Here is a 144,031-nt window from a genome sequence, read left to right on the forward strand (position 1 = left end):
GATAAGTGTTGACGGTCGTTTTTGGTTTGATTTAGTGTTTTCATTAAAGTAAAATATGAGCACTTTACACGCCGTGCCTTGGTCCCCTTTGTACGACCCACGTTACACTAGTAATACATTGTTATTGATTATTGCATTGTTGGGCTTTGAGTTTGCAAGAAAGGCATTTCACTGTACATGTGCATGTGACATAAATGGAAACTTTAAATACAGACTAACCAGGTGAATCTAGGTGAAAGCTATGATCCCTTATTGATGTCACTTGTTACATCCACTTCAATCAGTGTAGATGAAGGGGAGAAGACATGTTAAATAAGGACTTTTAAGCCTTGAGACAATTGAGACAGTTTGTGTGCCATTCAGAAGGTGAAAGGGCAAGTCAAAAGATTTAAGAGCCTTTGAACAGGGTATGGCACCGGTTTGTGTCAAGAACTCCAATGCTGCTGGGTTTTTCACGCTCAACAGTTTCCTGTGTGTATCAAGAATATGGCAAGGTATGGCAAGTGCTTGGCATCAGACCGCAAGGTGCTACAGAGGGTAGTGCGTACGGCCCAGTACACGGTAAAGTCTACATTTGTTGTATTCAGTGCATGTCAAAATCAAATTTTATTAGTCACATGTTCCCGAATACAACAGGTGTAGACCTTACAGTGAAATTCTTACTTACGAGCCCCTAATTGACAGTGCAGTTTCAAAAATTATGGATTAGAATAAGAGATAAAAGTAACAAGTAATTAAAGAGGGGCAGTAAAAAACAACAATATATACAGGGGGGTGCCGGTACAGAGTGTGTGGGGGCACCGGTTAGTTGAGGTAGTAAAATCAGCAAAAAAAGAAACGTCAACTGTCAACTGCGTTTATTTTCAGCAAACTTAACATGTGTAAATATTTGAACATAAGATTCAACAACTGAGACATCAACTGAACAAGTTCCACAGACATGTGACTAACAGAAATGGAATAATGTGTCCCTGAACAAAGGGGGTCAAAATCAAAAGTAACAGTCAGTATCTGGTGTGGCCACCAGCTGCATTAAGTACTGCAGTGCATCTCCTCCTCATGGACTGCACCAGATTTGCCAGTTCTTGCTGTGAGATGTTACTCTCTTCCACCAAGGCACCTGCAAGTTTCCGGACAGTTCTGGGGGGAATGGCCCTAGCCCTCACCCTCCGATCCAACAGGTCCCAGACGTGCTCAATGGGATTGAGATCCGGGCTCTTTGCTGGCCATGGCAGAACACTGACATTCCTGTCTTGCAGGAAATCATGCACAGAACGAGCAGTATGGCTGGTGGCATTGTCATGCTGGAGGGCCATGTCAGGATGAGCCTGCAGGAAGGGTACCACATGAGGGAGGAGGATGTCTTCCCTGTAACGCACAGCGTTGAGATTGCCTGCAATGACAACAAGCTCAGTCTGATGATGCTGTGACACACCGCCCCAGACCATGACGGACCTTCCACCTCCAAATCGATCCCGCTCCAGAGTACAGGCCTCGGTGTAACGCTCATTCCTTCTACGATAAATGCGAATCCGACCATCGTCCCTGGTGAGACAAAACCGTGACTCGTCAGTGAAGAGCACTTTTTGCTAGTCCTGTCTGGTCCAGCGATGGTGGGTTTGTGCCCATAGGCGACGTTGTTGCCAGTGATGTCTGGTGAGGACCTGCCTTACAACAGGCCTACAAGCCCTCAGTACAGCCTCTCTCAGCCTATTGAGGACAGTCTGAGCACTGATGGAGAGATTGTGCATTCCTGGTGTAACTCGGGCAGTTGTTGTTGCCATCCTGTACCTGTCCCGCAGGTGTGATGTTCGGATGTACCAATCCTGTGCAGGTGTTGTTACACGTGGTCTGCCACTCCGAGGATAATCAGCTGTCCGTCATGTCTCCCTGTAGCGCTGTCTTAGGCGTCTCACAGTACGGACATTGCATTTTATTGCCCTGGCCACATCTGCAGTCCTCATGCCTCCTTGCAGCATGCCTAAGGCACGTTCAGGCAGATGAGCAGGGACCCTGGCATCATTCTTCTGGGGTTTTTCAGAGTCAGTAGAAAGGCCTCTTTAGTGTCCTAAGTTTTTATAACTATGACCTTACCGTATGTAAGCTGTTAGTGTCAACGACCCTCCCACAGGTTCATGTTTATTAATTGTTTATGGTTCATTGAACATGCATTGGAAACAGTGTTTAAACCCTATACAATGAATATCTGTGAAGTTATTTGGAGTTTATGTACATGTAGATAGAGTTAATTAAAGTGACTATGTATAGATTACAACAGAGAGTGGCAGTGGTGTGGGGGGTCAATATGAATAGTCTGGGTAGCCATTTGTTCAGGAGTCTTATGGCTTGGAGATAGAAGCTGTTTAGAAGCCTCTTGGACCTAGACTTGGCGCTCCGGTACCGCTTGCCGTGTGGTAGCAGAGCGAACAGTCTATGACTAGGGTGGCTGGAGTCTTTGACAATTTTCAGGGACTTCCTCTGACACCGCCTGGTGTAGAGGTCCTGGATGGCAGGAAGCTTGGCCCCAGTGATGTACTGGGCGGTTCACACTACCCTCTGTAGTGCCTTACGGTCGGAGGCCGAGCATTTGCCACACCAGGCAGTGATGCAACCAGTCAGGATGCTCTCGATGGTGCAGCTGTAGAACCTTTTGAGGATCTGAGGACCCATGCCAAATATTTTCAGTCTCCTGAGGGGGAATAGGTTTTGTTGTGCCCTTTTCACGACTGTCATGGTGTGTTTGGACCATGTTAATTTGTTGGTGATGTGGACACCAAGGAACTTGAAGCTCTCAACCTGCTCCACTGCAGCCCCGTCGATAAGAATTGGGGCGTGCTCAGTCCTCTTTTCCTGTAGTTCACAATCATCTCCTTTGTCTTGATCACGTTGAAGGAGAGGTTGTTGTCCTGGCACCACACGACCAGGTCTCTGATCTCCTCCCAATAGACTGTCTCGTTGTTGTCGGTGATCAGGCCTACCACTGTTGTATCATCAGCTAATTTAATGATGGTGTTGGAGTCGTGCCTGGCCGTGCAGTCATGAGTGAACAGGGAGTACAGGAGGGGGCTGAGCACGCACCCCTGAGGGGCCCCCGTGTTGAGGATCAGCGTGGCGGATGTGTTGTTACCTACCCTTACCCCCTGGGGGCGGCCCGTCAGGAAGTCCAGGGTCCAGTTGCAGAGGGAGGTGTTTAGTCCCAGGGTCCTTAGCTTATTGATGAGCTTTGAGGGCACTATGTTGTTGAACGCTGAGCTGTAGTCAATTAATAGCATTCTCACATAGGTGATCCTTTTGTCCAGGTGGGAAAGGGCAATGTGGAGTGCAATAGAGACTGCATCATCTGTGGATCTGTTGGGGCGGTATGCAAATTGGAGTGGGTCTAGGGCTTCTGGGTTGATGATGTTGATGTGAGCCATGACCAGCCTTTCAAAGCACTTCATGGCTACAGACGTGAGTGCTACGGGTCGGTAGTCATTTAAGCAGGTTACCTTAGTGTTCTTGGGCACAGGCACTATGGTGGTCTGCTTAAAACATGTTGGAATTACAGACTCGGGCAGGGAGAGGTTAAAAATGTCAGTGAAGACACTTGCTAGTTTGTCAGAGAGTGCACACAGTACACGTCCTGGTAATCTGTCTGGCCCTGCGGCCTTGTGAATGTTGACCTGTCTCAAGGTCTTACATCGGCTGCGGAGAGCGTGATCACACGTTCATTCGGTAGGCTCGTGTCACTGGGCAGCTCTCGGCTGTGCTTCCCTTTGTAGTCTGTAATGGTTTGTAGGCCCTGCCACATGTGACGAGCATCAGTGCCAGTGTAGTACAACTCGATCTTAGTCCTGAATTGACATTTTGCCTGTTTGATTGTTCGTCGGAGGGCATAGCAGGATTTCTTATAAGCTTGAGTCCCGCTCCTTGAAAGCGGAAGCTCTAGCCTTTAGCTCAGTGCGGATGCTGCCTGTAATCCATGGTTTTTGGTTGGGGTATGTTCGCACGGTCACTGTTAGGACGACGTCATCGATGCACTTATTGATGAAGCCAATGACAGATGTGGTGTACTCCTCAATGCCATTGGAAGAATCCCGGAACATATTCCAGTATGTGCTAGCAAAACAGTCCTGTAGCTTAGCATCTACTTCATCTGACCACTTTTTTATTGATCCAGTCACTGGCGCTTCCTGCTTTAATTTTAGCTTGTAAGCAGGAATCAGGTTGATAGAATTATGGTCAGATTTGCCAAATGGAGGGCAAGGGAGAGCTTTGTATGTATCTCTGTGTGTGGAGTATAGGTGGTCCAGAGTTCTTTTCCCTCTGGTTGCATATTTAACATGTTGATAGAAATGAGGTAAAACTGATTTAAGTTTCCCTGCATTAAGGTCCCCGGCTACTAGGAGTTTTTGTTTGCTTATGGTGGAATAAAGCTCATTCAATGCTATCTTAGTGCCAGCCTCTGACTGTGGTGGTATGTAAACATCTACAACGAATATAGATGAAAACTCTCTCGGTAGGTAATGTGGTCTGCAGCTCATCATGAGAAACTCTATCTCAGGCGAGCAATAGCTCGAGACTTCCTTAGATATCGTTCACCAGCTGCTGTTCACAAAAATACGTAGACCACCGCCCCTTGTCTTACCAGACGCCACTGTTCTATCCTGACGGTACATCGTATAACCAGCCAGCTGTATGTTGATATTGTCGTCGTTCAGCCACAACTCCGTGAAGCATAAGATGTTACTGTTTTTAATGTCCCGTTGGTAGTTTAATCTTCCCAATAACTTGGCCATTTTATTGTCCAATGATTGCATGTTTGCGAGCAGAATTGAAGGGAGTGGGGGTTTATTCGATCGCCTCCTACTCCTCAGAAGGTAGCCTGCCCTCCGGCCTCTCTTTCTCTGCCTCCTCTTCACGCAGATCACTGGGGTCTGGGCCTGTTCCCGAGGGAGTTGTATATCCTCCACGACAGGCTCGTCAGAGTTGTGAAAGAAGAAAAAGGATTCTGCTAGTCCGTGGTGAATCAAATAAAATGTGATTTCAATGGTCCATCACCCCAAGGACATCCAACCAACTTGACACAGCTGTAGGAAGCATAGAGCAACTCAATATTATGAAGGTGTTCATAATGTTTGGTATATCCAGTGTTTTTCATATAGTGTATTGTATTGGGGGCATATATTTTACCTTGGAACATGTTTAAAACCCACATTTAATGTAAATGTCAATTAAATATGAACAAATATGAATCATTGTTAATGTTTACACAATTTTCCATATCATGAATAAATACAGGTAATGACACTTCTACTATTAAGTGGGAAACCTTTATTTTTAACATTTTCGAAAATCCGTGATCTGTTTTAGTGTTGCTGACGAGACGATGGTTCAAAAAGCGCGACAGCTATTTCATTCCGGGAGGTTGGCCCCATTTTCGATCCAGTTCTAGAAAGCTACCCAAGCTCACTGCACAGTAGAGGTAAGCGTGCTATTTAGAACAGTTATTTTGCACATGGTGGGTTTGAATAAAAACGGCTTTACTAACTTGCACTTTCTGCTTTTAAAGTATGTGTAGGCTCTACTAGCTAGCTATCTAGCATTTCGTCACTCACAGCTAGCCTCACCATCCCCCTGCTAACTAGCAAGCTACTTGCATCGTTTTCTTAGAAGATGCAAGCCGAACAACATAACTGTCAGGGCACCGTCATCTCCTCCCCGGTTGAAAACAAGCTTGCTTATCGTATTGAGCCAAAACCTTATTATTGGAGGAGGCTAGTTAACTAGCTACGTTAGCTGAGCCATAAACCATCTCTGGCTAAGTCAACAAGCTTCCTTCCGCTGACTTTGACAGCGTGAGGTCACACAACCACCCATTCAATAGCAAAATGTGCAGCTATTAAATCTTTATAAATCAATGGCCCATTTTAATACATGGTAGTATATTCTGTCGACGTCGGCCATAGCCGAAGGACCCGCCCGGCATCACGGCAATATGATAGTGGAATCACAGACAGAACTGGTAAGAAGGGTTAGTTATTGAATCAATAAGGCCCCCCGAGGGGGTGAATATGGCCAATAAACCACGTCTAAGGGCTTTTCTTAGGCACGAGGCAACGGTGAGTATATTGGCCATTTACCCCTCCCAGGTCCCGTATTGATATTATAAACTGGATACCAACTTAATTAGAGCAGTAAAAATACATGTTTTGTCATAGCGTGATATACCACAACTGTCAGCCAATCAGCATTCAGGGCTCGAACCACCATTATAAACTGGGAGGGTCGAGCCCTGAATGCTGATTGGCTGACAGCTGTGGTATATCAGACCATATACCATGGGTATGCCAATATCAGACCATATATGGTTTGCCTTCACAATAAAAGTCCCCATTGAAACTGATGCTAATGGAAAAACTGAAAACGTGCCACAATTGGACTAGATAATGTTTAGGGCTGACTCCATTTAGTCAACTGGTCGATTGTTTGGTCGATAGGCTTTTGATCGGCCAAGATTTTTTTTAGTCGAGCAGCCGTATTTATTTATTTTTCATGGTGTACAAGACACCTGTCTGTTTCGTGACAGTCTCACTGGACTAATCCATTGCGTAGGCCACGGGGATGGCACAGTCCACATGTGATACTGAAATTGTATATGGTTATATTATGGGAAAATAATTGTGCAACACTAATAAATCAAATATTATTTTATAACAAATGCGCTTTCTCCCGCGTTGGATATGGTTGCTGTCCATGGTTTTGAAACAATCTTCGGTGCCCCGTAGAATTGGCGCCTTTCCCAATGTCGCAATGTGCATAATAGCAAAATTAACCAGCATATTGGGATTGAGAACAATGCGGCGGATGTAGTGGCAGCAAGGACAAGGAAAAGGGTCGTCGGATAATGCACAAAACACCATCTGTAATTTTAGTCCCGTCCGAATCAGCCATGTCAGTAATTTGTACGTGGCAGGAGAGTAACAATTCCAGCCAGAGTAACCTACTGTATTTTTGCGAACTCCAAGGTCCTCTGATAATACTAGCTCCGTGCGAATCGACATCCTTGTGTTTTCAGAGAAATGTCTGAGTTTGACAGGTGTTGCTCACGGTTTGAGCAAGAGAACAATAACTGATTTAATAAATTGAACGAAGTGCTGCGCATAGCTTATATATGGAGGGCCTACATGTATTAACTTACACAGTGAATGCTTTTGTTCATATGTTTTGTGTGTATGAATTGAATATCGCCAAATGCATCAGTAAAAAATATTATGGCTATTTAATGTAACCCTTGCTGTTAATAGATTGGAAAGCAGCATCCAACAGACATAAACATTTGGAAATGACACATCCAAAGCCTACAAATGCAGTGCAAGTACACTGTTTAGCTCACACCTGAAGGCTGCGGGGCATTTAGGACGTCTACTGCAGATCGCTAAAATATCCTAAAGATTATGATCACACATTTTCAATTTAAATATTATGGCGACACTATACAACAAGATGGATTAGAAACTTGGGAACCAAGCTAGAGGTCGACCGATTATGATTTTTCAACGCCGATACCGATTATTGGAGGACCAAAAAAAGCAGATACCGATTAATTGGCCAATTTATTAGTATTATTTTTTTAAATATATATATATATATATATATATATACTGCTCAAAAAAATAAAGGGAACACTTAAACAACACAATGTAACTCCAAGTCAATCACACTACTGTGAAATCAAACTGTCCACTTAGGAAGCAACACTGATTGACAATAAATTTCACATGCTGTTGTGCAAATGGAATAGACAACAGGTGGAAATGATAGGCAATTAGCAAGACACCCCCAATAAAGGAGTGGTTCTGCAGGTGGTGACCACAGACCACTTCTCAGTTCCTATGCTTCCTGGCTGATGTCTTGGTCACTTTTGAATGCTGGCGGTGCTTTCACTCTAGTGGTAGCATGAGATGGAGTCTACAACCCACACAAGTGGCTCAGGTAGTGCAGCTCATCCAGGATGGCACATCAATGCGAGCTGTGGCAAGAAGGTTTGCTGTGTCTGTCAGCGTAGTGTCCAGAGCATGGAGGCGCTACCAGGAGACAGGCCAGTACATCAGGAGACGTGGAGGAGGCCGTAGGAGGGCAACAACCCAGCAGCAGGACCGCTACCTCCGCCTTTGTGCAAGGAGGAGCACTGCCAGTGCCCTGCAAAATGACCTCCAGCAGGCCACAAATGTGCATGTCTGCTCAAACGGTCAGAAACAGACTCCATGAGGGTGGTATGAGGGCCCGACGTCCACAGGTGGGGGTTGTGCTTACAGCCCAACACCGTGCAGGACGTTTGGCATTTGCCAGAGAACACCAAGATTGGCAAATTCGCCACTGGCGCCCTGTGCTCTTCACAGATGAAAGCAGGTTCACACTGAGCACATGTGACAGAGTCTGGAGACTGTCACAGCATGACTGGTTTGGCGGTGGGTCAGTCATGGTGTGGGGTGGCATTTCTTTGGGGGGCCGCACAGCCCTCCATGTGCTCGCCAGAGGTAGCCTGACTGCCATTAGGTACCGAGATGAGATCCTCAGACCCCTTGTGAGACCATATGCTGGTGCGGTTGGCCCTGGGTTCCTCCTAATGCAAGACAATGCATTAGGAGGAATGCATTAGGAGGACAATGCATTAGGAGGACCAGCCACAGACCTCATGTGGCTGGAGTGTTTCAGCCGTTCCTGCAAGTGGAAGGCATTGATGCTATGGACTGGCCCGCCCGTTTCCCAGACCTGAATCCAATTGAGCACATCTGGGACATCATGTCTCGCTCCATCCACCAACGCCACGTTGCACCACAGACTGTCCAGGAGTTGGCGGATGCTTTAGTTCAGGTCTGGGAGGAGATCCCTCAGGAGACCATTCGCCACCTCATCAGGAGCATGCCCAGGCGTTGTAGGGAGGTCATACAGGCACGTGGAGGCCACACACACTACTGAGCCTCATTTTGACTTGTTTTAAGGACATTACATCAAAGTTGGATTAGCCTGTAGTGTGGTTTTCCACTTTAATTTTGAGTGTGACTCCAAATCGAGACCTCCATGGGTTGATAAATTGGATTTCCATTGATTATTTTTGTGATTTTGTTGTCAGCACATTCGACTATGTAAAGAAAAAAGTATTTAATAAGATTATTTCATTCTTTCATTTACATTTACATTTAAGTCATTTAGCAGACGCTCTTATCCAGAGCGACTTACAAATTGGTGCATTCACCTATAATATCCAGTAGAACAAACACTTTACAATAGTGCATCTAAATCCTTTAAAGGGGGGGGGGGGTTAGAAGGATTACTTTATCCTATCCCAGGTATTCCTTAAAGAGGTGGGGTTTCAGGTGTCTCCGGAAGGTGGTGATTGACTCCGCTGTCCTGGCATCGTGAGGGAGATTGTTCCACCATTGGGGTGCCAGAGCGGCGAACAGTTTTGACTGGGCTGAGCGGGAACTGTGCTTCCTCAGAGGTAGGGAGGCGAGCAGGCCAGAGGTGGATGAACGCAGTGCCCTTGTTTGGGTGTAGGGCCTGATCAGAGCCTGAAGGTACGGAGGTGCCGTTCCCCTCACAGCTCCGTAGGCAAGCACCATGGTCTTGTAGCGGATGCGAGCTTCAACTGGAAGCCAGTGGAGAGAGCGGAGGAGCGGGGTGACGTGAGAGAACTTGGGAAGGTTGAACACCAGACGGGCTGCGGCGTTCTGGATGAGTTGTAGGGGTTTGGTGGCACAGGCAGGGAGCCCAGCCAACAGCGAGTTGCAGTAATCCAGACGGGAGATGACAAGTGCCTGGATTAGGACCTGCGCCGCTTCCTGTGTGAGGAAGGGTCGTATTCTGCGAATGTTGTGGAGCATGAACCTACAGGATCGGGTCACCGCCTTGATGTTAGTGGAGAACGACAGGGTGTTGTCCAGGATCACGCCAAGGTTCTTAGCACTCTGGGAGGAGGACACAAGGGAGTTGTCAACCGTGATGGCGTGATCATGGAACGGGCAGTCCTTCCCCGGGAGGAAGAGCAGCTCCGTCTTGCCGAGGTTCAGCTTGAGGTGGTGATCCGTCATCCACACTGATATGTCTGCCAGACATGCAGAGATGCGATTCGCCACCTGGTTGTCAGAAGGGGGAAAGGAGAAGATTAATTGTGTGTCGTCTGCATAGCAATGATAGGAGAGACCGTGTGAGGATATGACAGAGCCAAGTGACTTGGTGTATAGCGAGAATAGGAGAGGGCCTAGAACAGAGCCCTGGGGGACACCAGTGGTGAGAGCACGTGGTGCGGAGACAGCTTCTCGCCACGCCACCTGGTAGGAGCGACCTGTCAGGTAGGACGCAATCCAAGCGTGGGCCGCGCCGGAGATGCCCAGCTCGGAGAGGGTGGAGAGGAGGATCTGATGGTTCACAGTATCAAAGGCAGCAGATAGGTCTAGAAGGATGAGAGCAGAGGAGAGAGAGTTAGCTTTAGCAGTGCGGAGAGCCTCCGTGACACAGAGAAGAGCAGTCTCAGTTGAATGCCCAGTCTTGAAACCTGACTGATTAGGATCAAGAAGGTCGTTCTGAGAGAGATAGCAGGAGAGCTGGCCAAGGACGGCACGTTCAAGAGTTTTGGAGAGAAAAGAAAGAAGGGATACTGGTCTGTATTTGTTGACATCGGAGGGATCGAGTGTAGGTTTTTTCAGAAGGGGTGCAACTCTCGCTCTCTTGAAGACGGAAGGGACGTAGCCAGCGGTCAAGGATGAGTTGATGAGCGAGGTGAGGAAGGGGAGAATGTCTCCGGAAATGGTCTGGAGAAGAGAGGAGGGGATAGGGTCAAGTGGGCAGGTTGTTGGGCGGCCGGCCGTCACAAGACGCGAGATTTCATCTGGAGAGAGAGGGGAGAAAGAGGTCAAAGAACAGGGTAGGGCAGTGTGAGCAGGACCAGCGGTGTCGCTTGACTTAGCAAACGAGGATCGGATGTCGTCAACCTTCTTTTCAAAATGGTTGACGAAGTCATCCGCAGTGAGGGAGGAGGGGGGGGAGGGGGAGGAGGATTCAGGAGGGAGGAGAAGGTAGCAAAAAGCTTCCTAGGGTTAGAGGCAGATGCTTGGAATTTAGAGTGGTAGAAAGTGGCTTTAGCAGCGGAGACAGAAGAGGAAAATGTAGAGAGGAGGGAGTGAAAGGATGCGAGGTCCGCAGGGAGGCGAGTTTTCCTCCATTTCCGCTCGGCTGCCCGGAGCCCTGTTCTGTGAGCTCGCAGTGAGTCGTCGAGCCACGGAGCAGGAGGGGAGGACCGAGCCGGCCTGGAGGATAGGGGACAGAGAAAATCAAAGGATGCAGAGAGGGAGGAGAGGAGGGTTGAGGAGGCAAAATCAGGAGATAGGTTGGAGAAGGTTTGAGCAGAGGGAAGAGATGATAGGATGGAAGAGGAGAGAGTAGCAGGAGAGAGAGAGCGAAGGTTGGGACGGCGCAATACCATCCGAGTAGGGGCAGAGTGAGAAGTTTTTGATGAGAGCGAGAGGGAAAAGGATACAAGGTAGTGGTCGGAGACTTGGAGAGGAGTTGCAATGAGATTAGTGGAAGAACAGCATCTAGTAAAGATGAGGTCAAGCGTATTGCCTGCCTTGTGAGTAGGGGGGGAAGGTGAGAGGGTGAGGTCAAAAGAGGAGAGGAGTGGAAAGAAGGAGGCAGAGAGGAATGAGTCGAAGGTAGACGTGGGGAGGTTAAAGTCACCCAGAACTGTGAGAGGTGAGCCATCCTCAGGGAAGGAACTTATCAAGGCGTCAAGCTTATTGATGAACTCTCCAAGGGAACCTGGAGGGCGATAAATGATGAGGATGTTAAGCTTGAAAGGGCTGGTAACTGTGACAGCATGGAATTCAAATGAGGAGATAGACAGATGGGTCAGGGGAGAAAGAGAGAATGTCCACTTGGGAGAGATGAGGATTCCAGTGCCACCACTGGAGAACGATGCTCTAGGGGTATGCGAGAACACGTGGCCAGACGAGGAGAGAGCAGTAGGAGTAGCAGTGTTATCTGTGGTGATCCATGTTTCCGTCAGCGGCAGGAAGTCTAGGGACTGGAGGGTAGCATAGGCTGAGATGAACTCAGCCTTGTTGGCCGCAGACCGGCAGTTCCAGAGGCTGCCGGAGACCTGGAACTCCACGTGGGTCGTGCGCGCTGGGACCACCAGGTTAGAGTGGCAGCGGCCACGCGGTGTGAAGCGTTTGTATGGCCTGTGCAGAGTGGAGAGAACCGGGATCGACAGACACATAGTTGACAAGCTACAGAAGAGGCTACGCTAATGCAAAGGAGATTGGAATGACAAGTGGACTACACGTCTCGAATGTTCAGAAAGTTAAGCTTACGTTGCAGAAAATCTATTGACTAAAATGACGAAAATGATACAGTACTGCTGGCTGGTGGAGTAGGCTAGCTAGCAGTGGCTGCGTTGTTGACTTTGTTTGACCGTGTAGCTGGCTAGGTGTAGCTGGCTAGGTGACCTCGATAGTTTCAGTACTACACCTTGTCATGATACAAAAGCAACTTTGTAGCTAGCTAACATAACACTAATCAAGACGTTCCTTTGTAATGTATTTTAGTTTCTACAGTGTTACTAGTTGGCTGGGTTAGGAAAAATGGCGTCGCGGGGGACGGCAATAGCTGGCTAGCTAACCTCGGTAATTACTAAACTACACAATTATCAAGCTATGACAAAGACAACTATGTAGCTAGCTAGCCAACACTGCACTAGTCAAATCGTTCCGTTGTAAAGTATTGGTATCTACAGCGCTGCTAGTCGGTAACGGTTGGCTAGCTGTTGGCTAGCTAGCTAGCAGTGGATTAATGATGACTAGGTGTGTTGACTACGTCTGGCGTCGCCGCTGGCTACTTACTAATAATTACTCTAAACTACACAATTATATTAGATGTAAAGACAACTAAGTAGCTGGCTCACTAACACTACACTAGTCAAGTCGTTCCGTTGTAATGTAATAGATAGTGCAGCTAGTCGGTGGAAGTTGGCTGGTTGGCTAGCTAGCAGTGTTGACTAGCTAGCTAGCAGTGATGACTACGTTAGGAGGACGAAGATAGCTAACTTCAGATCTAGGACGTGTTATTTTAGTGTTCCCTTTATTTTTTTGAGCAGTGTGTGTGTGTGTGTGTGTGTGTGTGTGTGTGTGTGTGTGTGTGTGTGTGTGTGTGTGTGTGTGTGTGTGTGTGTGTATGTATGTGTATATATATATATGTATGTATGTGTAGTAATTACAATGAACACTTTTTTAACTAAATATAATACATAAATAAAATCTATTTAGTCTTAAATAAATAATGACACATGTTCAATTTGGTTTAAATAATGCAAAAACACAGTGTTGGAGAAGAAAGTAAAAGTGCAATATGTGCCATGTAAAAAAGCCAAATTTAAGTTCCTTGCTCAGAACATGAGAACATATTTTTGTATTTATTTATTTCACCTTTATTTAACCAGGTAGGCAAGTTGAGAACAAGTTCTCATTTACAATTGCGACCTGGCCAAGATAAAGCAAAGCAGTTCGACAACATACAACAACACAGAGTTACACATGGAGTAAAACAAATATACAGTCAATAATACAGTAGAAAAATAAGTCTATGTACGATGTGAGCAAATGAGGTGAGATAAGGGAGGTAAAGGCAAAAAAGTCCATGGTGGCAAAGTAAATACAATATAGCAAGTAAAACACTGGAATGGTAGATTTGTAGTAAAATAAAGTGCAAAGTAGAAATAGAAATAATGGGGTGCAAAGGAGAAAAATTTAAATAAATAAATACAGTAGGGCAAGAGGTAGTTGTTTGGGCTAAATTATAGATGGGCTATGTACAGGTGCAGTGATCTGTGTGCTGCTCTGACAGCTGGTGCTTAAAGCTAGTGAGGGAGATAAGTGTTTCCAGTTTCAGAGATTTTTGTAGTTCGTTCCAGTCATTGGCAGCAGAGAACTGGAAAGAGAGACGGCCAAAGGAGGAATTGGCTTTGGGGGTGACCAGAGAGATATATATATATATATATATATATATACATACCTGCTGGAGCGCATGCTACAGGTGGGTGCTGCTATGGTGACCAGTGAGCGGAGATAAGGGGGGACTTTACCTAGCAGGGTCTTGTAGATGACCTGGAGCCAGTGGGTTTGGCGACGATTATGAAGCGAAGGCCAGCCAACGAGAGCGGACAGGTCGCAGTGGTGGGTAGTATATGGGGCTTTGGTGACAAAACGGATGGCACTGTGATAGACTGCATCCAGTTTGTTGAGTAGGGTATTGGAGGCTATTTTGTAAATGACATCGCCGAAGTCGAGTATCGGTAGGATGGTTCGTTTTACTAGGGTCGATATGGCAGCATGAGTGAAGGATGCTTTGTTGCGAAATAGGAAGCCAATTCTTGATTTAACTTTGGATTGGAGATGTTTGATGTGAGTCTGGAAGGAGAGTTTACAGTCTAACCAGACACCTAGGTATTTGTAGTTGTCCACATATTCTAAGTCAGAACCGTCCAGAGTAGTGACGCAGGACAGGCGGGCAGGTGCAGGCAGCGATCGGTTGAAGAGCATGCATTTAGTTTTACTTGTATTTAGGAGCAGTTGGAGGCCACGGAAGGAGAGTTGTATGGCATTGAAGCTCGTCTGGAGGGTTGTTAACACAGTGTCCGAAGAAGGGCCAGAAGTATACAGAATAGTGTCGTCTGCGTAGAGGTGGATCAGAGACTCACCAGCAGCAAGAGCGACATCATTGATGTATACAGAGAAAAGAGTTGGCCCAAAAATTGAACCCTGTGGCACCCCCATAGAGACTGCCAGAGGTCCGGACAACAGGCCCTCCGATTTGACACACTGAACTCTATCAGAGAAGTAGTTGGTGAACCAGGCGATGCAAGCATTAGAGAAACCAAGGCTATTGATTCTGCTGATGAGGATGTGGTGATTGACAGCGTCAAAAGCTTTGGCCAGGTCAATGAATACGGCAGCACAGTATTGTTTCTTATCGATGGCGGTTACGATATCGTTTAGGACCTTGAGCGTGGCTGAGGTGCACCCATGACCAGCTCTGAAACCAGATTGCATAGCGGAGAAGGTGCGGTGGGATTCGAAATGGTCGGTAATCTGTTTGTTGACTTGGCTTTCGAAGACCTTAGAAAGGAAGGGTAGGATGGATATAAGTCTATAGCAATTTGGGTCAAGAGTGTCCCCTCCTTTGAAGAGGGGGATGACAGCAGCTGCTTTCCAATCTATGGGAATCTCAGACGACACGAAAGAGAGGTTGAACAGGCTAGTAATAGGGGTTGCAATAATTTCGGCAGATAATTTTAGAAAGGGTCCAGATTGTCTAGCCCGGCTGATTTGTAGGGGTCCAGATTTTGCAGCTCTTTCAGAACATCAGCTGAATGGATTTGGGAGAAGGAGAAATGGGGAAGGCTTGGGCGAGTTGCTGTGGGGGGTGCAGTGCTGTTGACTGCAGTAGGGGTAGCCAGGTGGAAAGCATGGCCAGCCGTAGAAAAATGCTTATTGAAATTCTCAATTATAGTGGGTTTATCGGTGGTGACAGAGTTTCCTATCCTCAGTGCAGTGGGCAGTTGGGAGGAGGTGTTCTTATTCTCCATGGACTTTACAATGTCCCAGAACTTTTTTTAATTTGTGTTGCAGGAAGCAAATTTCTGCTTGAAAAAGCTAGCCTTAGCTTTTCTAACTGCCTGTGTATATTGGTTTCTAACTTCCCTGAAAAGTTGCATATCTCGGGGGCTGTTTGATGCTAATGCAGAACGCCATAGGATGTTTTTGTGTTGGTTAAGGGCAGTCAGGTCTGGGGAGAACCAAGGGCTATATCTATTCCTGGTTCTAAATTTCTTGAATGGGGCATGCTTATTTAAGATGGTGAGGAAGGCATTTAAAAAAAATAGCCAGGCATCCTCTACTGACGGGATGAGGTCAATATCCTTCCAGGATACCAGGGCCAGGTCGATTAGAAAGGCTTGCTCGCTGAAATGTTTCAGGGAGCATTTGACAGTGATGAGTGGGGGTCGTTTGACCGCTGACCCATTACGGATGCAGGCAATGAGGCAGTGATCGCTGAGATCTTGGTTGAAAACAGCAGAGGTGTATTTAGAGGGCAAATTGGTTAGGATGATATCTATGAGGGTGCCAATGTTTACGGTTTTGGGGTGGTACCTGGTGGATTCATTAATAATTTGTGTGAGATTGAGTGCGTCAAGTTTGGATTGTAGGATGGCTGGGGTGTTAACCTCTCTGGGCTAGGTGGCACAAAATCGTTCCACCTACGTAACAGCCAGTTGAATCCTGTGACGCGATTTTCAAAACCTTTTGAAATGCTAATACTTCAATTTCTCAAACATATGACTATTTTACAGCTATTTAAAAACAAGACTCTCGTTAATCTAACCACACTGTCCGATTTTCAAAAAGGCTTTACAACGAAAGCAAAACATTAGATTATGTCTGCAGAGTACCCAGCCAGAAATAATCAGACACCCATTTTTCAAGCTAGCATATAATGTCACAAAAACCCAGAAGACAGCTAAATGCAGCACTAACCTTTGATGATCTTCATCAGATGACACACCTAGGACATTATGTTATACAATACATGCATGTCTGTTCAATCAAGTTCATATTTATATCAAAAAACAGCTTTTTACATTAGCATGTGACGTTCAGAAAAAGCATACCCCCCGCAAACTTCCGGGGAATTTACTAACAATTTACTAAATTACTCACGATAAACGTTCACAAAAAGCATAACAATTATTTTAAGAATTATAGATACAGAACTCTATGCACTCGATATGTCCGATTTTAAAATAGCTTTTCGGATGAAGCACATTTTGCAATATTCTAAGTACATAGCCCAGCCATCACGGGCTAGCTATTTAGACACCCGGCAAGTTTAGCCTTCACCAAAATCATATTTACTATAAGAAAAATGGTCTTACCTTTCCTGTTCTTCGTCAGAATGCACTCCCAGGACTTCTACTTCAATAACAAATGTTGGTTTGGTCCCAAATAATCCATCGTTATGTTCCATCAGCGACGTTTTGTTTGTGCGTTCTAGACACTATCAGAATGGTAAATCACGGTCGTGCGCATGGCACATTTCGTGACAAAAAAATGTCTAAATATTCCATTACCGTACTTCGAAGCATGTCAACCGCTGTTTAAAATCAATTTTTATGCAATTTATCTCGTAGAAAAGCGATAATATTCCGACCGGGAATCTGCGTGTCTGTTAATAGAGGGAAAAACAGAAAGGCGGGGGCGGGCAGTGCTCGAGCCTAAGCCCTTTGTCCTCTGATAGACCACTTAGCAAAAGCGCTCGTGTGTTTCAGCCAGGGCTTTGAATTACGTCATTCAGGTTTTTCCCGGGCTCTGAGAGCCCATTGGAGCCGTGGGAAGTGTCACGTAACAGCAGAGATCCTTAGTTTTTGGAAGAGATGTCAAAGAAAGCAAATAAATGGTCAGTCAGGCCACTTCCTGTAAAGGAATCTCTCAGGTTTTTGCCTGCCAAATGAGTTCTGTTATACTCACAGACACCATTCAAACAGTTTTAGAAACTTTAGGGTGTTTTCTATCCATATATATGCATATTCTAGTTACTGGGTAGGATTAGTAACCAGATTAAATCGGGTACGTTTTTTATCCGGCCGTGTAAATACTGCCCCCTAGCCCATTAAGCATGTCCCAGTTTAGGTCACCTAGTAGCACGAGCTCTGAAGATAGAATGGGGGGGCAAGCAGTTCACATATGGTGTCCAGAGCACAGCTGGGGGCCGAGGGTGGTCTATAGCAGGCGGCAATGGTGAGAGACTTGTTTTTAGAGAGATGGATTTTTAAAAGTAGAAGTTCAAATTGTTTGGGTACAGACCTGGATAGTAGCCTGCAGAGTTCTGTCCTATCTCTGCAGTAGATTGCAACACCGCCCCCTTTGGCCGTTCTATCTTGTCTGAAAACGTTGTAGTTAGGGATGAAGATTTCATTGTTTTTGGTGGACTTCCTAAGCCAGGTTTCAGACACGGCTAGGACATCCGGGTTGGCAGAGTGTACTAAAGCAGTGAATAAAACAAACTTAGGGAGGAGGCTTCTAATGTTAACATGCATGAAACCAAGACTATTACGGTTACAGAAGTCATCAAAAGAGAGCGCCTGGGGAGTAGGAGTGGAGCTAGGCACTGCAGGGCCTGGATTCACCTCTACATCACCAGAGGAACAGAGAAGTATGAGGCTAAGGGTACGGCTAAAAGCTATAAGAATTGGTCGTCTGTGACGTCCGGAATAGATAGAAAAAGGAGCAGGTTTCTGGGGGCAATAAAATAGCTTCATGGTATAATGTACAGACAAAGGTATGGTAGGATGTGAATACAGTGGAGGTAAACCTAGGCATTTAGTGATGATGAGAGAGATATTGTCTCTAGAAACATCATTTAAACCAGAAGATGTCATAGCATGTGTGGGTGGAGGAACTGGGAGGTTGGTTAACCTCTCTGGGCTATGTGGGACGATTTCGTCCCACCTACGTAACAGCCACTTCAATCCAGTGGCGCGATTTTTGAATCGTTAGAAATGCTATAACTTCAATTTCTCAAACATATGACTATTTCACAGCTATTTAAAGACAAGAATCTCGTTAATCTAACCCCACTGTCCGATTTCAAAAAGGCTTTACAACAAAAGCAAAACATTAGATTATGTCAGCAGAGTACCCAGCCAGAAATAATCACACAGCCATTTTTCAAGCTAGCATATCATGTCACATAAACCCAAACCATATCTAAATGCAGCACTAACCTTTGATGATCTTCATCAGATGACACACCTAGGACATTGTGTTATACAATACATGCATGTCTGTTCAATCAAGTTCATATTTATATCAAAAACCAGCTTTTTACATTAGCATGTGACGTTCAGAACTAGCATTCCCACCGAACACTTCCGGTGATTTTACTAAATTACTCACGATAAACGTTCACAAAAAGCATAACAATTATTTTAAGAATTATAGATACATTACCCCTCTATGCACTCGATATGTCCGATTTTAAAATAGCTTTTCGGATGAAGCACATTTTGCAATAATCTAAGTACATAGCCCGGCATTACAGGGCTAGCTATTTAGATACCCACCCAGTTCAGCCTCCACCAAAATCACATTTCCTATAAGAAAAATGTTCTTACCTTGCTTGTTCTTCATCAGAATACACTGCCAGGACTTCTACTTCAATAACAAATGTTGGTTTGGTCCCAAATAATCCATCGTTATATTCCAACAGCGACGTTTTGTTCGTGAGTTCTAGAATGCTTCTTCGCGGTGTCGCGCATGGCGCATTGGCGTGTCAAAAATGTCTAAATATTCCATTACCGTACTTCGAAGCATGTCAACCGCTGTTTAAAACCAATTTTTATGCCATTTATGTCGTAGAGAAGTGTTAATATTCCGACCGGGAGTATGCATTGAGCCTAAACAGCCGAATAAAATTTCTCCTCAGAAGCGACTCATGCACGCGCATCATTGAAAGGTCCTCCGAGCATCCACTTACAAAAGGCGATAATATATTTCAACCTGAGGTTCCCTCGTAAACCTTCAGTTATTTCGCGGGCTCTGAGAGCCTATTGGAGCCCTGGGAATTGTCACGTTACAGCTAAGATCCTTACTTTTCAATAAAAAGAGGTAAGACGCACGACTCCTTGTCAGACAGGGTACTTCCTGCTTGAAGCCTTGTCAGGTTTTTGCCTGCCATAGGAGTTCTGTTATACTCACAGACACCATTCAAACAGTTTTAGAAAATTCAGAGTGTTTTCTATCCAAACCTGAACAATAATATGCATATTCTAGCTTCTGAGTTGGTGTAGGAGGCAGTTAAAAATGGGAACATATTTTTTCCAAAATTCTCAATACTGCCCCCTATACCAAACAGGTTAAGGTATAATGAGCAAGGCTAGAGGCTCTACAGTGAAATAAGCCAATAAACACTAACCAGAACAGCAATGGACAAGGTATATTGACATTAAGGAGAGTCATGCTTAGCCGAGTGATCAAAGGGTCCAGTGAGAGTTAGATAGCTAGCCGGGCCATGGGTAGCAAGCTGGTAGAAGATGGAGGGAGGTCTGTTTTTAGCCACCTCGTGCGATTCCGTTTGTAGATTAGTGGGGTTCCATGTGGTATGGGGGACCAGTCCAATTGGCAAAATAGTTAGTTATAGTGGCCCAAGAAAATTGTCCGATAGACCTATTCAGATAGCAGCCGATGAGACAGCTAACGATTAGCGGGCCGCAGATGGGCATTCGGGTTAAGTCGCGACGGAGGGGCCTGTTGGATAACTCCCTCGGGCAGATAATGTCGGTGGTCCAGTCGTGAAGGCCGATGGGGCTCCGCATCGGCAGTAAAATGGGTCCGGATAGGTGATTGTAGCCCAGGAGAGGCTGATGGAACTCTTCAGCTGGCTAGCTCCGGAATAGCCCAGGAGTGGCTATATGAAAGTTGGTGCTTCAATATCCCCAGTTCTTCAATATTCCCAGTTAAGAAGTTTTAGGTTGTAGTTATTATAGGACTATTTCTCTCTCTAACATTTGCATTTCATATACCTTTGACTATTGGATGTTCTTATACGCACTTTAGTATTGCCAGCCTAATCTCGGGAGTTGATAGGCTTGAAGTCATAAACAGAGCTGTGCTTCAAGAGCTGCTGGCAAACGCAGTAAAGTGCTGTTTGAATGAATGCTTACGAGCCTGCTGCTGCCTACCACCGCTCAGTCAGACTGCTCTATCAAATCAAAGACTTAATTATAATATAATAAACACAGAAATACGAGTCTTTGGTCATTAATATGGTCAAATCTGGAAACTATCATTTCGAAAACAGACCATTTATTCTTTCAGTGAAATACGGAACCGTTCCCTTTTTCATCGAGCGGGTGGCAACCCTAAGTCTAAATATTGCTGTTACATTGCACAACCTTCAATGTTATGTCATAATTATATAAAATTCAGGCAAATTAGTTCACAGTTCGCAACGAGCCAGGCGGCCCAAACTGTAGTATATTCCCTGACTCTGCTTGCACTGAACGCAAGAAAAGTGACACAATTACCCTAGTTAATATTGCCTGCTATCATGAATTTATTTTAACTAAATATGCAGCTTTAAAAAATATATACTTCTGTGTATTGAATTTAAGAAAGGCATTAATGTTTATGGTTAGGTACATTTGTGCAAAGATTGTGCTTTTTTTCGGCGATGCGCTTTTGTTAAATCATCACCCGTTTGGCAAAGTTGAAGTAGGATGTGATTCAATGATAAATTAACAGGCACCGCGTTAATTATATGGAACGCATGAAAAGCTAGTTAACCTAGTAATATCATCAACCATGTGTAGTTAACTAGTGATTATGTGAAGATTGATTGTTTTTTGTAAGATAAGTTTAATGCTAGCTAGCAATTTACCTTTGCTCCTTGCAGCCACAAGGCCCTTTTGACGCTGCACTCGCGTAACAGGTGGTCAGCCTGCCACGCAGTTTCCTCGTGGATTGCAATGTAATCGGCCATAATTGGCGCCCAAAAAGGCCGATTAACGATTATGAAAACTTTAAATCGGCCCTAATTAATCGGCCATGATTGTTGACCTCTAAACTGAGCTTGAGTTATCAGTGTAGCCCTGTTATCAGTGTAGGCCCTCCATATCGACTTGTTGAAATATCTCCACGCCTAGAAAAAAACGTCCAGGCTTCCGTCATAACTGTTCATTTATTGGAAAAAATATTAAGTATGACGGGGCAGTTAAAAAAATTAACACATCCAGTCTGAATCGTCCTCTGGAATAACGGACATTCTGGGGTAATAATTACATAACCAACGTGCTCTAGTAATTCTAGTCCCATGCGACTAGAGCTTAGCCAAATTGTCAAACCCCAACTTAATTAGATCTATCGTCAGTAGCCTAACTGTTACATGTGCCTGGCTTTATAAATCATCCATATGTCTACAGAAACAAAACAGATCTTGCTTCTGTTGCCTGTTTGAGTGTTTGTTAAACCTCTTTTAAGGATCGGACCCTTTTTTTCCAATTTTCGCCTAAAATGACATGCCCAAATCTAACTGCCTGTAGCTCAGGACCTGAAGCAAGGATATCCATATTCTTGATACCATTTGAAAGGAAATGGAAATGTGAAATTAATGTAGGAGAATATAACACATTAGATCTGCTAAAAGATAATACAAAGAAGAAACATGCGTTTTTTTTTGTTCCAGCTTTGAAATGCAAGAGAAAGGCCACAATGTATTGTACAGTTTAGGCGCAATTTAGATTTTGACCACTAGATGCCAGCAGTTTATGTGCAAAGTTTTAGACTGATCCAATGAACCATTGCATTTCTATTCAAAATGTTGTATCAAGTCTGCCCAAATGTGCCTAATTGGTTTATTAGTAGCCTACTGATTCCGTGAGCACCAAGCCTCATGCAACGGCAAAATGTCAGATAAAGCAATTTCACAGATTTGTCTGTTTTTAATCTTTGCTATGCTGTAATAAAGGCTTTACAATTGTTTTTCGTTAGAACAGACAGTTATTACTTATAATTTATTTAATGTTGTTTACACTGTTCCAAACAGGCAGTAAAATAATATTATAAGCTAACAGCACCTGTTTGTCTCACACAGCCTAATATGCACGCAGCTCTTGCTCCTATTCCCTCCTTTGTGTTGATCTCCTTCTTGTTATTATTTGGATTATCATTATAATAAGTGATGTCGTTATCATTAGGAGGCTTTGTATAGTATCCTTGTATAACCACCATTGAGCTGTAGGCCTAAGAGCATATCCTGTTTAGTCTTAATACCGTAACTTACTTAGACCTATATTTCAATATATAGGCTACTGTATGAATCAAGCAGTCATGCATTCGTTCATGCCATCACACAGCATACGAGACATTCCATGCTTTGAAACGCAATCAAGCATTTTAGTTGTGAAATTTCATAAAAGGGAGCTTTGAACAATTAGCCTAAACAATAAATAAACTGCAATTCACGAATGCATGCAAAAGTTTTTAATCTGTTGTAATTTTTCTTTTAACGGAAAACCAATTTTAAAAAATGCAGTTTAAACGTTAAGCAAAATTGTCAATTTGTCACATCCCTTACTGTATAGCCTAACCTATGGATTGTGCACCCATGAAATGGGGTATCAGCCTACTCAGTGACACTCACAGAACACAGCTGTGAATAGTTTACACGATTATTAGTGTCTTATAATGTGTACACAGAATCCATAGGTTAGGCTGTACATTGCAATATGAATGTTCAATACACAGGTTGACTGGTGAGCTTAATGTTGCAACTCTTTGCTTTATGAATGTGCAATAACCATAAAACACAATTTATATAAGGAATTGGCAACTCGTTCTCATTCTGAGAAATAAGCTAGTCCACTTGATTTCAACATGTGGACAGGCTAGCATGTTGTTCAAACAGTTGGAGACTAGAGTTAGGCGGTATCCAGATTTTCAGATAATCATCCTGGGATTTACAGTATTACCTGCTTAGTACACAAGGGGTCGCCAAAAATGCAAAAAAGCCCATTGGGCATCTAGTACAGGAATGCTAACAAAGTCAGCACAAGTAATAGCGAATTTCCATGGAGGCTGCTAGGTAAATACGATAACGAGCGCAAACGAAAATAAAGAAATTGCAAAGACGGGCAATTCAGCTCATAAAATTATACATATATAGGTAGAAGCTCCCGAATTTCATTTTTGATGAGTTTGGACAGTCACAAGCGAATGTGAATCAGACATGAACAAAGTTTTGTCACATTCTTCTGAAGGAAGAACAGTACAGGCTCTGAAGCACGCCGTGTCTGTGGAGTCTGGAGGGTTCTCCAACCTTTTCTAGCATGAGAGATACTTTTTAAAAAAATTAAACATGTCGTGAGCTACTCATTTTTCCCCTAGCTTTCAAATAGGCACATTCTTTTCTTCTCCTGCAACTCTTCCCCAGGTCCTTCGTGCACTACTTTCTCTTTTACACAATATTTCTGCCAATATACCTGGTAAAATAATGGTTAATAAACAACTCTAAGGGGAGCCTTTATAAAATCAGATTTTTTTTCTCTCCAAAATTACGTGTGTTTTTCAGTTAACATTTTCCTGGTTTAAGATTATTAAAAAAATATATATATACAAAACATTACTATTGTTCATAGAGAAACAACGGCATTAGATGTTCTGAGTCCATGTCAATGCTTAAATTACATCAGAATAATTACTTTTTTGGGATCTAGAAGAAAACAAACACATCTGGATTTTTTAGTTTAATTGCACATCTAGCAAGTGAGGAATGTGCCATCTAATGTGCCGGTCTAGCGTTCTGTACTGCTGCTGCTCATTTCATGGCAAAGTTTGCAAATCATACATACTCATGACATACTTCTGCCAGGTAAGTCTACTTTGCAGTTAACATTTTCATTGATAAGGTTTTGGGGAAAGTATTTCTGTCAACCCACAAAAAGGTTATCACATGAACTGGCTACACACAGAGCGATAGACAAATGCACTCACCACAGAGACAGACTGTCAATATTGCTAGAAATTAACCCCTGTGCGGCTGCGGGACGGACATCCAGCGAAAAATCATATCGCCATTAGCATAACAAAATTTAATCAATTTTTTTCATTTTTTTTCCAAATAATATCGTTTTATAGATACACCTCTCCTGAATCGAACCACGTTGTCCGATTTCAAAAAGGCTTTACAGCAAAAGCAAAACATTAGATTATGTTAGAGGAGTATATCGTAAAAGTAGCCACATAGCCATTTTCCGACCAACCACATGCATCACAAATAACCAAAAAACAGCTAAATGCAGCACTAACCTTTGACAATCTTCATCAGATGACACACCTAGGACATCATGTTACACAATACATGCATTCTTTTGTTCGATAAAGTTCATATTTATATATAAAAACAGCATTTTACATCGGTGCGTAACGTTGACTAACTATTTTCCCTCAAATGCATCCGATGAAACAGCGCTACAATTTACTAAATTACTATTCGAAAACATTTTTAAAATGTAATATTGTCATTCTAAGATTTATAGATGAATATCTCTTGAAAGCACCTGTAATGACAGATTTAAAAATAACTTTACTGGGTAATCACACTTTGAGATAAAAGGGGATGCGATACTCAGAACAATAGGCTAGCAATAGGCTAGTCATCTTGGAACAATCGCATATCAAATCTAGTCTTGTATACTATTGTCAATAATCCCTTACCTTTGATTATCTTCATCCTTAGGCACTTCCAGGAATCCCAGGTCCACAACAAATGTATTTTCGTTCGAAAAAGTTCATCCTTTATGTTCCATTAGCTTGTTGTTTTTAGCGCGTTCTGAAGGCTGAACCAAAAGTTCCGACGTGCGCGGGGCTACTCTTTCAACAAAATGCATTTTTTTCTTATTTAGGTTCGTTCAAACATGTCAAACATTGTATAACATAAATCTGTAGGGCCTTTTTCAACGAGAGCTCCAATAAGATTCGAGGGGGACGATTGCATTGTGTTTCAAAACGTTTCGAAAGGGAAGGGTAACCAGGGGCGCCGGCGTCATAATGATGATGGCCCTCTCCGTGTGACCACGTTCCACAGCGTGTCATTGTCAGTTTTCACAGTAGGAGACTCAAATCTTTTTGTAAAGACTGGGGACATCTAGTGGAAGCAATAGGAAGTGCTCAATGAACCATAGCTCACGGTGTGATTAATAGGCAACGTGATGAAGTTGAGTTCGCAATTCAGAATTCCACTTCCTGTTTCGATCTGTCTCGGGGTTTTGAGTGCCATATGAGTTCTGTTATACACAGACACCATTCAAACAGTTTTAGAAACTTTAGGGTGTTTTCTATCCACAAGTATTAATTATATGCATATCCTAGCTTCTGAGTTTGAGTAGGAGGCCATTTTAAAATGGGCACTATTTTTTTTCAAAAATCGCTGTAGCGCCCCCTATCCTAGGGGAACGCCAAGAGGTTAATTGGCAGATATTGTGTTAAATTTGGATTTTAAAGCCAGTAGTGGCTAACCAGGGGTGGGATAATGTGAATGTTGTGTTGATTAGATAGTAGCTCGGTGCGTCTGATACTTGTGAGATTTGTTAATGACAGTTTGTGGATCACGTGAAATGTTGGCGAGCTACTCGTAGGTGGGCTTGCGATCGACCTGTTGGAGACCCCTGCGTTAGGGCAACGGGCCTGCCTGCTGTGCTTGGAGAAGAGAGGGAGGGGGGGGTGTTCTCGGCCTGGAGCAGAGATCTGGTAAAACATTTTTACGAAAAGGGCATTTTCATAGACAAAAAACAAGATCAGTGATTGTTGCAAAAAAGCAAATTTTAAACTATTTTGATCAAATAATTACATTATTAGTAGGTCTTATGGTTGTGGAAGGCTTATATGTAGCTAATGTCAGGGCTGGGCAATATGGCCAAAATGTGTCACAGTATGCAACAACAAAAAAGTTATTTGACGGTATTTTATGTTTTTGAATAATAAATGTTGTAAATTTGCTTTATCCATTCTGTTTTATACTGTTCTATTCAACTTCAATGGGCAAACAATCTAGGCCTTATTTTTAACTAAATGTTGCAATTGCCGATTTTGACTTGCGATTTAGAGCAAAACACTTGGGTGAATTGTTGGAATCATGGAAATAGAATGATAAAAATATCAGGGAGGAGTTATTGTGAGAGGGTAGGAAACGAGGCCGCATTAGCGGCTAATAAGATTTAGGACCAACTTGCTAATAAAATACCAACTAGCTGTTTGCAGATGTAAGAAACACAAACTAATAGTTTAATTATAGAACGCTAGTGGATTTATATTAAGAAGCAAAGTGAAAATCAACATTGTTGCATTTGGGCTCCTGAGTGGCGCAGCGGTCTAAGGCACTGCATCTCAGTGCTAGAGGCGTGACCCTATGCGCAGATCGGAAAGGATTGTAGAAGAGCAACATGGCGGAAGGAAGCTCCACATATCGGTGGAGCAATCCCAATGCTTCTGTCTGTCCCTATCCCTTCAATCATGTAGTCACTGGACAGATGGCTATTGGAAGGGGTCAGGAAAATTAACTCATTTCATTAGCACCTTGTGCATATGTCAAGGTAGTTCATCCACCATCCTTAGTGGAGTCTGACCCATATGGGATTTTTGGATCCGATTTTAGAGTGGAAATATTCACCAATAACCAATATTTGCTGATCATTTTGTATTATTGTAGCTGGAATAAAACATTTAACATTTTTTCATCGATTGTAGGACTGTAGCCACTGAATTCTGATAGTTGTCACTTGAAAGGAAAACCATAAAAATGTTTTGCTGCTGCCTCTCGCCCGAAGTGTTGTCTCAGTGAACGGCTTTTACATTTTAAATGGTGAGGGTTAAGGTTTGGGTTAGGTTAAGGTTAGCTAGCTAGCACTCGTGATGGAAATGAGGCTGGCAAAATGTGAATTTCGACCAGTCACTGACTAGTGACAAGCCATACATCAAAATTGTTGGGCTCCAGAGTGGTGCAGCAGTCTAAGGCACTGCATCTCAGTGCTAGAGGTGTCACTACAGACCCTGGTTCGATCCCGGGCTGTATCACAACTGGCCGTGATTGGGAGTCCCATAGGGCGGTGCACAATTGCGCCAGTGTCGTCCGGGTTAGGGTTTGGCCGGGGTAGGCTGTCATTGTAAAATAAGAATTTGTTCTTAACTGACTTGCATAGTTAAATTAAGGTTAAATAAATGAATGAAAACGTAGCTACGAAGCGCTACTTTGTAACCTGCTATCTTTTTTATTTATTTTTATGTTTCTGAAAACATTTGAATGACAGAGGTTGAGGAATAGACTTCGCAAAGAGCAAATTTAACACACCAGATTTCGCGGGCTTCACTAAAGGGCTGTAACGTTAACGTAACCACAGAGTTGAATGGCACTTGCTTTACATTTGGGGATAGCATCCAAGCTTTTATCTACTCGGCACTCCCCGTAGAAGCAGTAACAGTTTAGTTCACAGTAGTTCTCTCCTCTCCGACTGGTGTAGTTGCATTGGGTGATCGTGTCCAGTCTTGCTATAGCGCCAAGGCAAAATAGGCTAATAGCCATGTTTAGAGCGCCCTCTTCAGACAAATAATGAAATGCAAATAAAAGTCTCTCATTGAACACATTTTTTTCAGAGCGTTTTCCCCACATCATATATCAGTCTTTTTTGGTGGATTACATTTATGAAGCAAATGCATCCGTAAAAGGCTAATATCGGGCGATTTAAAAAAAAAAAAAAAAAAAAAAAAAAAAAAAAAAAATATATATATATATATATATATATATATATATATAAAATAAATCTTGTATTTATTTTTAAAATTATTTTAATATATATATATTTTTTAAGGTATTTTTTAATTATATATATATATTTATTATTATTTTTGATTATTATTTTTAAAATCGGTTGGGCTTTAATGCACAGAAATTGGTATTTTCTAAGCCCATCGACCCACCACCACCCACTTCCCTCCATATCTGATGCACATTGTGTTTACTGAAGGTTGACAGGTTGGGTGTGGCTCAACATCAAACTGCTCCAACCATAAGACTTTTAAACACTGAAGTTCCTCCTGGCATGTCTGTGTTTTACATTCTTGCTGGTGTGTGTATTTTAGTTTTGCATTCTTGATGGAATCAAAAACAAGGTTGAGGTCATCACTGGTGTCACCAGAGGGAAGGCTGTTGCGGTGACTGTATTACCACCACACCGGCAGTCATGAGTCATGACCGCAGTAAAACTCCACATGACCGTTGAGTCATGGTAATCTCCTTTTATGCACTCTGGACATGCTTTGGTAGTACCCAACTTGCTAATGACCATCAGACCCTAATGGCCTGGTACTCAGGGCTCTATTGTCCCTCTAACTACTCTAACATCAATGCAAATGAAATCAATAATTACATGAAACAATTATGATCAAAACAGTATCCTGCTTTTAAAACTCACCTCAATGTGATGATCAATTTGAAGAAAGAAGTTCAACAGCAGGTTGAAACTGATTGTAAAACATGGTTGTTGTGGATGTTTCAAAGCCTAACACAACGGACAGCGATTTCTAAGGTGGTGATTCATTCAAAACACCATACACATATTAGAGCTAATGCATACACATAGGCTCATGAGCCCAAGCCTGGGGGGGAAAAATGCGTAATTATGACTATGCTTTGTACAATACAGTCGTGGCCAAAAGTTTTGAGAATGACACAAATATTAATTTCCACAAAGTTTGCTGTTTCAGTGTCTTTAGATATTTTTGTCAGATGTTACTATGGAATACTGAAGTATAATTACAAGCATTTCATACGTGTCAAAGGCTTTTATTTACAATTACTTGAAGTTGATGCAAAGAGTCATTATTTGCAGTGTTGACCCTTCTTTTTCAAGACCTCTGCAATCCGCCCCCAGCATGCTGTCAATTCATTTCTGGGCCACATCCTGACTGATGGTAGCCCATTCTTGCATAATCAATGCTTGGAGTTTGTCAGAATTTGTGGATTTTTGTTTACCCACCCGCCTCTTGAGGATTGACCACAAGTTCTCAATGGGATTAAGGTCTGGGGAGTTTCCTGGCCATGGACCCAAAATATCGATGTTTTGTTTCCCGAGCCACTTAGTTATCACTTTCGCCTTATGGCAAGGTGCTCCATCATGCTGGAAAAGGCATTGTTTGTCACCAAACTGTTCCTGGATGGTTGGGAGAAGTTGCTCTCGGAGGATGTGTTGGTACCATTCTTTATTCATGGTTGTGTTCTTAGGCAAAATTGTGAGTGAGCCCACTCCCTTGGCTGAGAAGCAACCCCACACATGAATGGTCTCAGGATGCTTTGCTGTTGGCATGACACAGGACTGATGGTAGCGCTCACCTTGTCTTCTCCGGACAAGCTTTTTTCCGGATGCTCCAAACAATCGGAAAGGGGATTCATCAGAGAAAACAACTTTACCCCAGTCCTCAGCAGTCCAATCCCTGTACCTTTTGCAGAATATCAGTCTGTCCCTGATGTTTTTCCTGGAGAGAAGTGGCTTCTTTGCTGCCCTTCTTGACACCACGCCATCCTCCAAAAGTCTTCGCCTCACTGTGCGTGCAGATGCACTCACACCTGCCTGCTGCCATTCCTGAGCAAGCTCTGTACTGGTAGTGCCCCGATCCCGCAGCTGAATCAACTTTAGGAGATGGTCCTGGCGCTTGTTGGACTTTCTTGGGTGCCCTGAAGCCTTCTTCACAACAATTGAACCGCTCTCCTTGAAGTTCTTGATGATCTGATAAATGGTTGATTTAGGTGCAATCTTACTGGCAGCAGTATCCTTGCCTGTGAAGCCCTTTTTGTGCAAAGCAATGATGACGGCACGTGTTTCCTTGCAGGTAACCATGATTGACAGAGGAAGAACAATGATTCCAAGCACCATCCTCCTTTTGAAGCTTCCAGTCTGTTATTCGAACTCAATCAGCATGACAGAGTGATCTCCATCCTTGTCCTCGTCAACACTTACACCTGTGTTAACGAGAGAATCACTGACACGATGTCAGCTGGTCCTTTTGTGGCAGGGCTGAAATGCAGTGGAAATGTTTTTTGGGGATTCAGTTAATTTGCATGGCAAAGAGGGACTTTGCAATTAATTGCAATTCATCTGATCACTCTTCATAACATTCTGGAGTATATGCAAATTGCCATCATGCAAACTGAGGCAGCAGACTTCGTGAAAATTAATATTTGTGTCATTCTCAAAACTTTTGGCCACGACTGTACATAGCCTATTGCATATTACGCATGGCAGAAAAACATGAAACTGATTTTCGATGTCTTTGGTACATAATTGGTCTAGCCTATAATCAAAAATGTTTACAAATTTGAGTAAACTCCCTTTTCAGTGTGGACTGTATTGTTATGCATACTGGATGGGCTGGTTACCTTATGCTATGCTCCAAAATGTATATCTGGGAGAGAACCTATTGCCCTAGGTGATGCTGTTGGTTCATTGATTGTGAAGGGAGGCTTATAGGTAGCCTACAATTATAGTACATTTGATTTTGAGTAGCGTAGTAATAGGGATTGAAAAAAATAATAATTCATAATTAATTAGGTGGCAATTTACCTTTAGCTAACCAGAATATCTCACCACCATGTGTTTCCATCTCCTCCTCTCTCTCCTTTATTGCTTTCTCGATCATGCAGAGGGGGTCAATAGTTTAGTGAAATGTTTCATTGCAAAAACATATTACTATTGATGTTCCCGAACAGATTTCACTTGGTTTCCAAAATTAACCACTGGGTAGCTGCAGGAACATGGTTGGAGGGCTCATGGCATATGGAGTTAGGGCGGAATATCACCTGTCGTGCAGTGAGAGCATGCTCCTCAAACAGTGGTTGATGCGTGGAGTGAAATAAGTGTATTCATATTTTAGTTCTCAGGTGGTCATATTAAGCACAGCTCCGCTATAAAACCAAAGTATCCTACCAGGCATCATTAAAAAACGGACCGTCGGGAAAGCGTACAGCAACCATTCGCTATTCGAGTGCATACAGATGACGTGTCTTTTTTCCCTGCCGCTCTTCCTGACCATTTGATAATGGGCCATTCTAAATTTTAAACAAATTTGACATATTAGTAAAGACGAGATTAAATTGAGAATAGTCTGATGTGTGAAAATAGGATCACTTGATGAGAGAACAGCTGTGCGGCCTGAGGCGAGCTTTTTCTGCGACTTTCTCAACTCCTCAATAGCCTATAGTCACATAATTTAGCCCATATGTTTTGGTTTGTATCATTCACAACTAAAGTTGCCAAATAACTGTTAAATATAGTATATGGGACCTGTTTCAAATGATACATTTTATGCTCAGCATAGCCACTTCATATGCACACTCACTCCGGAACGGTAAAAATATCCTTTCTATTTCATTCAGCAAAATTCAGTTATATTCTTCTTACTGTGAAATGTATATCAAATAATGGCACAGGACTTATAAGCATATCTTGTCTGCTAAATGAACAAGCCTACAGCCTATGGCATGGAACATGGCCTACCGTATGTTATCTGGCTAACACATTCTGTTATTCGGAAATACATTTTCTTCATATCATGTTTCTTTAGACCTGACTAAAATAAATAATGGATGTATTGTGATGTATATTAAATGTATTTATTAGACTTTGATAAATGTAGATGTTCCAAAGGAGCGCATCAGTGCTTGTATGCATGGATGCCTGGAGATGTTAATTAACGGTCAATTACCATGAGACCGGCAGTCTTTTGCATGACAGTGAATTCCACTCTTACTTAGTTATACTGTCAGCAGTCTATATGTTCTGTTCAGTTTGTCAATTTTGTGTAGCCTAACGCCATATGAACTGGTCTCAGGTTGCCTTCCCTTTTAATCCTATTAATTATCCCCCCCATACTCGACACACTGAGGAGTCTCCCTTTTCTGGTTGTCATGACGATGCTGTTACCCTGGCCTCTGTCCTGTCAGGCTGCTGGCTGACTGTCCTAACTCACCTTACACTTAGGGCATGCACACTCAACACAAAGCAAATAACGGACACTTTGTCATGTGACTGAATTCATATTCTTCTAATGCATCACAGTTAACTTGACATTATGATGAAGACATGTTAATTGAATGATCTATTTTTGAGTGATTGAAAATAACCCATTGATCTGACATGAAACTGTGGTGTATGCTCACTGTTGTTGACTTTAGCCAGCACAGACACCTGTCATCATGTCCCAGTTTATTAAAACAAAACTGAAGTTAACGTGTGTCACTACTATGTGTGTTTGCGTGGTGTGTGCATGTTTGTTTTCCTGTCAAAAGGGTGTGCTGGGGTGTTCATCGAAGTTTCTAGAATGCTGAGAGTAGTCAGGGGGACTGTTTGAGAGAAAGGAGGCCATGAGGAGAGAGGGCGGGAGGGAGAGGGAAAGACGCAAGGGCTGGGCGTTATCTTGGCTTGCTCCCGACACGGCCGAGCCACTGCAGGGGCAATGCGTCTGTCTGCTCTGCAGAGAGCGGAAGAGTGAGAGAGAGAGAGAGAGAGAAAATAAGAGGCGTTCAGTTTCTCATTCTTCCTTTATCAGTTGAGATTTGTATCTGGAGCCTAGACCGGAGTGACTGCTGCTGGCTTCATGGCCACCATGGAAATCCAAGACCTAGGGCAACAGCGGGAGACAACCCGTCTGCCTAGGGAGACTATGGCCACCACATCTCCTCAGGTACTGATAGGACATAGCAAAGACGGTTGGACAGAACAAGGCTCTGGATAAGGAGCCTAGAATATCTTGACTCACTGATTATAACTAACGTTGGGTTTCAGTTTGCTGGTTAGCCTATGTCCTCTCATTTTGAGAATTTCAATTGAGTAGCTGGATATGGTGGACTGTTAATCTAACTCTGGTCAGTTGATTGGTTTTAGTTTATTTTCATGGTAATTAGTCACTGAATTCCGGCATGCGTTTACTGCATGCGTTGTTTGTGTAAGAAAATGTTTTTTTGTTGTTGTGTGGACAGGACTGGGTTAATTTGGTAATTTGATTGGTTTTAACTGGACTCCATGGTAATTGGATCACTGGATTCAGGCCTGTGTACTGCATGCGTTGTGCGGCATGGTAAACCTCCACAGATGTCAATTTTTTTTGACACAGGCTTTCCAATGCGTCATTGACTGGATGACAGCCATTTTGATTTAGGCTAATCCAGACATGGTAATGTTCCAGAGTAGGCTTTGGGACTTGTATGACGGTTTTGGTAATGTTCCAGAGTAGGCTTTGGGACTTGTACGACTGTTTTGGTAATGTTCCAGAGTAGGCTTTGGGACTTGTACGACTGTTTTGGTAATGTTCCAGAGTAGGCTTTGGGACTTGTATGACTGTTTTGGTAATGTTCCAGAGTAGGCTTTGGGACTTGTATGACGGTTTTGGTAATGTTCCAGAGTAGGCTTTGGGACTTGTATGACTGTTTTGTGAAAAAAAGATTAACAATAGAGCTCAATATTTTGTCATGTAGCCTAATCTCAGTCTTGTAGATAGTTTTAACAGTGGATGGTTGGTTTGCGAATTAACTGGACTCCCCCCTTGGGCATGCTATCGATCGGCCAGGACTCTGAGGGAGTTGAGGGAGCTGTGAGAGGTTAAGGTTCACTCAAGAGGGAAGGGAACTGAAACATTGTTGGGCCCATATCCTTTTCCTTTCTGCTGCGCTGCTTTTCCTCTTTGCACATGCATCTGGAATGTGTATCGTTCTATATGATATTAATCACTTTCTGACTGCACCCCTTTTGATTTGAATAACACCTTTCAGACATGTTTGCCCATGGTAAAAGTGGTCATGAAGTTACATTTCATGAAGCATTCAGGAGATAGAGGTGCTCAAAGTTGACCAATTTTGCGTACCCCACCTTTCCATGAGACTTCCAATGTGTTCATCACTGACAAAGATCAACGGTTGAGTTTGATATCATTTGAAAGCTTACAAACATGGTTGTCAAAGTTTTAATGTCAATCAAAAAATTCAGGGTGTCATTTAAATCATAGAAATAGAATGGACTTAACCCTTCAGAACCCTGCAATGTAGCTGGTTACATCATTTACATTTAGTTGAATCTTCAACATACAATTACTACCAAAAATGGCCACCGGTCCACCCACCGTCGAATGTCAACGTGAATGGGTATGTCTGTTCTATGATCTGTATTTCTATGATTTTCAATAGGTTTCCTATGGAAGATTGACAGTACCATTTATAACAATGTATATTCCCACTCAAGTCAACATTGTTTGTGTGGACCTCCAACCATCTTTGTGGTACCATTTTGAAAGTTGAAATTTCAACTTTATTCACATTTTAGTACAATGGTGGAACTAACTTTCCCCTTAAAATCAGGACAGAGGAGTCCCTGCCCATCTTTCGAAAACGTCTGAAACATTACCGATTTGATAAGTAACTAAAATAACTCTCACGGTGCTTCCAACGAAAACAAAATGTACATATGATTGTGATGTTGTCTCACCTAGCTATCTTAAGATAAATGCACTAATTGTAAGTCGCTCTGGATAAGAGCATTGCTGAATGACTAAAATGTAAATATTTATCAGCCAAAACATGACACACTGTATTGAAGTATGCTGTGCCTCAACCGATGGCAGGCACAACACAAACACCTCAGATGATGTAAAATAGGGTCTAAGCAAAAAACATTTTTAAAGCAAACATAATTTTTTTCAATTAATCAGTTTGACAACCTTTGTAAGCTTTCAAATTACATTAAACTCAACCGTCTATCTTTTTCAGTGATGAAGACATGGCTGTCTCGTGCTAGGGCGTGGTATGCAAAATGGGTTAACTTTGAGCACCTTGTTTTGGCATTCAGGTCCAAAAAGTCCCTTTCTGACCACTTCTACCATGGGCAAACATGTATGGAAGGTTTCTTTCAAATTTAAGAGGGGTGCAGTCAGAAAGTGATTGAAATCATATGGAACAACCTATGTACCAAAGATGATACAGTATGAAGATGGGCAGAATCTGCTTCTCCGATAGAAATCCCTGATCACGCTTTTAGGTGATGTCATGGCAATGTTAGCTCATTGGCAGAAACATGTTATCAGATCTAACAATCGTGTCATGCCGAACTGCGCATTTGAAAGCCTTCAAATCAAAGGCACTCCTTTGATGTAAAGTTGTTTTTGATGAAAACGTGTTGGTCACTTTCACAAGGTTGTAGTAATGACAGTTTCAGCTACTTAAGACATTGGCTCCAATTTTTAGGTTTTGCATTTAGATGTTGAGAAAGTTAACTAAGGACACATTTTTCAGTTCTCCCATTGGCTTGCAAAACCCCAAGTCTGCCAAGTCTGCTTTGCAAGCATTCCTGGAAGTCTCGCGATGTTGCGCCTTTGGGTTTAGAAACTCTGCCTGTACTGTGGGAGCGCCCTACCATTTCCTGTAAATTCTTCCGGCCAGCATCCTCCCAGTATGACATATGTTAGTGAGAAGCTATGTTTCCATGGGAACCAGGAAGGGGCTGTTATGTGACTTCATCGGTTTTCCACTGTCTCTCTGGACTCCCTTTGGGAATGAGACTGGGCCTTTAGGATAGAGTGCTCTACTACTCTACCGAATGGTGATTTTCTGAGTTCATTTTGCAAGGGTTCTTGTGTTGGACTGTTTATTCTCAAGGTTACACCCAAGCTTAACTTCATTCCTCATTCTCTTTTTTTTAATTTCATTTTGTAGCCTAATCATTTGGACAAGTCAGGCCTACATTGTCAAGAATTAAGAAAAAAATGCTTTTCCATGACCTGGTACTAAAGTTTTTCTCACTTGCCAGTGTAAATTTCAACATATAAGGTAGGGATGTCAAAGTGAAACTGTGAAAACAACTTTTTTCTTCTCCTCGGTAGAATCCTTATTTGTTCTCCATCAAATCTAAATGAATGAATTTATGCCAGGAAGGCAGCGAGGACTTCGCAGCGCTCAAATGAATTATCTAGGTCGTGGTACTATGCGTGGCAGTAATTCTAATGGAGCAAATCGATACCCCACGCCTCCCCTCCTTCTCATTCCCTCCCACCCACCCACTTTTTGCATTCTCTCTCAGTAGAGCGATTTCTCTCTGCATACTTGGGCAGCGATGGGAGCCACACAGGGCTCTAAAAATATCTCTGGCCTCCTCAAATGGAATCTGTGGCATGTCTTTATGAGAAAGACCTGATTTTTAAAATGGTGAGAGGGTGGGAATAGATACGGTATTGTCAAAGCATCGCCGCCGTGGTGGGAATTTGAGACTCTAATTTTTTTTACCCCTTTTCTCCCCAATTTTGTGATATCCAATTAGTAGTTAGACTTGTCTCATCGCTGCAACTCTCGTACAGATTTGGGAGAGGCGAAGGTCGAGAGTCATGCATCATCTGAAACACTGCTTCTTGACACATTGCTCGCTTAACCCGGAAGCCAGCCGCACCAATGTCTCGGAGGAAACACCGTACATCTGGTGACCGAAGTCGGTGTGCATGCGCCCGACCCGCCACAAGGATTTGCTAGAGCGCGATTGGACAAGGACATCCCGGCCAGCCAAACCCTCCCCGGACCCGGACGATGCTGGGCCAATTGTGCGCCGCCTCATATATTGTGCGCCGTCTCCTGGTCGCGGCCGGCTGCGACAAAGCCTGGGATCAAACCCGGGTCTGTAGTGACGCCTCTAGCACTGCAATGCAGTGCCTTAGACTGCTGCGCCACTCGAGAGGCCCAGACATCTCTATAATAGAGATAACAGCCAAACCTCATTTGGAGACTTGCTCCTTCCATGTCTCCTGTCCTCCATTACTAGGAGAAAGACCATATCACTCTAGACCAGATATAGCTCATTCCACCATCTTGTCCTCACCCCAACCCCTTTAAGCCTGCCCGATAATATATTTTATATAATATGCCTTCATAACATTAGCTATGTCTGAAAAGGTAGTGTGTGTGGTGGTTACTTCATTGACGAAGAGCTATGGCAAACAGTAACTGTGTGAAAATATTTGCTTTTGAGTTAATATTATCAGGAATAGCAAAATAATAGGCTATTCGTTTAGGATAATGCTGATTCCCTTCATTCAGGCACCGGAGTGAATGGCTGCCGTTTTCACGGGCTCCTAACCAATTGTGCTATTTTTATATATTTTTTCCGTATTCTTTAACTTATTTTGTGTTTCTGCTACCGTCTCTTATGACTGAAAATAGCTTCTGGATATCAGAACAGTGATTACTCACCTCGAACTGGACAAAGATTTCTTTCTTTAATGAGTCTGACGTGAAGGATATGCTGTTGCTCCCGGACCAGGCCCAAATCACCGTCATTTGCATTAAGAAAAGACGGAGATACAGGGCCTGCAACGTGCAATCATTGGAGAATAAACTGGATGAGCTCTGTTCGAGACTATCCTACCAACGGGACATTAAAAACTGTGTTTCACCGAGTCGTGGCTGAAGGACGACGCGGATAATATGCAGTTGGTTGGGTTTTCCGTGTATCAGCAAGACAGAACGGCGACTTCCGGTAAAACTTATTCCACACACACAGACGCGAACAAAGCTCTCCTTCACCCTCCATTTGGCATATCTGACCATAATTCTATCCTCCTGATTCCTGCTTACAAGCAAAAACTAAAGCAGGAAGTACCAGTGACTCCCTCAATACGGAAGTGGTCAGATGACGCAGATGCTACGCTACAGAACTATTTTGCTTGCACAGACTGGAGTATGTTCCGGGATTCATCCAATTGCATTGAGGAGTATACCACCTCAGTCACCGGCTTCGTCAAGAAGTACATTGACGTCGTCCCCACGGTGACCATATGTACACATCCCAACCAGAAGCCATGGATTACAGGCAACATCCGCACTGAGCTAAAGGCTAGAGCTGCCTCTTTCAAGGAGTGGGAGACTAATCCGGACACTTATAAGAAATCCCGCTATGCCCTCAAATGAACCACCAAACAGGCAAAGTGTCAATACACGACTTAGATTGAATCCTACTACACCGGCTCTGATGCTCGTCGGATGTGGCAGGGCTTGCAAACTATTACTGACTACAAAGGGAAACCCAGCTGCGAGATGCCCAGTGACACGAGCCTACCAGAGAGGGTAAATGCCTTCTTTTTTTTTTTAATGCTCGCTTCGAGGCAAGCAACACTAAAGCATGCATGAGAGCACCAGCTGTTCCGGACGACTGTGTGATCATGCCCTCCGTAGCCGATGTGAGCAAGACCTTTAAACAGGTCAACATTCACAAGGCAGCGGGGCCAGACGGATTACCAGGACGTGTACTCAGAGCATGCACGGACCAACTGGCAAGTGTCTTCACTGACATTTTCAACCTTTACCTGACCAAGTCTGTAATACCTACATGTTTCAAGCAGACCACCAAAGTCCCTGTTCCCAAGAACGCCTAACCTGCCTAAATGACTACTGCCCCGAAGCACTCAGGTTGGTAGCCATGAAGGCTGTTCATGGCTCACATCAACACCATAATGCCGGAAACCCTAGACCCACTCCAATTCGCATACTGCACCAACAGATCCACAGATGACTCAATTTCAATCGTACTCCACACTGCCCTTTCCCACCTGGATTAAAGGAACACCTACGTGAGAATGCTGTTCATTGACTACAGCTCAGTGTTCAACACCATAGTGCCCACAAAGCTCATCACTAAGCTAAGGACCCTGGGACTAAAAAACCTCCCTCTGCAACTGGATCCTGGACTTTCTGACGGGCTGCCCCCAGGTGGTAAGGGTAGGCAACAACACATCTGCCACGCTGATCCTCAACATGGGGGCCCCTCAGGGGTGCGTGCTTAGTCCCCTCCTGTACTCACTGTTCACCCATGACTGCGTGACCAAGCACGACTCCAACACCGTCAAGTTTGCTGACAACACAACGGTGGTAGGCCTGATCGATAAGACGGCCTATAGGAGTTGACCGTGAACTACAGGAAAAGGAGGGCCGAACACGCCCCCATTCACATTGACGGGGCTGTAGTGGAGCAGGTCCAACAAACTATCATGGTCCAAACACACCAAGACAGTCGTTTAGAGGGCACGAGGAGACGGAAAAGATTTGGCATGGGTCCCAAGATCCTCAAAGTGCAGCTGCACCATTGAGAGCATTCTGACTGGTTGCATCACCGCTTGGTATGGCAACTGTTTGGCATCCGACCGTAAGGCGCTACATAGGGTATTGCGTACAGCCCAGTACATCACTGGGGCTAAGCTTCCTCCCAGTAAGATCTCTATACTAGGAGGTGTCAATGGAAGGCCCAAAAAATTGTCAGACTACAGTCACCCAAGTCAGACTATTCTCTCTGCTACCGCTCGGCAAGCGGTACCGGAGCGCCAAGTCTAGGTCCAAAAGGCTCCTTATCAGCTTCTACCAGCCCAAGTCATAAGACTGCTGAACAATTAATCAAATTGCCATCTGAAGTATTTGCATTGTTTTTACACTGCTGCTTCTCACTGTTAATATCTATGCATAGTCACTTTACCCCTACCTAAATGTACAAATTACCTCGACTAATCTGTACCCCTGCACATTTACTCGGTACCGGTAACCCCTGTATATAGCCTCGTTATTGTTATTTCATTGTAACTTAATTTTTTTAAAACTTTTAGTTAATTTTGTAAATATTTTCTTAACTCTATTTTCTTAACTGCATTGTTGGTTAAGGGCTTGTAAGAATTTCACTGTAAGGTCTACCTACACCTGTTGTATTCGGCGCATGTGACAAATTAAATTTGATTTGCATTGAAAAACACAAGTTGAATGCACCTCTGCTAAATGACTGAAGGGGAGGACTGAGGGAACGAAGAGGCTTCTAGAGAACCTTGAAACAGCTAAGATTACATAACGCTTCAAGTGTGCCGGCCTGTGCTTGAGTACTGACATAATGTCTTTGTTTTTCAGAAGATGTCTTATGAACTTGGTACTGAAGTGGCAATTTAGCCTAGCTACCAGTGTCAGTATTTAACCCATACTTCTCTCCTGGTATCTAGGCCTATAGTTAGCAAGACGATCCGTCCTTCATGTGGTCTAGTACAGTGTGTTTAGTGGCCTCACCACAACAGGATGTGGGTCCACCACGTCAATAAACAGCCTCTGAATGTGTACAGTAGGCCAGTCCTAAACACTGTTAGGTAGAAGTCTTAACTACCATGGAGCGTTTTTTTTTTTTTTTTAATTGCTGCTTGCACGGTTTAGAAATCAGGTGGTTGGACTTTGACTAACCTATTGCCATGCGGATGGAGATTGTGCATGGTGTTTCTCATAGTCTCCTCCTCTTAACACTAAAATGTTATGTGCTTGTTGGAAAGAGAGCAAGGATTACATAAACAGTGAGCTTCTAGGAAGTCTTCCGCTCTGCTGTTTAGTAGTGGTGTGTGTGTGTGTGTGTGTGTGTGTGTGTGTGTGTGTGTGGGAGGTGGTTGAGGGAGTGAAGGAGGGAAAGTGTCATAGAGAGGGAGGTGGTAGATGCAGGTGGTTGGAGTTGGTGTTATCTACCATTCACACCATTCGGAGTCGAGTGCTATCTGCTATTGCAGAAGCACTGTGCTAGAGGGCCTTCTGGCGGTCGAAGATAGATACAACCTCCTCCCTCCACAAGTTAATTCATGTAATTTGATAAATACTACCAAATGTATTTTGGTCTGTAATGTAACCATTTACTTGTCACCTGGAACTGCACACAGATTCAATTGGCTTTTAAGCCACTCATCAAGAGGCCAAACTCTGCAGGTTGTGTGATTTCAAGTTTACACCAAAGCAGCAAATTTTACAGATATTGTTGCGTCACTCCTTCTACAATAACTTTGGCGCATTGTGTCAAAGAGCAGCACAGTCTCTCCCAGGAGAGGCCGGTGCCCCAAAGACATGTTCCAAAGGCTGTTTTCTCAATGGTCCAGAGAGCTGTCCCTCAGCACAGTTAGCATACTATTCAAGAAGTGTGTGCATTTATACTCTCAGGCAGATATCAGAGCAGAACGGGTCGGGGTCAGCTAAATTCTGGGATGATTTAAGCCGTCAGTGAATTGGGACTGGTGTTAGGGGATGTGGGGGGGTATCAACTAGTCGGTTGCTTTTTACAGAAAATGGGCCAATGTAGAGAGGATAGTAATCAGCTTAGTCAGACAGCCTGACCCTTGTTGTTTTTCACAATCTAGTCAGTTATTTCTGCCATTTCTATGTAGCTGTATTTGTTTCGATGGCAGTGGCCATGTACTCCCAAGAGCTATTCAGAACAATCACCACTTGATTGGTCCCTAAGTTTCCTATGTTAGCGCTGGTGGTGTCTCCTCCGTGGGTTAGCTTAATGGTGTGATGGATGGATAGAGGTTGTTTTGGGAGAAATGGAATCAGGCAACAAACTGGTCTGTTGCGTGTTGAGGAGAGCCAGCCAGCCCAGAAGCCCCTTTGTGGACCAGACCAGGCAGCTTTTCCTGGATCTGCTGAATGGAAAGCCACCATACTGCTGACACCACTAATCCTACTGTCAGATATGGACCATTTCACTCTTTCTCCTTCCATCTATTTCTCATCCCTATTTTTCTCGGTCTGAATGGGAGCTGTGCTGGCTGTGCTCTAACAGTGGGCCTCTCATCTGGTCTAGCAGTCGTCCCCGTCCCCATTTGACTGATTGACTGTCAGTGATATTTTATCTCTGTCTCTGTGTGTTTTCCTTTGCTCATGGTGTTCACTGACAGATTCATGTTTCACTGAATTCTGTTCATTTGCATCATATCACATTGTCTTATCCATGTCTGTTGTGAGACAACATATCTGTATCTTTAATTATGGAAGCACTTGAGAACAAGCTGGAAGTAAAATGGTTACGACAATTTATTTAGAGAATGTCTTAAGCCAGTGTATGAAAGCGGTATGAGATGGTCTATTGGAATTGGGTGAGAGACTCATGCTCACACAGTCCTGACCTGAGATGAAGGGGGCTGTGAGTTTTCTAGCTATGGTGTTCAGCTGGACTGGCCTCCCTCCACCATGGCCTGGTCAGGGTGTATCAGAGGTCACAGTGACCTGATAAGCCACAATGTAGGTAACGCCGCCCTGAGAAAGACTCCAGGTTTAGGGCTGGGGCGACATAGAATTCATTTGAATTTACACTACCAGTCAAAAGTTTAGAGACACCTACTCATTGAAGGGTTTTTCTTAAATAGTAAAAACCCTGAACTTTCGAGTTGTGTAGTCCACTTGTGTAGCTAGCAGGACTGACTTTGTGTTAGCTAGCCAACGTTTAATTACTTCTGCGTTATGAAAGGAACTAGACACGGACACAAATGATCCATTGGTAGTTTGTTGTAACCAAGTATTGGTGCTAACCGTGTTTTATTGGATGCTAGTTAGCTACGGCATCATAGGATACGGGTTGTAGGGTTTCATGGAAGCGGCGCAGGTCCTAATCCAGGCACTTATCATCTCCCGTCTGGATTACTGCAACTCGCTGTTGGCGGGGCTCCCTGCCTGTGCCATTAAACCCCTACAACTCATCCAGAACGCCGCAGCCCGTCTGGTGATCAACCTTCCCAAGTTCTCTCACGTCACCCTGCTCCTCCGCACACTCCACTGGCTTCCAGTTGAAGCTCGCATCTGCTACAAGACCATGGTGCTTGCCTACGGAGCTGTGAGGGGAACGGCACCTCCGTACCTTCAGGCTCTGATCAGTCCCTACACCCAAAGAAGGGCACTGCGTTCATCCACCTCTGGCCTGCTCGCCTCCCTACCTCTGCGGAAGCACAGTTCCCGCTCAGCCCAGTCAAAACTGTTCGCTGCTCTGGCACCCCAATGGTGGAACAAGCTCCCTCATGACGCCAGGACAGCGGAGTCAATCACCACCTTCCGGAGACACCTGAAACCCCACCTCTTTAAGGAATACCTGGGATAGGATTAAGTAATCCTTCTAACCCTACCCTCCCCCCCCAAAAATATATAGATGTACTATTGTAAAGTGGTTGTTCCACTGGATATCATAAGGTGAATGCACCAATTTGTAAGTCGCTCTGGATAAGAGCGTCTGCTAAATGACGTAAATGTAAATTTTACATTGTAGAATAATAGTGATGACGTAAAAAAATATGAAATAACAAAAAAGTGTTAACAAAAAAATCTAAATATATTTGAGATTCTTCAAAGTAGCCACTCTTTGCCTTGATGACAGCTTTGTACACTCTTGGCATTCTCTCAACCAGCTTCATGACATAGTCACCTGAAATGCATTTAAATTAACAGGTGTGCCTTCTTAAAAGTTAATTTGTGTTTTTTTTCCCTTAATGCGTTTGAGCCAATCAGTTGTGTTGTGACAAGATAGGGTTGGTATACAGAAGGTAGCCCTATTTGGTAAAAGACCATATTATGTCCATATTATGCAAAAAAAGCAGAAACGACAGTCCATCATTACTTTAAGACGTGAAGGTCAGACAATCCAGAAAATGTCAAGAACTTTGAAAGTTTCTTCAAGTGCAGTCGCAAAAAGCATCAAGCGCTATGCTGAAATTGGCTCTCATGAGGACTGCCACAGGAAAGGAAGACCCAGAGTTACCTCTGCTGCAGAGGATAAGTTCATTAGAGTTGCCAGCCTCCGAAATTGCAGCCCAAATAAATGCTTCGCAGAGTTCAAGTAACAGACACATCTCAACATCAACTGTTCAGAGGAGACTGTGTGAATCTGGCCTTCATGGTTAAATTACTGCAAAGAAACCACTACTAAAGGACATCAATAAGAAGAGACTTGCTTGAGCCAAGAAACACGAGAAATGGACATTAGACCAGTGGAAATCTGTCCTTTGGTCCAAATGTAAGATTTTAGGTTCCAACCGCCGTGTCTTTGTGAGACACAGAGAAGGTGAATGGATAATCTCCGCATGTGTGGTTCCCACTGTGAAGCATGGAGGAGGAAGTGTGGGGGTGCTTTGCTGGTGACACTGTCAGTGATTTATTTAGAATTCAAGGCACACTTAACCAGCATGGCTACCACCACATTCTGCAGCGATACGCCATCCCGTCTGCTTTGGGCTTAGTGGGACTATCATTTATTTTTCAAAAGACAATGACCCAACACACCTCCAGGCTGTGTAAGGGCTATTTGACCAAGAAGGAGAGTGATGTAGTGCTGCATCAGATGGCATGGCATCCACAATCACCTGACTTCAACCCAATTGAGATGGGTTGAATGAGTTGAACCGCAGAGTGAAGGAATAGCAGATGCAAATGCTCAGCATATGTGGGAACTTCTTCAAGACTGTTGGAAAAGCCTTCCAGGTGACTGTCATGAAGCTGGTTGAGAGAATGCCAAGAGTGTGCAAAGCTGTCAAGGCAAAGGGTGGCTACTTAAAATAACTTTTTTGGTGTTTACTACATGATTCCATGTGTTATTTCATAGTTTTGATGTCTTCGCTATTATTCTACAATGTAGAAAATGGTTTGAAAAAAAAAAAGACCTTGAATGAGAAGGTGTGTCTAAACTTTTGACTGGTACTGTGTATTTTTGCGTGAAAATCCTACAGTCGTTCTCATGGTTGGAGGCCTCGTGCTAAAACAAAATGTTGTCTATTTAAAATATTCAGTGATGGAAAATGGTCCAACTTGCCATTTTGAATGCAATGTAGCTGATACAGTTCACTGTTACATCAGCCTAAAAGGCCTAAATCGTTGGATGGTAATTCAGGAATTTGTGGTGTTACACACACTCCTTAAATAGCACCACATGTGTAGCCCACCCCCCACATTCCCATTAATGTGTGAGAGGAAGCACTTGGGGTATGCCTGCCTTGCAGTGACTGAGTAACAGCCACCCAGAGTGTGGTCCTCTAACAGCCCCTCTCTACTATCCAGGCTGGGGGACAAGAATACAGGGTGGGTGACACTGACCCTGTCTGTTGACCTCACCCTACTCATCTCCCTACAGGCCTCCACCCTCCCCTGGTGTATGGTTGGATGGGTGGGGTTTGAGGGGGGTGAGGGCCACTGTGTGGGCTGACAGACGCAGTCCTATTGTGCATGGGGGCCTGGTTACTGTTTGTTCAGAGCTGTGTGGAATTTCTGCCTATTTCCCCTCCCCCATGACATTCTTGTCATCTTAGCTGCTTGACTGGAGAGGAGCTGGCTACTTCACTGGGGAGTTTTTGTCAATTCATAGCATAGTTAGCCTTGTCTGGTTCTCTTCCACAAAGTTACGTGGCATTTCCTCTAGATCCGTTCTTGTGTGGTGAGTAGCGATCCATAAAGTGCTGCACTGTGTTCAAATGCCCCCTGGGAAAGAGAAAAGAATGAACTGCACTGTGTGATATTTGGAACTCCTTTTGGAAGTCCTCCACAGGTATTGTGTTTCTACGAGCTCTTGTGTTTTTAAAAGCCTAAAGATGAGAGAAATCGGATGACGGGAAAGTAGAAATACTCAATGTGGGCCTCCTGAGTGGCGCAGTGGTCTAAGGCTCTGCATCGCAGTGCTGGCTGTGCCACTAGAGATCCTGGTACGGGTCCAGGCTCTGTTGCAGCCGGCCGCGACCGGGAGACCCATGGGGCGGCGCACAATTGGCCCAGCGTCGTCCGGGTTAGGGGAGGGTTTGGCTGGCAGGGATGTTCTTGTCCCATCGCGCTCTAGTGACTCCTGTGGCGGGCCGGGCATAGTGCATGCTGACATGGTCGTCAGTGTTTCCTCCGACACATTGGTGCGGCTGGCTTCCGGGTTAAGCGGGCGTTGTGTCAAGAAGCAGGCTGGGTTGAGTTTCTGAGGGCGCACGGCTCTCGACCTTCGCCTCTCCTGAGTCCGTACGGGAGTTGCAGAGATGGGACAAGACTGTAACTACCACTTGGATACCACGAAATTGGGGAGAAAAAGGGGTAAATAAAATAAGTAATACTCAATGTGATCATGCTAGCGTAACCATGGCAGGCTCAGTTGGACCATTTTATTTTTGTTCTATTCAAAGGGATGGACAAATGGTAGCAGCCATCTTGTTCATACACTCATGCATTTGCCAGCAGCCATCTTAACATTCTCATCCACTCATCCCAATTGTAGGAACTATTAATGTTGACAACTAGAAAACATAAGTTGCAGCTGAAACATTGTTGCAAATGAAAGTAGTATTAATGATTAGCCTACAACGGAAATATAATTACTAGAACAGGCATAGCCCATCAGTAATTCTATTTTCTATGGATAACAATGGGCTACTCCTGTAATATTATAAAAAGTTCTAAATCCTAATTTCCCCCTGTATTTTTGTGTTATCAGAGAATGGATACCAGTGGGGTGAAAGTGCTGGAGTCTGCCGATGACATCCAGGAGCGCCGGCAGCAGGTGTTGGACCGCTACCGGCGCTTCAAGGAGCTGTCGGGTGTGCGCCGGCAGAAGCTGGAGGACTCGTACCGTTTCCAGTTCTTCCGCCGCGATGCCGATGAGCTGGAGAAGTGGATCCAGGAGAAGCTGCAGATCGCCTCCGACGAGAACTACAAGGACCCTACCAACCTCCAGGTCAGTGCAGATGGATAGGAAGCCAGTTGAGGCTAATAAAATAAATTATGACTTGGGTGGAGCTGTAAGCTGGGCATAGAAAAAAAGGGAATACTGAAGTAAAGATCCTGATTTGATTGACCTTTATGATGCACAAGCCACTTGTTGTGAATTTACTGGCTTTAAGGCTTGCCAGTAGCCATTCAAAATGAAACAGCGTGGCCATAAAACCACACACACAGAATTATCAGTACGTCATAAAACCCTCTTTGCTGTGACCCTTGGCCAGGTATGTCTGTCCTGTCCACTAGTCTTTGTGCCACGCTAACATGCCTCCTCCCCCACAGGGCAAGCTCCAGAAACACCAGGCCTTCGAGGCAGAGGTGCAGGCCAACGCTGGGGCCATCATCAAGCTTGACGAGACTGGCAACCTCATGATCTCCGAGGGTCACTTTGCCTCTGAAACCATCCGCGTAAGACACACACATACACACAGTCCGCTGAGCTATATGCTTAACCAAGATGGAACTACACAATCTACCCTTTTTAACCCCGATCATGTCTGGTTCAGTCCTTCACGCCCTACCGGACTTTCTAGAGACCATAGTCTCAAGTTTCAATATGGCGGAGTATATAAAAGTAGGTGCTTGAGTGCTGTCGACCTCCTGGCTCTTCTGTTTCTCTCACTTTTAGGTTCCACCCCACTTCTGTCAGATCCAGTGTTCTGTTTGTTGTGTGGTTATGCGATATTTAAGAATACTTCATGAAAAGTGCATGATTTGTGTGACTAAAAGGAACATTTTGTTCCATTGATAAGCATTTATCTTGGTCTCAAACTACAACCTCAGCAAGTACTGGGCCCAGATTCATAAAGCGTCTCGAGTAGGAGTGCTGATTTAGGATCAGTTTGAACTTTTGGATCATATTGAACAAGATCTCATGGACATGGCGGCCTGATCCTAGGTCAGCACTCCTTCCGTGAGATGCGTTATGAATACAGGCCCTGTTTTCCCATAATGAATAAGGTTATATTGACAGAGGGGACCTGATCCTAGATCAGCACGCCTACTCTGAGAGGCTGATTATTGGTCTTGGATCAGCTTCCATTCGTGGTGCAAATTGTCTCCCTTTCTGCCCAACAGACTCGTCTGGAGGAGCTGCACCGTCTTTGGGACCTGCTGCTGCAGAAGACCAAGGAGAAAGGTGTTCATCTGCTGCAGGCCCAGAAGCTGGTGCAGTACCTGCGCGAGTGTGAGGATGCCCTGGACTGGATTAGTGACAAGGTCAGTGTCTCAACCTGTAGTGTCACACACACACACACACACACACACCTACTGGAGGCCATGGCCTAAACCATGTCTACAGGACCCTAATAGACAACATGGCCTTACCCTAAATCATGTCCAACAGGAGATCATTGCCATAGGACCCTAAAGACAAACTATCCTAAACATTAGCATCCCTAAGCCATGTGTACAGGATCGTACTAGATAACCTATCCTAATCCAAAGCCGTGTTTAACAGGAGGCCATGGCCACCTCGGAGGAGCTGGGACAGGACTTGGAGCATGTGGAGGTCCTCCAGAAGAAGTTTGAGGAGTTCCAGACGGACCTGGCAGCTCACGAGGAGCGTGTGAACGAAGTGAACCAGCTAGCGGGCAAGCTGATCCAGGAGTCTCACCCCGAGGCGGAGCTCATCATCCGTAAGCAGGAGGAGGTGAACGCTGCCTGGCAGAGGCTCAAGGGCCTGGCGCAGCAGAGGCAGGGCAGGCTGTTTGGAGCCGCCGAGGTGCAGCGCTTCAACAGGTATGTCCAGGATGGACTGTTTTGGAGTGTGTGTGGCTGTGATAGAGAAGCCACAAAAGACCTGAGAGAATCAAGAAATGTATATTTCTGACTGGGTGTATGTGTTATGTGGCCTCCAGGGATGTGGACGAGACCATCAGCTGGATCAAGGAGAAGGAGCAGCTCATGGCGTCCGATGACTTTGGCCGGGACCTGGCCAGCGTTCAGGCCCTGCTGCGCAAGCACGAGGGCCTGGAGAGAGACCTGGCTGCGCTGGAGGACAAGGTCAACACTTTGGGGGTTGAGGCTGAACGTCTGCAGCAGACCCACCCCCAGAACGCTTCCCAGATCCACCTGAAGAGGGACGAGCTCATCACCAACTGGGAGCAGATCCGCACGCTGGCCGCTGAGCGCCACGCCCACCTCAACGACTCCTACAGGTTGGTACCACACTGGCTGCCCTAACAGCGAACACTGTAGCTTTACTGTGTCAACACCGTAACGTTACTATGTCACTATCATACCGTTATTGTAACACCACTGTACTCAACACAGCGACCACCCAACAATAGCATGGTCAAACAACTCCTATACCAGCCATTTGGACCCTGTTTAGTTGAAAGTATGTAGAACCCTCTCTGACTGTCTGTGTGTTTGGCCCCCTGCAGGCTGCAGCGCTACACTGCAGACTTCCGTGACCTGACCAGCTGGGTGACGGAGATGAAGGCCCTGATCAACGCTGACGAGCTGGCCAACGACGTGGCCGGAGCCGAGGCTCTCCTCGACCGCCACCAGGAGCACAAGGTACAGAAACACACTGAAATTAATTAACTTTATTTTAGCAGTTGAAAAGTACATTTTCTCAGATCTTCAATCAGTGATGCTCGTTTTTCCTCCAATGTTGCTGATGTTTACTGTGTGTGTGTGTGGTCCTTAGGGTGAGATTGATGCCCATGAGGACAGCTTCAAAGCCACAGACGAAGCCGGTCAGGCCCTGCTCAACACCGGACACTACGCCTTAGAGGAGGTCAAGGAGAAGGTAGGACTGGTCTTTCTGTCTCCCGTTGTTTCTGTCCTTGGTTTTGGCTTCATACTTTTAACATGGATTTCCACACAGATTCATTGATCCTCCTTTTACCTTGTTTATTTTTATGTGTAGCTGGGTGTCCTGACTGAAGAGAAGGAGTCTCTGCTGGAGCTGTGGGAGGTGCGCAGGCAGCAGTACGAGCAGTGCATGGACCTGCAGCTCTTCTACAGGGACACAGAGCAGGTCGACAACTGGATGAGCAAGCAAGAGGTATATCCATCCACACACAATAATAATAAACAATATACTCACCCCAAAATTATTCTCCAAAATGGTGGGGTGTGTGATCCTAATAAGTAAGTATGCTTTTTTGTGTATGTCCAGGCTTTCCTTCTGAACGAGGACCTTGGTGACTCTCTTGACAGCGTGGAGGCCTTGCTTAAGAAACACGAGGACTTTGAGAAGTCCCTCAGCGCTCAGGAGGAGAAGATCACTGTGAGTACCTGTCCTAGCCATAACCATAGATCTAGAATTCGCTTTCATTCCTCAAATCTTAAACTTAACCACTGACCTCTTTCTCTTTAGGCCCTGGATGAATTTGCCACCAAACTGATCCAGAACAACCACTATGCCAAGGAGGATGTTGCTACTCGTAGAGATGCTGTAAGTACAGAGAGGAAACCTTCTGCACATACACATGAATACGATAAGGACCGGAATGTGTCCTATGTTTGCAGCACTTTGAACTCTCTATCTGTTTATATAATATTCTGGGTGTTGTGTATAAAATGTCATCCCTATCTGTGTTTCCTCCTGTAGCTGCTGAGCCGCCGCAACGCCCTGCACGAGCGTGCTCAGTCACGCCGCGCCGCTCTGGAGGACTCCTTCCACCTGCAGCAGTTCTTCCGTGACTCGGACGAACTCAAGAGCTGGATCAATGAGAAGATGAAGACGGCCACCGACGAAGCCTACAAGGTATGGTTGGAACCGTGTTTCTTAGCTAGCTACTTTAGCTAGCTACTTTATAGTGGTATACTTTAGCTAGTTAGCTAGCTACTTTATAATGGGGTTTCAATGCTCAACATGGCTTTCTCCTAGACTGCTACGAGATCCCATTAGGATGCAGTACCATAGTGAACCACACAGATTCTTATTCACAGTACTCTGGCCTAATAGCAACACGTTCCTTACACCATCTCTCTGCTCTCTCTGTTGTCCCCAGGACCCGTCAAACCTGCAGGGCAAGGTCCAGAAGCACCAGGCCTTCGAGGCGGAGCTGTCAGCCAACCAGAGCCGCATCGATGCTCTGCAGAAGTCTGGCCAGGAGCTCCTAGATGGGAAGCACTACGCCGCCGACGAGGTGTCTGTACGCATGGACGAGGTCAGCTCCCAGTGGAAGAAGCTGCTGGAGGCCACCGAACTCAAAGGTGAGACAACGAGAGTGGAGGAGAGATGAAATTCGGATGAAGTGTGTGGCTATTATTATAGCGATCGCCATTTTGTGTTTCCCTCAAGTGGATGTAGTACAAAATGGCAGCAATGCTAGTGAATAGATGCGGTAAAAAGGTCAATGGAACGCAGATCATGGAGGATATATGAAGGACGCCAGATTGGTGCACATTCAACAAGTGTGATCTAACAAAGTGGTTATTCGTCAAATCCATCGTAATTGATGCCTTGTAACACGCCCACAATGTGGTTACTAAAATCAGGTTTGGATATATTTGGCTGGTTTTTCTGCGTAACATTTTAGAAGTAGTCACTTTTCAGGTTTAGAAGAAGTGACTGCTAAATGCTAACACTCGTTCGTATAAGCTGGTAGCATAGGTAGCTAAGCTCTTAAGAGTGTTCGGCCAGTAACCGAAAGTTTGCTGGTTCGAATCCCCGAGCTGGCAAGGTGGAAAAATCTGCCATTCTTCCCTTGAGCAAGGCAGTTAACCTCCATTAACAACTGCTCCCCGGGTGCCGGTGACGTGGATGTTGATTAAGGCAGCCCCCCGCACCTCTCTGTTTCAGAGCGGTTGGGTTAAATGCAGAAGACCCATTTTTGGTTGAATGCATTCAGTTGTGCAACTGACTAGGTATCCCTCTTTCCCATAGCTAGCTTAGAGAAATCGGTGGTGGTAAGTCGCTTTTAACTGATGCAGTTGATTGGTGACGATGGCATGAACATGTATTGGGGTTGACATCCATACAAGCATAATACTCCGATTGTTAACTCATAGTGTGAAATACACATATTAACAATAGCCTATATGTAGGCAGAATTTTCTGGGGGGCAATGAGGAGATTTGGGATCTTTACATTATTTTGGACGAGTTTCATTGACTTCTACCGCATCTATTGGAGAGTAACGTTTCAAAGTGAAGGTGCTTTTGTTATCTTGTAATGTGACTAGCTGTTAGTTACTAGACAAGGTCATTTTGGCGCCCCAAGATTTGAAACAAAACCTTTGAACCTTTTTTTAAGGAGGAAGGGTATTTCTATCTTAATTTCAACCACTCCTAAACCTCTCCTCACCATGCTCTCCTCTCCCCCAGGCATCAAGCTGCGCGAGGCCAACCAGCAGCAGCAGTTCAACAGAAACGTGGAGGACATTGAGCTGTGGCTGTATGAGGTCGAGGGCCACCTGGCTTCAGATGACTACGGCAAGGATCTGACCAGCGTCCAGAACCTGCAGAAGAAGCATGCCCTGCTGGAGGCTGACGTGGCTGCCCACCAGGTAAAGGGCTTGTTTGACATTGCAGTCGACAGTGCAGGCAACTGCTGACTGATCTACAAGTCGCCTTGCATCATATATAACTACTTATTATCATTTGTAGGTCAGTAAGTCACCATTTACCCACAATGCACCACGGTTTTGATCTGCTCGAATGCGCTCAGTGACTTCCATATCACTACAAGATAACTGACTGACAGCTACCAGGTAACTGAAGAACAACATCACCAGTAGCCTCCAGGTCAGATGTTTTCAGACCCAAAAAGTTAACTACTTAGACACTGTTGCATTTACCTCTGGGACCAGCTGCTAGACAGTGTATCTCCTCAGAAGAATCCCATCCATGCCTGGTGGTTTCAAGCGACAGCTGATCTGTGTGTCTTTGATTGACAGGCACAAATAAACTCAGATTCTATGCATGGGAGCTGCCACTTCAAGTAGCCTCCATAGCCTGGTTGCAGTGACATCATTATGGTCTATAATATTCAGGCATTCAAATAGTTGTGTTGACTTATGCGGTCTGGCTGTGCACAAGGTAAGACTGGCTGACTGACTTAAGGCGTCGGCATGATTTGGTTCAGCTGACACCTAGCCGAACTCGGCTAGGCGGACTGAACTAGTGTGCTCGCAAACTCCCTTAAAATTACCTTCCCTTCAAAAACAAGAAAAGGTGTCAATAGTACTGTTTCTTCGTCTTGAGACGCCGCAGCGTCTCATTCATTGACGTGTTTGGAGAGGAGATCTTTCTCACAATTTTACAGCTATGATGGTGTAGTATTTCTCAATTGAAAACATTTGCATGAGAACGATTAGTCTATCGTTGAATGTCAACACACTTCATTGAAGTATCCCTACTGTTAACCAATCACCGACGAAGGGATGTAGACTTCTGCTACATACTTCGGTATCCCTCAAGAAAAAAATGTAGTGTGCAAGAACAGCCGAGAAAACCCTTGCCGAAGACCAAAACGAACAAAAAAGCCACAATGTGTCATAATATATGCATGAACTGTTTCAGATCGGAAGCCTTTACTGCCACCAGGTAGTTAGTTGGCTGACTGACTGACTTTCCCTCTCTCTCCAGGACCGCATCGATGGCATCACCATTCAGGCGCGTCAGTTCCAGGAAGCCGGTCACTTTGACGGCGACAACATCAAGCGCAAGCAGGAGGCGCTGGTGGCGCGCTACGATGCCCTCCGCGACCCCATGGCCGCCCGCAAGCAGAAGCTGTCAGACTCCCTGCGGCTGCAGCAGCTCTTCAGGGACGTGGAGGACGAGGAGACCTGGGTCCGGGAGAAGGAGCCCATCGCCGCCTCCACCAACCGGGGAAAAGACCTGATCGGCGTCCAGAACTTGCTGAAGAAGCACCAGGCCCTGCAGGCGGAGATCGCCGGCCATGAGCCCCGCATCAAGGCCGTCACCCAGAAAGGAGAGGCTATGGTGGAGGAAGGTGAGTTGTTTCATACAAACGTGCATAGGCCCTACTGTCACCTTTTTTCAACTGTTCACCTTTTCACTATCTAGCAGGTTTGGGTTAATTTCAATTCAGTTATTTATAGTTTACTTCCTGAATTGACTGAATTGAAATGAATTGTCCAAACCCTTTCACCATGATGGAAATGGTGACTTTAAAACAGTTAGCGTTTAATGGCTGTGATAGGAGAAAACAGGATGGTTCAACAACATTGTAGTTACTCCACAATACTAACCTAATTGACAGAGTGAAAAGAAGGAAGCCTGTCCAAAGAAATGTATCCTGTTTGCAACAAGGCACTAAAGTAATACAGCCAAACATTTGTTAGGTTTGGGGAAAATACAAAACATTACTGAGTACCACTGTTCATATTTTTAAGCATAGTGGTGGCAGTATAATGTTATGGGTATGCTTGTAATTGTTAAGGACTGAGGAGTTTTTCAGGATAAAAAAAGAATCTGAACAGAACAAAGCACTGGCAAAATCCTGGAGGACAACCTGATTGTCTGCTTTCATGGAGACACTGGGAGATGAATTCGCCTTTTAGCAGGACAAAAACCTAAAACACAAGGGCAAATTTACACTGGAGTTGCTTACCAAGAAGACAGTGAATGTTCCTGAGTGACCGAGTTACAGTTTTGACTTAAATCTGCTTGAAAATCTATGGCAAGCAGTGGCGATTTTTAGCATGTAAATCTTGGTGGGGCAAAAAAATATATATTTTTTTAGATGCATGCCACTAAACAATACATTAATTGCACTATAACGGTGACATAGGTCGCCCACAAAATGTTAAGGCCTACATAAAGCTATCCCAACAGCAGAGCTTTCTTTTCAGCACCATGCAGTGAATCCTTACCACTGCTACACCTGGCTATCAGCGGAGCCTTTCATTCAACCTCATTTATTGCCTTTAAAAAAACATAGCTTATGCCTGACTTACTTAAACAAATGTGGTTTCTACTGACAATTGAGATGTACAAGCTATGGCATAAGAAGACAATGAGTGGAAAAGAGGGAGTCCCTTATGTCGATTAAGACATATTAATGAGCGTGCTAGGACAAACACAGTCTATATAACTACAGTACTAGTCAAAAGTTTGGACACACCTACTCATTAAAGGGTTTTTCTTTTATTTTTACTATATATATATATATATATATATATATATATATATATATATATATATATATATATATATATATATATATATATATATATATATATATATATATATATATATATATATATATATATATATATATATAAAATAGTGAAGACATCTAAACTATGAAATAATAACCAAAAAAGTGTTAAACAAATCAAAATATATTTTAGATTCTTCAAATTAGCCACCCTTTGCATTGACGACAGCTTTGCTCACTCTTCGCATTCTCTCAACCAGCTTCATGAGGTAGTCACCTGGAATGCCTTTCAATTAGCAGTTGTGCCTTGTTAAGTTAATTTGTGATATTTCTTTCCTTCATGTGTTTGAGCCAATCAGTTGTGTTGTGACAAGGTAGGGGTGGTATACAGAAGTTAGCCCTATTTGGTAAAAGACTAAGTCCATATAATGTCAAGAAAAGCTCAAAAAGGCAGAAACGACAGTCCATCAATACTTTAAGACATGAAGGTCAGTCAATCTGGAAAATGTCAAGAACTTTGAAGGTTTCTTCAAGTGCAGTCGCAAAAAGCATCAAACGCTATGATGAAATTGGCTCTCATGAGGACTGCCACAGGAAAGGAAGACCCAGAGTTACCTCTGCTGCAGAGGATAAGTTCATTAGAGTTGCCAGCCTCAGAAATTGCAGCCCAAAAAAATGCTTCAGAGTTCAAGTAACAGACACATCTCAACATCAACTGTTCAGAGGAGACTGCGTGAATCAGGCCTTCATGGTCGAATTGCTGCAAAGAAACCACTACTAAAGGACACCAACAAGAAGAGACTTGCTTGGGCCAAGAAACACGATCAGTAGACATAAGACCAGTGGAAATCTGTCCTTTTGGTCTGATGAGAACAAATTGAGATTTTTGGTTCCAACCGCTGTGTCTTTGTGAGACGCAGAGAAGGTGAACGGATTTTCTCCGCATGTGTGGTTCCCACTGTGAAGCATGGAGGAGGTGTGGGGGTGCTTTGCTGGTGACACTGTTACTGTTTTATTTAGAATTCTAGGCACACTTAACCAGCATGGCTACCACAGCATTCTTCAGCGACACGTCATCCCGTCTGATTTGGGCTTAGTCCCACTATCATTTGTTTTTCAACAGGACAATGACCCAACACACCTCCAGGCTGTGTAAGGGCTATTTGACCGAGAAGGAGAGTGATGGAGTGCTGCATCAGATGGCATGGCATCCACAATCACCTGACCTCAACCCAATTGAGATGGTTTGGGATGAGTTGGACCGCAGAGTGAAGGAAAAGTAGCCAACAAGTGCTCAGCATATGTGGTAACTCCTTAAAGACTGTTGGAAAAGCATTCCAGGTGAAGCTGGTTGAGAGTGCCAAGTGTGCAAAGCTGTCAAGGCAAAGGGTGGCTACTTTGAAGAACCTATTTTGATTTATTTAACACTTTTTTTGGTTACTACATGATCCCATGTGTGTTATTTCATAGTGTTGATGTCTTCACTATTATTCTACAATGTAGGAAATAGTACAAATAAAGAAAAACCCTTGAATGAGTAGGTGTCCAAACTTTTTTGACTGGTACTGTATTTGTTGAGCACTTTTGAAATGTACAGCGACAGAATTCAGAACGTGCCGTTCTTACAGTATTCTCCCGTAAAACTGTAGGATAAATAAAGGGGCCATATAACCAGACAATGAAAGCTCTTACAATATTCAATGATTTCTCTAAAACAGGCTATAGGCTACATGTGCACCACCAAGTCAGAACAGAAGTCTAAGTTTTGAGGGGGAAAGGGACCAAACCCTAATAGGGAGGCACATGGGCAACTAACAGCTTACTACACAACATACACTTACTATTACTTTCTTAGCTACAGTATACATATCTCCCTGGCATTTTACATCCTTTATGCAGCACCATACAATACATTTTTAGACTCCCCTTGTTGTGCTGTGCTCACTTGAACAGGAAGGTGGCGTGGTGGTCCTTCGTGGGCACATTTTGTCATCATGGTCTGGCATTCTCAGGATTTATGCTGCTTTCAAGACAACTGAGAACTCAGGGAAAAAACAAGGTTGAATCATGACGTCAGTGATCTTCAGGTCGGAGCTCTAGAAAGAGACCCGGGTTTCCGAATTCTGAGTTGGATGAAACTTTTTTTTTTTTTTCCCCAGTCGGAGTTCCGAGTTTCCAGTTGTTTTGAACACGGCAGAAGTCATGTTGGATTGACAGTATGGCCAATGTATTCAACCGTTTCTGGCCCATGGTGTTGCATGTGAATGTTTATCCTTTTTAAGCTTGGAATAGATACCCAGAATTGGACCACAGACCCACTCCACTGAATAGCAGGCTAGTGATTGCTTTGCAATGCTTCCAGTTAGCCACTGATTCCTTCCAAACCACTCACTGTTGAATTTGCGATTTCCAACTTATTGTGTAATGTTTATGTATAATGGCTGAGGAGCACCGATACGTTTTATGTAATATTTCTCTTCATATGACAGGGATTCAAAAGAATTTGCCAGAAGATTGCCGACTTGATTCATGATGACTGCGCGTCTAGCTTGCTAGCTAAGATTTTGAAAGTATGATGTTAACATGATCAGTCCAATCAAAGCTACGGTAGATATGATTTGATGTCCATTTGATCTGTGGCCAATGACCTTAAGCCTTCTTGGATGGGCACTTCTAATGTAAATCTATGGCAGGCAGCACCCAAGGGGCTTGAATTTTCAAGCTCCCCAGTAGATTTTGTGGTGATGTTGTGTCCTCATGAGTGGCACAACTGCAGAACATTACCAATCCCTACACTCCGTATTTTCCACTGGCTGCCCCACCACCACAGAAAGCATTGAGCTAGGCTGAAACACTTGCATTTTGGAGCGGCCTTATTCAAGAAAGCAAAAAAGAGACCATGTTTTGACTCAGATTTTTTTTTAATTATTATTATTTGTTTGCTAAACAGGTGGGGCTCAACAGGTGGGTTGCCACTAATGGCAAGACCTGAAAAGGGTTGTCTTGCAATGATCAACAACCAATTTAACAGAGCTTGAAGAATTTAGAAAAGATTAATAGGCAAATGTTATACAACCCAGGTGTGAAAAGCTCTTTTAGAAATTTACTCAAATACTCACAGCTGTAATTGCTGCCAAAGGTGATTCTGATTCTGTAATCGCTGCCAAAGGTATTGACTCAGGGCTGTGAATACTTTAAATTACCAATCCATTTTAATCCCACTTTGTAACACAACAAAATGTGGAAAAAGTCTAGGGGTGTGAATACTTTCTTAAGGCACTGCAAATAAACAACCCCCCTCTCCCTGTGGTCCCCACCAGGCCACTTTGCTGGGGAGGAGGTTAAGGTGAAGCTGGGGGAGCTGAACGGCCGCTGGGACACCCTTAAAGGCAAGGCCGGGCAGCGCAGGCAGGACCTGGAGGACTCGCTGCAGGCACAGCAGTACTTCGCCGACGCCAACGAGGCAGAGTCCTGGATGAGGGAGAAAGAGCCCATTGTGGGCAGTCCCGACTATGGCAAGGATGAGGATTCGGCTGAGGCCCTGCTGAAGAAGCACGAAGCCCTGATGTCTGACCTGAGTGCTTATGGCAGCAGCATCCAGGCTTTGAAGGAGCAGGCCCAATCCTGCAGGGTAAGTCTGGAACCCACATTGCATCTTTAGTCTTATCGTGAAATGAATGTGCACCATTTTACAACTTTTATAAATGCCTAAACTAGCTAGCTAACATTCTATGAACAATTCAACTATTTTTCCGTCTTTGTAAACATCTGAGAACCAGAGTCCCAACAAATCAATAATTTCTTTACTACTCCTGGTCTATTATAGACATAAACGGATATTTTCATGTTGCTATTGTCTAGATTGCACCTTTAATACTTTTTTCCTTTGCACCTACAGCAACAAGTTGCGCCCACCGATGATGAGACTGGCAAGGAGCTGGTGCTGGCCCTCTATGACTACCAGGAGAAGAGCCCCCGTGAGGTCACCATGAAGAAGGGAGACATCCTCACCCTGCTCAACAGCACCAACAAGGTGTGTGTGTGTGTGTTCGCACACACACACAAATTGTATAATAAAAGAAAGTTACCATCTTAGCGAGATGAACAAAAGCCTTGCTCCAAGCAGGGCCAGGTCCATAAATAACTGCTGCTAGCCCATACCCATGATCAGGCACTTGATGAAGAACGGAAATAATTTGATAGGTATAAGCAAGATAGTACGAACTGAATGGGATGCATGTTCATCCTTTATGGGGGACAAAAATAACATTCTTGTCTTCTCTCCTGCCCTCTCTCGCCTGCTGAAGGACTGGTGGAAGGTGGAGGTGAACGACCGCCAGGGCTTTGTGCCAGCGGCCTACGTCAAGAAGCTAGACCCCACCCAGTCCTCCTCCAGGGAGAACCTGCTGGACGAGCAGGGCAGCATCGGCCTCCGCCAGGACCAGATCGAGAACCAGTAAGGGCCTCCTATCTAACCCACTTCTACCTAACCCACTTCCAAATTACCATCCTCTTCACACTGTAATTTCTGACTTCTGCTTTTACATGCCCCAGTACTCATCTTCAGTACACTCCTGTAGTTCTTTACCACCTTTTTACCTCTAACTTAACCTGTTGACCCGACTGGTTTAATTAACTGTTTTTAACAAATGTACGTTCCTATCTTATCCTAGCTAATTAACAATTAGCCTCTTTTCTCTCTCTAATTTTCAGTCTGTTTTTCTTAGTCTCTTCCTTATCATAACAGTCCAGTGAGCCAGTAGCACTTAAACTTTTCTGTCACTAACGGCCTTGCCTTTGTCTCTCTCTCTCTCTCTGTTTCCCTCCCTCTGTTTCCCTCCCTAACTGCTAATGCCTGCCTGCGCATGTCATGTTTGTGACTGAGTAGGCCGGGCGCAAAGGAGGCGTGCAGTGTGTCTGTACGCATGAAGCAGGTGGAGGAACTGTGAGTAGGACCAGAGTGTCCCTCTAGGTGTCATGTTTGTGAAGTCACCACGCATTCCCACGAGCAACGCTGCCATTCCTGCCAGTCCCTCAATCAATACCCATTTTAATGTCGTGGTCCTTGTGACTGGTTCCAGTGCTCGCTCTCTCTCTCTCGCTCTACACAAAGGGGATTCTAAAATCTCCATCCTGTAATTTTAGGTACGGCACTCTCCTGGAGCTGGGCGAGAAACGCAAGGACATGCTAGAAAAGAGCTGCAAGAAGTTCATGCTGTTCCGCGAGGCTAACGAACTGCAGCAGTGGATCAACGAGAAGGAGGGAGCCCTCACCAACGAGGAGGTGGGCTCCGACCTGGAGCAGGTGGAGGTGCTGCAGAAGAAGTTTGACGACTTCCAGAAGGTACGCCGCACACAACGTGGCTGCCGGGAGTAGGAGAGGGCACTAGCTGACTTACTGTACTTCATCCTTTTAGGCTTTAGTAGTGATGAGGGGAAAAATCGATACAGTAGAGTATCGCAGTAATATTTTTGACGATATATTCCAAGTATCGATTCTCTGCTAGATAGGTAATATCAACTTGCGCTAGTCGGCTGTCAAAACTCTGGTATTTCTGTGGCTTGGCCTCAATCTTGGTGAGCCAACATGTTTTCATTATGACTGATCAAAACTCGTTTTCTCATGGCTCTTTCTTTTCCCTCTGTAGCAGTATCGAAATCGCAATAAATATAGAATTGTGATAAATCGTGACACATACAGAATCACAATACATATCGTATCGGTACCTACAGTTGAAGTCGGAAGTTCGGAAGAGTTCGGAAGAGTTTTCAACCACTCCACAGATTTCTTGTTAACAAACTATAGTTTTGGCAAGTCGGTTAGGACATCTACTTTGAGCATGACACAATTAATTTTTCCAACAATTCTTTACAGACAGATTATTTCACTTATAATTCACTGGGTCAGAAGTTTACATACACTAAGTTCCCTGTTCCTTTTAAACAGCTGACAGGCTAATTGACATCATTTGAGTCAATTGGAGGTGTACCTGTGGATGTATTTCAAGGCCTACCTTCAAACTCAGTGCCTCTTTACTTGACATCATGGGAAAATCAAAAGAAATCAGCCAAGACCTCAGAAAAAACATTGTAGACCTCCACAAGTCTGGTTCATCCTTAGGAGCAATTTCCAAACGCCTGAAGGTACCACATTCATCTGTACAAACAACAGTACGCAACACCATGGGACCACGCAGCCGTCATACCGCTCAGGAAGGAGACGCGTTCTGTCTCCTAGAGATGAACGTACTTTGGTGTGAAAAGTGCAAATCAATCCCAGAACAACAGCAAATGACCTTGTGAAGATGCTGGAGGAAACAGGTACAAAAGTATCTATATCCACAGTAAAACGAGTCCAATATCAAATGTATTTATATAGCCCTTAGATCAGCTGATATCTCAAAGTGCTGTAGAGAAACCCAGCCTAAAACCCCAAACAGCAAGTAATGCAGGTGTAGAAGCACGGTGGCTAGGAAAAACTCCCTAGAAAGGCCAGAACCTAGGAAGAAACCTAGAGAGGAACCAGGCTATGAGGGGTGGCCAGTCCTCTTCTAGCTGTGCCGGGTAGAGATTATAACAGAACATGGCCAAGATGTTCAAATTTTCATAAATGACCAGCATGGTCAAATAATAATAATCACAGTAGTTGCTGAGGGTGCAACAGGTCAGCACCTCAGGAGTAAATGTCAGTTGGCTTTTCATAGATCATCATTGAGAGTATCTCTACCGCTCCTGCTGACTCTAGAGAGTTGAAAACAGCAGGTCTGGGACAGGTAGCAAGTCCGGTGAACAGGTCAGGGTTCCATAGCCGCAGGCAGAACAGTTGAAACTGGAGCAGCAGCACGGCCAGATGGACTGGGGACAGCAAGGAGTCATCATGCCAAGTAGTCCTGAGGCATGGTCCTTGGGCTCAGGTCCTCCGAGAAAGAGATAATTAGAGAGAGCATGCTTAAATTCACACAGAACACCGGATAAGACAGGAAAAATACTCCAGATATAACAGACTGACCCTAGCCCCCCGACACAAACTACTGCAGCATAAATACTGGAGGCTGAGACAGGAGGGGTCAGGAGACACTGTGGCCCCATCCGATGATACCCCCTGGACAGGGCCAAACAGGCGGGATATAACCCCACCCACAGCCCCCACACCACTAGAGGGATATCTTCAACCACCAACTTACCATCCTGAGACGAGGCAGAGTATAGCCCACAAAGATCTCCGCCACGGCACAACCCAAGGGGTGGCGCCAACCCAGACAGGAAGACCACGTCAGTGACTCAACCAACTCAAGTGACACACCCCTCCGAGGGACGGCATGGAAGAGCAGTGACTCAGCCCCTGTAATAGGGTTAGAGGCAGAGAATCCCAGTGGAGAGAGGGGAACCGGCCAGGCAGAGACAGCAAGGATGGTTCGGTTCTCCAGTGCCTTTCCGTTCACCATCACACTCCTGGGCCAGACTACACTCAATCATAGGACCTACTGAAGAGATGAGTCTTCAATAAAGACTTAAAGGTTGAGACCGAGTCTGCGTCTCTCACATGGGTAGGCAGACCATTACATAAAAATGGAGCTCTATAGGAGAAAGCCCTGCCTCCAGCTGTTTGCTTAGAAATTCTAGGGACAATTAGGAGGCCTGTGTCTTGTGACCGTAGCGTACGTGTAGGTATGTACGGCAGGAAAGTAGAGCATTGCAGTAGTCTAAAATAGAAGTAACAAAAGCATGGATTAATTGTTCTGCATCATTTTTGGACAGAAAATTTCAGCTTTTTGCAATGTTATGTAGATGGATCAAAGTTGTCCTTGAAAGTCTTGATATGTTCGTCAAAAGAGAGATCAGGGTCCAGAGTAACGCCGAGGTCCTTCAGTTTTATTTGAGACAACTGTACAACCATCAAGATTAATTGTCAGATTCAACAGAAGATCTCTTTGTTTCTTGGGACCTAGAACAAGCATCTCTGTTTTGTCTGAGTTTTTAAAAGTAGAACGTTTGCAGCCATCCACTTCCTTAAGTCTGAAACACAGGCTTCTAGCGAGGGCAATTTTGGAGCTTCACCATGTTTCATTGAAATGTACAGCTGTGTGTCATCCGCATAGCATGGAATTTAACATTGTTTTCGAATGACATCCCCAAGAGGTAAAATATATAGTGAAAACAATAGTGGTCCTAAAACGGAACCTTGAGGAACACCGAAATGTACAGTTGATTTGTCAGAGGACAAACCATCCACAGAGACAAACTGATATCTTTCCAACAGATAAGATCTAAACCAGGCAAGAACTTGTCCGTGTAGACCAATTTGGGTTTTCAATCTCTCCAAAAGAATGTGGTGATCGATGGTATCAAAAGCAGCACTAAGGTCTAGGAGCACGAGGACAGATGCAGAGCCTCTGTCTGACGCCATTAAAAGCTCATTTACCACCTTCACAAGTGCAGTCTCAGTGTTATGATGGGGTCTAAAACCAGACTGTAGCATTTCGTATACGTTGTTTATCTTTGGGAAGGCAGCTTTTTCCCCCAAAATTGAGAGGAATGGGAGAATCGATATCGGCCGATTTTTATTTATTTATTTCTTTTTTTTTTTTTTAATATCTATTTTTTATAATTTTTTTTTTATTTTTATTTTTATTATTATTATTTTTTTTATTATTATTATTTTTTTTATATATTTTCTGGGTCAAGGTTTGGCTTTTTCAAGAGAGGCTTTATTACTGCCACTTTTAGTGAGTTTGGTACACATCCGGTGGATAGAGAGCCGTTTATTATGTTCAACATAGGAGGGCCAAGCACAGGAAGCAGCTCTTTCAGTAGTTTAGTTGGAATAGGGTCCAGTATGCAGCTTGAAGGTTTAGAGGCCATGATTATTTTCATCATTGTGTCAAGAGATATAGTACTAAAACACTTGAGTGTCTCCCTTGATCTTAGGTCCTGGCAGAGTTGTGCAGACTCAGGACAACGGAACTTTGGAGGAATACGCAGATTTAAAGAGGAGTCCGTAATTTGCTTTCTAATGATCATGATCTTTTCCTCAAAGAAGTTCATGAATTTATTACTGCTGAGTGAAAGCCATCCTCTCTTGGGGAATGCTGCTTTTTAGTTAACTTTGCGACAGTTTCAAAAATACATTTAGCATTGTTCTTATTTTCCTCAATTAAGTTGGAAAAATAGGATAATCGAGCAGCAGTGAGGGCTCTTCGATACTGCACGGTACTGTCTTTCCAAGCTAGTCGGAAGACTTCCAGTTTGGTGTGGCGCCATTTCCGTTCCAATTTTCTGGAAGCTTGCTTCAGAGCTCGGGTATTTTCTGTATACCTGGGAGCTAGTTTCTTATGACAAATGTTTTTAGGAGTGCGACTGCATCTAGGGTATTGCGCAAGGTTATATTGAGTTCCTCAGTTGGGTGGTTAACTTATTTTTGTCCTCTGACGTCCTTGGGTAGGCAGAGGGAGTCTGGAAGGGCATCGAGGAACCTTTGGGTTGTCTGAGATTTTATAGCACGACTTTTGATGATCCTTGGTTGGGGTCTGAGCAGATTATTTGTTGAGATTGCAAACGTAATAAAATGGTGGACCGATAGTCCAGGATTATGAGGGAAAACATGAAAATCCACAACATTTATTTCATGGGATAAAACTAGGTCCAGAGTATGACTGTGGCAGTGAGTATGTCCGGAGACATGTTGGACAAAACCCACTGAGTCGATGATGGCTCCGAAAGCCTTTTGGAATGGGTCTGTGGACTTTTCCATGTAGAATATTAAAGTCACCAAAAATTATTATACACTACTCAAAAAAATAAAGGGAACACTTAAACAACACAATGTAACTCCAAGTCAATCACACTTCTGTGAAATCAAACTGTCCACTTAGGAAGCAACACTGATTGACAATAAATTTCACATGCTGTTGTGCAAATGGAATAGACAACAGGTGGAAATGATAGGCAATTAGCAAGACACCCCCAATAAAGGAGTGGTTCTGCAGGTGGTGACCACTTCTCAGTTCCTATGCTTCCTGGCTGATGTTTTGGTCACTTTTGAATGCTGGCGGTGCTTTCACTCTAGTGTTAGCATAAGACGGAGTCTACAACCCACACAAGTGGCTCAGGTACTGCAGCTCATCCAGGATGGCACATCAATGCGAGCTGTGGCAAGAAGGTTTGCTGTGTCTGTCGGCGTAGTGTCCAGAGCATGGAGGCGCTACCAGGAGACAGGCCAGTACATCAGGAGACGTGGAGGAGGCCGTAGGAGGGCAACAACCCAGCAGCAGGACCGCTGCCTCCGCCTTTGTTCAAGGAGGAGCAGGAGGAGCACTGCCAGAGCCCTGCAAAATGACCTCCAGCGGGCCACAAATGTGCATGTGTCTGCTCAAACGGTCAGAAACAGACTCCATGAGGGTGGTATGAGGGCCCGACGTCCACAGGTGGGGGTTGTGCTTACAGCCCAACACCGTGCAGGACGTTTGGCATTTGCCAGAGAACACCAAGATTGGCAAATTCGCCACTGGCGCCCTGTGCTCTTCACAGATGAAAGCAGGTTCACACTGAGCACATGTGACAGACGTGACAGAGTCTGGAGACGCCGTGGAGAACATTCTGCTGCCTGCAACATCCTCCAGCATGACCGGTTTGGCGGTGGGTCAGTCATGGTGTGGGGTGGCATTTCTTTGGGGGGCCGCACAGCCTGCCATTAGGTACCGAGATGAGATCCTCAGACCCCTTGTGAGACCATATGCTGGTGCAGTTGGCCCTGGGTTCCTCCTAATGCAAGACAATGCTAGACCTCATGTGGCTGGAGTGTGTCAGCAGTTCCTGCAAGAGGAAGGCATTGATGCTATGGACTGGCCCGCCCGTTCCCCAGACCTGAGTCCAATTGAGCACATCTGGGACATGTCTCGCTTTATTCCAGGTCTGGGAGGAGATCCCTCAGGAGACCATCCGCCACCTCATCAGGAGCATGCCCAGGCGTTGTAGGGTGGTCATACAGGCACGTGGAGGCCAAACACACTACTGAGCTTCATTTTGACTTGTTTTAAGGACATTACATCAAAGTTGGATCAGCCTGTAGTGTGGTTTTCCACTTTAATTTTGAGTGTGACTCCAAATCCAGACCTCCATGGGTTGATAAATTGGATTTCCATTGATTATTTGTGTGATTTTGTCAGCACATTCAACTATGTAAAGAAAAAAGTATTTAATAAGATTATTTCATTCATTCAGATCTAGGATGTGTTATTTTAGTGTTCCCTTTATTTTTTTGAGCAGTGTATTTGCTATGACTACAAGTTCCGATAGGAACTCAGTGAGGAACGCTGTATATGGCCCAGGAGGCCTGTAAACAGTAGCTATAAAAAGTGATTGAGTAGGCTGCATAGATTTCATGACTAGAAGCTCAAAAGACAAAAACGTCTTCTTTTTTTGTACATTGAAATTTGCTGTCGTAAATGTTAGCAACACCTATATCGACACAACCTGAAAGGCCGCTCAGCAAGGAAGAAGCCACTGCTCCAAAACCGCCATTAAAAAAGCCAGACTATGGTTTGCAACTGCACATGGGGACAAAGATTGTACTTTTTGGAGAAATGTCCTCTGGTCTGATGAAACAAAAATAGAACTGTTTAGCCAAAATGACCATCGTTATGTTTGGAGGAAAAAGGGGGGAGGCTTGCAAGCCGAAGAACCATCTCTCCTGCTTTTCTGCAGGAAGGACTGGTGCACTTAAAAAAATAGATGGCATCATGAGGGAGGAAAATGTTGTGGATATATTGAAGCAACATCTCAAGACATCAGTCAGGAAGTTAATGCTTGGTGGCAAATGGGTCTTCCAAATGGACAATGACCCTAAGCATACTTCCAATGTTGTAGCAAAATGGCTTCAGGACAACAAAGTTATGATATTGGAGTGGCCCACACAAAGCCCTGACCTCAATCCCATAGAAAATTTGTGAGCAGAACTGAATAAGCGTGTGCGAGCAAGGAGGCCTACAAACCTGACTCAGTTACACCAGCTCTGTCAGGAGGAACGGGCCAGAATTCACCCAGGTTATTGTGGGAAGCTTGTGTAAGGCTACCCAAAACATTTGACCCAAGTTAAACAATTTAAAGGCAATGCTACCAAATACTAATTGAGTGTATGTAAACTTCTGACCCACTGGGAATGTGATGAAAGAAATAAAAGCTTAAATAAATAATTCTCTCAACTATTATTCTGACATTTCACATTCTCTTTAAATAAAGTGGTGACCCTAACTGACCTAAGACAGGTATTTTTTTTTTTAAATGTCAGGAATTGTGAAACAGAGTTTAAATGTTTTTGGCTAAGGTGTATGTAAACTTATGACTTCAACTGTAAGTATTGTGATAATATCCTATCGTGGGGACCCTGGCAATTCCTAGCCCTAGGCTTTAGTGAACCAAAAAGCATTAAGAAAGCCTGTCAGTTGAACTCTGTTTAAAGTGCACTCCACTTGTAAGAGACAAGTTAGTGGTTGTAGAATATACAGTGCATTTGGAAAGTATTTAGACACCTAGGCTTTTTCCACATTTTGTTATGTTACAGCCTTACTCTAAAATGTATTTAAATTGTTTTTTTTCCCCTTATCAATCTACACACAATACCCCATAATGACAAAGCAAAAACATATTTTTTTGCAAATGTATTACAATAAAAAAAAACTGATACGACATTTCCATAAGTATTCAGACCCTTTACTCAGTACTTTGAAGCACCTTTGGAAGCGTTTACAGCCTTGAGTCGTGTTGGGTATTACGCTACAAGCTTGGCACACCTGTATTTGGGGAGTTTCTCCCATTCTTCTCTGCAGATCATCTCAGGTTGGATGGAGATCATCGCTGCACCGCTATTTTCAGGTCTCTCCAGAGATGTTCAATCGGGTTCCAGTCCGGGCTCTGGCTGGGCCACTCAAGGACATTCAGAGACTTGTCCCGAAGCCATTCATGCGTTGTCTTGGATGTGTGCTTAGGGTTGTTGTCCTGTTGGAAGGTGAACTTTCGCCCCCAATTCTGAGGTCCTGAGCACTCTGGAGCAGGTTTTCATCAAGGATCTCTCTGTACTTTGCTTCGTTCATCTTTCACTCGATCCTGACTAGTCTCCCAGTCCCTGCCTCTGAAAAACATCCCAACAGAATAAGGCTGTAGCGTATCAAATTTGGAAAAAGTCAAGGGGTCTGAATACTTTCTGAATGCACTGTACTATGTTTTAGACAGTATGAGGGTATTTTCTCATAAGAATCCCATCCATGCCTGGTAGTTCCTAGAGACCGTTAAACTGCTGATCTGTGGGTATTTGTGCCGGTCAATCAAAAAACAAACATTTTATGTATGGGAGCCGAATGCCGCCTTAGGAAATGGCTGACTTTTTACAGGCTCCTAACCAATTGTGCTATTTGTGTGTTTTCACATTATTTGTAACTTATTTTGTGCATAATGTTTCTGCCACTGTCTGTTATGACCAAAAAGAGCTTCTGGATATCAGTACCGCGATTACTCACCTCGATCTGGACGAAGATTTTTTCATTAATGAGTTGGACGTGGAAATTTTACTTCAGACACCGGACAAGGCCCAAATCCCCATAATTGGCATGAAGAAGAGAGATATTGGGGATGTTAGTCAGGGTGCTTTGTAAGGATCCGATGGTGAGTGGGTAATCCGTCTCTACCATCAGTCCTATTAGCCAACGTGCAATCATTGGATATTAAAATGGATGCACTCCGATCAAGACTACCCAACCAACGGGACATTAAACTGTAATATCTTATGTTTCACCGAGTCGTGGCTGAACGACGACATGGATAACATACAGCTGGCTGAGTTTTCCGTGCATCGGCAAGATAGAACAGCTGCCTCCAGTAAGACAAGGGGTGGCGGTTTGTGTCTATTTGTAAATAACAGCTGGTGCACGAAGTCTAATATTAAACAGGTCAACATTCACAAGGCCGCAGGGCCAGACTGATTACCAGGACGTGTACTCCGAGCATGCGCTGATCAAGTGTCTTCACTGACATTTTCAACCTGTCCCGGACCGAGTCTGTAATACCAACATGTTTCAAGCAGACCACCATAGTCCCCGTGCCCAAGAACACCAAGATAACCTGACTAAATGACTACCGACCCGTAGCACTCACATCTGTAGCTATGAAGTGCTTTGAAAGGCTGGTCATGGCTCACTTCAACACCATTATCCCAGAAACCCTATACTCATTCTCTATTGCACTCCAAACTGTCCTTTCCCACCTTGTCAAAAGGAACACCTACGTGAGAATGCTATTAATTGACTACAGCTCAGCGTTCAACACCATAGTTCCCTGAAAGCTCATCACTAAGCTAAGGACCCTGGGACTAAACACCTCCCTCTGCAACTGGATCCTGGACTTCCTGACCGGCCGCCTCCAGGTGGTAGGGGTAGGTAACAACACATCTGTCACGCTGTTTCTCAACACAGGGCCCCCTCGGGGGTGCGTGCTCAGTCTCCTCCTGTACTCCGTTCACCCATGGCCAAGCACGACTCCAACACCAAGTTTCTGACGACACAACAGTGGTAGGCCTGATCACCAACAACGATGAGACGGCCTATAGTGAGGAGGTCAGAGACCTGGCACTATGGTGCCAGTATAACAACCTCCCCCTCAATGTGATTAAGACAAAGATGATTGTGTACTACAGGAAAAGGAGGGCTGAGCACGCCCCATTCTCATTGACGGGATTGTAGTGGAGCAGGTTGAGAGCATCAAGTTCCTTGGTGTCCACATCACCAACAAACTATCATGGCCCAAACACACCAAGACAATCTTGAAGAGGGCATGACTACGCCTATTCCCCCTCAGGAGACTGAAAATATTTGGCATGGGTCCTCAGAGCCTCTAAGTTATACAGTTGCACCATCGAGAGCATCCTGACTGGTCGCATCACTGCCTGGTATGACAACTGCTCGACCTCCGACCGCAAGGCAGTACAGAGGGTAGTGTGTATGGCCCGGTACATCACTAGGGCCAAACTTCCTGCCATCCAGGACTTCTATACCAGGTGATGCCAGAGGGGGGGTACCAAAAATTGTCAGACTCCAGCCACCCTAGTCAGACTGTTCTTTCTGCTACCGCACAGCAAGTGGTACCGGAACGCCAAGTCTAGGTACAAGATTCTTCTAAACAGCTTCTACTCCCAAGCCATAAGACTCCTGAACAGCTAATCAAATGGCTTCTCGGACTATTTGCATTATGCTGCTGCTACTCTGTGTTTTATTATCTATACATAGTCACTTTACCTACATGTACACTACCTTTCAAAAGTTTGGGGTCAATCTTCCCTGAGCCTGTTCACTGTTGACGTTGAGACTGGTGTTTTGCGGGTACTATTTAATGAAGCTGCCAGTTGAGAATTTGAGGCATCTGTTTCTCAAACTAGACACTAATGTATTTGTCCTCTTGCTCAGTTGTGCACCGAGGCCTCCCACTCTTTCTATTCTGGTTAGAGCCAGTTTGTGCTGTTCTGTGAAAGGAGTAGTACACAGCATTGTACGAGATCTTCAGTTTCTTGGAATTTTCTCGCATGGAATAGCCTTCATTTCTCAGAACAAGAATAGACTGACGAGTTTCAGAAAAAGGTCTTTGTTTTTGGCCATTTTGAGCCTGTAATCGAACCCACAAATGCTGATGCTCCAGATACTCAAATAGTCTGAGGAAGGCCAGTTTTTATTGCTTCTTTAATCAGGACAACAGTTTTCAGCTGTGCTAACATAATTCCAAAAGGGTTTTCTTATGATCAATTAGCCTTTTTAAAATGATACATTTGGATTAGCTATTTCCAGCTACAATAGTCATTTACAACATTAACAATGTCTACACTGTATTTCTGATCAATTTTATGTTATTTTAATGGACAAAAAATTAGCTTTTCTTTCAAAAACAAGGACATTTCTAAGTGATCCAAACTTTTGAACGGTAGTGTACATATTAGCTAAATTACCTCGACTAACCGGTGCCCCCGCACATTGACTCTGTACCGGTACCCCCTGTATTGAGCCTCACTATTGTTATTTTATTGTTGCTCTTTAATTATTTGTTTTTATTTTTGGTTTATTTGAGTAAATACTTTCTTAACCAACAATGCGGTTTTAAGAAGAATAAGTGTTAAGGACTTGCCGGTAAGCATTTCACTAAGGTCTACACCTGTTGTATTCGGCGCATGTGACAAATAACATTTGATTTTACTCCAATTAGCTTCCATATTCCGGTTGCAGAGCCATTAATAATGTGTGCATACTAGAACACATGGGAATGTGACGTGCACTGCAGTCCTCCATAGTATATACCATACCCATCTCGACCAGTACCTTGGTGAATAAAATGTGTGTGAATTGTTTAGTGACGGTCTTTCTTCTCCTTGCGTGTCCACCAGGACCTGAAGGCCAACGAGTCTCGTCTGAGGGACATCAACAAGGTAGCATCTGAGCTGGAGTCTGAGGGCCTAATGGCGGAGGAGGCACACATGGTCCAAGCTCAGGTAATGTAGCCCGCTAATGCAGAGATATGTCATATTTCATTTGTCAAATATGAAAGCCTATGAAGCAATTGTTATTACGTGAGTATTTGTGTGAAAGTATTTTACATTGTTTGAAATATAGCAAAGGTATTCACTTTCCAGGTATATCAGTGTATAACATTTGTAACTTAACTTTTTTTTATTTTACTCCAGGAACAAGTAATGGTGGGTTCCGTTCCTGGCAAGGTAAAGACGACTCCTGAGTTTCAATACATTTTGATTTCATTAACAGTATAATGTATCTAGAATGTTTATTTCTGTCATGTATGTAACCCAAATTCCCCTCTTTGTTCCAACAGGATGATACCGATTCCAAAAATGCTTCACCATGGAAGGTACGAAAGTCTTGACCAATCAACATAGTCTCATGGATATCCAAACAAAGCATTTTGTCTCCCAAACTATATCCTTTTAGTCAGACCATGTCTTTTTTTTTTCCTCCATAAAAGATTAGACAGCATGTAGCCTGTCAATCTGGACTTGTCGTCATTTGAACCTGAGCATTATTGAACTGCATTGGGGTTTTGACACTGTCAAAAATATTTGAATGAACCTGAATCTTGGATTCATGCCCACTAATTCAGCCTTGTTCATAGGACCATGCATCAGTTAATGTAAGACGTACTTGTTAACAAACAAGAGATAAACAAATGAATGGAAGACCTGGCACTTACCACTCACCATTCAATATATTCTACTCTATATTTAGAAGTACTTTACTGTTCACTAGCTACTCTAGTGAACCTGTTTACTTGTTTACTCTAGCTACCCGTTTAAAAGGTATTGGTTTCATTGGGTAAACAAACGTGTAGGGTTATAAATAGGTCAAAATGACCTTTCTCATTATAGCTAAAACAGGTGAAAACACATAGCAGACACATGTTGACACACCCATAGATGGATTTAGCTAGAAGACGGTATTATATGCATCTTTGTTGACGCAGCCTACACATTAATCCAATATTAACTTTTGCTTTGAGCTGTAGTAACTTAGTCAGCGCTTAAGTTTCCGTCTCCACTGCATGTATGGTAATGGTGGTCCTTTGGTGGTTTGGGGCCTGCTGGTCTTCTATCGCCATGTTGATGGTGCCGGCTGTCTTTTGGGCAACAGTGTAAAGACATGGTCTGTCTTTACCCCCTGCTGTGCTAATATGGTTCCTCTCTTGACTGGTGTGGTGTTTTTGTCCCAATCCCCCTCCCTTCCTCCCCCCTTTTCCTGTCCTCCTTTCTGCTCTGATTTTTTTTCACCTTTGATTGTAGAATGTACGCTTGGCTGTTCAAACGACGGCTAACTTTAATACTATCAAGGTAAGATTTTTGAAGACTAGCCCCCCCACATCCCGCCCCCCTGCTCCCTCGCATTTGTCCTCCTGGCTTGTCTCATACCTGCATCGTGTTCGTTCTGGAGACTAACCCTTTCATCAACGTGGTCACCCTGTGGTTCCATTGTCTTGTCCATCATCAGTCTGGACTCTGTCCGTGTCTACAGTCCTTACGTCGTATTTTTGTTCTCATCATGTCGCCGATGTTATTGAATGGCCTTGTTTTCATTTGTCTCATCCCCCTCTCCTTTAACCATTGTTATTTGTTTTCGAAATGAAGGATGGCTGGTACAAAAGGCATTGAAAAATGCCTCAACACCATATTTTGTTACCCTAGCGTTTTGTCATTTCTTTCTCCATTGTTTCTCCATCCTGTGTATCGACATTCATCCATCTCCCAGTCTGACTTTCCATGTTCCTCGTTACCAACCCCTTTTATCCAACAGCCTCCTTTTACACCAGTCTGTCTATCAAACACACATGGAGCACAACCTGAATCAATGAGCACTTTACTGATTCACAATTTATATTCACAACTGATATCAGTTTAAGACCCTCATTGCTCAAGATTACCAGGATTGGGCTCCATTCCACTGGACTCCATTGTAACTCAGTCAATTCAGAGAAGTTCAAATTCATCTAATAAATTAAGTCATTTTGTTTTGATTCATTGAGTTGAAATGGAATTTATCCCAACCTGGAAGGATATGCAAACAAGAGTCTATATATCAAATAATATCCTGAAAATAAGTCATTTATCAATTCATTTACATTTACATTTAAGTCATTTAGCAGACGCTCTTATCCAGAGCGACTTACAAATTGGTGCATTCACCTATAATATCCAGTAGAACAACCACTTTACAATAGTGCATCTAATCTTTTAAAGGGGGGGGGGGGTTAGAAGGATTACTTTATCCTATCCCAGGTATTCCTTAAAGAGGTGGGGTTTCAGGTGTCTCCGGAAGGTGGTGGTTGATTTAAACATTCACTCAATTTAAATCGGCTAAATTGGAGCACTGGGTTCAAGAAACCTTGGCAAAGGCCTCATGGGAGTTATTGGATCCTGGAGAAGCTCTGTCTACCTCTGTGATCGGATGATAACGGTGTCCGGGGGTGTGTTTGTAGGAGCTGAACAACCGCTGGAGGTCCCTACAGCAGCTGGCTGAGGAGAGAAGCAACATGCTGGGGAGTGCCCACGAGGTGCAGAGGTTCCACAGGTACACACAACACACATCCATATAACATCTATGCATGCACACGCATATATATGGTCGCACACATCCACAGAAGGCATATGAAGTGCACATACACACTATGTTCAAACAGATGCTGAAAAAACCTGCACGTTAAAGTCTGCACACAGACATCTGTGTTTAAGGTGACATATGTATTAGCCCATGTAGGTTCCTGATGAAGACCAAGATCACCTCAAGGAGAAAGTTGGTGGACATTAATATTTAACACACTGAACAAAATGGCTGGTGTGAAATGAAAAACTAAATGGCTGCTTGTTTTCCTCAGGGATGCGGATGAGACCAAGGAGTGGATCGAGGAGAAGAACCAGGCCCTGAACACGGACAACTACGGCCACGACCTGGCTAGCGTTCAGGCTCTGCAGCGCAAACATGAGGGCTTTGAGAGAGACCTGGCCGCCTTGGGAGACAAGGTGAGCGGAAACACACACACACACACACACACACACTTTCAGTTGCCATTTAGATTAGCGGATGGTCAGTATTGATCAAAGTCTTGAAGATGAGGTGAGCAGAAACACACACACGCATGCATTGATCTACTGTGTCGATCGTCCTTCTTCAAGAAGATACTGCGTCTCAGTAAGAGCAGGACCATCCAAACACACAGGGACTAAAAAAAGGTTGAAGAAAGTAATAACCCTAGGCGGATCTTTGCCTTCCTCTCCCCTGTTCCAGGTGAAGTCTCTGGGGGAGACGGCGGAGCGTCTGATCCAGTCCCATCCGGAGGCTGTGGACGACATCCAGGAGAAGTGCACAGAGCTCAACACGGCCTGGAGCAGCCTAGTGGCGCGTGCCGACCAGCGCAAGGACAAGCTGGGCAACTCCCACGACCTGCAGCGCTTCCTCTCCGACTTCAGGGACCTGATGTCCTGGATTAACGGCATCCGAAGCTTGGTCTCCTCAGAGGAACTGGCCAAAGATGTGACCGGGGCTGAGGCCCTGCTGGAGAGACACCAGGTACTGGTATATGAGCACACATAGATGCACACACAAGCACTTGTACCGTCCATCCCATGTATCTTGTGGACACACCAGGTGAACCGATTCCACATATGGACACACACAAACATCTAGTCCATCCTCTCTCCCTCTTTCCAGGAGCACCGTACTGAGATCGACGCCCGTGCGGGCACTTTCCAGGCCTTTGAGCAGTTTGGCCAGCAGCTGTTGGCACGAGGCCACTACGCCAGTCCGGAGATCCAGCAGAAGCTGGAGGCCCTGGACCACGAGAGGGCCGACCTGGAGAAGGCCTGGGTCCAGAGGCGCATGATGCTCGACCAGTGCCTGGAGCTCCAGGTTGGAGACACGCATGCACAGACAGACACATTCATTCAATCATTAACACTGTAGAACAAACTATGAAACGGCACTTGCCTCCATACACACACCAAGCTCGCAAATCGGCAATGTTTGACCATAAGTTAGTTAAATTAATTTAAGTAAATGAAATTACACAGCATAAAACCTCAATAAAAATATATTTTTTAAATGATGCAGTCTTAGAAACCCCCCTGTTGTTTACCTTCTGGGGCACAAAAGGGTGGCAGATCATTCCTTAAGCCTTGCAAAAACAAACACCTCGTCTCAGTGGCTTTTGGTTATTTAAACTTAAGGACATGTTCGTGTGTCTACGTTAGTTTAGGTTCATTTGCTCCAGACTTGACAGTGTGCCTTTGATGAACTAGGCCTAATCTAGTTTGTGTGCTGCCAACCAATGGAATAAAAATGTATTAATTATACTACACACAACCTCGAGACGACGTCAATTACTAGCCTAGCCAGTATACAACTTATCCTAGTGAGTAATCTCTCTCCACTCCTCCCTCAGCTGTTCAACCGTGACTGTGAGCAGGCTGAGAATTGGATGGCAGCGCGCGAGGCCTTCCTGGCCAGCGACGACAAGGGCGACTCCCTGGACAGCGTGGAGGCCCTCATCAAGAAACACGAGGACTTTGACAAGGCCATCAATGTGCAGGAGGAGAAGATCGCTGCCCTGCAGTCCTTTGCTGACCAGCTGGTTGGTGCTGACCACTACGCCAAGCCTGAGATCTTCAAACGTCGTAACGAAGTCCTGGACAGGTCACTCTAGCTTTCTCTTTAGATGACCATCTGTGCAACTTTGCATATGTGTATCTGTTAGCATTATTCCGTTACCATGGAATTGGCCACTGAGACTTTAAAATATATGGTTTGTTAAACTTTGAAATCAATGGTTTTTGTTTGGCATACTTTTTAAAGTCTCAGCGTAATTCCATTACCATGGAATTGCCCTAGTGTAACTGTGCCTGCCTGCGTTTGTCCTCCCGGTCTGTAGGTGGCGCCGTCTGAAGGCCCAGATGATTGAGAAGCGTTCCAAGCTGGGCGAGTCCCAGACCCTGCAGCAGTTCAGCCGTGATGTGGATGAGATTGAGGCCTGGATCAGCGAGAAGCTGCAGACGGCCACCGACGAGTCCTACAAGGACCCCACCAACATCCAGGTACAGGATTGGCTAAGAATATCACAATGACAGGCTCCATCCTTGGAGTTTCAAGGCTGAACCATAGAGATGGATTGTGGGCACACTTGCCACAAAAGACAGATAGCAATCGGTAGCGCCATGGAGGGCTTTCAGCATGGGACGTACACCCTCTAACCATCTCTATAGGCTTCCCCTAAGCCCCCTAACCACTGATCTAGGGTCAGTTTACCCTACCCAATAACCATTGATAGGATAACAAATATCTGATTCTCTGTCAGTGGATAGGGGCAACTTTTTTTGATTCTTGTCAGATGAAATACTTTGACTTGATCAAAAGATCATGATCAAATAATGACTTGAAACACCCTTTTTTCTGAATTTCTGCTGAACCCACCCCAAATCTAACAGTTTAACCTTAAAATTGATAAATGTCGATTTTTACATCAACAAATAACCTTGAATTCATATTAAAACCCATAAATACATTTACTCTAACATTTTTTTTTTCAAATCATCTTTGTCAAACATTTGTATGTTGCCATAATTCTATACTGTATTTTTTTTTAGACATGTATTTATTTAAAAATGTTGGCAACCCCACTGTAATTCCTCCACAACCTGAACTACAAGGCTTTTTATTTTGGTTTCAAAAGATGGTAAACTGATTTTGGGGGAGGGTGAGCGAGTGTTTTGTTAATATAAGTTAATTTACATCTAACTTGTCAGTGGTTTCAATACTGCAGTTTTAATACTGTGTAAATGTATTGTTGCTCCCTGTTAATGACTATAATGCCCCCTTACCTGTTCCTACTGAACCAACCCCCATGTGTGTCTATATGGGACTGAATCTCTCCTCTGTTTTTGTCTCGTTTATAGTTGTCCAAGCTGCTGGTAAGTTGAGTAGTGTGTCTGCTAAACTAACACCCAAAGTAGGTTTTCTGTCGCCTTGTCTGTTGTAGACACGTGTGTAGAATGCCGTCCCGTATTTTACGTGTTCATCTGCACTCGCAAGTGCCCGCTTTTTTTTTTGTATGGGTTTCATACATGTCTTCATTTTCCCCCATCTTGTGCCATCATTGCACATGTTTGTATATGACTGCAGTTGTTTCCATGTTAGCAAATGTCACTTCTTTTTGTTGCTGGTTGTGGCTTCTATATTATAATTTTTTTGTCTGCAGTTAGGTCATCTTCAAACTTGCTCCACATATTGTTGCTTTTTTTGTAAAAAAAATATTCCTATAAATCTTGCCAAATGTATTTAAACATGAGAGAGAGAGATTAATGTGCCTTGCCTTTTTTTAAGCTAGCCGCATTCATAGTTGTAACCAAAAACCACACTTTAGCAGCAAACACAGTAACATCAAGGATAGCTCCGACACCTCGCATAAGTGGTTTTTGTCTGCTCTCTACCTCTCTCAATCTCTGGTTATGTAAAAGCAAAGTGTGGAATGAGTTTTTAAAAGACCGTCTCATCTTGTAGGTATCTTCAAAAATATATTTTGTCGCGGCCCCGTTGTGGGTCCGTTCCATCTCCATTTTGTTTGTCACCTTGGTGTGTCTTGTCCTGTAGAAGTCAGTCCGACACATTGTCTGTCCTCATTTGGTGGTGTTTGAACTTTTTTTTTACCTTGTCAGAATTACATGGCCATTATTGAATAGAGGAGAATCATAGCCAATTTTGAGTCCTCGAGAGACTTTTTACAACTGGAAAATGTAGCATTGGTTTCATCAACTGCATACACGTATCAACTGCGTTTTGGCCATTTGCCGGTGGAAATTTACTTTAGGACATCAGACATGACAATGACAGTAATGCATACTAATAGTTAACTAACGAGATAACCAGCCAAAACTACACTGTTTTTTGAATTGGCTATCTAGTTAGTCTGTTTTACCTGCTGAGCAATTTACTCTCTACTCTCTTTCTCTCCTGTGGCAACGGCCCACTGGCACACACCATTACTCTTTCATGATTTTCATTGCTGACCAAAAATCTAGAACTGGGCAAATAACTCACTAGCTATTATTATGAACAAATGTGCAAACGCAGCTAAGCTCGCTTTGATCTCAAAAACACATCTCGTGAATGCATGATTGAAAGACTGCTCGTGCCTGTCAATGCAGGCCTACAATAATTATACTCCAATGCAATCTGCAGAGATTGGGAGGACAGTGAGCAAAACATTGCATCCAGTTATGATCGGAGTAGCCTAAATGTTTGATATTGTGAATAATTTATTTTTTATACTTGTTCAAACTGAAATCTATAATCTGCTAGTCCAACATTTTATTTTACTTGCCCCAGGCAAGCGGACAACCGTTAATGTCGAGCCCTGCATAATCAATAGCCCCAAATAGGAGATATTCACTCTCCACGCACAAACATAAACATGTGTGAAAAAGGACTGACACTTATGAGGCGTATTGTAAAAAGTGCTATTCTAATATATACAGTGCCTTCGGAAAGTATTCAGACCCCTTGACTTTTTCCACATTATTACTTTACAGCCTTATTATAAAATGGATTTAAAAAATAATAATCCTCAGCAATCTACACACACTACCCCATAATGATGAAGCGAAATAGGTTTTTAGAAATGTTTGCAAATGTATTACAAATAAAATAAAACAGGCCCTGTATTCAGACCCTCTGCTATGAGACTCAAAATTGAACTCAGGTGCATGTATCCTTGATGTTTCTGCAACTTGATTGGAGTCCACCTGTGGTAAATTCAATTGATTGGACATGATTTGGAAAGGCACACACCTGTCTATATAAGGTCCCACAGTTGTCAGAGCAAAAACCAATTCAAAGGAATTGTCCGTAGAGCTCTGAGACAGGATTGTGTCGAGGCACAGATCTGGGGAAGGGTACCGAAGCATTGAGAGGATCTGCAGAGAAGAATGGGAGAAAATCCCTAAATACAGGTGTGCCAAGCTTGTGGTGTCATACCCAAGAAGACTCAAGGTTGTAATTGCTGCCAAAGGTGCTTCATCAAAGTACTGAGTAAAGGGTCTGAATACTAATGTGAATGTGTTTTTTTTGTTGTTTTTTTAATGTAAAAAAATGTCTAAACAATTTTTGCTTTGTCATTATGGGGTGTTGTGTGTAGATTGATGAGTGGGGGGGGAAACAATTGAATCCATTGTAGAATAAGGCTGTAACGTAACAAAGTGGAGAAAGTCAAGGTGTCTGAATACTTTCCAAATTCACTGTATACTTTGCCTCCTTATTTGAATGCACTTATTCTATAGAAGAGCATCTGCTAAATGACTAAATTACCTTTTCAATTGTACATCAACCCTTACCAACACGTATCTAAGTAGCCTACCGGATTGTGTTTTCACACAATCCAAGGGAAGATGTCACCCATCCAGCACCAACCCACTGGCTCTCTATACTCCATGGTTCTCACTCCCTCTCTCTCCCCCATCTCTTCCCTCCTTCCCCTGCCTGCGCTCACAGAGTAAGCACCAGAAGCACCAAGCCTTCGAGGCGGAGCTGCACGCCAACGCAGACCGCATCCGTGGGGTCATCGACACAGGAAACGCCCTCATCCAGAGAGGGGCCTGCGCCGGCAGTGAGGACGCAGTTCAGGTACACACACAGTTTCTAAACATCTTACTTGTCCTATACACACACCTTATAATTGTAAGTATAAATATGTTCTTTACATACACATACAAAGCCACTTCAAGGACAAAAGCCTTTGAGAAAAACATGGTGATCACATTGCAGACAAATGTTAAATACATTCTCTTTCTATGCCATTCAAGCAACGTGAACTGATTCTTGCCTTGTTCAACATCTACTGTTTTTGTCAGTAGTCCTAAACTGTGCGTGTGTTCTTTAGTCGCGTCTCGGTGCCCTGGATGAGCAGTGGCAGTTCCTGGTGAACAAGTCAGCAGAGAAGAGCCAGAAGCTCAAGGAAGCCAACAAGCAGCAGAACTTCAACACTGGCATCAAGGACTTTGACTTCTGGCTATCTGAGGTAAAAACAAATGACAAAAAAATAATAAAAACATCTAGATGTAAAAATTAGATCACTTTCGTGAAAGGTTCCCATCCACCACACAATTCTCAAAGTTAAAGATGCTGATATTTGGTTTATCATGAGAAAGCATGTACTCAGTACTAAAAACCCTGATGTTTAATAGGATTTATCTGAGACCTGCACAGATAGTCAGTAAGATTAGAAAAGGAGAGGTTTGATTTGCTGAACAGACACCCAAAAAGACATCACCTCTGAGTTTGTTTCCAGCCATTTAGTTAATGTTAGACGGATTTTAAATGGGCTTAAAATAGTTGGATTTGACGCGTTAACTCGTTCACCTACCTGTGCTATAGTAAAAATAAAAGATGCTGAGAAATCATTTTGGGGAAAATGCTCTCTGAAAACAAAGATGATGAGGAACTACCGTTCACTAAATTATTTTTGTTTCCTCTCTTGTTTTTCTCTGCAGGTCGAGGCCCTTCTTGCCTCTGAGGACTATGGCAAAGACCTGGCCTCAGTCAACAACCTGCTGAAGAAACACCAGCTTCTGGAAGCCGACATCTCTGCTCATGAGGTAATGTATCCTACGTCCACATATCTCACTGTTAAACTACAGCCACCACCATCATGGGACTGAGCTTCTTCAGTTGGACCAGGGGAAGGCCTCGTCTGAAAATGGCTGAATGATAGTCTGGCCTCAGCTGGGGTCCTTGATGTACTTAATGTTAGAAATGCTATATGTGAAATCCGTTATCTGTACACTTCCGTGTTAAATGATGACTGGCTGAAAGGTGACACTGCCTCAGTTTGGTTCGACATTGAAACCTCTGGTCAAGCGTCGGATATTGAACTTATCATTCTTACATAACGTCTGGCTTTTAATGTTTTTCGTACAAATCACTAAAGATCTCCACCAGTACGGGCTTGAGCTTTGCGTTGAATGTCTTCCGTCTGTCTACAGGATCGCCTGAAGGACCTGAATGGCCAGGCCGACAGCCTGACGGCCAGCACAGCCTTCGACCCCACCCAGGTCAAGGACAAGCGCAACGCCGTCAACGGACGCTTCGCCAAGATCAAGAGCATGGCTGCCGGCCGCCGCGCCAAGCTCAACGAGTCTCACCGCCTGCACCAGTTCTTCAGGGACCTGGACGATGAGGAGTCTTGGATAAAGTAAGAGCGCCCCCTGGAGTTGTGGAGGAATGGATGCAAGATAATGTCTTGGAGGGTTGTTGAGACATTGAGGTCAATTACTAACACACTCGCTCTCTTTTCTTTCTCTCTTCGTCTCTTTAATCTCCATTCAGAGAAAAGAAATTGCTAGTGAGTTCGGAGGACTATGGACGTGATTTGACAGGAGTGCAGAATCTGAGGAAGAAACACAAGAGGCTGGAGGCTGAGCTGGGGGCCCACGAGCCAGCCATCCAGTCTGTGCAGGACACTGGGAAGAAGCTGTCTGATGACAACACCATCGGCCAGGAGGAGATTGAGCAGAGGCTGGGCCAGTTTGAGGAGCACTGGACGGAGCTGAAGGACCTGGCTGCAGCAAGGTGAGACTGGACACACACACGCACACACAGGTACATTTTGATACACATACACTAACAGACACACATTCTGACTAACGCGCACACATTCTGACACACATATTCTGATACTATCGTAATACTGGTATCGTCCCAGCCCAATCTGATACAAACACAAATGAACATGCTCACCACACACAGGTGAAACACCATTATCTTAGGCATTCGTTGATAATGTTGTTTTTTTGTGTATGTGTGATCAGGGGACAGAGGCTGGAGGAGTCGCTGGAATATCAGCAGTTTGTTGCGAATGTTGAAGAGGAGGAAGCCTGGATTAACGAGAAGCTGAATCTGGTGGGAAGCGAAGACTACGGGGATACCCTGGCCGCAGTGCAGGGCCTGTTGAAGAAGCATGAGGCGTTTGAGACTGACTTCACCGTGCACAGGGACAGAGTGAATGATGTGTGTTCCAACGGAGACGAGCTCATCAACAAGGTACGTCTCAGCCAAACACATTCTATGTTATGACTAAGAGACCAGGTACCAAATGAACGTGTTGACACTTTATTTAAAACATTTTACAATTTACACTTTCACTAGACTGGCTGTTGTCCCAGACTCATTTTAAATGCATATTGTGTGTGTCTGTGTCCCTGTCCCTTAATTAGAACAACCACCACGTGGACAGCATCTCAGCCAAGATGACGTCCCTGCGGGGCAAGGTGTCTGAGCTGGAGAGGGCCGCTGCCATGAGGAAAGCCAAGCTGGACGAGAACTCTGCCTTCCTGCAGTTCAACTGGAAGGCTGACGTGGTGGAGTCCTGGATCGGTACGTGACAGGGGGTTCTCAATAATACTGTTACTGTTGTGTTCAGTCTTTAAACTCATCAGTTTCTTGAGGGTGAACTAACTTGAAGTTTTCACAAAAGATGAAAGGATGTGTATTTGAGTGCATTATTCAATCTGTACGGTCTGGTTGTTTGTGCAGGTGAGAAGGAGAACAGCCTGAAAACTGATGACTACGGAAGAGATCTCTCCTCTGTGCAAACGTTGCTCACTAAGCAGGTACGGTGTAGCAATGTGTATCTCCCAAATGAGTGATGCCACGGCCGCCATTTTCTGCCAGAAAGCTCACCACACATCAGCTAGACACATTCTCCCATGCCTCATTTTCCTTCTTCCCTCCTCGGGTCTACAGGAGACGTTTGACGCTGGTCTTCAGGCCTTCCAGCAGGAGGGCATAACCAACATCACGGCCCTCAAGGACCAGCTGCTGGCGGCCAAGCACGTCCAGTCCAAGGCCATTGAGGCCCGCCACGCCGCCCTCATGAAGCGCTGGAACCAGCTGCTAGACAACTCACAGGCTCGCAAGAAGAAGCTGCTGGAGGCCCAGGATCACTTCAGGAAGGTAGGATATCTTAATGACTACAATTGGTGTTCATATTATGGTCCGTCAAACCTCACTGAATCGAGCCCTCCCCCCCAGGTGGAAGACCTGTTCCTGACCTTTGCCAAGAAGGCATCGGCCTTCAATAGCTGGTTTGAGAATGCAGAGGAGGACCTGACGGACCCGGTGCGCTGCAACTCGCTGGAGGAGATCCGGGCTCTGCGCGATGCTCACGAGGCCTTCCGCTCGTCGCTGAGCTCGGCGCAGGCTGACTTCAACCAGTTGGCTGAGCTGGACCGGCAGATTAAGAGTTACCAGGTGGTGTCCAACCCCTATACCTGGTTCACCATGGAGGCCCTGGAGGAGACCTGGAGAAACCTGCAGAAGATCATCAAGGTGAAGAGGGGTGGGAGGTAGCCTGGTCCCAGATCTGTTTGTGCTGTATCTCCAACAGGGTGGGAAATTAACACTTGCCACATGTGGGTAGATTTTCAGTAGCCACGTTGGCGGGTGATCACACAGAGCATTTGGGAAACATTTATTTTAATACAGAGGGGAATCTGCATTTTGTCTGGGAAGCACTTCATTCATTCATTCATCCATCCATCTATATAGGAACGAGAGCTAGAGTTGCAGAAGGAGCAGAGGAGGCAGGAGGAGAACGACAAGTTGCGGCAGGAGTTTGCGCAGCATGCTAACGCATTCCACCAGTGGCTGCAGGAGACCAGGTAGGGTCTGGATCTGTTGTGCTAGGAAGGCAGTGCACTCGCTATTTGATATATTGGTATATTCTAGGAATAGGATGGGAGAATGTTAATATCATTCCATTTTAAAATCCAAATGAATGTACAAGTATCACCTTACCCAATAAGAAATCAATGGAGCTACCTGGACTTTAAATGTGCATGCTACTCAGAAATGTATGTCCTGTCTTTCTCTGCCACTTTGTTGTTCTCTGGCCATAGAGAACGTGGTGCTATTCATCGGAGCGACGAGTGAACAGGTTGCAGATAGATTTGTTTGAAACTGACATGGTGCTCTACTCCACCAGAGACAGTTTTGTCTATTGTACACAACACACTTCTGTCTGCAATGCTCTGAATGTTTTTCCTCACTGAATAGGCCACAGGCAAAGCATGATTTGTGTATTTTGGATTGTGGGTGGATGGATGGGGAGTACTGTTACAACTTCTACACAACCACACAAGTGATCTGTGAATGTTTCATACTGAAAACGGATCATACTGCAGATGTACCTGTGCTCACACTGTATTTCTGTGTTTGTTAGAGGGCAATCATGCAATGACCATTGTGCCCCTGCCTAGTGTTTCTAACCATTGTCTCTTTCTCTCTCTCCCCCACACCCCCCCCCCCCCACACCCCTTTCCCACTTTTTCCCTCTCTTGCTGCTACCTCGCTGATGCTTGGGAATCACTTTGCTTATCAGGACGTATCTTCTGGATGGGTTAATATCACATTTTACTGTCTTGTGTGTGTTTGTGTGTCTGACTGTGTGAGTTGGGTCAAATCAATATAATGCGAAGATGATGAAATCAAGGTCTGTGATCTGAAAGATGTGTAGATTGGAGTGATGGCGCTTTCCACAAATCAGGTTTGTTGATGAGCCACTGCAGGTTTGGTATCAAGTCGTGGAAAATTGTTGCATCATACATGTTGTTTACATAGAACCACCAGGTAACTGTCACCACGTGAAGAAATTGAAGGTAAAACTGGACCACTTTCACTTTAGGGAATCTATATATTGTGTACGCCCTTTATTTCTGTATGCCTTGTCCTTTTTTGTAAAATGTTTTCATTTTTGTATAATTTCCTTGTGTATGGTGCTCCCTTTTCTTATCTATTATTATTTACTCTCTTTTTAAATCCTCCTTCTCTGAATAGCATAGCTTATCGACGGGTTGTCCGTGTCTTTCAGTATGAAGTCAGTGATGATCTTTCCGGAAGGTCTTTTCCTTTCTCCTTTTTCTCCTATCATTACTTCCATCATGCCCTCTGGGTTGCGTGTCTTCATGCTCTTTTAAAACCCACCATTTGGGCTCGGTGTGCTCAGTTTCATCTACTAACCTTACTGCAATGTAGCTCGCTGAAACTAAGATCAACCTCATGATTGGTCTGCATACTCTTTTCAAGTCTGACTACATTGAGCACTGTTTTAAAGGAATGACTTTTGGGGGGGGGAAAATTATTTCACCAAATTCAGGGGTGGAAACTTCAAAACGCAGACACTGCACTTGAAACATTGTAATTTCTTTCTGAGCTGAATTTGTTACTTCATTCGCAACAGATTCAAAGTAAAATGTAGTTTCCAGCCCTGTGCACTGTAGCCCTAACCTCCATGGTATAGATTACCACAGCTATCAGTTGGCTTCTTTGGCATGGGTTGATTGGCTTTTTGCAAAGGCCTGTGTATTTGGGATTTCTTGTAGTTTTTCTTCGTACTTTTTGAGTCATTTTTCTACCATTTGAGGTAAGTCCAGTGCCATTTCTTGGGAAATGGATGGCTTTGAACATTTTGAGTGTAAGGAAACAGTTGTTCTTTTTACTACTGTTTTGTACTTCTGTTTCCCTACTTTTTTTAATTTACCAAATGTTTCCAGCCTTATGTTCTCTGAAATTTGAAGATGGTTTCATAAAAACATTTACTTTGCTTCTTTACAAAAATCATTGGTTATTTGTAAATTACAAGATTTGTTTGGAATCTCTTGAAACGCCACTGGTATATTCAAATGTATGAATTTGATCTTATTATTAAAATTAGAATGAATCATAGAGTAGGAATGAAGTTGGATCTGTGGTTAAGAATCCAAGGGTTCCTACCAGTGCTGGAAAAAGTACTCAATACTTGAGTAAAAGTAAAGAGACCTTTTTTATAGAAAATGACTCAAGTGAAAGTCACCCAGTAAAATACGACTTGAGTAAAAGTCTAAAAGTGTGGACTTTTAAATATACTTAAGTATCAGAAGTAAATTAAATTGCTAAATATACTTAAGTATCAAAAGTATAAACCATTTCAGATTCCTTAGATTAAGCAATCCAGATGACACAAATGTCTTTTTGACGAATATGCAGGGGCACACTCCAACACTCAGACATAATTTACAAACCAAGCATTTGTGTTTAGTGAGTCCGCCAGATCAGAGGCAGTAGGGATGACCAGGGATGTTCTCTTGTAAATCGGACCATTTTCCTGTCAAAATGTAACAAGTACTTTGGGTGTCAGGGAAAAAGTACATTATTTTTTACTTTGGAATGTAGTAAAGTAAAAGTTTTCAAAAATATAAAAAGTAAAGTACAGATACCCAAAATAACTGCTTAAGTAGTACTTTATTTTTACTTAAGTACTTTACACCACTGGTTCCTACTACCAAATTGGTGTGTGTGCAGACTGTGTGTATTTGTCTGAGACTGCGCGTATGTGACTGACTGGCTCACCTGATCTTGATGGCTATGGCATGTTGTTTATCCCAATATTTCATCAGCATAGAATTCTCCTCTCCCCTGACACTTGTGTATATACATCTAGGTCCTGTATGGTAGAAGAGTCCGGAACCTTGGAATCACAGCTTGAGGCAACCAAGGTAAGAAAGAAACCCTTGTCATTTATGCTGTAGACAACCATTTTGGCTGTTTCATTGCATAGCCTCACCTGTGTCACTCGCACTCTGTAGCGTAAGCACCAGGAGATCCGGGCCATGCGCAGCCAGTTGAAGAAGATAGAGGACTTGGGAGCGGCCATGGAGGAAGCCCTGATCCTAGACAACAAGTACACAGAACACAGCACGGTGGGCCTGGCCCAGCAGTGGGACCAGCTAGACCAACTAGGCATGAGGATGCAGCACAACCTGGAGCAGCAGATCCAGGCCAGGTCAGAGAGAGGGAGACGCACACGCAAGCATACACACACACACACACACACACACACAAAAACACATTCTTACACACTAAAAACTCCCATGTTGATAGCCCTTATAGATGTTCAAGCAGTAAACCTATTTTGGCCAAAGCGTTCCTTCATCCCTAATCTGGTCATATCTGTCCACTGCAGGAACACCACTGGAGTGACAGAGGATGCCCTGAAGGAGTTCAGCATGATGTTCAAGTGAGTGGTGGCCATTTTCACTGTACCTTTTGGTCATACCAAGTAGCTTAGGTGAAGGAACCAGGACAGTGTAGGGGGGAGAAAGGAGCTTGCAAGGCTGAAATGCAAAGAAGCTCTCCCTTTGCGCTTCGTTAGGTGAAGGAACTTAATAACCTTAACCATTTTCTCTTTCCCTTTGCTCCCCAGGCATTTTGACAAAGAGAAGTCTGGCCGTTTAAACCATCAGGAGTTCAAGTCGTGTCTGCGCTCGCTGGGTTACGACCTGCCAATGGTGGAGGAGGGAGAACCAGACCCCGAGTTTGAGTCCATCCTCGACACGGTCGATCCCAACAGGTCAGGAACCCGAGCTCTATTCGGATTCAGTCAACTTTACTTGGGGGTTTTCATCAGGCCAATCACTTGTTGGAATACTATTTGAAAAACAATTAAACCTTCCCAAGAATGTTACTTTATTATTACTCAGAATGGGTGTGTTAGTGGTTTGCCTCGTATTTTGATGTTTATATTTCTTTGATTCTTTGGGTTATGGCTTCCTTTCTTCAGCTGCTTTATTATGGCTAACTGGTTTTGTGTGTGTGTTCCAGGGATGGCAACGTGTCCTTGCAGGAGTACATGGCTTTCATGATCAGCCGCGAAACAGAGAACGTAAAGTCCAGCGAGGAGATTGAGAGCGCATTCCGAGCCCTCAGCGTCGATGCCAAGCCCTACGTCACCAAGGAGGAGCTCTACCAGGTACTTATACGCCGACCTTCCTTACACCACATTCTGACTCCAGGCTGTTTTTCAGTCACAGTGGCTATGGAAAAGAGGCTATTGAATAGGACCAGAATATTAATTATGAATATGAGCTGCAGCCATAAAAGTTGTGCATTTATAAATGGCTCTTAAATAACTTATCAAAACTTCAAAGTGCATAAAACCTCTGAGTGAAGAAATACCTGCCCATCTCCTAACTTACAATCTCTTCTTGTTTCTCCCCTTTTTTTAGAACCTGAGCAAGGAACAGGCAGACTACTGCATCTCGCACATGAAGCCCTACCTAGACAGCAAGGGCCGGGAAATGCCCTCTGCCTTCGACTTTGTTGAATTCACCCGCTCGCTTTTCGTCAACTGATCCCTTGCCTGCCAGTAACCGATCGGGATGCGTTTGCCGCACACAAATACACGTCTGAAACTAGAATACTCCATAGTTATCTGTACCTATATCTCTCACTCTTTGTGCTTAGCTGCCTAGTGAATCTGTCTCCATTTGAATGTTTTAGTGCTTTCGCTGGATTTAATAACCCATAGAGACGGTCTGCTGTAACATCACAATAAGGACTGTTGTGTGCTTAATAAACACTACTGGTTAGAACTGGAAACGTCTTCTCTGTACCTTTTTATTACAACATGAATCCACTTTTGTTTTAGTTCAGTATAAAAAGTAACAACCAATGGAGATCTGAATAACCAGTCTTCAGTACCTATGGAGTAATAAATAAATACACATTTGATGTTTCAACATCTCAAAAGCATTTTAACTCGTTTTTATTTATTTAACCAGGATAAGCCCATTGAGAGCCAGAGTCTCTTTTTCAAGGGAGACCTGGCCAAGAAGGCAGAAACAATCAATACATTACAGAATTAAAACATAGAACAATTCAACAACATCCAGCCTAAAAAAAAACATTTACACTCTTAACAGCCTTCCATCAAAAATATGTATTCATTCAGTGGCACTAACATATCTAGTTGTAGCATGGATTGTAGACTATTCCATGCCTCTAGTGCACATGACGAGAACGCAGTCTTGCCTAATACTGTAAATGTCCTGGGGAATATAAGCAACCAGCTAGCAGACCGGGTATGGTAACTGCTGGTGGTGAAGGAGACCAGACCACCGAGGGAGTTTACCAAAAAGGGTTTTGTAGATGAACATGTACAAATGTAGCTTTCTGCGCATATAAAGTGAAGTCCAACCCACCATTTGGTACAAGGGTGGGTGAGTGACTTGGCATTTGTAATAAAGCGCAAGGATGCATGATAAACAGTCCAGTCTCTGTAAGACAGCCCACCTGCATATACAACAAGTCACCATATTCAATTAGAGAGAAAAGTGGTCCGAACAAGCTTCCTAGTCATAAGTGGGAAGCAAGCCTTATTACGAAAATAAAAACCCAATTTCAATTTAAGCTTCCTCACAAGATTATCCATATGAACTTTAAAGGACAACTTGTCATCCAACCATATACCTAGGTATTTATAGGATGACACTTTTTCAATGGATAAGCCACCAGATGTGACAATGCTAACGTTCTTTGGCAGAGTTCTAGCTCTGGTAAAGGTCATGAATTTGTTTTTTACATTCAAGACCAGTTTGAAACCATAAAGGGAGGCCTGCAGTGACTGAAAAGCAGTCTGGAGCTCTTTAATAGCCTGAACCAGAGAAGGAGAATATGAATATAGATGCAACTTTGACAGTTGTATCCCATTTCCCAGATCCGTAATAAAAATTGAGAACAACACAGGAGCTAAAATGGAACCCTGGGGCACACCTCTACTAATCTCAAGAATGCTAGACTTATGATTGTCAGCATATACACATTGTGTTCTGTCAGAAAGAGATCTCCTAAACCAATTTACTGACCCTTCACTGAGACCAATGTTACTGAGTGTAGCTAGCAACCATTCATGGTCAATTGAATCAAAATCATTTGATAAATCAACAAATAGAGCAGCACAATGCTGCTTTTAATCAAGTGCATTTAAGATGCCATTTGCCTCCTAACAAGTAATTTAGCTTGTGCAGGACATCAGCGAGTTAAGTGCCTCTCCCGAAGCCGAGTCCGGTCTTTAGCAGCCGTCTACAGGGACGTCCTTATATACTGTGGTAAACCGTGGGGTTGAGCGTGCAGAGATTGACACAGAGACAGGGAGGTTTTAGTCCGCAAAAACAACTTTACTAAGACAGAAAATAAACAAAGAAAATCACTTAGGTTTAGCTCGGTCCTTCTTCTCTGCTGTGGCTTGGTATCGGTCTCTCCCGCTTAGGCCAATAAACTGTAGCCATTTATAAATGGAAATAAATGGCTACAGTTTACACTTCTTTTGTTATTTCAAGAAATGTTTTTAGAAAAGGGCCTTTTTTTAAAGTACCGCGGTACAAGCCATAGAAAGTTGGTTGCAATTTCACCTGAAAAGACAGAACAAATAATACAACAAATATTGTGGTTAAACTCAAATATACTAATTGATAAACCTTTCATTTTTAAACAAAAAATGTAAAGTATAGTCTTTGTAAATGATATCATAAATAGGACTGGTGGAGTTATGTCACACATGCAGCTAACAACACAGACATACGTAAACGTCTGTTCTACCCAAAATTACAACCAACTAATGCAGCATTACCACAAAAGTGGAAGGGAGAGAAACTAAGGAACTTGTCTGTCGGCCCTGCATTAAAGACCAAAATTGGTTAAACAAAACTGTGATAAATAAAAATATATACCAGTTTCATTTAAGGACCAAAAAATTGACAGCTGTGCCATATAAATTGCAAAATAGTTGGGAAGAGATTTTCAATGTACCGATTCTATTGCACATGGTTTATTTAAGAATTGACACGCAAAACAACGCCGGATTCAAAACTAAACATTTTTCAATTTAAATTATTATACATAATTCTTGCAACCAATAGAATGTTACATATATGGGGGGTACAATCTTCCCAGCTCTGCAGATTCTGCTGTGAGGAGGCAGAGTCATTAGATCATTTATTTTGGTATTGTCCATATGTAGCTCATTTTTGGTCACAGGTTCAGGAATGGCTGAAGAATTGCAACATTTACCTAGAGCTAACGCTGCAGATAGCACTACTGAGCGATCTGAAAAGCCATAGTCAATCAATCAATCAATAATCTAATAATTATTTTAGAAAAGATGTTTATCTTTAATTTACAATCTGTAGAAACTATGAGAATAGAAAGGTTCAGTGCTTTTGTGAAGCATCACAGCACAGTTGAAAAATATATGGCAAATAGAAGTCCAATATGGATGGTGTTAAGAGAAAGATGGGAGGGGTTGAATGGAGCTGAAGGGTGGGACTAGTAACAAGATAACAAATGTAAAACATACGGGTCTATAAAATGTATATAGGTTCAGAGATTTTTTGAAATAGCTCAGTTACAAATAAATGGTAAATAGAAATCAAACTGGATGGACATCAAAAATAGAGAAAGGCCAGGACTAAAAACCAAAATATAACTATTGTAAAATAAATTGTGTCTGTAAAATGCATATAGTATGTATAAGCTGGAAGTAGAAACCTAAGTGTGGTTGTTAATTAGTTTACTCCAATTGGGGGAGGGGTGGTAGGGTTTGTGGGGAATAATAAAGGAAAATATATTCTAAAAAGGTGTATAAAAGTCGTTGAAAAACAAGTTTTAATGACTCCAACCTAAGTGTATGTAAACTTCTGACTTCAGCTGTATATAACAAAGGGGCAGGCAAAAGGCAGGTCGAGGGCAGGCCTGGAAACAGGCAACAAAGGGCTGTGAGACAGAGGTTTCATCCTAGACACATGAAAAGTGGGATGTATACGGAGGGGCAGATCCCAAGTAGAAAGCCATACCCTCTGCCCAAGACGATAGCGCGGAGCAGGGGTCCAGTGGCGGTCCGTTCCTGTCGCCGATACCTGGAGGTGGTCTTGAAAATAGTGGACCGGGCTCTCTTCCAGGTACAGCAACAGTGGCGGACGAACATCTGGGCAGAGGGTATGCTGACTTCTTCCTCTTACTCGGGGGTAGAGCGGGGGCTGATATCCCAAGGAACACTTGAAGGGCGAGAGAACCGTGGCTGAGCAGGGAAGGGTAATTCCACCCACGCAAGTTGCTTGCTCCAGGTGGTGGGTTTGGTGGAGACGAAGCAACGAAAAGCCGTCTCCAGGTCCTGATTAGCATGCTTCAACTGGCCGTTAGACCCGGAGGACAGGATGCCCGACCCAATGAGGGTGCAGAACGCCTTCCAGAACTGGGACGAGAACTGAGGACCGCGATTGGAGACCATGTTGTCCGGAAGTCCATGGATCTGGAAGATGTGTTGCACCATGAACTGGGCCGTCTCCTCGGCAGAGGGTAACTTGGGAAGGGGAATGAAATGGGCGGCTTTGGAAAACCTATCCACCACCGTAAGGATAGCAGTGTTGCCATCTTACAGAGGGTGACCAGTGACGAAGTCCAGGAATATATGAAACCAGGGGCGGTGAGGATCAGGGAGTGGTTGAAGGAGGCCAGTCGGAGTTTGTCGTGGAGTCTTATTCTGTGTACACACAGTGCAGGCGGCGACAAATGCAGAGACGTCAGGAACCATGGTGGGCCACCAAAAACTTTGTTGAATGAAAGCCTGGGTCCGATGGGAGCCAGAATGGCAGGTCAGTCTAGAGGAGTGTGCCAATTCCAGGACCGGGGAACGGGCAGAGTCCAGGAGTCCAGGGCAGAGTCCAGCCGGAGCTTGTCGTGGAGTCTTATTCTGTGTACACACAGTGCAGGCGGCGACAAATGCAGAGACGTCAGGAACCAGACTGAGGCAAACGGTGGATTGTTGCTCCCACACCGCAGTAGCCCAGGCGAGGGCCCTCCCAGACATCAGCGTTATCAGGTACGCTATCTTTGAGCGATCTGAGGGAAACGAAGAGGGCTACAGCTCGAAGATGAGGGAGCACTGGGAGAGAAACGCCCGGCAGGTTCCTGGATCTCCAGCGTAGCACTCTGGAGGAGGTAAGCGGGGACCTCGTGAAGCCGGGGTAGGCTGGGGAGAAGCGGCACTTCTCCCCAGCTTAGTGGGGTTACTAAGAATCTGGCGGGTTACCGTAGTGGCTTGCTGCCTAGTAGATATCCACGGAATTGTTCCAGCAATGCATTGAAAGAGTGATCCTGATGTTCCGCCAAGGTCTGGAGTCCTTTCATAAATCAGCTCATAATCCAGTGCCTTTATCACAGTCAAATCACCTATTTTAGCTTTAATTATCTTTAAAAAATGCAACATTCTTTTTCTCTCATGGCAAATGTGTAGAATAGCATGAAATTAGCTTTCAACTGCACATTTTCCTCTCTACCCCATGGCAAAATGTGTAGTATTGCAGGAAATTTGCTTTTAAACAGCAACATTTTCTCTCAGCCTCATGGCCAAATGTGTAGAATAGTATGAAATTAGCTATGAAACTGCAACTTTTTCTCTTTGCCCCATGGCAAACTGTGCAGAATTGCAGGAATCAGAGAGTTGGGGAGTAACGGATTACATGTAATTACATGTAAGGGATTACAAAAAAAGGTACCTGTGATCCGTTACGTCACCAGCTAAAATATTGTAATCAGATTACAGATACTTTGAAAAACTAGATGATTACTTTTAAATTCAGAAAGGGATTGTTTGACGTTCAAATCAGCATAGAATTTTTTTCCACCTGAGCGAGTCTGACCACAAGTCAGAGACAGCTATGATGACACACCAAATGTGTTTGATGGATCACATTTTTGTCTTCTTCTAATGCCTCTTATGGGGAAAGTAATCTAAAAGTAACTAAATGTAATCAGATTACATTACTGAGTTTGGGTAATCCAAAAGTTACGTTACACAAAATAATATTTGGATATATCATATCATATTATCTGTAGCTAGTCAAATCAAATCATATCAAATTGTATTTGTCACGTACCGAATACAACAGGTGTAGACCTTACAGTGAAATGCTTACTTACAAACCCTTGGGCACAGGGATTATGGTGGTCTGCTTGAAGCATGTTGGTATTACAGACTCAGTAACGGACAGGTTGAAAATGTCAGTCAAGATGATACTCTGAATTTTCCATTGCACAAATGTTTGACTGCAGTTAACCCAAGGGTCTCAGTATGTTTTGAAATGTGTCGGGCTTCATAACAATGCTGAAAGACACTTTGAATAATAGTGGTCAGCCCATAGAGATCCTATACAATTATTACAATTCTTAATTCTATTGGTCAGTCCATCTCCAACAATGGGCACGGTGCTACAGAATGTGCAGGCTGTTGGCCCAGACCATCATGCTAGCTATCTAAAAGCACTGATGAGCAGATTAAGGAGTTTTAGCAATATACCCGCTGGTGGTGTTCATGCATGTGTCTGATCTTTCCAGGGCCTAACGTTAGCCTTGTCATATAGATTTACATTTACATTTTAGTCATTTACCAGACACTCTTATCCAGAGTGACATACAGTTAGTGCATTCATCTTAAGATAGCTAGGTGGGACAACTACATATCATAGGCATAGAAAGTCAATTCTTTCTCAATAAAGTAGTCAGAGCTAGAAGGGGGGGGACAAGTGGGGGGGGGGGTCAAGTGCAAGTGGTGAGGAGGATTATTTAAGATACTGTTTGAAGAGGTATGGTTTCAGATGTTGTTTTCAGAGATGGGCAGGGACTCTGCTCTACTAGCTTCAGGGGGAAGCTGGTTCCACCATTGGGGTGCCAGGACAGAGAAGAGCTTGGCTGGGCTGAGCGGGAGCTGTCCTCCCGTAGGGGTGGGAGGGCCAAGAGACCTGAGGTGGCAGAACAGAGTGTTCAGGTTGGGGTGTAGGGTTTGAGGATTGCCTGAATGTAGGGAGAGGCAGTTCCTCTTGCTGTTCTGTAGGTAAGCACCACAGTCTTGTAGTGGATGCGAGCATCAACTGAAAGCCAGTGGAGTGTGCAGAGGAGTGGGGGGACATGAGAGAACTTGGGAAGGTTGAAAACCAGGTGGGCTGCAGCGTTCTGGATAAGCTGGGAGCCCATCCAACAGCAAGTTGCAGTAGTCCAGACAGGAGAGGACAAGTGCCTGGATCAGGACCTGCACCCCTTCCAGTGTGAGGTAGGGTTGTACGCTATGGATGTTGTTGAGCATGAACCTGCATGGAGCAAGTCACTGCTTTGATGTTTGCAGAGAATGACAGGGTGTTGTCCCGGGTCAAGACAAGGTTTTTTGCACTCTGGGATGGAGACACTATGGAATTGTCAACTGTGATGTAGAGGTCTTTGAGTGGATAGGCCTTCCCCGGGAGAAAGAGCAGCTCTGTCTTGTCAAGGTTGAGTTTGCAGTGGTGGGACCGACATCCAAGTTGAGATATCTGCCAGGCACGCATAATTGCGTGTCGCCACCTGGGTGTCAGAAGGGGGAAGGAGAAAAGTAGTTGAGTGTCTTCCGCATAGCAATGACAGGAAAGACCATATGAGGTTATGACGGAGCCGAATGGTTAGAGTCAAGAAGATCGTTCTGAGAGAGATAACAAGAAAGTTGATCGCAGACAGCACACTCAAGTGTTTTGGAAAGAAAAGAAAGAAGGGATACAGGTCTATAGTATTTGACGTCAGATGAGTCAAGAGTTGGTTTCTTGAGGAGTGGAGCGACTTGGGCCATTTTGAAGTCAGAAGGGACGCAGCCAGTGGTCAGGGGTGAGTTGATGAGGGAAGTGAGGAATGGGAGAAGGTCTCCAGAGATGGTCTGGAGATGGGGTAGAGTAGGCAGGTTGTCGGCGGCCAGACCTCACTAGTCACAGGATTTCATCTGGAGAGAGAGGGAATAAAGGGGTCAAGGCATAGGGTAGTTCTATGTGAGTGAGACCAGTGGACTCAATAGGCTGAGTGAATGATTACTGGATGTCGTCAACCTTCTTTTCAAAGTGGCTGACAAAGTCGTCCACAGACAGGAGGGAGGGACGGGGAGGATTAAGGAGGGAGGGGAAGGTGGAAAAGAGTTTCCTAGGGTTAGAGGCAGAATCCTGAAATTTAGAGTGGTAGAAAGTGGCTTTAGCAGCAGATACAGATGAAGAGGAGGTAGAGAGGGAGTGAAAGGATGATAGGTCCTCCAGAAGTTTAATTTCCTCCATTTTTGCTCAGCTGCCCGCAGCCCTGTTCTGTAATGAGTCACTCAACCATGGAGCAGGAGGGGAGGGCCGAGCCAGCCGGGAAGAAAGGGGATTGTGCGAGTCATGGGATGCGGAAAGGGAGGAGAGTACGGTTGAAGATGCAGAATCAGGAGACAGGAGTGAGAAGGATTTAGCAAACGGGGGAGATAATAGGATAGAAGAGGAAAGAGTAGTGGGAGAGAGAGTGAAGATTGTGATGACGCATGACCATCTGGATAGGGGCTGAGTGGTTAGGGTTGGAGGAAAGGGAGACCGAAAAGGAAACAAAGTAGTGATCAGAGACCGGGGGTTGCAGTGAGATTAGTAGGCAAAGAGCGTGTAGTAAAGATGAGATCAAGAAATTGCCTGCCTTGTGAGTTGGATTAGGGATTAGGGATTAGGAAAAGGTGAGGTCAAAAAAGGCAAGGCTGGGAAAGAGAGAGTTGGAAAGAAATTAATCGAAGGCAGACATCGGGAGGTGGAAGTTACCAAGTACGAAGAGCAGTGAGCCATCGTCAGGAAATTAGCTTATTAAGGTGTCAAACTCATTGAGGAACTCTCCGAGGGCACCTGGTGGGCGATAGATGACAATAATGTTAAGCTTGAGTGTGCAAGTGACAGTGAAAACATGGAATTCAAATGAGAAGATATTACAACTGAGGAAGAAAATTGAAAATCTCTACTTAGGACAAATGAGTAGATGTGTTCCACCACCGCGACGTTCAGATGCTCTGGGGCAATGAAAGAAAACGTAGTCAGATGAAGAAAGAGCAGCTGGATTAGCAGTGTTCTCTGGGGTGATCCATGTCACCGTCAGGGCAAAAAAGTCAAGGGACTGAAGGGCAGCATAGGCTGTGATGAACTTGATCAGAGAACATGTTTACTTTATCTTATTGACATAGTTATCTAGATAGGAGCACACCAATAATCTCCGCTACAACATTAGCTAAATATCAATGACCTTAATTATATTTCTTCAACACAGACAGCCATGTTCTTCTTCTACTTTAAAGTTATGGCAAACTACACCTATGTGTGTTTTGCCGCCACATACTGTACGGGTTATTGAAACCAAAAATATTTATGAGGACTGAGCATTCATCGAGAGGATTCCTTGTAATGCCTCTGCAGAAAAATCTCCTTGTCCTAAAAAACGCTCAGGCGCTCTCACAACGATGCCTATTTTGTCAGATTTCCTCTCCGTTTGCGCTGTGCAGTTGATAACCAAAGTAATAAACGCTACAAAGTCCACCTTCTTGACATGCAACAGGATCAGGATCCCTCTGTTGAAAAGGTTTTTGGTGTCTCTACTCCTACTGCCATTACTTCTTTAACTTCACTCCTTTCTTCCACTCTTCTCAACGCCTCCAGATAGGAAACGTTCTAGACAGCCCTTATTCTTACCACCTCCGTCTTTTTCACCCTAACAGGACACTTTAGAAATTCGGGTGCATGTTCACCACCACAATTGCAGCATTTAGATTCAGCTGGCATATAATACTCCTCCCATCTACATACACTTGACACATGACCAAATAATGTACGTTTATCACACTACATGGGTTTGGGCATGAAGGCTCTCACAGAGAATCGCATATAACCCAAATACACATGAAAAGGGAAAGACTCTTCATCAAAAAACAATAGAATGGATGGAGTGGGCTTCGGCACTCCACCTACTATTCGGATCAATCGTTTTGCACCAACTGCTTGATCCAATTCTTCACGTATATCCTTTGCATTTACTTCTAGCGCCACCCCAGAGATAACAACCTTGATAGGCGCACTTCTTCGAAGATCTTCTTGAGGCACAGAGCACGCTCCTTCTGTTCCATAGAAACACAAAAAAACGAAATAAGCCCACTTCTCATTATTCTCATCGACGCCACCTCATCCAATGCATCCACAATTTCAACAGAGATTTCAAACTGATCTCCCAGGTAACCTAATCGATCCAAAACCCATATTCCAAACAAAAAAGAATCAGAACTAGGTTTGGATTTACTAGTTTCCACTACCACTTTACTTCTCTTATTTCCTTTTGCATTCGCCACTGTAATCCAATTCTTCTCATCTCCACTCAACACTTCATCTGATTAAAACAGAACACCTGCTTCCGCCATTTTCCCCCAACATATTGACAGACAGCCATGTTTAGAGGTGGACTTCCGTTTATCACGGTATCGCACCAATGTGTAGTGAACAGTAGTGTGAGCAACAATAGTGGAATCAGCGGTTAACCTTCAAAATAAAAGTCCCCAATTGAAACTGATTCAAACTGAGGAAAATAATCTGTTCCCTTCTAAGCGCCATGTGCATTACCCTTTCATTGGTCCAGAGTTGTCTTTTTGGCCCTGTTCGAATACTTTTACAATGCACCCTTCATTCTTCCCTTCCTTGAAGTAATCACTGATATGACTTGGTTGTATTAGTGAGAGCAATAAGGTGATACCTTGCTGATCTGTAAGCTAAGTATTTAACTCCAGTGTCCATGTTATGTTTATGAACTGTAAACATGAATATTGACACTAGAGTTAAAACCTTAGCTAATAGCCCATCCCGTGTGGCTCAGTTGGTAGAGTATGGTGTTTGCAACGCCAGGGTTGTGGGTTAGATTCCCACGGGGGACCAGTACGGGATTTTTTTTTTAATGAAATGTATGCATTCACTGATGTAAGTCGCTCTGGATAAGAGTGTCTGCTAAATTACTAAAATGTAAATGTAGGCCGACAGATGGCGATATTGAAACGACTCAATATTGACATCTGCCGGTCATTGGGCTACTAAGCTAGCTGATCTGCCTGCGACATTCAGACTCTACCCAGGCCTGATTGCTTCTGCCAAATGTACAGTAGCGATGTGTTGTGATAATTGTGTTGTTTGCTCTATAACCTGTTAGTTCATATGCCTTGCGACCGTGATATATTGGCCTAAGGCCGAGACAATAAGAAGACACAGTGGCAGAATACATTCAACCACACCTTTGTTTATTCACAAAACCGGAGAGTAATCTCTGTCCGGTGAAGTCCACAAAGCATTTTGCATGTAACAAAGTTACACGACCTACAGCATGGTCAAGCAAGTTAATGTTTCCAACATTTTCGGACCACTGAACAACTTTTAGAACCATAGAACGCAAGTCGCAAAAAGAAACGGTTGCTGCCTCCACTGTTCCAGCACTATTTCAACTTCAACATCATCAAATCACCTCTGCTTAGTCTAATACAGTGACAACTAAAAGATAGCAAAAACAACTTAGTCCAATCAACATAAGCTAAATATGATGTGGCTGTCCATGGTTTTGATTTATCTGTGTGTGTGCGTGCGCGTGTCTTCGTACGTTTCTCTAGGCTACCTGGCTAAAATGCTTGCTCGCTAGCCTAACGTTAACTAGTTTAACATTAGCCTTCTACATCTAACTACATATTGAATTTCCTTCTTCTCAGACCAGGGGCCCAATGTATGAATGTATGGTTGGAATAGCATCGCCATTATAATCATTGGCTAGTACAGAGAATTGAGTAAAACCACAAGTCCAAATCCCAAATCTCCATCCATGGCTAATTTAGGACAGGGCCCATTTTAGCTAGCTAGCCACTGGAGGACAACAACACAACGGTCCCGTGTGGCTCAGTTGGTAGAGCATGGTGTTTGCAACGCCAGGGTTGTGGGTTCGATTCCCACGGGGACCAGTACGGAGAAAAAAAATGTATGAAATGTATGCATTCACTACTGTAAATAACTCTGGATAAGAGCGTCTGCTAAATGACTAACATGTAAATGTGATGCAACAATTCAAGTTGTTTCTGTCAGTGACATACTGCTTGATGTTATGTGATTGGAGTGAAGCCAAATCAAAACTGGCTTTTTTTGGTGCGCCAGGACCATTTCCAGTTGAACTCACTTAATTTAGCACAATGCTGATTAGAATTTTTTTTTATCAAGGGAGGCCAAATGCTTGCTGGCTTCCCTTGCATTCAATGCTACGAGCGGCAACAATGTCATACTCTTTTGGACCAGACAGCATCAGATAGATGGCATACACGTAGAGAGACAGAGGGGTGCTCCTGCTTCCTGCTCATAGAGCCCCACAGTGGAGGTGTCATAATACCCGAAAACCTAGTGGTGAAACGGAAATTGTTCCAATTGTTTTTCCACCATTCATTTTTCCCATAGGGAATTTTAGAAACACTTAATTAAATTAAGGAGTGTGTTTTGTGTAGGCTTACCCTGGTGTGACATTTTGATAACCATGTAAATCTCTCTCGGAAAAGGTGACTTTTATCAATATATTCGTCTCTATTTACCCTCAGATTCGTAAACGCTAATTAGCATCAAAGTAGACATCATGCAAGACTACAAATCCCTGCAAGCTCCTGCACATCATCTCTAGCTGACACCTTTGCTAACAGGTATTGTGTCAATTTAAAACATGCACAAGACAGTTCACAAAATTGTCAATTTAAAGAAATGTAGCCAATTTATGAATTACTAAATTTAGCTAACTTTAGATAATACAGAAATTCTTACCTTTGCCTCGATTCGGCAGTCTCGTCCAGATCATCATGGCATTTGTAGTTTTTTTATGATAGTCACATTAGCAGCTAATTAGCATTTCATTTTGGGGGGTAAATACAGGTGAATATATTGATAAAAGTCTACTTTTTCTAGAGAGATTTACACAATTATCAAAATGTCACGCCAGGGTAAGCCTACACAAAACACAGCCCTTATTGTGTTTCTAAAATCCCCTAAGGGGAAACATTTTGAGAATTGTGGAGAAACGATTGGAACCACTTCCTTGTTCGACCATTATGTTTTATGGGTATTATGACTCATGCTGTGGTACTCTATGGCGGCTCTGAGTTGGTGAGTATCCATCCATAGCAACAGCTCCGCTTGGGCTGCTCTGCTCAATGACAAGACATGAGAGAGTAGTGAGCTGTTAACTACTTTTCGTCACTCTAAACTCTGATAGAACTCAAGGAACATTATTTTCTGAAAATAATCGCTCCCGTTTTATATTTGACGAGGTTGAAGCACTTCTGACACAAAGTTATGATCTTAGTCAGATATGACTGTACTACGCAACAGAGCATGAGCAAATGCTCAGCTTCAAAATGTTAGTGATACATTTTGTGATACCCGAGCCCTACCGTACACTAGTTATTGATGAAAAACAGGCTCTACCCAGCCCTATCCCGATGTACACTACCGTTCAAAAGTTTGGGGTCACTTAGAAATGTCCTTGTTTTTGAAAGAAAAGCACATGTTTTGTCCATTAAAATAACATCAAATTGATCAGAAATACAGTGTAGACATTGTTAATGTTGTAAATGACTATTGTAGCTGGAAACAGCTGAAGGCCAGCCTAGGAGGCCAGCATCCCGGAGTCGCCTCTTCACTCTTGACGTTGAGACTGGTGTTTTGCGCATACTATTTAATGAAGCTGCCAGTTGAGGACTTGTGAGGCATCTGTTTCTCAAACTAGACACTAATGTACAGTCGTGGCCAAAAGTTTTGAGAATGACACAAATATTAATTTCCACAAAGTTTGCTGCTTCAGTGTCTTTAGATATTTTTGTCAGATGAAATACTGAAGTATAATTACAAGTGTCAAAGGTTTTATTGACAATTACATGAAGTTGATGACCCTTCTTTTTCAAGACCTCTGCAATCCGCCCTGGCATGCTGTCAATTAACTTCTGGGCCACATCCTGACTGATGGTAGCCCATTCTTGCATAATCAATGCTTGGAGTTTGTCAGAATTTGTGGGTTTTTGTTTGTCCACCCGCCTCTTGAGGATTGACCACAAGTTCTCAATGAGATTAAGGTCTGGGGAGTTTCCTGGCCATGGACCCAAAATATTGATGTTTTGTTCCCCGAGCCACTTAGTTTTCACTTTTGCCTTATGGCAAGGTGCTCCATCATGCTGGAAAAGGCATTGTTCGTCACCAAACTGTTCCTGGATGGTTGGGAGAAGTTGCTCTCGGAGGATGTGTTGGCACCATTCTTTATTCATGGCTGTGTTCTTAGGCAAAATGGTGAATGAGCCCACTCCCTTGGCTGAGAAGCAACCCCACACATGAATGGTCTCAGGATGCTTTACTGTTGGCATGACACAGGACTGATGGTAGCGCTCACCTTGTCTTCTCCGGACAAGCTTTTTTCCGGATGCCCCAAACAATCGGGAAGGGGATTCATCAGAGAAAATGACTTTACCCCAGTCCTCAGCAGTCCAATTCCTGTACCTTTTGCAGAATATCAGTCTGTCCCTGATGTTTTTCCTGGAGAGAAGTAGCTTCTTTGCTGCCCTTCTTGACACCAGGCCATCCTCCAAAAGTCTTCACCTCACTGTGCGTGCAGATTCACTCACACCTGCCTGCTGCCATTCCTGAGCAAGCTCTGTACTGGTGGTGCCCTGATCCCGCAGCTGAATCAACTTTAGAAGACGGTCCTGGTGCTTGCGGGACTTTCTTGGGTGCTGTTACGTGTTACGTTTTTCTTGCTCCCCATTTTTCCCATGTTAGTGTGTTTGTGTCCTAGGCATTACAAGTGTACCTAGTTGCGGCTGACGATGGTGGGTGTGGCTGTAGCTGATTGAAGAGAGGATATCTGTTTGTCATGTGAAAAGAGAGGAGAGAGGGGGAGAGAGAGGAGACACTTGGTTTTTTTGGGCTATTTGATGATTTGTTGTTTTAATTTATCTTTGTTTGTTTTACAGCCTGTCCTCCTGATGTACTCCACCCTACCTAGGTCCTGGAGAAGGGAAAAGGTAGATCTGCCCATGGGTGTACATTCCCACATAGATAACCCATTGTTTTATACACTAGGTTAGCCGGGCGGGTGTCACCCTTGTATTTTCTTGGAACCAGGTAGGACAGTGGGTTAGGGCTTAGAGTGTGTTAGGAAGGATTAGGTGTGTAGAAGAGGAGGGACCTTTTGTTTATTTTCATTACTTGGACCCCGATCCCAAACATTCCCTTCTCTTACCTTCCCTGGTTGTGGTTGTTAGTTTTTGTTTTCTTACTGATTCATATTATTTATTTAATTACTTTACTAAACATCCCCTGAGGGCTAAAATTGAGTTCTGGTTGTGGTCTGATTATTTTAGCTCATTACACCCCACATTTCTTCCCCTTTCATCTGGTTTACCAGGCATTTACGTCTCCTCCTCAGACGAGCTACACCCGAGGGGAGAACGTAATAGGTGCCCTGAAGCCTTCTTCACAACAATTGAACCACTCTCCTTGAAGTTCTTGATGATCAGATAAACAGTTGATTTAGGTGCAATCTTACTGGCAGCAATATCCTTGCCTGTGAAGTCCTTTTTGTGCAAAGCAATGATGACGGCACATGTTTCCTTGCAGGTAACCATGGTTGACAGAGGAAGAACAATGATTCCAAGCACCACCCTCCTTTTGACGCTTCCAGTCTGTTATTCAAACTCAATCAGCATGACAGAGTGATCTCCAGCCTTGTCCTTATCAACACTCACACATGTGTTAACGAGAGAATCACTGACATGATGTCAGCTGGTCCTTTTGTGGCAGGGCTGAAATGCAGTGGAAATGTTTTTTGGGGATTCAGTTCATTTGCATGGCCAAGAGGGACTTTGCAATTAATTGCAATTCATCTGATCACTCTTCATAACATTCTGGAGTATATGCAAATTGCCATCATAGAAACTGAGGCAGCAGACTTTGTGAAAATGTAATATTTGTGTCATTCTCAAAACTTTTGGCCATGACTGTACTTGTCCTCTTGCTCAGTTGTGCACCAGGGCCTCCCACTCCTCTTTCTATTCTGGTTAGAGCCAGTTTGCGCTGTTCTATGAAGGGAGTAGTACACAGGGTTGTACGAAATCTTCAGTTTCTTGGCAATTTCTCGCATGGAATAGCTTTCATTTCTCAGAACAAGAATAGACTGACAAGTTTCTGGCCATTTTGAGCCTGTACTCGAACCCACAAATGCTGATGCTCCAGATACTCAACTAGTACACTAAGTCTCCGGATGCTGGAGTGAGTGGTCGTGCTGCACCTCGCTCCGCGGGTAATATTACATTTCATTACATTACATTACATTGGAACGATTTGATTAGTGTATTGTTAGCTAGCTACATAGTTGTATCTGCTGTCTTTGTATCAAGGATAAAGGTGTAGCTCTGAGGAACTAACAAGGTTAGCTAGCCAGCGTCAACACCATAACACCACAGCCACTGCTAGCTAGCCAACTTTACCAACTAGCGGTACTGTAGAAACTAAATACATTACAACAGAACAATTTGATTAGTGTAATGTTAGCTAGCTACATAGTTGTCTTTGTATCAAAGATAAAGGTAAACGCAGCCACCGCTAGCTAGCCAACGCTACCAGCTAGCAGTACTGTATCATTTTTAGTCAATAAGATTTTTGCAACGTAAGCTTTCGAGTTGTGTAGTCCACTTGTGTAGCTAGCAGGACTGACTTTGTGTTAGCTAGCCAACGTTTAATTACTTCTGTGTTATGAAAGGAACTGGACACGAATGATCCATTGGTAGTTTGTTGTAACCAAGTATTGGTGCTAACCGTGTGCTATTGGATGCTAGCATGCTAGTTAGCTACGGTGTCATAAGACACGGTGCACTGGGTGGGTTTCACGGAAGAATACTGTACGAAGTTATCTAGCTGAATAAACTAAGTTTGAGCCTATTGCTGGAAACATTGAACCACTGTAGTTTACATCAATTATAATTTCTAAGTGGAAGTTGGAATAGTTATATTTGAGCGTTTCAGCGAATGGTTAGTGAGGGAGGCCCTGCTCTCTCGCTTCCCCAGTTGTTTAGTTAATTTTCTTTCCAATCTCCTTTGCATTAGCGTAGCCTCTCCTGTAGCCTGTCAACTATGTGTCTGTCTATCCCTGTTCTCTCCTCTCTGCACAGGCCATACAAACGCTTCACATCGCGTGGCTGCTGTCACTCTAACATGGTGGTCCCAGCGCGCACGACCCACGTGAAGTTCCAGGTCTCCGGCAGCCTCTGGAACTGCCGGTCTGCGGCCAACAAGGCAGAGTTCATCTCAGCCTATGCTACCCTCCAGTCCCTCGACTTCTTGGCGCTGACGGAAACATGGATTACCACAGAAAACACTGCTACTCCTACTGCTCTCTCCTCGTCTGACCACGTGTTCTCGCACACCCCGAGAGTATCTGGTCAGCGGGGTGGTGGCACTGGAATCCTCATCTCTCCTAAGTGGACATTCTCTCTTTCTCCCCTGACCCATCTGTCTATCTCCTCCTTTGAATTCCATGCTGTCACAATCACTAGCCCATTCAAGCTTAACATCCTTACCATTTATCGCCCTCCAGGTTCCCTTGGAGAGTTCATTAATGAGCTTGACAAGTTCCTTTCCTGAGGATGGCTCACCCCTCACAATTCTGGGTGACTTTAACCTCTCTACGTCTACCTTTGACTCATTTCTCTCTGCCTCCTTCTTTCCACTCCTCTCCTCTTTTGACCTCACCCTCTCACCGTCCCCCCCTACTCACAAGGCAGGCAATACGCTTGACCTCATCTTTACTAGATGCTGTTCTTCTACTAATCTCACTGCAACTCCCCTCCAAGTCTCCGATCACTACCTTGTATCCTTTTCCCTCTCGCTCTCCTCCAACACTACTCAATCTGCCCCTACTCAGATGGTATTGCGCCGTCGCAACCTTCGCTCTCTCTCTCCTGCTACTCTCTCCTCTTCCATCCTATCATCTCTTCCCTCTGCTCAATCCTTCTCCAACCAATCTCCTGATTCTGCCTCCTCAACCCTCGTCTCCTCCCTTTCTGCATCCTTTGACTCTCTATGTCCCCTATCCTCCCGACCGGCTCGGTCATCCCCTCCTGCTCCGTGGCTTGACGACTCATTGCGAGCTCACAGAACAGGGCTCCGGGCAGCCGAGCAGAAATGGAGGAAAACTAGCCTCCCTGCGGACCTGGCATATTTTCACTCCCTCCTCTCTACATTTTCCTCCTCTGTTTCTGCTGCTAAAGCCACTTTCTACCACTCTAACTTCCAAGCATCTGCCTCTAACCCTAGGAAGCTCTTTGCCACCTTCTCCTCTCTCCTGAATCCTCCTCCCCCTCCCCCTCCTCCCTCTCTGCGGATGACTTCGTCAACCATTTTGAAAAGAAGGTCGACGACATCCAATCCTTGTTTGTTAAGTCAAACAACACCGCTGGTCCTGCTCACATTGCCCTACCCTATGCTTTGACCTCTTTCTCCCCTCTCTCTCTCCAGATGAAATCTTGCGTCTTGTGACGGCCGGCCGCCCAACAACCTGCCCACTTGACCCTATCCCCTCCTCTCTTCTTCAGACCATTTCCGGAGACCTTCTCCCTTACCTCACCTTGCTCATCAACTCATCCTTGACCGCTGGCTACGTCCCTTCTGTCTTCAAGAGAGCGAGAGTTGCACCCCTTCTCAAAAAACCTACACTCGATCCCCCCAATGTCAACAACTACAGACCAGTATCCCTTATTTCTTTTCGCTCAAACTCTTGAACGTGCCGTCCTTGGCCAGCTCTCCTGCTATCTCTCTCAGAATGACCTTCTCGATCCAAATCAGTCAGGTTTCAAGACTGGGCATTCAACTGAGACTGCTCTTCTCTGTGTCACGGAGGCTCTCCGCACTGTTAAAGCTAACTCTCTCTCCTCTGCTCTCATCCTTCTAGACCTATCTGCTGCCTTTGATACTGTGAACCATCAGATCCTCCTCTCCACCCTCTCCGAGTTGGGTATCTCTGGTGCGGCTCACTCTTGGAATGCGTCCTACCTGACAGGTCGCTCCTACCAGGTGGCGTGGCGAGAATCCGTCTCCGCACCACGTGCTCTCACCACTGGTGTCCCCCAGGGCTCAGTTCTAGGCCCTCTCCTATTCTCGCTATACACCAAGTCACTTGGCTCTATCATATCCTCACATGGTCTCTCCTATCATTGCTACGCAGACGACACACAATTAATCTTCTCCTTTCCCCCTTCTGATAACCAGGTGGCGAATCGCATCTCTGCATGTCTGGCAGACATATCAGTGTGGATGACGGATCACCACCTCAAGCTGAACCTCGGCAAGACGGAGCTGCTCTTCCTCCCGGGGAAGGACTGCCCTTTCCATGATCTCGCCATCACGGTGGACAACTCCATTGTGTTCTCCTCCCAGAGTGCTAAGAGCCTCGGCGTGACCCTGGACAACACCCTGTCATTCTCCGCTAACATCAAGGCGGTGACCCGATCCTGTAGGTTCATGCTATACAACATTCGCAGAGTACGACCCTGCCTTACACAGGAAGCGGCGCAGGTCCTAATCCAGGCACTTGTCATCTCCCGTCTGGATTACTGCAACTCCCTGTTGGCGGGGCTCCCTGCCTGTGCCATTAAACCCCTACAACTCATCCAGAACGCCGCAGCCCGTCTGGTGTTCAACCTTCCCAAGTTCTCTCACGTCACCCTGCTCCTCCGCACACTCCACTGGCTTGAAGCTTGCATCTGCTACAAGACCATGGTGCTTGCCTACGGAGCTGTGAGGGGAACGGCACCTCCGTACCTTCAGGCTCTGATCAGGCCCTACACCCAAACAAGGGCACTGCGTTCATCCACCTCTGGCCTGCTGGCCCCCCTACCTCTGCGGAAGCACAGTTCCCGCTCAGCCCAGTCAAAACTGTTCACTGCTCTGGCACCCCAATGGTGGAACAAGCTCCCTCACGACGCCAGGACAGCGGAGTCAATCACCACCTTCCGTAGACACCTGAAACCCCACCTCTTTAAGGAATACCTGGGATAGGATATAGTAATCCTTCTAACCCCCCCCCCCCAAAAAAAAGATATAGATGTACTATTGTAAAGTGGTTGTTCCACTGGATATCATAAGGTGAATGCACCAATTTGTAAGTCGCTCTGGATAAGAGCATCTGCTAAATGACGTAAATGTAGTATAAAGATGGCCAATTTTATTGTTTCTTTAATCAGGACAGCAGTTTTCAGCTGTGCTAACATAATTGCAAAAGGATTTTCTAATGATCAATTAGCCTTTTTAAATGATCAACTTGCATTAGCTAACACAACGTGCCATTGGAACACAGGAGTGATGGTTCCTGATAATGGGGCTCTGTACGCCTTTGTAGATATTCCATAAAGAAATGTGTCGTTTCCAGCAACAATAGTCATTGACAACATTAACAATGTCTACACTGTATTTCTGATCAATTTCATGTTAGTTCAATGGACAAAAAATTTGCTTTTCTTTCAAAAACAAGTACATTTCTAAGTGAACCCAAACTTTAGAATGGTAGTGTATGTCGTCATTCTCCCTTGCTTGAGGAATAATAGATAACAAAAGAGGAAAGCTCCGCTCCACCCCCCCCCCACCTTGTGCTATGTCATGACTTACCTGGACCGCCTATTGAGATGGGCCTTTTGTTAAGTAAATCAGTAAATCAGGTGTTAAACAGGGTGAAAATGAGACTGGATTGCCACTTTAAGGTGTTTACATATCCTAATAATTCTAACGATTGCTCAGAAAACCAGGTTTTTTAATCGCCGTATGCTTACTTAGATTATGACCGTACGCAGATTAAGATAAGCAGAGCAAGGTGTTTACATGACTAATGCCATACTTGGCCTACTGCCATAATCACTTTAATTATTAGTGTGCATGTAAATGTACTCACATGATTGTCAAGCCAATTTTTTGTCATGACAAACGAGTGACAAGGAGACTGGCACGCAAGCTAGATCTGACCTAAAGAGGGTCACATTCTCTGGGCCGTGTTCGAATACTATTACCTTCTCATATGTATTCAGTGGTAGAATTCTCAACTGCCACGAGCCAGCCATTGCTGCACTGTTTGAGAGATCTTGCAAGTAAGCATTTCATTGTACAGTGTGTATCCTGTGTTACTGTATCCTGTGTATATGTCAAATAAACTTTGATTTGACTACTTTGAAGAAATGCCAGATCTGGATGTTGAAAGCTGTGACAGAACTTGCTTAGGGACAGATCGAAATGTACTGGGGGGAGGGGCTGGTCCAACTCAAGGTGTCATAAAAAAAAAATCCATCCACTCCCCAAAGTTACAAATATTTTCACATGACTGTCCCCTTGTACTGTAAAATAAATTGAACACCCTACCCCCTCAGAATGAACTTCAAATAATGTTTAGGACCACAAATAACAATGACTGTAGTAACACTGTGTTTCTAAACGTGGATATCGACTTTGCCACTTCAGCATACTTTTGTGGCACAGTCGATGCCACGCAGGGCTACGGGCCAGAAGGTTGAGGATTCACCGACCACCCACAGACAAGCTCACTCTCCCTGAATGTTTCATTACACTACGATCAGAGCCGGCTGCAGACAATGATTAGCTAGGGGGAAGTCAGATTTTCAACATTTTGATGGGCTCCTGAGTGGTGCAGCGGTCTAAGGCACTGCAGCTCAGTGCTAGAGGCGTCTCTACAGACATGCTGGTTTGATTCCATGCTGTATCACAACCGGCCGTGATTGGGAGTCCCATAGGGCGGCACACAATTGGCACTTAACAGTAATGCACTTAAGAATATATGCAACACATTTTCCACCAACATGTTTCTGTGGTAATGCACCACACAACCATAAACAAAGCATACCGACTTCGGGAACTTGAATATCATGGTTTGCGTTTTCAACACAGCAATGAATAGACTATGTAAATCTCAAACAAACAAAAAATACATTCCTCCCTACTTTGCAGGCTTACCCAGTATCGATGGCTTGGCTTCCCGGACGACGCTGGGCCAATTGTGCTCTGCCCATATGGGACTCCCGATCACAGCCGGTTGTGAAACAGTCCGGGATCGAACCGGTCTGATGTTGGCCACTCGGAAGGCCCCAACGTTTTGGTGTTTTGTAACAGATGTGTCTTTCCATTCATCAATTAGCTACTGCACAGTTTGGATTGAATGATTTCATGTCAGTAAAAAAAATATATATATACAGAAATATTTTTTTTAAAGTGACCGGCATTGCACAATAAAGTTGGGGACTTATTTCCATTGTGTTCCCTATTTATTTTTATTTTTTTTAACGTATAGTCATATACAATTACATAGATACAGACACATTACAGAGCTAGAGATGAAACAAGGCTCAACCTCCAGATGAGTATGAGGGGGGAGTTTAAGTACAAGTCTTACAAGCTTGTTTGGCTGGTAGCTTATTCTTTAGATGTTTGTGGCTGCTGGTGATCCATGATGTGCAGGCATAATCAAAGTGACACTGGACTAGCGCACTTGCCAGAGTCTTTAGGGTGTCTATAGCTAGGTTTCCATCCAATTGGCGACAGATTTTCATGTGATTATTCTAAAATCTTCATAAAAACAATATGCCATTTCAAAATTTCCTTTAGGAAAATTTGGCACCGGACAACATGACAGGGAAGATTTTAATTTACCGGACATTTGAGAAATGTTATGGACATCCATATGCATTCAGATCCAACCTGGTGCAGCCAGCACCATCAATAAATGAGGGATGTTGGCCAAATGAGGCACATTTACGTGTCCTTAAAAACAACCTCTAACAAATGACAAAAACACTATTCCTTGTCTTTCAATGTGTAGCATATGCAAAACATTATAGACAATTTCTATTTTTGGGTGGGGTTATGCTACTTTCCTAAAACAATAATTGTCCACCTCACGGTTCTGCTGTCTGACATTTAAGCACTAAATGTATCAGGGCATTGCATGCAACGGCCTATTCATGGGTTGCATGTTTCGTCACAATATTGTTTTGAACTTTAGTTTGTACTGACGCCCAACTGAGCATTTTAATAAATGCATCATCAATGAGCGCTGATGGAAGATTTCATCAAAAGTGCATTACAGTGGCTTGGAGATACAATGCCATTCAAAAGGAGGCAAATCATTTGTAGGAAAACCTTTTTTCATCATCTTGATATCACCATATTGACTTTACAGTATAACGTTAGCTAGTTAGCTAAAATTGAGGGGAGGTCACCTGATTTTAACTAGCTAACGTTAGCATTGATATCTATTTTTTACAAACTTTGCTAGCTAATGACATTGCCAGCTGTCTAAAGTAAATTTGATGACATGATAATACTGTCAAAGTTGTTTCCTACTAAACATTTGACTTCTTTAGCAATGTCATCGTATTTCCAAGCACTATAGTGTAACTTACACTAAACAGTCGTTAGCCTCTATAGCTTATTAGACGATTGCGCCACCAGTAGAGGGCGGCTTGAGAACGTTCATAACAATGGCATGACGCGACCGAGTGACAGAGGTGCAACCTATGAATAGGCGTTGGTGTCCACTGTATGATATTCATATTTTAATAAATATACTATATATATATATATATATATACACTGAACAAAAATATAAACACAACATGTAAAGTGATGGTCCCACGATTCTTGAGCTGAAAGAAAAGATACCAGAAATGTTCCATTTTGTGCACAAATTTGATTACATCCCTATTAGTGAGCATTTCTCCTGTCCACAAGAGCTGTTGCTAGATAATTTAATGTTAATTTCTCTACCATAAGCTGCCTCCAACGTCGTTTTAGAGAATTTGGCAGTACGTCCAACCGGCCTCACAACCGCAGACCACGTGTAACCACGCCAGCCCAGGACCTCCACATCCGGCTTCTTCATCTGCGGGATCGTCTGAGACCAGCTAATGAAAATGAGGAGTATTTCTCTCTGTAATAAAGCCCTTTTGTGGGGAAAAACTCATTCTGATTTGCTGGACCTGACTCCCAAGTGGGTGGGCCTATGCCCTCCCAGGCCCACCCATGGCTGCGCCGCTGCCCAGTCATGTGAAATACATAGATTAGGGCCTGATGAATTCATGTCAATTGACTGATTTCTTTATAAACTCAGCAAAACGTCCCTTTTTCAGGAGCCTGTCTTTCAAAGACAATTCGTAAAAATCCAAATAACTTCACAGATCTTCAATGTAAAGGGTTTAAACACTGTTTCCCATGCTTGTTCAATGAACCATAAACAATGAATGAACTTCACACCTGCGGGACAGGTACAGGATGGCAACAACTGCCCAAGTTACACCAGGAATGCACAATCCCTCCATCAGTGCTCAGACTGTCCGCAATAGGCTGAGAGGCTGGACTGATGGCTTGTAGGCCTGTTGTAAGGCAGGTCCTCACCAGATATCACCGGTAACAAAGTCACCTACGGGGACAAACCCACCGTCGCTGGACCAGACAGGACTGGCAAAAAGAGTCATGGTTTTGTCTCACCAGGCAGGGGTGATGGTCGGAATCACATTTATCGTCGAAGGAAAGAGCGTTACACCGAGGCCTGTACTCTGAAACGGGATCGATTTGGAGGTGGAGGGCCCGTCATGGTCTGTGGCGGTGTGTCACAGCATCATCGGACTTAGCTTGTCATTGCAGGCAATCTCAATACTGTGCGTTACAGGGAAGACATCCTCCTCCCTCATGTGGTACTCTTCCTGCAGGCTCATCCTGACATGAACCTCCAGCATGGCAATACTGCTTGTTCTGTGCGTAATTTCCTGCAAGACAGTTGGAGCACCGGGGCACAATGCCTTCATATCATAGGCTGCATTACCTAAACCTTAATAATAGCCACACCATACCCTCACAAACTTTTCTAAACTTTATTAGGGTAATATAAAAAGTCAAACCATTGTTTATAGGGAAAATACGAGCAGAAGAGCAAACGTAAATCAGGGAAAAAAACAATACCCCCGTGTCCCCCCCCAAAGCTAAAAAATAAATAAGTTTGACAACCCTCCTCTATTCTGGACACCCCCAGTAAATATTTTTTAGTAGACAAAGATCCTATTGAAAATTAATGATCCCCCATTCAAAACCAGCATTAAAGGTACCCTTTAAAGTGGACAAACTGGCTGTCTTTTAACTATATAATAATGCTTGAAATTGCATCTTCATTGTTAGAAAGATCTTGAAAATATCTGATTATCAGTAGAAGGTTCTGGACAGTCAGTCACATATTATAGAACACATTAGTTGAGACAAGCTGCCCCTGTATGGAGAATATGTTGTGGGGTTAAAGTTCACCATGTTACAACTTAATGTTAGATGGTTCTTCACCCTGAAAATAGTCTGAGCCATGAAAAACTGTAATCCATAGTAGTTCTTTAAAAGAGCCATTACAAACCTTCGCTAACTTCAGCAGCCGCTAGCAAAAACAAAATCAGTGTAAGTGATGGGGGCATGTGAGCATGTTTATAATTTTTGGTTAAAATGGCCAGATGACCTTTAACAAACCAAATATGAAGGTGATTTAAACTTATTTTTTACATGTTCACATGCCCCACATCACCTCCATACATTTTTTTGCTAGTAGTAGCTAATGTTAGATGAAGTTTATAATGGCGTTTTAAAGAAAACTGGGTGAGGAACCATCCAACATCAAGTTGTAATAGTGAACTTCCCATTTAAGGACCTGGCTCAAGGGCCCAAACGGTAGGCGAATGTCCTAAGACTAAGTGAACCTAGCAGCCCTTAATTTGCCAGATCAATTACGCCTGGCCTGGGATTCAAACCAGTCAACTTTAAGCCACAGGTCCAACGTTCTTAGCCGTTAGGCTACCTACCGCCCAATTCTTTCCCGATCAGCATAAAGTTGATATTTTACTCATACACAAGACAAATTGTCGATACGCTCAGACACTACCCTACACATGAATGTATTATTTATTTATCGTTACAAAGCAACTGGTACACTTAATGTTAACATGAACAGTTTTCCAGTAGAAAAGGTGGAGAAGAACACCAGTGTAGATTCCATATGAGATTATACATGGTCTTTATTTTCTCTATAAATAACCTGTTAATTAGCCAAGCTCAAAATTACAAGAGGAAATTTTGTTTTGTTTTTATTAAAAATTTCATTTTTCAAACCTCATGGGTGTCTGTAAAACATTACAATGAAAAGTCAATCAACAAACCCAAATGTGTCAAATGCCCACTCGACCCACCAAACCCCATTTAACTGTCTACAATAACTGTGTCATACCAAGATATCGACCCCAAAACATTTACAACAGTTGACAGGAAGAAGCTGATGCTTTCCATTAGTACAACACATGACGAAGAAAAAAAGCTGTCAACTCCAGGAGGCCCCCCAAACGCTGCGTTAAAGAAAATGTATATATATATTTTTAAAAAAGTGCCTAGAGATGCTATTATCACTGCACCATGACTCCTCTTTACTCAACTCACAACTTTAACAGAAACCTTGTTATATATATCATACATATATATAAATTGCTATTCGAAATTATTTGTCTATATGACGACGTGCAGAATGCCAGTACTTTTATTTTATTGGTCTTCGGAGACACGTGTAGTAGTTTTATGACAGAGATTGCCACTGATGTGGGCATGGCCTGGAAATTAACGCATCTATAGACATGGTATGGACAGGCGGACACTTGTAGAACAGGAGAGAGCACAAAATACAAAAATAAAATGAAAACAAATATTCTTGCTCCCAAGGGTTGAAGGATGATTGAAAGGAAAGAACAGGGAAAGGTGTAGGTTGGAATGTTCCTTTCAACCTTAATCATCCTCGCCGTCATCCTGTAGAAGAGATACACATTTACCCGCATGCCTATAAAGACTAACGTGGCAGACACTTTACATTACAAGTGGCAGTCTTCCACTACATAAACATTTATAAAAAGGCAGGGACAGTTTTACAATAGTGAAAAAAATGTTTCACGGGAGTGAATGAAATCTACCATACCTCTCCATCCTCTTCGTCATCTTCTTCGCCTTCATCCTCATCTCCTTCCTCATCGATGTCTTCCAAGCCCTCTTCGTCGTCATCATCGTCATCACCTTCCCCTTCCTCATCATCCATGTCAGGGACCTGGTAGAGTTGAGAGATGATATATTATATTAATGAGTCCCAAACACAGCACAAACTAACAACGATGTAGGCATGAGCTGATCTTCAGTTTGGAATTGAGGCATCCAGTTGAGATGTCTAGGTGGCTGGATATGGTTGTCAGTCATGTTCATTAGAACGCTATTGTATTATCTATGGTCATTCTATACACTACATTTCTGAAATGACTCAACACCATTTAGAACATTTTTGCAGATTTCACCCATTACAGATCACCCGTTGGTCTAATTCCATAGCCCTAATGCAAATATATTTTGGATAACTAACAAACACAGTGAATACTTTACCTGGCCTACCAGAGCAAGACTAGGTTGACACCATGGGAGTCAACAAAGAACTATAGACAATAGCATGGAATCATACCAGGTAATACTGTAACGGGTTGGGCCAGATGTCATCCTTGACGACCTCTCCTAGTTCGTCTGCCCCTGCGTCGGAGTGATCTGTGAACCAGGTAAAGAAGCTCTCTGGTTCTTCGTGTTGCCTCTTCTTACCCGCTTTGTTTGGCGTTTGGCTGGCACGCTTTGTCAAGTCCTGAGATCAAAGGGAAATACAAAATAATCACAAGCAGCAACACCATACATTTTGCTTTGATTTCCTGCAGCATGGCAGACAGCAATTGAAATTTACATTTTTTTATAGACCATTTACTTTTTAAGTTGCAGATGTGTAAACATACCTTTCCAGCCTTCCATTTGATTTCAGTTGACTTTGAAGATGGGTCCCCACTTTCATTCAAGTGAAACTCTTTGGAGAGAATTTTGTTCTCAAAGTACGGGTTCTCATCGAAGTACTGAGAAATAAACCAAGAATCTGGTTAATTAATGCACTGTTCTGTTTATATAACATGCACAATTCCTACAAAGATTAAAATACTCACAAAATCTATTCTGTAACCCGACTTGATGTCCTCAAACTCAGTCACCTCCACCCTGGTAAGGTAATGAAGTGCCTCCTCATCCTCCTCACCAAGAAGGGCTGAAACTGACAACACGAATACAACCATAGAAAGTTTGTCAATGGACAGCAGCAGTTTGTATACCAACAGCTTAACCATCAGACTGTGATAATGATGGTTGGTGGGCAACAAAAATATGTGCAGAATCCCACCATGTACAATAAGTCTTCATTCATCAAGAACATGAAGTAGTAAACGAGCATAATATCTGCATTTACCTTGTGGATGGTTAACAAATGTTGTGACCCAGAAGTTGGGGATTTTTGCTATGAGTTCTGACCGCTTCTGGAAGAATGGCTGGCGTAATTTATTGTACTTCTGCTCTACTTTTAAAATCTCCTCACTGGCCTGTTCGTTCAATCTAAGGGGGAGAAAATCATGCAAAAAATACACTTAGATTATAGTCATAAGGCACAAGGGCAGACTTGAAAATGTGTGAGGATAATTAACTCACCTGTCAATTTCATTCTGTACTTCGTCAATGTGTTCAATAGCTTCCTGTTGCTCTTTTTCTGAAGAGAGATGAAATTCCGTCTTAATTTTGTTAAAAGACAATGACGAAATTGGATGTGCATTTCTATGCAAAAAATATTGCTGAATGTAAATAAACAGTGTAAACACGCAATCTGTCTGGTACATAAAAACTTCCGCATGAGGTACCCATGGGATAAGTAGCTAAGCATTCCAACATATCTCGTAGTATCTTGAGCTATCATGAAGTTAGCTCGCTAGCTAAGGTAGCCAAAGCACTGATGCAGCTTCCTGCAGTTTCTCAAGGCCGCGTGGTTTGAATGAAGGGGGGGCAGCACGCTTGGGACTGTTTTCGCCCCTCACCGACAGCCTGTTACATTCTGGCGGATGATACTAGTATCTTACTAACGCAATATTTAGCTGTTATCTTTAATTCCGCGCCAGTCCTAATACTGCAATTTCTTGATTTATTTCCATTCGTGTGTGCAAACCGCAATGGCGGAGCAACAATGAATGTTGGGCCTCACGAAAACAAATGTTATCTAGTTAGCGCATTTGTTAGTTTACTGGCTAGTTCGTAAACAATTAACGTTAGATAACAAAAAACGTGTACAACAATGTAACATGTGCAATGTAGTTAACCTTAACAATGTAGTTACTTTAATTTGTAAGTAAACGCGAATCCCTCCCAAACATGCGTGGCACAATGAGCTTGTACAAGGCACAACATGGCCTCCAACGTTGTAACGTTAGCATAGCGGGCTAGTCAGTAAGCTAACGTTAGGTCGCAGATCCATTCTCACTAGTCCTGTGCGAGCAATCAACATTATTTGGCTAAAACCTTCATCAAGAAGCATTTCGTTTCAGGCTAACTAAACGAGTGATAACTAAAACAAATGAATACGCCATGGCTATTGCCAGATAAAAACAACTGAAAATGGCGTAACATTACAGGAGGCCGCCATTTCTTACCGGAGGTCTCGTCCGCTCCATCATGATTCGAGTTTTCCTTTCTACCGACTTTCGCCGCCGAGGCTGACATGATTTTCGAACACCTTAGATGTTTGAGACAGAATATATATTCCCAGTTGTTCAGATGTCTCCTCGGGGAAGAGAAAAGTTACGTTCCACCTTCAATGGTGGAGAGTGCGAATAACGCGCGTGTCGTGAACAAGAGAGGCTTTGCTCATGCACACACACCCTTGCCTTCTCGCGCTCGCCAGAACGCGCCTTCCGAAAGTAGGGGGAAAAAAACTCCGCCCCAGACAGAACGAGTAATCGCATCATTTCCACTCGAGGAAGTGTTTACCGGTTCCCACTAGTTACAACAGCCAAAATTGTCTAGATCATAAAAATGTATGAAAACAAAAATGTAGGGTTAGAAGTGTGGATAAGGTTAGACTACTAATAAGCTGGGTTTATTACTGTAATGACCGGACTAGATCATAAAGGAACAATTGTCCAGACAGAAGGTTCAGTTTACGAATTGACGGTTTATTAACCCAACTTCACACAGGCTACTGTTTGGCCGTAGCCCACGCCAAATAAATGAAAGATACCCCACAAACCAACCGTGACCTTCTTTTGTGAAACCCAGACGTAAGAGGAAGAACAATGACTAAATCTGGTTTTAACTTCCAACACTCCATCCCCTGCCCAACCCCCCTCCACGCCACTCCGCCAACCACCAGGATGCCCGGCATCAGAACATTCCAGGCATTCCCGTGATTGGCAGATAGCAGGTTGATTGGCATGTCGGACTGGTAAGTACAACACAACCAACTAATAGCATAACACATAACACACAGCTGTCTGTGCGGGTCGCTACATTACTTTGTTGTTGGGTGTCCAACATGGTGTCTGCACTGCTGTAATTCAACTTGTGGACCTGACCAGAGTGGAAGTGTTGTTTAGAAATCTCAGATGGCGGGTTTCTTCAAAAAACGTCAACAAACTTTGATATATCAAGATGAGGACATTGGTCTCAGATAAAGAGTATCCCACTTTTTACAAGCATGTGGAGGCCAGAGATAGCCAGACTAGTAAATTGGGCTAAGGAACAGAAGTTGGGTATTGGAGAAAGGCCATCAGTGCGTGTTCTGCAACCAATATAGCGGAAGAATGCGTGACAAGAGCGTGGTGAACGGATAGATGTGGTTATGGACAGTGTGGAAGAAGAAGAGCAGAGTGCAGAGGAAATATGTGTGCTGAGGAAAAATGGCGCCAAGAATGAACTGTACTCTGCTGTCTCTGATGGCTAAGAAATTGAACCCGACGAGAGTGATGATGAATTACCAGAGGTGGCGGTGAAGAGTCCGAGCCTCACCCCGATGGTCATGCAAAGGATGATTCTGGACCAGTGTGAGTGACATTTTTGGACAAAGTGGATCCCTGCCTTTTGGCTGACCCACATGTAGTCTCTGGCTGGGGCGGCAGGTAGCCTAGTGGTTAGAGCGTTGGGCCAGTAACCGAAAGGTTGCTAGATTGAATCCCTGAGCTGACAAGGTAAAAATCTGTTGTTCTGCCCCTGAACAAGGCAGTTAACCCACTGTTCCTAGGCCGTCATTGTAAATAAGAATTCTTAACTGACTTGCCTAGTTAAATAATGGTAAAAATAAATAAAAAATGCGGGTACTGTTAAATAGGTGAAGGTAGCTTGAAGTGGACTTGTGAGGATTTTCTGTATTACTTCTGCCTAGAGGGAGGGGGTTGCTCGTCACGACAAGTCCTGTGACATGCTTTGCTCTACGGAGCAGGGAGCCTTCGAAAGGAGTGATTAATGGGGTGGCGTTGAGGTGATGTAAAATGAAATTGAAGTTTCCCTAAGACTCCCACTGTTTGGTGATACACAGACCCGGTGGCGAGCGTGGTAAAACTGAGCAGACACTGTCTGTACTTTTGAGTTTTCAAGCAGGGTCTTTATCTTTATCCCTAACTACAACATTTTCAGACAAGATAGAACGGCCAAAGGGGGCGGTGTTGCAATCTACTGCAGAGATAGCCTGCAGAGTTCTGTCCTACTATCCAGATCTGTACCCAAACAATTTGAACTTACTACTTTTAAAAATCCACCTCTCTAAAAACAAGTCTCTCACCGTTGCCGCCTGCTATAGACCACCCTCTGCCCCCAGCTGGACACCATATGTGAACTGATTGCCCCCATTTATCTTCAGAGCTCGTGCTGCTAGGTGACCTAAACTGGGACATGCTGTTAAGCATGTCCCAGCCATCCTACATTCAAAGCTTGATGCCCTCAATCTCACACAAATTATCAATGAACCTACCAGGTACCACCACAAAGCCGTAAACACGGGCACCCTCATAGATATCATCTTAACCAACTTGCCCTCTAAATACACCTCTGCTGTCTTCAACCAAGATCCCAGCGATCACTGCCTGATTGCCTGCATCCGTAATGGGTCAGCGGTCAAACGACCCCCACTCATCACTGTCAAACGCTCCCTGAAACACTTCAGCGAGCAAGCCTTTCTAATCGACCTGGCCCGGGTATCCTGGAAGGATATTGACCTCATCCCGTCAGTAGAGGATGCCTGGTTATTTTTTTTAAATGCCTTCCTCACCATCTTAAATAAGCATGCCCCATTCAAGAAATTTAGAACCAGGAACAGATAAAGCCCTTGGTTCTCTCCAGACCTGACTGCCCTTAACCAACACAAAAACATCCTGTGGCGTTCTGCATTAGCATCGAACAGCCCCCGTGATATGCAACTTTTCAGGGAAGTTAGAAACCAATACACACAGGCAGTTAGAAAAGCTAAGGCTAGCTTTTTCAAGGAGAAATTTGCTTCCTGAAACACAAACTCAAAAAAGTTCTGGGACACTGTAAAGTCCATGGAGAATAAGAACACCTGTTCCCAGCTGCCCACCCACTGATAAATCCACTATAATTGAGAATTTCAATAAGCATTTTTCTACGGCTGGCCATGCTTTCCACCTGGCTACCCCTACCGCGGTCAACAGCACTGCACCCCCCACAGCTATTCGCCAAAGCCTTCCCCATTTCTCCTTCTCCCAAATCCAGTCAGCTGATGTTCTGAAAGAACTGCAAAATCTGGACCCCTACAAATCAGCCGGGCTAGACAATCTGGACCCTTTCTTTCTAAAATTATCTGCCGAAATTGTTGCAACCCCTATTACTAGCCTGTTCAAACTCTCTTTTGTGTCGTCTGAGATTCCCAAAGATTGGAAAGCAGCTGCGGTCATCCCCCTCTTCTAAGGGGGGGACACTCTTGACCCAAACTGCTACAGACCTATATCTATCCTACCCTGCCTTTCTAAGGTCCTCGAAAGCCAAGTCAACAAACAGATTATCGACCATTTCGAATCCCACCGCACCTTCTCCGCTATGCAATCTGGTTTCAGAGCTGGTCATGGGTGCACCTCAGCCACGCTCAAGGTCCTAAACGATATCGTAACCGCCATCGATAAGAAACAATACTGTGCTGCCGTATTCATTGACCTGGCCAAGACTTTCGACTATGTCAATCACCACATCCTCATCGGCAGACTCAACAGCCTTGGTTTCTTAAATGATTTCCTCGCCCGGTTCATCAACTACTTCTCTAATAGAGTTCAATGTGTCAAATCGGATGGCCTGTTGTCCGGGCCTCTGGCAGTCTCTATGGGGGTGCCACAGGGTTCAATTCTTGGGCCAACTCTTTTCTCTGTATACATCAATGATGTCGCTCTTGCTGCTGGTGAGTCTCTGATACACCTCTACGCAGACGATACCATTCTGTATTCTCCTGGCCCTTTTTTGGACACTGTGTTAACAAACCTCCAGACGAGCTTCAATGCCATACAACTCTCCTTCCGTGGCCTCCAACTGCTCTTAAATACAAGTAAAACTAAATGCATGCTCTTCAACCGATCGCTGCCCGCACCTGCCCGCCCCTCCAGCATCACTACTCTGAATGGTTCTGACTTAGAATATGTGGACAACTACAAATACCTAGGTGTCTGGTTAGACTGTAAACTCTCCTTCCAGACTCACATCAAACAGCTCCAATCCAAAGATACATCTAGAATTGGCTTCCTATTTCGCAACAAAGCATCCTTCACTCATGTTGCCAAACATACCATCGTAAAACTGACCATCCTACCGATCCTCGACTTCGGCGAAGTCATTTACAAAATAGCCTCCAATACCCTATTCAATGAACTGGATGCAGTCTATCACAGTGCCATCCGTTTTGTCACCAAAGCTCCATATACTTCCCACCACTGCGACCTGTACGCTCTCGTTGGCTAGCCCTCGCTTCATACTTGTCGCCAAACCCACTGGCTCCAGGTCATCTACAACACCCTGCTAGGTAAAGTCCCCCCTTATCTCAGCTCACTGGTCACCATAGCAGCACCCACCTGTAGCACGCGCTCCAGCAGGTATATCTCTCTGGTCACCCCCAAAGCCAATTCCTCCTTTGGCCGTCTCTCCTTTCAGGTCTCTGCTGCCAATGACTGGAACGAACTACAAAAATCTCTGAAACTGGAAACACTTATCTCCCTCACTAGCTTTAAGCACCAGCTGTCAGAGCAGCTCACAGATCACTGCACCTGTACATAGCCCATCTATAATTTAGCCTAAACAACTACCTCTTCTCCTACTGTATTTATTTATTTAGCTCCTTTGCACCCCATTATTTCTATTTCTACTTTGCACTTTCTTCCACTACATATCTACCATTCCAGTGTTTTACTTGCTATATTGTATTTACTTTGCCACCATGGCCTTTTTTTGCCTTTACCTCCCTTATTTCACCTCATTTGCTCACATTGTATAGACTTATTTTTCTACTGTATTATTGACTGTATGTTTGTTTTACTCCATGTGTAACTCTGTATTGTTGTATGTGTCGAACTGCTTTGCTTTATCTTGGCCAGGTCGCAATTGTAAATGAGAACTTGTTCTCAACTTGCCTACCTGGTTAAATAAAGGGGGAAAAAAAAAAAAATCTGACATGTTGAGATACAGTGCATTCGGAAAGTATTCAGACCCCTTCAGGTTTTCCACATTTTGTTACGTTACAGCCTTATTCTAAAGTGCATTGAATTGTTTTTTCCACCTCACCAATCTACACACAATACGCATAATGACGAAGCAAAAACAGGTTTTTATAATTTTTTTGCAAATGTACTAAAATAAAAAATGCTAATATCACATTTACATAACTATTTAGACCCTTTACTCAGTACTTTGTTGAAGCACCTTTGGCAGCTATTACAGCCTCAAGTCTTCTTGGGTATAACACTATAACACAACACTATAACACTCCCTCGATTCTGTCTCCCAGTCCCTGCCGCTGAAAAACATCCCCACAGCCTGATGCAGCCACCACCATGCTTCACCGTAGGGATAGTGCCAGGTTTCCTCCAGTAACGCTTGGCATTCAGGCCAAAGAGTTCAATCTTGTTTTCATCAGACCAAATAATCTTGTTTCTCATGGTCTGAGAGTCCTTTAGGTGCCTTTTGGCAAACTCCAAGCAGGCTATCATGTGCCTTTTTACTGAGGAGTGGCTTCCGTCTGGCAACTCTACCATAAAGGCCTGATTGGTGGAGTGCTGCAGAAATGGTTGTACTTCTGGAAGGTTCTCCCATCTCCACAGAGGAACTCTGGAGCTCCGTCCATCAGGTTGCTGGTCACCTCCCTGACCAAGGCCCTTCTCCCCCAATTGCTCAGTTTGGCCTGGTGGCCAGCTTTGGGAAGAGTCTTGGTGGTTCCAAACTTCTTCCATTTAAGAATGATGGAGGCCACTGTATTTTTGGGGACCTTCAATGCTGCAGACATTTTTTGGTACCCTTCCCCAGATCTATGCCTCGACACAATCCTGTCTCGGAGGTCTACAGACAATTCCTTCGACCTCATGGCTTAGATTTTGCTCTGACATGCACTGTCAACTGTGGGAACTTATATAGACAGGTGTGTGCCTTTCCAAATCATGTCTAATCAATTGAATTTACCACAGGTGGAACCAATCAAGTTTTAGAAACATCTCAAGGATGATCAATGGAAACAGGATGCACCTGAGCTCAATTTTGAGTCTCATATCAAAGGGTCTGAATACTTATGTAAATAAGGTATTTCTGTTTTTTATTTTGAATACATTTGCCAAAATTCTAAAAACCTGTTTTTGCTTTGTCATTATGGGGTATTGTGTGTAGATTGCTGAGGAAAACGTTTAGTTTAATCCATTTTATAATAAGGCTGTAATGTAACAAAATTTGGAAAAAGTTAATGGGTCTGAATACTTTCTAAAGGCACTGTAAATGGACAAATATTCCCATGAATCTAACAGGTAGAATAAACCTCTTCTGAATGACATGGCTTCCGAAGTTTTTCTACTTATTCTCGGTAATACCAATTACCCCACCAAAGACATTCTTCAGTGGGGTAAGTCATAAGACTTTATATGGGCAGATAAAACTCATATAATAAAAATGAAAGTTTTACATCTTCCTAAGTCTGAGGGTGGTTTACATCTTCCATACTTGGATTTGTATCAACTCGCCACCCAACGCTTTTACTTGCGACATATAGTTAAATGCACTAAAGAGGAACAATGCGTGCATATTAAAGATGCGCATGCTCAAGCCCAGAATCATTTCATGTTTACTTAATTAAAACTTCTTAGAGATCAAATCCCTTTAGCGGGATCGATTTGACAACAGCCAGTGAAAGTGCAGGGCGCCAAATTCAAACAACAGAAATCTCATAATTAAAATTCCTCAAACATACAAGTATTATACACCATTTTAAAGATACATTTCTTGTTAATCCAACCACACTGTCCGATTTCAAAAAGGCTTTATGGCGAAAGCATACCTTGTGATTATGTTAGGTCAGCGACCTAGTCACAAAAAAACATAGCCATTTTCCAGCCAAAGAGAGGAGTCACAAAAAGCAGAAATAGAGATAAAATTAATCACTAACCTTTGATGATCTTCATCAGATGGCAGTCATAGGAGTTCATGTTACACAATACATGTATGTTTTGTTCGATAAAGTTCATATTTATATCCAAAAATCTCAGTTTACATTGGCGCGTTATGTTCAGTAATGTTTTGCCTCCAAAATCCGGTGATTTTGCAGAGAGCCACATCAATTTACAGAAATACTCATCATAAACGATATAATATTGATATAAGATACAAGTGTTTTACATAGAATTAAAGATACACTTCTCCTTAATGCAACCGCTGTGTCAGATTTCAAAAAAAGCTTTACGGCAAAAGCACACCATGAGATAATCTGAGTACAGTGCTCAGGCACCAAAACAAGCCATACAGATACCTGCCATGTTGTGGAGTCAACAGAAGTCAGAAATAGCATTATAAATATTCACTTACCTTTGATGATCTTCATCGGAATGCACTCCCAGGAATCCCAGTTCCACAATAAATTTTTGTTTTGTTCGATAATGTCCATATTTATGTCCAAATACCTCCCTTTTGTTCACGCGTTCAGTCCAAATGCAAAAAATGCGTGAGCACTAAGTTGAGACGAAAAGTCAAAAAAGTTCAATTACAGTTCGTAGAAACATGTCAAACGATGTATAGAATCAATCTTTAGGATGTTTTTATCATAAATCTTCAATAATATTCCAACCGGACAATTCCTATGTCTTATGAAATGAAAAGGAACTCAGCTCGTTCTCACGGCCGCATGCATGACTGAGCTCATGGCAATTTTCCAGACACCTGATTCCAATAGCTCATATTCTCTCCCCATTCACAGTAGAAGCATGAACAATGTTCTAAAGACTGTTGACATCTAGTGGAAGCCTTAGGAAGTGCAATATGATCCCATTTACACTGTATATTGGATAGGCAATCACTTGAAAAACTACAAACCTCAGATTCCCTGGTTGGATTTTTCTCAGGTTTTTGCCTGCCATATGAGTTCTGTTATACTCACAGACATCATTCAAACAGTTTTAGAAACTTCAGAGTGTTTTCTATCCAAATCTACTAATAATATGCATATCCTAGCTTCTGGGCCTGAGTAGCAGGCAGTTTACTCTGGGCATACTTTTCATCCGGATGTCAAAATACTGCCCCCTAGCCCAAAGAGGGGAAATCAAGCAATTGTCTGTCGTTATCACAATAGAAAAGTCAAATGCTTTATTATCAAAATGTTGAAAGTGCGTGTGCGATGGAAAGAAACAAAATGTTGCAGTTTGAGGCCATGTGGTGGAGAGTGATGCGGGCGCTGGAGATGGGGGTATGAGCATGTGGGTCTGGGCAGGTGTGATGTATGCTGAACAAAAATATAAGCACAACATGTAAAGTGTTGGTCCCATGTTTCATGAGATGAAATAAAAGATCTCAGAAATGTTACATAGGCTCAAAAAGCAACACGTCTCCAGTTTTGGGGGAGCGTGCAATTGGCATGCTGGCTGTAGGAATGTCCGCTCGAGTTGTTGCCAGAGAATTTAATGTTAATTTGTCTACCATAAGCCGCCTCCAATGTCGTTTTAGAGAATTTGTCAGTACATCCAACCAGTGTCACAACCGCAGACTTTGTGTAACCGCGCCAGTCTAGGACCTCCAAATCTGTCTTCTACACCTGCAAAATCGTCTGAGACCAGCCACCCGGACAGCTGATAAAATTGTGGGTTTGCACAACCGAAGAATATCTGTCAGAAACCATCTCAGAGAAGCTCATCTGCGTGCTCGTCGTCCTCAACAGGGTCTTGACCTGACTGCAGTTCAGCGTCATAACCGACTTCAATGGGTAAATGCTCACCTTTGATGGCCACTGGCATTATGCTGTGGGGATGTTTTTCAACGGCAGGGACTGGTAGACTAGTCAGGATCAAGGCAAAGATGAACGGAGCAAAGTACAGAGAGATCCTTGATGAAAACCTGCTCCAGAGCGCTCAGGACGTCAGACTGGGGCGAAGGTTCACCTTCCAACAGGACAATGACCCTAAGCACACAGCCAAGACAACGCAGGAGTGGCTTTGGGACAAGTCTCTGAATGTCCTTGAGTGGCCCAGCCAGAGCCTGGACTTGAACACGATCGAACATCTCTGGAGAGACCTGAAAATAGCTGTGAAGCGATGCTCCCCATCCAACCTGTCAGAGCTTGAGAGGATCTTCAGAGAAGAATGGGAGAAACTCCCCAAGTAGAGGTGTGCCAAGCTTGTAGCATCATACCTTAGAATACTCAAGGCTGTAATCGCTACCAAAGGTGCTTCAACAAATACTGATTAAAGGGTCTGAATAGTTGTGTAAATGTGATATTTGCGTAATCTTTTTACTATAAATTAGCAACGATTTCTAAAAACCTGTTTCTGCTTTGTCATTATGGGGTATTGTGTGAAAACAAAACGATTTAATCCATTTTAGAATAAGGCTGTAACCTAACAAAATGTGGAAAAAGTGAAGGGTTCTGAGTACTTTCCGAAGGCACTGTAGACACTAGTGCTATGTCAATAGGGTCTGCAGAATATTATGTTCTTTACATTCAACCATTTATCAATGTGCTCCACCTTATAATATGATTTATCTTATATAAAGTAGTAATTATCTTTGGGTTAGATTTTTTGTGACATTATTTTAACATTATGCATTATGGACAAAGCTGCAAAAATGATTGATTTCGTATCATACACATAGTGTTTTACCACATTTTGATGGTAAAATCTGAAAACCGGAAGTCTTGATGTTTCTGCCGAGACAGTAACGTTGCTGCCATGATGTTAATCTCACAAGCTGTGATTTGTTGGTTCCCACAGTTCCCACCTCAGGTTCCCACTTAGTAAATTCCTATTATCCTCTAGGCCAAATATTATGGATATACTGACAGGATGCATGTCTCTACGCCCTAACAATGGGATATGTGTAACGCCCTGGCCATAGAGAGGGGTTTTTTGTTCTTTATTTTGGTTAGGCCAGGGTGTTACATTGGGTGGGCGTTCTATGTTCTGTTTCTATGTGTTTGTATTTCTTTGTTTTGGGCCGTGTGTGGCTCCCAAATCAGGCACGGCTGAAGTTCGTTGTTGTTGATTGGGAGTCACACATAAGTGCATGTTTTTCCGTTGGGGTTTTGTGGGTAATTGTTTCTGTTAGTGTTTGCACCTGACAGGACTGTTGGCTGTTGGTTTTCTCTTTTCTTGTTTTGTATAGTGTTCACGTCTTTCTTAATTAAATATTAAATGATGGACACTAACTCCGCTGCACCTTGGTCTTCTCTACATGACGACAGCCGTTACAGAATTACCCACCAACAACGGACCAAGCAGCGGAGGAAGGAGAAGCGCCAGGAGAGGAGCGTTCAGGATTCGTGGACTTGGGAGGGAAATCCTGGACGGGAAAGGACCATGGGCTCAAGCTGGGGATTATCGCCGCCCGCAGTGGGAGATCGAGGCGGCGAGAGCTGAGAGGCGCTGGTATGAAGCAAGGGAGCGTGACAGACACGAGAAGCAGCCCCAAAATATTTTTTTTGGGGGGGCACACGGGGAGATTGGCGGAGTCAGGCGGTAGACCTGAGCCAACTCCTCGTGCTTACCGGAGGCAGTGTGGTACTGGTAAGACACCGTGTTATGCTGTGGAGCGCACGGTGTCCCCAAGGCGCGTGCATAGCCCGGTGCGCTACATACCAGCCCCCCGCAAGTGCCATGCGAGTGCAGGCATCGAGCCAGGGCGGATGGTGCCAGCTCAGCACGTCTGGTCTCCAGTGCGCCTCCTCGGTCCAGGTTATCCTGCGCCGGCGTTGCGTACTGTGTCTCCAGAGCGCTGGGAGGGTCCAGTTCGCCCAATGCCTGCTCTCCGCCTGTGCCGGGCCAAAGTGGGCATTCAGCCTGGAGTAAGCATGTCGAGCGTACATACCAGAACTCCAGTGCTCCCCCACAGCCCGGTTTATCCTGTGCCTCCTCCTCGGTCCAGGCCTCCAGTGGGTCTCCCCATCCTGGTCCGTCCTGTGCCTCCTCCTAGGACCAGGCCACCAGTGGGTCTCCCCATCCTGGTCCGTCCTGCGCCACCTCCCAGGACTAGGCCTCCAGATGGTCCCGCCAGTCAGGAGCCGCCAGAGCCGCCCGCCAGTCAGGAGCCGCAAGAGCCGCCCATCTGCCCGGAGCTGCCAGAGTGGCCCGTCTGCCCGGAGCTGCCAGAGTGGCCCGTCTGCCCGGAGCTGCCAGAGTGGCCCGTCTGCCCGGAGCTGCCAGAGTGGCCCGTCTGCCCGGAGCTGCCAGAGTGGCCCGTCTGCCCGGAGCTGCCAGAGTGGCCCGTCTGCCCGGAGCTGCCAGAGTGGCCCGTCTGCCCGGAGCTGCCAGAGTGGCCCGTCTGCCTGGATCTGCCATCGCCGCCCACCAGCCGGGCGCAGCCAGGGTCGTCCGCCAGCCGGGCGCAACAAGGGTCGCCCGCCAGACCTTCGGCATGGCCAGGCGCGCCACCTAAGAGGGCGGCGCCAAGGGTGGGGCAGAGGCCACGTCCCGCACCTGAGCCGCCGCCGTAAGAAGGCCCACCCAGACCCTCCCCTTCAGTGTCAGGTTTTGCGGTCAGAGTCCGCACCTTGGGGGGGGGTGGGGGGGTACTGTAACGCCCTGGCCATAGAGAGGGGTTTTTTGTTCTTTATTTTGGTTAGGCCACAGTTCCCACCTCAGGTTCCCACTTAGTAAATTCCTATTATCCTCTAGGCCAAATATTATGGATATACTGACAGGATGCATGTCTCTACGCCCTAACAATGGGATATGTGTAACGCCCTGGCCATAGAGAGGGGTTTTTTGTTCTTTATTTTGGTTAGGCCAGGGTGTTACATTGGGTGGGCGTTCTATGTTCTGTTTCTATGTGTTTGTATTTCTTTGTTTTGGGTCGTGTGTGGCTCCCAAATCATGCACGGCTGAAGTTCGTTGTTGTTGATTGGGAGTCACACATAAGTGCATGTTTTTCCGTTGGGGTTTTGTGGGTAATTGTTTCTGTTAGTGTTTGCACCTGACAGGACTGTTGGCTGTCGGTTTTCTCTTTTCTTGTTTTGTATAGTGTTCACGTCTTTCTTAATTAAATATTAAATGATGGACACTAACTCCGCTGCACCTTGGTCTTCTCTACATGACGACAGCCGTTACAATATGTTGTCCACAAAGCGGCACGGCGGGCTGTCTAGCTCTCACCTATCTTTTCTTTGGATTGGTGGATACATCTCATTATTGTAATCATTTTTTGAATATTTGATGAGGGTTGTTGACATCAACCGCCTGTATTCAATAGATAGAGATGCTATGCTACTAGCCTCATGCCATGAATATGCATAGCCATCTTGAGGCGAACCCGATATAAACTATTTTTCTCAAAGTTGCCAGGATGTCACATGTCCTACTTATATCAGTGCACTCCTAACAACTTAATTAAGCATTACAAAACTTCTATTTGACCAAATAAACCTCACATAGCAGATAAGCCATCCATTTTTTTGTTGATCAAATTCGACACTCTCTCATTGACCTCCGTACAAAAACTCCTTGCTCGGCTAGGTTAGTGGCAAGGGACACACTCTTGTCACGGGCGGTGCCATGCGTCACGATGGGCGTAGATTTCAGAGTATATATGTGTGCACACAGCGTCGAGAAGGAGCCAAGCACTTGCTCAAGATTTTTATAACCAACCCATTAACTAGTTCATTGTTTATCTGTGGCCTAACTACAGTCATGGATGTTACCGTTTCATCAGGGAGCCACAAAGATGAACTAATGTCTTCACTGAATTCACGTTATGTTTGCTATTTCATGCAGCCACAGAATAGATAGAAGCTAAACCAATGATTTTGTATTCAAATTTGACATTGTTTAAGAATTCTGAGATATCAATTCACGCAAAGTAATGACAATGGGTGTGTTTTGCAATGAAGGTCTACAGTATCCTCAACAGCACTTTGTAAGGTAGCACCATGGTTTAGCCGGAGGACAGCTAGTTTCCGTCCTCCTCTGGGTACCTTGACTTCAATACAATACCTATGAGGCTCGCGGTTCTCACCCCCTTCCATAGACTTACACAGTAATTATGACAACTTCCGGAGGACGTCCTCAAACTTATCAGAGCTCTTGCAGCATGAACTGACATGTTGTCCACCCAATCAAAGGATCAGAGAATGAATATTGTACTGAAAGCATAAGCTACAGCTAGCTAGCACTGCAGTGCATAAAATGTGGTGAGTAGCTGACTCAAAGAGAGAAAGACAATAGTTGAACTGTTTTGAACAAATACATTTCTTAAAAAATGAAGGAGAAGCAAGCGAGAGAGAGAGAGAGAGCTATATTTAGTTGTATTTTTTTCATTTTCACATTCTTAGCTAGCGAATGCAGACAGGTAGTTTAGCCTACTCAAACACCCGGCTTAACAGAGAGGGATTCTATGTTAGCTAGCTGGCTATGGCTATCCAACACGGGAACTCTTCCTAGTCAAGGTAAGCTTTTGGTTTTATTAATTTATTGCCACCGGTGCCCGCCGGTGTAACTGCTAAACTGCTTGCTGTTGTACACTATACTGCATGATTGTAGCGGGTTTCCTAATGCGTTAGTTCTAGTGGTATGTTGACCATGACATTAACATGGTGACAACGATGTAGGCTGTGTGTGTAAGTTGTTATGATATGATATTTTGGCTTGGAAAGTTTTTTTTGCCTGGTCACAGACAGCTGATGTGTTGTGCACTGAAGTCCACAAGCTAAGGGAAAAGGTGAGAGGAGGAGAGCGCGTAGATACGAGAAGTAATTATACAATGATCAAAGGGATCATGCTGTTAGTATGTGACTGTTATGAAAGTGAACTGTGTTTGTCAGGGGTGTATTCATTCCGCCGATTCTGTTGAAAACGTTTCTTAAGCGTTGAAGAAAACGGAATGAAATGGGGATAAACATACCTGAATTTGTACAATAGAAACTCTTGTTTGCAACTGTTGGACTAATGATTACAGCCTAGATCAGCTAGATGCAGGTAAGAGTGTGCAAGAAGGTATTGAATGTTTCAATGTCTGTCACCATGATTACTCAAATTTCTCTCGGCCGGTGCACCTACGTTGTAAACTTTCTTTCATAAGCTAGGTTGTATTAACCTCATAATGTGTTTCAGCCTAGCTCAGTGCTTTCTGCAGTGGTGGGGCAGCCAGTGGAATATACGGAGCATAAGGATTGGTAATGTACTTTAGTTGGGGACACTAAGTCACCGCCAAATCTAAGGGTAGAGCTCAAAGATTCTGCCATAGAGTTACATTAGAAGTGCCCATCCAAGAAGGCTCAAGGTCATTGGCCAGAGCAAAAATTATGTAGCAGTCATCATCATGAATCAAGTCGACAATCTACTGGCAAATCCTTTTAATTCCTGGTCATATGAAGAGAAATAATGAAGAGAAATTATAGATGAAACGTATCAGTGCTCATCGGCCATTGGACATAAACATTACACAACAAGTTGGAAATCGCAAATTCAACAGTGAGTGGTTTGGAAGGAGTCAGTGGCTAACTGCAAGCATTGCAAAGCAATCACTAGCCTGTTATTCAGTGGACTGGGTGTGTGGTTCCAAGTCTGGGTTTAAGGGTCACTTTTCCAAGCTTTAAAGGATAAACATTCAACATTGGTCATGGTGTCAATCCAGCATGACTTCTGCCACGCTCAAAACAACTGGAAACTCAGAACTGGGAAATCTGATTTCAGTGAGTTCAAGAAAACTGGGAACTCGCGAAAAAATTTGCTCCGACTGGGAAAATATGTTTTGAACGGTCATCCAACTTGAAATTGCAAGTCGGGAACTCGGGATTCTTTCTAGAACTCTGACCTGAAGGTCACTGACGTCATTGTGATTCAACCTTTTTTTGTTGTTGTCTTGAAAGCCCCATAAATACAGAGAATGCTAGACTTAGATGACAAAGTTTGATGACAAAATTTGGCCATGAAGGACAATTTCATATGATATGTTACAAATTATTATTCGTATATGTTACGAATTGCAATTCATACAATATGTTACGAAATGCAATTCGTACAATATGTTATGAATTTGCAAAACATACAATGTGTTACGAATTTTCAAAACGTATGGTATGTTACGAATTCCAATGTGTGGCTAACGCTACAGTAGCTAGGTTGCTAGGAGGCTAATGCTAACGTTAGCTAGGTGGCTAATGTTAGTTAGGCTAATTTTTAGGGTTAAAGTTTGGGTTCTAGTTAGGGGAAGAGTTAGCTAACATGCTATGTAGTTGTAAAGTAGCTAAAAAGTACATATTGTGAAGTATAGGGAAAGAGATGTTCACACACATACAGCTTGTAGCTAGGTCTACTACTGTACAACTCACATATCATACCATATTAATGTATTTAGGCATGATCATTGTTGTATTGGTCTGCATTTTTTTGTAGTACAGTCAATGAAAAGGAGTGAGAAAGGGTAGGCTGGACTCGCTAGTTCATCTGATCTTGTTCATTTAAATGCAAATAATTGATCTCAGTGATAGACAGTATACAGGTATTTTGCATGTTGACTAACCAATGACATGGAAATGAGATTAAATCTAGTCATGATCATTTTCATATATTTCATTAAAGTAAACTTAGTAGTATTGGCCTGACAGAGGCATTGATGTTTGTGGCTGGCTAGTAAGCAAAACTTTACGTTACACATCAGTCACTGGGGAAAACTGGTCCAGCCGCTTGGTAGCTATCTATTGTTAGTTCAAATAAAGAAAAATGCTGTACTAATATGAATGTGCAGTTGTAAACTAACTACAGTGAAAAAAAATATAAACGCAACTTGCAACAATTTCAAAGATTTTACTGAGTGACAGTTCATAAGGAAATCAGTCAATTACAATAAATTAAATAGGCCCTAATCTATCCATTTCACATGACTGGGAATATAGATATGCATCTGTTGGTCACAGGTACCTTAAAAAAAGGCATGCCAATTGCATGCTCCCTCAAAACTTGAGACATCTGTGGCGTTGTGTTGTCTGACAAAACTGCACATTTTAGAGTGGCCTTTTATTGTCCCCAGCACACTAACAGGAATGTAAACAAATTTGAGCACAACATTTGAGAGAAATAAGCTTTTTGTGAGTATGGAACATTTCTGGGATCTTTTATTTCAGCTCATGAAACATGGGACCAAACTTTACATGTTGCGTTCATATTTTTGTTCCGTGTATAAACCCACCACGTGGATACGCACCGGACAGTCCTTGCACTTTGAAACCCACGCTCATCGTGACGTATTTAATATTTTATTAGGATCCCGAATCAGCTGCTGCAGAGGCAGCGGGTACTCCTCCTGAGGTCCAAACAGGAAACAATACAATAAATAAAATACATAATATATATAAATACACATACATACACTCGGGCTCCCGAGTGGCGCAGCGGTCTAAGGCACTGCATCTCAGTGCTAGAGGCATCACTACAGACCCTGGTTTGATTCCAGGCTGTATCACAACCGGCCGTGATTGGGAGTCCCATAGGGTGGCGCACAATTGATCCAGCGTTGTCCGGGTTAGGGCTTGGCCGTCATTGTAAACAAGAATTTGTTCTTAACTGACTTGCCTAGTTAAATGAAGGTTCAATAAAAATAAAAATACATAGCACTACATTTACATTCAAATTTAGTCATCCAGAGCGACCCACAGCTAGTGCATTCATCTTAAGATAGCCAGGTGAGACAACCACATATCAAAGTTGTATCCCAACCACGTATCACATACATACTACAATGCAAAATGCACAAAAATATCTGTGCTTCTCTTCACTGTCTCCACTGGGTTGTAAGGTGTTATTTTATCTGGTTTTATTACTAGCTTGAGTTACCTAGGGTGGCAGAGAGTTCCATTAAGTCATGGCTCTATTTAATACTGTGTGTTTCCCAGCCTCTTTTCTGGATCTGGGGACTGTGTGATACCGATGAGTGTCAGTTTGGTACCTTCAACACCTCGCACAAAGACAAATAGTGATGCAGTCAATCTCTCCTTTGACTTTGGTAACTGCCAATCCATGATAAGACAGAGGAAGTTAATCCATAAAACCTAATTTTTTTCAGCAATATGTTATGATCAATGATATCAAAGGCTGTATTAAAGTCTAACAAAACAGCTCCCACAATCTTCTTATTAATCTATTTACATTTTAGTCATTTAGCAGACACTCTTATCCAGAGCGACTTATAGTTAGTGCATTCATCTTAATATAGCTAGGTGGGACAACCACATATCACAGTCATAGTAAGTACATTTTTCATCAATGATGTAGCTACCAGCAGGGTTTTAGATGTTTTCGATGTTTTCGGAGGATGGGCAGGGACTCTGCTGTCCTAGCTTCAGGGAGAAGTTGGTTCCACCATTGGGGTGCCAGAACAGAGAAGAGCTTGGGAGCTGCCATCCCGTAGGGGTGGGAGGGCCAAGAGACCTGAGGTGGCAGAACAGAGTACTCTGGTTGGGGTGTAGGGTTTGAGTATAGTCTGAAGGTAGGGAGGGGCAGTTCCTCTTGCTGCTCCGTAAGCAAGTACCATGGTCTTGTAGTGGGTGCGAGCTTCGACAAGAAGCCAGTGGAGTGTGCGGAGCAGCGTGGTGACATGGAAGAACTTGTGAAGGTTGAACACCAGGCGAGCTGCAGCATTCTGGATAAATTGCAGGGGTTTGATGGCACAAGCTGGGAGCCCAGCCAACAGTGAGTTGCAGTAGTCCAGAAGGGAGATGACAAGTGCCTGGATTAGGACCTTCGTCGTTTCCTGTGTGAGGTAGGGTCATACTCTACGGATGTTGAAGAGAATTAACCTGCAGGAGTGAGTCACTGCTTTGATGTTTGCAGAGAACGACAGGGTGTTTTCTAGGGTCACACCAAGGTTCTTTGCACTCTGGTAGGGGCGTTGTCAACTGTGATGGAGAGGTCTTGGAGCGGGCAGGCCTTCCCCAGGAGGAAAAGTAGCTCCGTCTTGTTGAGCTTGAGGTGGTGAGCCTAGATCCAAGCTGAGATATCTGCCAGGGATGCAGAGATACATGTTGCCACCTGGGTGCCAGAACAGGGAAGGAGAAAAGTAGTTGAGTGTCATCCGCATAGCAATGATAGGAGAGACCATGCGAGCATATGACGGAGCCAAATCACTTGGTGTATAGAGAGAAGAGGAGAGTGCCTAGAACCGAGCCCTGGGGGACACCAGTTGTGAGAGTACGTGGTGCAGACACAGTTCCTCTCCACGTCACCTGGTAGGAATGGCCTGCCAGGTAGGATGCAATACCAAGAGTGTGCACAGACTGAGACTCCCAACCCTGAGAGGGTAGTGGGGGGGATCTCTGAAGGTTCACGATGTCGAAGGCAGCAGATAGATCTAGGAGGATGAGATTTAGCTTTGGCAGTGTGGAGAGCCTCCGTGACACAGAGACGAGCCGTCTTGGTTGAGTGACATGTCTTGAAGCCTGACTTGTTGTTCTGAGAGTGATAGCGAGAGAGTTGGTCAGAGACAGCATGCTCAGTGTTTTGCAAAGAAAAGAAAGAAGGGATACCGGTCTGTAGTTTTTGATGTCAGAGGAGTCGAGTCATCAGTTAATCATCAGTCATTTGTGTCATTTATGTCAGCATGTTGAGTGCCCTTCCCTATAAGCATGCTGAAAGTCTGTTGTTGATTTGTTTTCTGTAAAATAACATTGTATTTGGTTCTAACACAATTTTTTCCAAAAGTTTACTAAGCACCAATAACAGGCTGATTGTTGGTCTGCTGTTTGAACCATTAAAGCAGGTGTGCCCAACCTTCTTTGACGTGAGATCTACTTTTTCATTTGCCAGCCTGTTGATTTCAGGCAACATCTCACTGAATCTCCCTAAAAATGTACCTCGGCTCAGCCACCGCATACCGTGTGCAGCAGCAGGTCTGTGTGCTCCGCTTCAGTCTCTTCTAAGTGAGCATGAAATAGCCTCCACTGTAGGCATCTTGCTCGAATAGATCACACAATCTTCATCGCAACATCCATCACCTCTTTCATGTTTAATGTCTTCCCGCACAAAGCTTGCTGATAAATTACGCAGTGATGACTAAGAAAGTCTGGGAAAGAATCATCTTGATTGCACAATGCAACGAACCCACTAATGTGGCCTACCATAGCAGGTGCTCCATCGGTAGTAACGGAGACAAACTTACAAAAGGATAATTGGAATTTATCTTTGCCCCTTGTATGTCCTTTCAGTGGCAAAATGGTGAGTAGTTCCTCCATTGTACTCATGTTGTCAAATACCATTCTGATGAAAATGCATAACCGTGCCACATCTACCATATCTGTGGACTCGGCACACTGGAGGGAATAACACTTGCAGTTGTCAATATCCTTTTTCAGTTGATCCTCGAGGTTCTCCGCTATTCCCTCACATCTTCTTACCACCGTATTTCTGGACAACTGAATGTCATTGATGGCAGCCATAATTTTGGTCTTATTCTTAAACAGCGAGTGTTCAGCCTCAATAAATACTTCCTTGATCATCTCCCCATCTTTGAACAACTTTTTATGCTTAGCAAGAATGTGACTCAAACAATAAGATGCAATGGTTGCCACCTTCCCTTTGGTCACAGGCCTTGTGAAAATTCACTGCTGCGCTGCCAGTAGATTTTTTAGTTATTGTACCATTCTTCTTTGTAATTCAGTCTTTGCTGGAAAATCTCTTTCCTGGGTTTTCTGTGTGGTTTTAAAATGTTGTTCTATGTTACTTTGGGATAGCGATGCTATTATGGCAGATGATGCACACACATTTTGAGTTTGACATGAAAAAATTATCCTCCCCCATTTCTTGCGGAAATGATATGTTTTCAGTTTTTTTGTATCCTTCCCTTCACTCATTATTGCAGCTATTGACTACACAACTTAAGAACAACTTAAGAACGAATCTGGCTTCAAAGTTAGCTAGCTAGCTACCTGCCTGGCATCACCGTGACTTTGACTTGGAGTTGGCGGGTGGCATCTGACTGCACTAACTAGGCATACGTCAATAAGTGAGCAGGGACTGGTCATATTTGATGTAAATCACATGACTATCAATCAAATTTATTTATAAAGCCCTTCTTACATCAGCTGATGTCACAAAGTGCTGTACAGAAACCCAGCCTAAAACCCCAAACAGCAAGCAATGCAGGTGTAGAAGCACGGTGGCTAGGAAAAACTCCCTAGAAAGCCGGAACCTAGGAAGAAACCTAGAGAGGAACCAGGCTATGAGGGGTGGCCAGTCCTCTTCTGGCTGTGCTGGGTGGAGATTATAACACAACATGGCCAAGATGTTCAAATGTTCATAGATGACCAGCAGCGTCAACAAATAATAATCACAGGTCAGCACCTCAGGAGTAAATGCCAGTTGGCTTTTCATAGCTGATCATTGAGAGTATCTCTACCGCTCATGCTGTTTCTAGAGAGTTGAAAAGAGCAGGTCTGGGACAGGTAGCACGTCCAGTGAACAGGTCAGGGTTCCATAGCCGCAGGCAGAAGTCATCAGGCCAGGTAGTCCTGAGGCATGGTCCTAGGGCTCAGATCCTCCGAGAGAGAGAAAGAAAGAAAGAGAGAATTAGAGAGAGCATACTTAAATTCACACAGGACACCGGATAAGACAGGCGAAATACTCCAGATGTAACAGACTGACCCTAGCCCCCTGACACATAAACTACTGCAGCATAAATACTGGAGGCTGAGACAGGAGGGGTCGAGAGACAATGTGGCTCCATCCGACGATACCCTCGGACAGGGCCAAACAGGCAGGATATAACCCCACCCACTTTGCCAAAGCACAGCCCCCACACCACTAGAGGGATAGCTTCAACCACCAACTTACCATCCTAAGACAAGGCAGAGTATAGCCCACAAAGATCTCCGCCACGGCACCACCCAAGGGGGGGACAGGAAGATCACGTCAGTGACTCAACCAACTCAAGTGACGCACCTCGGGACGGCATGGAAGAGCACCAGTAAGCCAGTGACTCAGCCCCTGTAATATGATTAGAGGCAGAGAATCCCAGTGGAGAGAGGGGAACCGGCCAAGCAGAGACAGCAAGGGCGGTTCGTTGCTCCAGTGCCTTTCCGTTCACCTTCACACTCCTGGGCCAGACTACACTCAATCATAGGACCCACTGAAGAGATGAGTCTTCAGTAAAGACTTAAAGGTTGAGACCGAGTCTGCATCTCTCACATGGGTAGGCAGACCATTACATAAAAATGGAGCTCTATAGGAGAAAGCCCTGCCTCCAGCTGTTTGCTTAGAAATTCTAGGGACAATTAGGATGCCTGCGTCTTGTGACCGTAGCGTACGTGTAGGTATGTACGGCAGGACCAAATCGGAAAGATAGGTAGGAGCAAGCCCATGTAATGCTTTGTAGGTTAGCAGTAAGACCTTGAAATCAGCCCTTTCCTTAACTGGAAGCCAGTGTAGGGAGGCTAACACTGGAGTAATATGATCACATTTTTTGGTTCTAGTCAGGATTCTAGCAGCCGTATTTAGCACTAACTGAAGTTTATTTAGTGCTTTATCCGGGTAGCCGGAAAGTAGAGCATTGCAGTAGTCCAACCTAGAAGTAACAAAAGCATGGATTAATTTTTCTGCATCGTTTGTGGACAGAAAGTTTCTGATTTTTGCAATGTTACGTAGATGGAAAAAAGCTGCCCTTGAAACAGTCTTGATATGTTCTTCAAAAGAGAGATCAGGATCCAGAGTAACGCCGAGGTCCTTCACAGTTTTATTTGAGACGACTGTACAACCATCAAGATTAATTGTCAGATTTAACAGAAGATCTCTTTGTTTCTTGGGACCTAGAACAAGCATCTCTGTTTTGTCCGAGTTTAAAAGTAGAACATTTGCAGCCATCCACTTCCTTATGTCTGAAACACAGGCTTCTAGCGAGGGCAATTTTGGAGCTTCACCATGTTTCATTGAAATGTACAGCTGTGTGTCATCCGCATAGCAGTAAAATTTAACATTATGTTTTCAAATGACATCCCCAAGAGGTAAAATATATAGTGAAAACAATAGTGGTCCTAAAACGGAACCTTGAGGAACACCAAAATTTACAGTTGATTTGTCAGAGGACAAACCATTCACAGAGACAAACAGATGTCTTTCCGACAGATAAGATCTAAACCAGGCCAGAACTTGTCCGTGTAGACCGATTTGGGTTTCCAATCTCTCCAAAAGAATGTGGTGATCGATGGTATCAAAAGCAGCACTAAGATCTAGGAGCACGAGGACAGATGCAGAGCCTCGGTCTGACATCATTAAAAGTAATTTACCACCTTCACAAGTGCAGTCTCAGTGCTATGATGGGGTCGAAAACCAGACTGAAGCGTTTCGTATACATTGTTTGTCTTCAGGAAGGCAGTGAGTTGCTGCGCAACAGCTTTTTCAAAAAGAATTGAGAGGAATGGAAGATTCGATATAGGCCGATAGTTTTTTATATTTTCTGGGTCAAGGTTTGGCTTTTTCAAGAGAGGCTTTATTACTGCTACTTTTAGTGAGTTTGGTACACATCCGGTGGATAGAGAGCCGTTTATTATGTTCAACATAGGAGGGCCAAGCACAGGAAGCAGCTCTTTCAGTAGTTTAGTTGGAATAGGGTCCAGTATGCAGCTTGAAGGTTTAGAGGCCATGATTATTTTCATCATTGTGTCAAGAGATATAGTACTAAAACACTTGAGTGTCTCCCTTGATCCTAGGTCCTGGCAGAGTTGTGCAGACTCAGGACAACGGAGCTTTGGAGAAATACGCTGATTTAAAGAGGAGTCCGTAATATGCTTTCTAATGATCATGATCTTTTCCTCAAAGAAGTTCATGAATTTATTACTGCTGAAGTGAAAGCCATCCTCTCTTGGGGAATGCTGCTTTGTAGTTAGCTTTGCGACAGTATCAATTTTTTTTTCTCGGATTGTTCGTATTTTCCTCAATTAAGTTGGAAAAATAGGATGATTGAGCAGCAGTGAGGGCTCTTCGATACTGCACGGTACTGTCTTTCCAAGCTAGTCGGAAGACTTCCAGTTTGGTGTGGCGCCATTTCCGTTCCAATTTTCTGGAAACTTGCTTCAGAGCTCGTGTATTTTCTGTATACCAGGGAGCTAGTTTCCTATGACAAATGTTTTTAGTTTTTAGGGGTGCAACTGCATCTAGGGTATTGCGCAAAGTTAAATTGAGTTCTTCAGTTAGGTGGTTAACTGATTTTTGTCCTCTGATGTCCTTGGGTAGGCAGAGGGAGTCTGGAAGGGCATCAAGGAATCTTTGGGTTGTCTGAGAATTTATAGCACGACTTTTGATGCTCCTTGGTTGGGGTCTGAGCAGATTATTTGTTGCGATTGCAAACGTAATAAAATGGTGGTCCGATAGTCCAGGATTATGAGGAAAAACATTAAGATCCACAACATTTATTCCACGGGACAAAACTAGGTCCAGAGTATGACTGTGGCAGTGAGTAGGTCCAGAGACATGTTGAACAAAACACACTGAGTCGATGATGGCTCCGAAAGCCTTTTGGAGTGGGTCTGTGGACTTTTCCAGGTGAATATTAAAGTCACCAAAAATGTGAATATTATCTGCTGTGACTACAATGTCCGATAGGAATTCAGGGAACTCAGTGAGGAACGCTGTATATGGCCCAGGAGGCCTGTAAACAGTAGCTATAAAAAGTGATTGAGTAGGCTGCATAGATTTCATGACTAGAAGCTCAAAATACGAAAACGTCGTTGTTGTTTTTTTTTTTGTAAATTGAAATTTGCTATCGTAAATGTTAGCAACACCTCTGCCTTTGCGGGATGCACGGGGGATATGGTCGCTAGTGTAACCAGGAGGTGAGGCCTCATTTAACACAGTAAATTCATCAGGCTTAAAGCCATGTTTCAGTCAGGCCAATCACATCAAGATTATGATCAGTGATTAGTTCATTGACTATAACTGCCTTTGAAGTGAGGGATCTAACATTAAGTATCCCTATTTTGAGATGTGAGGTATCACGATCTCTTTCAATAGTGGCAGGAATGGAGGAGGTCTTTATTCTAGTGAGGTTGCTAAGGCGAACACCGCCATTTTTGGTTTTGCCCAACCTAGGTCGAGGCACAGACACGGTCTCAATGGGGATAGCTGAGCTGACTACACTGACTGTGCTAATGGCGGACTCCACTAAGCTGGCAGGCTGGCTAACAGCCTGCTGCCTGGCCTGCACCCTATTTCATTGTGGAGCTAGAGGAGTTAGAGCCCTGTCTATGTTCGTAGATAAGATGAGCAAAGAGAAACGACAGTTACTTTAAGACATGAAGGTCAGTCAATACAGAAAATGTCAAGAACTTTGAAAGTTTCTTCAAGTACAGTCACAAACATCATCAAGCGCTATCATGAGGACCACCACAGGAAAGGAAGACCCAGAGTTACCTCTGCTGCAGTGGATAAGTTTATTACAGTTACCAGCCTCAGAAATTGCAGCCCAAATAAATGCTTCACAGAGTTCAAGTAACAGACATCTCAACATCAACTGTTCAGAGGAGACTGCGTGAATCAAGCTTTCATGATTGAATTTCTGCAAAGAAACCACTACTAAAGGACACCAATAATAAGAAGAGGCTTGCTTGGGCAAAGAAACACGAGCAATAGACATTAGACCGGTGAAAATCTGTCCTTTGGTCTGATGAGTCCAAATTTTAGATTTTTGTTTCCAACCGCCGTGTCTTTGTGAGATGCAGAGAAGGTGAACGGATGATCTCTGCATGTGTGGTTCTCACCATGAAGCATGGAGGAGGAGGTGTGATGGTGTGGGGTGCTTTACTGGTGACACAGTCAGTGATTTACTTAGAATTCAAGGTACACTTAACGAGCATGGCTACCACAGCATTCTGCAGCGATACGCCACCCATTCTGGTTTGTGCTTAGTTGGACTGTCACGTTATCCAAGATAGCAGGAAAGGGGTAAGTCAGGCGCAGGAGAGAGGCACCACCTTCTGTGGACGTTGTGACAGTACCCCCCCCGACGCGCGGCTCCCGCAGTGCGCCGACGCCGGCCTCGGGGACGACCCGGAGGGTGAGGCGCAGGGCGATCCGGGCAGAGGCTGTGGAATCTCTGCAACAGGGCTGGATCCAGAATGTCCCCAACTGGGACCCAGCACCTCTCCTCCGGGCCGTACCCCTCCCAGTCCACGAGGTACTGCAGGCCCCCTACCCGACGTCGGGAGTCCAAGATGGACTGGACTGTGTACGTCGGGGCCCCCCCGATGGGCGGAGGGACCTCCCGCACCTCAGCATCCTGCAGCGGACCAGCTACCACCGGCCTGAGAAGAGACACATGAAACGAGGGGTTAATACGGTAATATGAAGGAAGTTGTAACCTATAACACACCTCGTTTATTCTCCTCAGGACTTTGAATGGCCCCACAAATCGCGGACCCAGCTTCCGGCAGGGCAGGCGGAGGGACAGGTTTCGGGTCGAGAGCCAGACTCTGTCCCCCGGTTTGAACACGGGGGCCTCACTGCGGCGGCGGTCAGCGCTCTCCTTGTGCCGTCCTACAGCTCGTTTAAGGCACTCCTGGACGGCACTCCAGGTCTCCTTCGAGCACTGGACCCATTCCTCCACCGCAGGAGCCTCTGTCTGGCTCTGATGCCATGGCACCAGGACCGGCTGGTACCCTAACACCACCTGGAAGGGCGACAGGTTCTTGATTGGTTTTATTGCTTTACTGAGAGGCTTATCAGAGGTAAACAAGACAGCAATATTTATATTTGAGCTGATGAACTGCGTATAGCATCACCCACCATGTGAAATGGTGTGAATAGGATGTGTCCCACAAAAACACACAACCATATTTTTCCATCTCTCTAATGTCTCCCATATACTGTATAAAATGGATGGTTGTGTAAAAATATTTTACTGTAAAAGTGGTTAAATTTAAG

The 144,031-nt window shown here is 44.0% G+C and overlaps 2 protein-coding genes and 2 non-coding genes across 9 annotated transcripts; 3 read left to right on the forward strand and 1 right to left on the reverse strand.

The window, feature by feature from the left end:
- The first annotated feature begins 5,363 nt into the window (after positions 1–5,363).
- Positions 5,364–89,235, forward strand: LOC115203754 (spectrin alpha chain, non-erythrocytic 1). 6 transcript variants are annotated; one of them, XM_029768715.1, is made up of 49 exons: positions 5,364–5,464; positions 46,883–47,122; positions 47,449–47,574; positions 48,244–48,384; positions 48,626–48,906; positions 49,026–49,325; positions 49,554–49,689; positions 49,823–49,924; positions 50,045–50,182; positions 50,297–50,407; positions 50,498–50,575; positions 50,732–50,887; positions 51,135–51,339; positions 52,453–52,634; positions 53,716–54,082; positions 58,573–58,883; positions 59,151–59,285; positions 59,560–59,708; positions 60,141–60,197; positions 60,398–60,596; positions 71,667–71,771; positions 71,964–71,996; positions 72,110–72,145; positions 73,071–73,118; positions 74,261–74,352; positions 74,657–74,801; positions 75,067–75,348; positions 75,490–75,687; positions 76,220–76,470; positions 76,706–76,868; positions 77,727–77,741; positions 80,317–80,448; positions 80,705–80,842; positions 81,315–81,419; positions 81,807–82,015; positions 82,150–82,392; positions 82,632–82,863; positions 83,037–83,196; positions 83,356–83,432; positions 83,566–83,775; positions 83,854–84,150; positions 84,370–84,482; positions 85,202–85,219; positions 87,299–87,353; positions 87,444–87,640; positions 87,821–87,874; positions 88,061–88,207; positions 88,459–88,606; positions 88,863–89,235. In XM_029768715.1, the coding sequence occupies exons 2-49, from the start codon at positions 46,886–46,888 to the stop codon at positions 88,986–88,988; spliced, it is 7,440 nt and encodes a 2,479-aa protein (XP_029624575.1). In that variant the 5' UTR covers positions 5,364–5,464; positions 46,883–46,885; the 3' UTR covers positions 88,989–89,235. The 6 variants fall into 6 exon arrangements, with proteins under 6 accessions (XP_029624575.1, XP_029624571.1, XP_029624572.1 ...); XM_029768711.1 differs by lacking the exon at positions 5,364–5,464 and adding an exon at positions 33,073–33,317; XM_029768712.1 differs by lacking the exons at positions 5,364–5,464; positions 77,727–77,741 and adding an exon at positions 33,073–33,317.
- Positions 52,977–53,100, forward strand: LOC115204779 (small nucleolar RNA SNORA84). The gene has a single exon (XR_003880452.1). It is a non-coding gene; the product is annotated as a small nucleolar RNA SNORA84 (small nucleolar RNA).
- Positions 89,236–100,387: 11,152 nt separating the features above from the next.
- trnaa-ugc (transfer RNA alanine (anticodon UGC)) lies at positions 100,388–100,462 on the forward strand. Its single transcript has one exon. It is a non-coding gene; the product is annotated as a tRNA-Ala (tRNA).
- A 14,209-nt stretch (positions 100,463–114,671) lies between these two features.
- LOC115203756 (protein SET-like) lies at positions 114,672–118,455 on the reverse strand. The gene is made up of 8 exons (XM_029768718.1): positions 118,127–118,455; positions 117,138–117,195; positions 116,902–117,044; positions 116,606–116,709; positions 116,405–116,518; positions 116,089–116,259; positions 115,561–115,686; positions 114,672–115,394 (listed from the first exon to the last, which is right to left on the reverse strand). Exons 1-8 carry the CDS (start codon positions 118,194–118,196, stop codon positions 115,374–115,376), a joined length of 807 nt encoding a protein of 268 aa, XP_029624578.1. The 5' UTR covers positions 118,197–118,455; the 3' UTR covers positions 114,672–115,373.
- Between the last annotated feature and the right edge of the window lie 25,576 nt (positions 118,456–144,031).

This window comes from Salmo trutta, chromosome 12 (assembly GCF_901001165.1).
Source record: "Salmo trutta chromosome 12, fSalTru1.1, whole genome shotgun sequence".
Classification (NCBI taxonomy): Eukaryota; Metazoa; Chordata; class Actinopteri; order Salmoniformes; family Salmonidae; genus Salmo; species Salmo trutta.

What these genes read in the sequence shown, in the direction of transcription:
- LOC115203754 (XM_029768711.1), top strand. Translation starts at nt 33,231, where the DNA reads ATGGCCACCATGGAAATCCAAGACCTAGGGCAACAGCGGGAGACAACC. An exon ending in GGAGGCCACCGAACTCAAAG is followed by an intron (nt 51,340 to 52,452) that starts GTGAGACAACGA and finishes CCTCTCCCCCAG; the next exon opens with GCATCAAGCTGCGCGAGGCC. An exon ending in TGGGTTCCGTTCCTGGCAAG is followed by an intron (nt 71,997 to 72,109) that starts GTAAAGACGACT and finishes TTGTTCCAACAG; the next exon opens with GATGATACCGATTCCAAAAA.
- LOC115203756 (XM_029768718.1), bottom strand. Translation starts at nt 118,196, where the DNA reads ATGTCAGCCTCGGCGGCGAAAGTCGGTAGAAAGGAAAACTCGAATCAT. An exon ending in ATTTGTTAACCATCCACAAG is followed by an intron (nt 116,710 to 116,901) that starts GTAAATGCAGAT and finishes TCGTGTTGTCAG; the next exon opens with TTTCAGCCCTTCTTGGTGAG. An exon ending in TCAAATGGAAGGCTGGAAAG is followed by an intron (nt 116,260 to 116,404) that starts GTATGTTTACAC and finishes CTTTGATCTCAG; the next exon opens with GACTTGACAAAGCGTGCCAG.